Raw genomic sequence first — 144179 nt, forward strand, 5'->3', positions numbered from 1 at the left:
CATTAAGGTTATATAATACCCTTGTAACCTACTTCTAGTTTGAAGTACAAAATCCATTGAGTGGCTGCTTTCCCGTGGATGTATCCCACTTTGGGTGAGCCACGTATATCATGCTCTCTCTCTCTCTCTATAATATCTTGTGTGTGAAAAATATTTCTCTCCATTATGTAGACTACTCTTATATCTACTTAGCTACACCCTATTTCCTAGCACAATTGACCTCTTCATCTTGAGCCCCAGAATTTTGATATCCATTATTTTTCAAAAATCTTTGTAATTATATGAGAGTTCTTGATTTTATTCAAATCACATGGAGTCTATCTATGCTAAATTCGAGCTGTGTAATTTATAAATGAGTCTGAGCCTTGTAAAGTCAACCACTAGCCAAGCAAGCCCTAGGTATAAAACTCATTTTTGCAAAGTGCGAAAGGGACTTATCATTATCAAAACGTTTTGAGTTTTGGAGCATACTACTAAGAGCGGCTACTCTCATGCACCTTGTTATCAACATATCTTGACCTCTGGTAATCACACTTTGATTTTGAAACCTACAATGTGCTCCTTGTCTATTGCTCTTTCATTCAAGTATAATCATTGTCAATTATACTATTGTTTACAACTACACATTAGTAGGAGAAATCTGCTATTTTGAGTACATTAATGACTTTTTTCTGACATTCAACCACAGGAGAGTCCTCCTAGACCATAGGGTGACCTTGCTAGTATGTTCTGTTGCAGTTGCTAGGGCCTTGATTATGATGGATTGTGACTTTGGTACCTCATCGGATTGTAACCAAATTTGGTAGGTTAGTGTCCTAAGTGTCTTAGAACTCCTCCCAAAGTTCCGTAACATTTGGACTTTGTCAAAGTGCCAAAATGGTAAGATGGATGACTACGATGACATTGAACATAAGCAGGTCATTAGGGCCAATTTGGATGAAAAAAGGACTGTGTAAGGATCTAAAAAGGGGCAACCTAAAAAAGACCATGAAGATCTTACCAAAACTATTCAACATGGGTACTCATTGGATAGAGCTCATCAAGCGCCACAGATGGACTATTTGAGCACTAAATTTGGAGTTCATATGCAAAAGTTATGGCGAAAATAGTGCAAAATATTCCAAAAGCAAGTGAAGGAGATCTTGACACGTGTACAAAAGTGCCATAATTTTGGAAATGTGGCTCCTCCTTGACCCTTAGATCAAGAATAGAGAAACCCTAAACAACCCTTATTTCATCCAAATTGGCCCTAATGTGTCAGATCTAAGAGTGATAGATTTGTTGGTGCTAGAGATATTGGAATTCCATAGGTTCACTTCTTGAGGTTGACACCTTTAGAGAAACTTTGTGCCCCATCAAAGTCTCTTCTCTGAGTATTGACATTATGTTAGTGCCATACATATATGCTATAGATGTCCATCATGGTGACCCACTAACACTTTGGGTAGGAGGACCTAGGTAGAAGCATGTTAACGTGTCACTGAATATGTTGTCCCGGATAGTGCTAGTTACTTGTGCTTGTTAGCATATACTGAAAGTGGATGGGGAAGTCCTTGGAATTTCAAATGTTCCATAAAAAATTTATTTTCCCTCCTCTTGTGCTTCTGTTTTTAGTTATTAAAGACGACATGAGGACTCTCTCTCTCTCTCTCTCTCTCTCTCTCTCTCTCTCTCTCTCTCTCTCTCTCTCTCTCTCTCTCTCTCTCTCTCTCATTCGTTCGTTCCTTGTGTCGGGCATCCTGCCTTAGAGATGAGTTGTCAAAGCTAATCTCTTTCTCTTGTTTCGACACAGACCTACAGAAATAGAGAACTAGAAGCCAACATTATTGCCACTAGCTCTAATGATCGAAATGGAGCCGTAATGTAATGAGATGGTAAGCAAATCTTATGTGTAGCCCACCACTCCAAATTAATTCATTGGTTTTTTTGGTCACATCTATAGTTTTGTGAGGGAATTTTTTCATAGTATGTGTGTATTACAACATCAAGTGTTGGCAGCTATACATTTAAGTGATTTTAAGTAAGTAACATACTATAGTTCTCACAAAAAAAGCAAAAGAGATCCACTATAGGCAATGAATTACAACTCCCAAGATCCAACTCTTTCTGTAATCAGGTAATATGAGAGAGTAAGAAAGAGGTAACAACGGGTGCATAAACAAATGAAATTTGAGCGACAACATCATGCCCTCAACGATGAGGAGAAAAAGAAAATCGCCTATGAGATTGTGAGAGCTTTCAAGAGTAGGACTGAAGGTTTTAGTATAGAATCAAAGTGGGAACTCTCGAATCTTGTTGGTCAACATCCGCATGTTCGGGAAATCCATGATGAGTCTTTCGAGGAGGAGGCTGTTGTACAAACCGTAATTGTGTCCAATGTCCGGAGCACATTGGATACCGTCAAGCAGCCAGGTTCCAATGAGGAGTTGTTTTTGAAGAATGCAGCATTGCAGATGATGTTGAACTCAAAGGAAAACATGCCTATTGCAAAAACTGCGAGGGTCCTAAATGTCAATTGTTGCACCTTGCACAAGGTGAGATCACGACAGGTGAAGCCAGATGTTGATGGTCGGTTGTTTTCATTGGTTGCATGTGACAAACACCGTCATAGACCTATCACATATGAAACTAAGTTATTGGTCTACACAATTTGGAAAGTGGAGACTCGCGCTTCACCGAACAAAAAGGATGTTTGTCGAAAGAGGGTGGGGAGGAAAAGGTACATAGAACCCCTGTGCACCTCCTATACAAGTCTCAGGTGATCAATCAGATACTTGTACCATAACTTATGCATTTTATGCATTGCATCTCTAGTGCATAGTAACTTGTATATGCTGATCAATAGCATATTGATCTGTAGACTTTTGCTAGTTAGCATATGGAGTGTGCTAGTTAGTATATGGAGTATTCTAATTAGCATGTCTTGGGTTCTAAATAGCATACAAAACTAGTTGGTTAACAAAATATGTATGGTAACTAACATACCTGGTATGCTAGTTAACATACCTAGTATGCTAGTTACATACCTAGTATGCTCAATTGCATGATAAGTAAACTGTCTAACAGAAAGTGATTATGCTAGTTAGCATATGGAGTTTTCCAGTTAGTAGGCCTTGAGTTATAAATAGCATACAGAGTTAGTTGGTCAGCACAAAAGGTATGCAAGTTAGCATCACTTATGCTAGTTAGCACCTAGTATGCTCACTAGCATGATGGGTATGCTATTTAATACAAGGTTTATGCTAGTTAGAACTAGCAGCTGGGCTGGGTATGGTAGTTAGTTTATGGAGTATGTTGGTTAGCATATGGAGTATGCTAGTTAGCATGCCTTGTGCTCTACCTAGCATACAAAGTGAGCTACTCAGCACAAGATGTATGCTAATTAGCATAATTTATGCTAGTTACCACCTAGTATGCTCAATAGCATGATGGGTGTCCTAATGTGTATACTAGTTATCACAGTGAGTATGATAGTTAGCATACGGAGTATGCTAGTTAGCATATAGACTGTGCTAGTTGACATATGGAGTATGGTAGTTAGCATATGGACTGTGATAGTTAGCATCTGGAGTATGCTAGTTAGCATGCCTTGGGTCCTAAATAGCATACAAAGCTAGTTGGTTAACACAATATGGATGCTAATTAACATACATGGTATGCTAGTTAACATACCTAGTATGCTCAATTGCATGATAAGTACGTTGTCTAATAGAAAGTGATTATGCTAGTTAGCACATGGAGTTTGCTAGGTAGCATATGGAGTATGCTTGTTACCAGGCCTTGAGTTCTAAATAGCATACAAAATTAGTTGTTCAACACAAAAAGTATGCAAGTTAACCCCACTTATGCTAGTTAACAACTAGTATTCTCACTAGCATGATGGGTATGCTATTTAAGACAAGGGTTATGCTAGTTAGAACTAGCAGTTGGGCTAGGTATGCTAGCTAGCATATGAAGTATGCTGGTTAGCATATCGAGTATGCTAATTAACATGATTTCTGCAAGTTAACACCTAGTCTACTCAATAGCATGATGGATGTCTATGCTAGTTAGCGTATGGTCTGCACTAGTTAGCATGCCTTGTGCTCTACCTAGCATACAGAGTTACATTGTAAACACAAGATATATACTAACTAACACTCTTTATGCTAGTTAACATACATTGTTGCATGCACATTAGGATGTTGATTGTGCTATTTAACACTATGATTTGTTTTCATGAAAATTCTCGATGTCCTAGTTAGCAATCTGAATATTGATCATCATTTGGATGTTGCAGGTTGAGTTATTTGGTAGATTCAAGGAAAAACATCCAAATTGCAAGATTGACATGAGAATGTTTGAGATGTTGAAGCCATTCATTTGTAGGCGGCTAAAGGATGGATACACATGCTGTTGCAAATACCATGTGCGTATGTCCTTTTTGAAGGACACACTGAACCACATGCACTCTCGTGCTTTTGGGCTGCATAGAGCAGGTTGTGACTATATATGCAGTATATGTGCCCCAGGTTAGAACATTAGCAAGGGTTGCTTGGCTTCACAACACACGTTCAAAGGTGTCAACCATATGTGGGAGTCTGTTCTCTGTCCAAAGCCCGCAGATGCAGTTTTCCATAGAATGGAATGCCTCATGGGAGAGTGTTTGACATGTGGAGTGAATAGGTTGGAATTATGATTCTTGGAGAAAGAAAATCCAGGTAATAGTATTAACAAGCTCAAGACAAGCAGTGAAATAGTAACAAAATAACAGATCTTTTGCACAAAGAAATGCAGTACTGGGAGTTTCTTCAACTCTTGAAGACCAAGTTGGAGGTCTTCATCACTCATAACTATGTGGATCGATGGCAAGGATAATAATTTCAAGGATTGACTTCTTCTGTTTTCGATTAATGTTGTCATGTCAGTTGTTGATTTTGCACAGAATTATGCCTTCAAGGAACAAAATGAGATTCAATCAATGCATTGGCACTCTAGTCAAGTAACCATTTTTGTACACATAACGTACTACTGCACGGCAGGGGAGGTAGTCAAAACCATCCACTTCTTCATATCAGATGACAAGGTGCACGACACATTGTTCATGCAACATTGCTTCATGCTACATCGTGATTGATTACAACAAGAGGGTGTCACTCCTAAGCAACATTGGGTGTGGTCTGATGGTGCGGCCTCACAGGTCAAGGGAGCGATGCCTTTTTACTTTGTTGCAAGATATGGTGGACTCAGAGAGATGGGGATGAGCTGGCTGTTCTTTGGATCAGGGCACGGCAAGGGAGAGCATGATGGTGCAGGAGCAATTGTGAAAAGAACCTTGACCATGAACAACTAAAAACTAATGGAGATATTTTGGGGTGTGCAGCTGATGTGGTTGCTTATTTCCAAGCCAACCTATTGCAGGGAGCACCTTCACACTATTCTTCAAAAGAAAGGTAATGTGCCCGTGTGTTCTCGGAGGTTAAAGAGGGGGAAGTGAATAGGGAGGTGAAGTGGAATTGTGCCACTGTGGCAAAAAATCACTCTCTGCATGCTTTTTGTGGTCACAATCCTGGGGATCCAGCTGCCCTTGCAACAAGAGCCTTGGCATGCTTATGTGATGCATGCATGCATGGAAGATGAAATCGCAACATCAATAAAGGTCACATGCATCCTTGGTATTATCATACTCTACTACCTGATGATGCTGTGTCAGATTCTGAGCTGAGAGATGAAGTAGCTACCTACAATGACTTCACGTACGAAGGTCATCATGATGTGTTGAGTAGCACTCTATGTGCTGGGGACACATTTTTTGTAAATCCAGATGCTGCGACCAACGTCAAGGATATGGATTTCTACCTGGTCAAGTGTGGGGCAATGCAATTGATAGAGGCTCATATGTTGTGCAAGGATTGTATTACAAGCAATTGGATGCATACACCTCAAGCTAGTCCACAAGCAGCCCATCATCCACGTACTTTCACATCTGGTACAATGTTGTGGGACGAGTGTTTAATCTCACTCCTATATTATTATAGATTTAGCGAGAACCACGATTAAATTGTCAATCCATGGGACAAAGCTGACCTGACGAGTGCATAGAGGCTACAAAAGGTTGTCAATCTCTTGGAAAACAACAAAAAACTCGCATCTAACTCAAGCTACACTCAAATGACTAAAATCACCAAAATCCAATCACTCATTAGTAAACAAATCACATCCGTTACAGCATAAAATGACATCCAAACGTAACAAAACTTCTAGGATAAGTTTATAAGACCTAAGCACACATGCTTATGGTCTCAAATCCCACTTTAGGTCAAGTGAAAAAATCACGATTATTAATAGTAGTGGATTTTTTACTCTAGTCGTCTTCGACCCAAAATGCACCTAAATGCTTAGCAATGATTCCCCAATTCCCCGCTTATGCTTAATTTCTGATTTTGAAGTGTAAATTCCTACTTATGCTGAAATTAGGCCACGGGTCTCGGCGACACCAAAAGTAACAAAATATCATAAAGTGTCTACGTCAATGCGTAGAGCTCTTACTTGTAGTTGCAATGCAACAAACACGACTACAATGTGACAACTGGGGAAGGAGTAGGAATCACAAGAAGGAGACAAGTGAGGACCGTTAGCTCACGTTGTGTATTTCATTATCCAAAACTCCAAATTAACTTACAAAAATTTGCTTTTATACCTTAGCCAAGGTTTTTGGTGGTCAAAACTAATAATATGGAAGCGCTAACTAAAGATGGGTACTGATAGGTTGATACAATCTGGAAGCTGGTAGCCCCGGCTCATGTCTAACCAAACTTGCTCTATAGGAGCTGACTTTAGAGTTAGGCCCCCATCATTGATCTCTCTAAATTTTTTCCATAAGTGTCTAGGCGAGTCTTCCTCTACGAATGGGACCGTTTAAAACATCTTCAATGTCCGGCACTATAAGTTCTGGCTATTTTATCTCAAGGTGGGGTTCTACCACTACTTTGAATTTTTCTTGATTGTCTCTTACCACAAGCTCCTCAGGTTTTGCCATACTTTTGAGCTTGGATTTTTGTTTTTCCAGCATTTTTTGTGTGATTCTTATCAAATTTTGATAAGCTTCAAGCTTAGCTGCTTCCATGTCTAAAGATGGAAAGTTTTTCCATTTTCTTTTCATGTTTTGTCATGCTTTAAGTCCTACTTTGTCGGCTTCCAAGGCTGCATTAATAGGCACAAAACTTTTATCAACCAAAATTGATCCTCCAGATTTCACGGTGGTTTCTTTGACTTCGCTTCTAGTTTCTTTTATCTTTTCTTGGAATAGTTGTTTTGGTTTCTCCTCGGTTTCAGCCCGTTGTTTCTGATTTCTTATCTCATACCTCCTGCTTCTGCTTCTTTTGGTCTTTTGAGAGGCAAATTTTGTATTCTCCGAATCATTAGAGGACTTATGTTTCTTTTTCTTAGCATGGGCTCTGGTGATTACCTTGATTGGAACAATCGGTTCACTCTGAGATGAGCTACTAAGTATCACATGGACTACATTAATTATTGTTTTACCCTTGTTTAAAGGATTTTTAGGACAATATTCTAGGAAGTGTGTTAGAAGTTGGACACACCCACAGCATCTAACTACTCGGCGGACTATTATTTTTGTAATTATTCATTCATTGAGGAAAACCCGATTTTTCACCTTGTAAATATTGGGACTTACAGAAGTTTCCAGATTGTATTCCAGTTTTGATAGTTAGATTGAATAGATGGTTGATTTTGGAACTTTAGGGTTTGAGAAGTTGTAAGGTATATATACCACTTTTTGACCTTAATGAAAAACCTTTTTGTCATTTCAAAACAAGTTTGAAGTCTGTGAGAGCGTACTGTGTACACGAGAGAGAGTGAGAGCTTCATCGTGATGCTACGTGTGCTTCGGTGTTGGGAATCGAGTGCAGAGAAGTGCAGCGTGTTGCCCCCGACGAGAGCTACGCGCCGATACCTACATTGCGCGCGTACGGTTTGGTCTTGCGAGCTCCTTCTACGAGCTTCATGAGTTGTTTGGGTGATCATACATTGTCTGATTTTGCATTGTAGCATATTTACGCGTTCACAACAAGTAGAACTACACATTAGGCACTTTAGATTTCAGAAATGGAGACCTGCAGATTTCGGCCAGACATCCTACGCTTTTCTGCACCGGGTGTTTTGAGTCGGGATGTTGGTTCATAGACCTTAGGGAGAGTGACCTGTTGGTAGTAATAGGGTCTCCTTCAAGTTCTATGGTGTTTCGAGATCGTTTGATGGGTGTTCGGCTCCAAAAAGCGTTGTAGGAAGTTTCCTCTTTTGCACTCTTGAAGGCTGTGACTTAGACAACTGGTAGAGACCTCTGTAGCAATTAGTTAGGAGTCGATCGAGTGTAGGTTGACACCTTATGCTTTATTCCACGTACCTGCGGGTCGAGCTTCGCCCTTAGTTGACATTATATGTTAGGTGAGTTCTCGCTGTGCTGACGTCCGTCGCGGCGTATCCGTCCAGCATTCGCGCCGTTTCCGGGGACGAAAACCTTACGTAGGTGACCGAGACTAATCCTTGAGGATTGGGATTTTTGGCTTGCCAAGAGTCTCGCTTTACATTTAGATAGTATCAGAGGGTGGAGGACTCTCTAGGTCTTAGAGGGAGTCTAGGAAGCGTGTGTCTAGCCTAGATCCTTCGACTTAGGTAGAAGAGGTAGACTTAGGTAGTTTTAGGTAGTAGTCGAGTTCTAGAGTAGGACTTGGAGTAGTAGAAGCGGTGAGAGGAGAGCTTGAGAGTCCGTAGAGGCCAAAAGGAAACCAAAAACACCATTATCACCATTTCTTCATGATAGGGAGGAGTAGAGTACGTAGGACATCATGATTCAGGAGCTAGAGCATTTCATGCATGTACACTTGCTTGGTATAATCATTACAAGTTTGTAAAATAAGCAAAAAGATGCAAAAGTGTGGGTAAAAGCCTAATTGAAGTCCAAAAATTGATGTGAGTGTTTTTGATAGATCTACAGAGCTTCAGGAGCATTCTTGTCAAGAAAAACTTTAATTTTAAGCTAGGAGACATCTTACGCGTAGGATGTCTACGGGCCAATTTGGAAGGAATTTTGGAATTTTGAGTTGACCAGTGTGTTGAGGAGGTAGGGTTTACCCTAATTTCAACTGGAAAGTGGAAATTTTGTCATATCTTGACAGGATAAGGCCAGATAGACTGAAATTGCTAAACATCCTACCCAAATAGTGCCAAAACATTAATTTGAGACCAAAACCATAAGATGGCTGCATGAGCATGTCTTGCATGATATATCGAGTGACTGAAAGAGGTTTCACCTCATTTGGGTAAGAAAATTGGGTTCAAAGCGAACTTTAGCACTTTTGACTGAAAAAAAAACCAAAAACAGCAAAAATTTAGGAATTTTGACATCCAAACCAAAATCTAAGCATACCACTGGGTTACTGACATCCAAGGGAATCTGTGGGACAAATCTGGGGTCAAACAGGCCAAAAAGACATCCTACGCGTAGGATGTCTTCTGAGTGATTTGGGACTCCAAACTGAATTATGAGTATCCCAAAGTGATCAGCAACTCAAGGGGAGCTTGGGCTTTGAGTTTTAAGCCATTCTGATGAAAAAGACATCCTACGCGTAGGATGTCTAATGCATGAAAATGAAGCCAGAATTTGACTTTGAGCATAGTAAGGTGTTATATAGCCTAAGGCAAGCCTCCTAGTCAATTTTGGTCTAATTTGGATTTGATTAGAATGATCAAAACCATCAAGAGACCATCGGAACAGATTTTTGACTCATTGACAAGCTAATAGGTGTCCAAATCAAAAAGTGAAAGCAGCTGTGAGCTCAGCACAACAAATGGAAACAACAATGCAAAAATCCAGGCAAAACACAACAGGAGACATCCTACGTGTAGGATGTCTATTGGGGCATACTACAGAGAAAATCTGACCTGGCCTAGACAGTGAGGTTCCATTTGGCTTAAGGGTTCCAGAACTTCTTTCAGAAGTGAATTTGGACCTTGTTTTCCCATTTGACAAAGCAAAGACTGAATTCAAACTTTTTCGCGTAAATTGGCCAAAATCAGTGGGCAGTATTGTTCCAAATTAGCAAACCTAATCCAGAACATCAACTGTGTATAAAATACAGCAGTGGTTGAGACTAACTCTCCAGTTATACTAGTCATTACTAAGATAATCTCTAGCAGATAAATGCTTTGATTCAATTGCCGAAATTAAAACTCTTGTGTACAGGAATATTCAGCAACAGGGCAAGAAGTTGTGCAGAAACGGACCCATTGCCAGGTGAGTGGTTGAATTTGTGATAAATTGCATTGATAAGTTTGATGAATTTAAGATCAGGAAGATACATTGTTAGAGACTAGAAGGTGGCAGGTGACCAAGGTAGCTTAGTTTCCACCGAAGAGAGTGTAACTCAAGCAAGGCTAGATCCGCTAGCACCAATTATTGAGGAAGCTAGTGATACTGACACTTCGTCAGACAAATATTTCTTCATGATGGGTAGTCAACAGCCATGAGGTTTCACCTATGATGGACCTATGCGAGGAGGAAGCACCTCCCAAAATCCTTTGAATGATTCCAGGCTCACGGTGATCTTCTTAGATGGAACAAACTCAAGAGGAGCCCTAGTCTATTCTGACTATCAAGGCCGCAAGTGCATTTGTATCGAAGAGAGGCCAGCACAAAGATTGGAGATAATCCCAGTGTATGATGATGGAGATAGATTCCGAGACGAAAAGGGGAACTACTATTTAATAGTTAGCAACCCTGAAGATTACAACAGATATGGAGATAACGTGGAAAAAGGAAAAATGGTTTCAGAAACTCAAGAACTGCCACCAAACATTGATCGGCCCAGAGCTATTTTTATGTATGATAAGAAAAAAACCAGGATTCCAACTTATAACGAGAATGTGGGAATCTACAAACATGAGAGTGAGGGTATTGTCTCTTACTTTCGCAGCAAAGAACCATATGTAAACGAACTAAGCAAAGACAAGGTTCTCTACTTATTCTCTTATGAAACTGCTACGGGGAAGGGCATAGTTTTTGTTGATAGATACGGGCAAGAATACCAACGTATTCTCCCAGAGGAAGTAGAAAGAGCAATAGGTCCAGGAGCATCAGCATATGCCCCTGAGGAAATGCCGAGAGCCGTCCACACCCCAAGCAAGTCAACAAATACATTTTCAGATGAGTATGACACTACCTCACATTCCACCAGACCACAAGCATTCAACAACCAAGACCAACCAGCAAACCAGCCATCATTGCAGGCATGGCTTCGATAGAGTGGAACAATGGAACCAGACCAAAACCAAGACGATTATCAAGCCGCATGAGGGCTCAAGGATTTGCAAGAACCACCACACTATTCAAGGTATCAAGCAGAGAGTAAGATAGAAGGGTCGACCGAGCCTGGAGGACTACCCATGGAACAAGTTCGAAGAGATGAACCACCTGTAGCGAGAACCGTTAGAAATTATGGCTTAGGAGCACCGTTGGGAGAGGAAGCAGCCTATTAAAGAAGGCCTGAGGAGGTGTATCAACTTGGACGGGGTGATCCAATGATGAGGTTTGTAGACCATCGCAGAATTAGACCTTCTCAAGTGTAAAAATGGGTAAACAAGAAATACACAGGAAACAGAGACCCAAGAGATCATGTAGCAGCCTTTGTGCGTGTAATTAGAGCCGAAGAGGTGTTAGATTTTCCTACCCAATTTGTAGGGTTAATTGGACTAACCCTAGAGGATGATGCTGCAACTTGGTTTGACTCGGTAGAGCGTAGAGACTTTGAGTCGATGGAGGAAGTGTTTGATGAGTTTATTGAGGAATTCTCTCAAAGGGGAATAGCTCATAATACCGTCTCACAAATCCATAAATTCAAACAAAAAGATGGAGAATCTGTACGGAAGGCAGCCCTAAGACTAAAAAGATATGTTAAGTTCTATCCTGTTGAAGAACTGCCAACTCAGTCCAGACTTATGATGATATTCATCCAAGGACTAAGGAATGTAGATCTCCAGAAAGACTCACATATGAAGAGGAGCACGACGTTGAATGAGTTGACCAAGGAGGCTTTGTACCTTGTGGACAATTGTGCGGTCTATTCAAGGACCTTGATGAGGATTCATATTTGCAGCAAAGTGGGAGCAAGTCTTCCAAGACAACACTAAAAGGAGAAATAGCAGTAAACCAGGAGCAGCTTGTAGATGAAGTGCTAAAAAGATCAACTTGTACGCCAAACCCCAGGCTAAACAGCCCAAGTGGTGTGCTAATGAACAAAAATGGACAAACCATGGGACCAAGGAATGTTATTATAACAAGGGATATGTGAGAGAGAGACCTTACGCACCCCAAGCTCCAGTAGCTTCCCCTCAAGTACCACCGATGACTAGATATCAAGCAGGCAACTTACCAGGACCTGTAGGTGTAGAAAGACCACAACCGGTGTTGGGGCAACAACCACCCCTACCAGGATTACGACCAGTTGGTATAAGATACACACCAACGGTAAGTGAATCAGAAGAAAAGGCTTTGGTACCTATGCATGCATATTATGAAGATCCCAATGGATATGCGGAAAACCCTGTCTATTACCCACCAAAAGAGCCCTTGACACCATAACCATGGAGCGTGATAGGGAATCAAGTACCACCAACTGCTGCACAGGTCGCAGGAGAAGGAAGATATAGCCTAGATGAACGAACACTCATGTTCATAGCCAATGGAGGCATGGGCGGACAGAGATATGATTACCAACAAAGAGGGGCTCAAGGAGAACCTCAATAACCCAAGGGACCCTGCTACAAGTGTGGTGGAGACCATTGGCTGAGGGGCTGTCCTCATGATGAAATCATTAGAGTCAATGCGTATTGCCCTGATTGTGGAATTACTCATTTGATTCGTGATTGCCCTAAAAACCCGAGCAAAGGAGCAAAAACCACCTTGAACCTACTAGGAATAGTACCTTCCAGTGGAGGATCGGAAAATGAAACAATCATACCTATTCAGGCGGTAACACGAGCCCAAGCCCAAAGAAGGACGAACGAACCCATAGTAGAAGAACCAAAAACCGATGCCCAAAGTTCAGAAACGAAAAATCAGAGAAGCACTTGGAAAGCTAGAAAGGCACATAGGAAAGAGAGGAAAGAACGAGAGCAAGCAGCCCTATCCGATGAGTTGAAACATACAAAGAACAGATTCGAGCGGTTAGAGGATCTAGCTAGCTTAAGCTCACACACCACAGCAGTCATAGCACCCAAAAAAATAGAAGAGCCCAAAAGTGCAGAATCAGGAGGATCTGTACTGGCACACAAGGTAAACGAGCAATTGGATGCGCTTCTAAAAGCTTATAAAGCTCGACTTAAAAAGAACCAAACCCAGGAGCAAAGGTGGATGACTTATCCATATGCAAAAATAGAAAAACAGAGGTTGGATATGTGTAAAAAGATGATCGAGATGGCTCAATCATTGATGGAAGAACCATTGGGTAAACCGACAAATTGTCATGAAGCACCAGCTCCAACCCCTATCCAACCAACATTAGAGAAACATGGGGAAACAAAGGAACGACTCACGAATGCCTATGAGTTCAGAGGAGAGCCTATCATAGTGACAAACACCAACGATGGGGCAAGTGACGGATTCCAGCCTAAAATATTGGCAGAAATGGGTAAGGACGGTAACGGTATAGATGATCTGTGGAATCAAATCCATGAGGCCAACGAGGCTAATAGGATGAGTAACCACATGGATAGCACGAGAAAAGAAAAGAATGTGATCTTACCTCCTATTGAAGAATTTGAGACAAGGTCGCAGATGAACTTTGAGATACATTCACAAGGGGGAGACCAAGGATCTGTTAGTTCGGGGCCCAGCCAACCAGACTCTTTGATAACTTTACCCTCTTACCTGGGGGAGTACGAAGCTAAGTCGGAAGTGAGAGCAATCCCATCTCAAAGACTTTCTTCTAACAAGGTGATGGATTTGCAGGGATTGATTGAGTTGTTATCCACCCCGGTAACATGCACAATCACGTTAGCAGAACTCCTAAGGTTAAGGCCAAACATGTGGACCACAGTGGGAAAATGCCTAGAAAAATTTGGGGTGAAAGACCCCACCTTGAAGCTACAAGAAGGGATCAGGGAGTTAGACAGGCCTAACCTAAACACTAGGCCGGTACCATTGAATAAGGTTGGAGAATATTGCGAGGGAGAAGACGGAAACACCACGCTACCGGTAGAATTCCAAGGAGTAGTTTCCAAATCTATTCTTGACAGTGGAGCGGGAGTTTCCATCGCCACCAAGGAAATCTGGAAAAAATGGGGAAAACCAGCTTTAAGAGCTACGAGAATGAAACTGCAATTGGCAGATGGGTTCATGGAGAAGCCTCTAGGACTCTTAGAAAAAGTAATTGTCACTTCGTGCGGAATCGAGTATGAGCATACATTTGGAATAGTCGATTTTGATAAAAAGAATAATTACGAGATAATCTTGGGACGACCATTCATGCGACAACTCAAGATGGTCCAAGATTGGGGTTATGACCACATATACCTCAGACATGGCGAGACAACAACTAAAATACACCTGAAAGACCATAGTTACAAAGATGTAAACCAAACACCAATAGAAGAGTTTGATTCGGCTACAGTAGCAGGATCGAAACTACCAGCATGGTTAGGGCAACCAAAAGAGCTATGGATGTGCGGAGCTTCACATTGTGGAAGTTTAACAAAAGAGGAATGCGTCTTAGAAAGAGCAATTGAGGACAAACAGTATATTCAGAAACCTTTCCCTAAAGATGCCTTGGAACCTCTAGAATGGGAACACATACTGGCAACATTGGATGTCTGTACCATTACTGACAGTCCAACAACAAATTTTTGCGATAAGGATGGCTATGATGTGCTACCCTATTACATGGTAAGCATTGTACCGGAAAAAGAGACGGTAGAGCCTCCAGAACAAGAAGAGTTTTACAACTCCTCTGAAAATTTAGAAGTAAATAATGATGCAGATAATGAGTATTCAGACACCTCAAGTGAGCGTGGAAATGAAGCCAAGAATATCAAGTTTTATGATTTTGCTAATCAACACCCTAGACGCCAAGAACGCTATAGGAGGAAAAGAGCAGGAAACAAAGTGAGAGAGAAACTGATGCCCAGGATAAAAGGTAAAACTCACTATTTGATGCTTGTAAAAGCAAAGGATTGTGTAAAAGATCAAATATCAGGAAAATTCTCAAAAGATCGAAAAGAAAGAACAAGAGAGGAAATAAAACAGGTAAGAAAAGATAAAACCGAAACAAAATCACAAAAATCTGAAAAATAAAAAAAAGTAACAACAAAAGACCAAGAGTGTACTAAACTGGAGCGTAAACAAAAATACCAAGAACTGAAACGGTCTCTGAGAGAAATATGGACTACTGAAGAAGATAGTGATGGTAAAGGGGAGTCAGAAAAGGGCAACATGAACGTACCATCACACTATCGGAAATTTACTATCCAAGATAGAAAACTCATCATGACACCACCAATCAGGGAGAGAACCAACCAAGAATCTTACGATGGGCCGGAAAATGCAAAAAAAATAGACCTTACAGAACCAGGTGAAAAGCCTCATCCGGTCTATATAGCTAACGATTTAGAGCGTGAGGAGGAAGAACAGCTAACACAACTTCTCAAGATGTATAAATATGTGTTTGCTTGGTCCTATAAAGACCTCAAAGGAGTTGATCCATTGATATGCCAACATACAATTCCTTTGAAATCGGATGCAAAACCTAGCAAACCACGTCCTTTTACATATAATGACACATTTTCTAAACGAATCAAAGAAGAGATTGATAAATTGATGGAAGCGAAATTTATCTATGAGATTGAACATACAGATTGGGTGTCACCCATTGTGGTAGTTCCCAAAAAGAATGGAAAACTGCGAGTATGTGTCAACCTCAAGAAGGTGAACGCAGAAACCATAAGGGATAATTATCCCTTGCCAATTACAGAACATGTACTTGAGCGAGTGGCCGAGAAACGGGCTTATTCCTTTCTGGATGGGTTTTCAGGATACAACCAACTGGCAATAGCAAGGGAGGATCAACACAAAACAACGTTTGCCACAGAATGGGGGATTTATACGTATCAAGTTATGCCGTTTGGCTTAACAAATGCACTAGCCACTTTCCAGAGGTTAATGAGTCACGCTTTCAAGGAATACCTAAGAATATTCTTAGAAATTTACATGGATGACCTGTGTGTACACTCTCTTCTGCGAGAGGAACATATTGACCATTTGCAAAAGGTCTTTGAAAAGTGCAGAACATATCGAATCTGTCTAAACCCGGAAAAGTGTGTATTTATGGTTAAGCAAGGACGAATCTTAGGACACATTGTCTCAGGAAACGGCATAACCACAGACCTAGATAAAGTCAAAGTCATTGTAGACCTGCCCAGGCCTACTAATGCGAAACAAGTGCAATCCTTCATGGGGCACTGCGGATATTATCGAAGATTCATATACATGTATGCGGTTATCGCACAACCTCTGTATCGGTTGCTAGTCAATTACGAGTGGACTGAGGAGTGTGAGACCTCATTCCAAAAACTGAAGGAAAATCTTATATCAGCACCTGTACTAAAGGCACCAGATTGGGAAAAGATATTCCATGTGCACATTGATGCTTCAGCATATGCCATTGGAAGTATTCTAGCTCAACCTAGAGACGGAACAATGGATTTTCCGGTTTGATATGCGAGCCGACAGTTAAACAGTGCAAAAAAGAACTACACAACCACCGAGAGGGAAGGATTAGGAATGATTTATGCTGTAAAGAAATTTCAGCATTATCTACTTGCAAAAAAAATTGTGTTCTTTATAGATCATCAAGCTCTTTTGTACCTAGTAAATAAACCTTGCAATACAGGGAGAATCGTGCGCTGGTTTATTATATTGCTAGAATTTGACTTCACAGTGGTGGTCAAAAAGGATAAAACCCACCTGTGAGTAGATCATCTTTCAAGAGTACACAACGAGGAAGCTCCAGAAGGGGTAGATGATGACATACCAGATGCTTATCTTTTCAACATTGAAATGGTACCCAAATGGTCTCAGGAAATAGTTAGCATTCTCTCCTTCGGACATGAGTTTGATCATACGGAGTGCAGATCCAGACAACAAAAAATTCGACAAACAAAGAACTTCCAGTTCATAACAGGACGGCTGTATCATCTTGAATCTAACCTAATCCTACGATTATGTATAAATCCGGAAGATTTGAGTGCTACCTTGAAGAGGCACATGTCCAGGGATGTGCTTTTCACTGTTCAACACTGAAAACACACCAGAGACTGAAACAGTTAGGGGTTTATTGGCCAACTATGTATGCGGATACACATTCTTATGTTACCAATTGTATAGTATGTAGTGCCAAACGACCAGTGGATCACACAACTTTCTTTCAGGTGAACATCACACCTGAATGGAGTCAATATATCATTGACTTCTTAACCACCAGGACATTCCCTGAGAACATTACAAGAGCATGAGAAAAAGCTATAGAGCTGGAAGCAGGTGACTTTCAGTTAATTGGGAATCAACTCTATAAGCAGGGAAAGGACAATCAACTTAGAATCTTTGCAAGTGAAAGTGAATACCTGCTGATTCTAGAACATGCACATAGCGGAGTAAGTGGAGGCCATTTTTAAGGCGATAAGACGGCAAAAATTGTCTTAACCACAAGAATTTGGTGGCCTACATTACACATGGATGCTGAAGAGTTTGTAAAGCGTTGTGATGCATGTCAATGCACCAAGATACCAATAAAAAGAGATGAGATGCCATTACAGCCAATGATGGGGGCAAGAGCATTTGCAAAATGGGACATTGATTTTGTGGAACCTATATCACCCCCTGCATATCGCACCCATACCCAATATATCATTGTGGCTATGGACTATCTCACAAAATGGGTCGAAGCCAAAGCAACACAAAAAGATGATGCACGCACCATGGCACAATTTTTGTATGAGCATGTTTTTGTGCGTTACGGGTTACCAATAGAAATTGTTAGTGACCGTGGAACACACTTTCTCAATGAAGTCATTGAATATCTGCTAGAGGATTTCATGGTCATACATAGGAAATCAGCACCATATCATCCACAGGCCAATGGGCAAGCTGAGGCCACTAACAAAACACTATGCACGGTTCTCACTAAGATAGTGTCAGAATCAAGAACAGATTGGGATCAGCAGCTACACTCAACACTATGGGCATACAGGGTAGCTTACAAAACATCAATAGGAACAACACCATACAACATGGTGTTTGGACTAAATGCTATACTACCCATAGAGTTTTTAATCTCAACTCTACGAGTAGCAACAAGCTTGGAATGGACAGGGCATGAACTCTCTTCAAGGATTAATGATCTTGAAAAGCTCGATGAACTACGCTTACGAGCTATCGCTTCAATCTATGCTAAAAAGCGAAGACAAAAGGAAATTTTTGATAAACATGTGCGTACAAAAGAGTTCAAACAACAAATTCACCAAGGAAAACAAAGAATGAAGGAAAAAGAGAGAGTACGAGCGGAAGCTCAAGCCGAAGCACAAGAATGCATCGCAAAAAGACGGCTTCTGCGACGACAACAACAAAGTGGACCACCACTGAGAATCAACGTCATTCGACTGATGAAGTTGGAGGAAGAAACAGTGGAGCCAATAATTACAGTCAAAGTGGGCAATAATCAAGTTGAATCAACGGCTTTGCTTGATTCGGATGCTCAAGAAAATTTGATCTCTTACGGATTATACCAACAGCTCAGAGTCACAGATCAACTTCACCCAACTCCCCAAGTGCTGGAAAGTAGCACATCACACCCATTGAAAACATTGGGATGGACTATATTGTATGTACAAATACATCAATATGTTTACCCACACAAATTCTATGTGGTGACAGATGCAAGCACACAACACCAAATGATGTTAGGGCAACCTTGGCAAAAAGCATACAATGTGCAGATTGATTGGAAAGCAAAGGTAGTCAAAATTCAACATGAACATGAACAACAAGTGATACCTTTTGCTCCGCAATACCATCATGATCAACTACAAACCATGCAATCACTGGAAACAAAGCCTACAACACGAATGCCAGTCAAGAACAAAATGATACCAGAGACCAACAATAAGGTAAAAGTCAACCATGCTAATTACAGGAAGATGAAGTCACCGGCCACAATGCAAAAATTAGGGCTACCAAAACAAGGTAAACAAGTATGGATGCAGAAGGATAGAAATGCAATGGCGGAAAAACCACAATGTATCAAACGGATTCCAACAAAGCAGACGGTTCAACCCCAAACCCAGGGCATAAAACAGATGTGGATACCAAAGAAAATGCTTAGCAATAATCCAAATGTCACTCACATTTGGATACCAAAGAAAAAGCAAAAGGAACTACATTCCGTACAAACAACAAAGGAAAGTAGACATCTGCATTTCAAAAGGGAACACCATCATATGTGGATGCCGATGACAGACAAATTAATGGCAAAAAAGAACGTACCAAACCATCTACAAAAATCGATAGCAACAAAATACCAATGGAAAGCCAAGGTCATAAGGCCCATCGCCATTCAATCACAGCCCTCTCTATCCTTAGAAACATCTACGACTCCATCAACAGCGTCGGCAAAGCAATTGCCTCTTGCCAAAAGGACAATTAAACAGAGAGCAGTAGAGTTACAGCTGTTACTTGCAAAGAAAACAGGAAGCCTCGACGGCGAGTGCCAATAAGCATCTTGCTTATTCCCTTCTCTTGCACAACATTAATTTTTCCATGCATTGACCGAGTATGCATAAAGTAGGGCCCGTTAATCGGCCAGGCATTAGCACAATTGTTTAACCTATGCACGACACATACTCCGAGGCAATACCTTGTCGTCCGGGAGGACTCCAGCTAGAAGGGGGGGAGGCATTCTAGAGGCACTCTCAAATGCGGAAACAATAACAGAAACAACAAAAAAAGGGCATGATTTTTGACTATTCTAAGGGTTGTTGTTTGATTGCGAAATTTTCTGGAGTAACCCAAGTATATATGCCCTTATACAGCATGAAGCTACAGGTATATGGGGCCAAACACCAAATCAAGCCCCTAGGTGTGTGTATATAAGTAGAAATAGCCATTTTTCAGGCAAAATATTGGTAACACAAAGAAATCCGGCCATAAAAATTGTATGTGAGTGTATATAATGTGTTGCGGTGATGTTTGTGATTTATTATAATTTTTGGGGATTTTTTGGGTTTGATTTTCTATTTTCCTTTCTTATTTTGCTAATTTTCGTCAGAAAACTTCAAAAATACAAAAAGCAGGTGAAAAACAGTCATAATGAGAAACAGAAAATATAGTGATGATCAGTGACTATAGCACAACCTATGGTACAATGGGGGTGCAATTATGAGACTGGAGCAGAAAGCCTGTTTTGGCCGGATTTTGACCAAAATGCCAAAATTCTAGTAAACAGGGCAAATGGAGTCCAAATCAAGAAATTTTTGAGCCTAGACCGCATCTCGCGGGAAGATAGGAGCACATGTCAAATTTCATGAAAAGTGCTTCGGGGACCTCCATTATAAGAAATTTTCACCCCATTTTTAGCTCATTTTCACTATTGACTTTGTGGAGAGAGCTTCTGCCACCTAGAGTGGATCGACCTTCCAGCGGCTTCAACGATGCCCACGACTACCCGATGAGCTCCAGACATGAGAGGTAGGCTCAACAACTTGAGATTTTCACGCATGATTGTCATTATGTCGCGAAAACTAGCATAGAGGTCACACACAAAGCGAGCGGTAGAGACCTACAATTAGAGACCGCGGCCCAACGGCTAACCCGAAAGCAACAAGACTTCATCGGCAGCTTACCCTAGTCTAGTAGACCAGTCGTCGATAGCCAAAGGCAGTAGGAAACCATTGGGAAAAAACCCTAATTCCCAGAAACCCGCAAGAGGCCACCAAATGGGAAATCGGTGAAACGGCGACCAAATGCTACCAAAATTTATGGGTAGGAGCATCTCGACATGCTCAACAAGTCCATATGACCCGCATGACCAAAACGTGACCCGAAGTGGCACTAAACGTCAGAAATGGCATCAGACACACAAAGCGTCAAAATGGATTTATGACCCAACCGCAAGTCCGTTTGCCACCAAACTAGCATCAAATCTTATCCAAATTCAAATCCAAGAACATGGCCATGTTCCATAGGCCAAGGACAACCCACAGAACAAGTTTCATGCAATTCTGATGAAAAAGACATCCTACGCGTAGGATGTCTTCAGCATAAATTTAGCCTTCTATGCAAGGAATGACATCACAGGAGTCACTACCATGGTGCAATGAGCCCATATACCAATTTTCAACCCATTTGGACATCAATTGCTACCTATGATGGACATTCTACCTAAATTGTGACCTAAAGCCTGAATCAACCCAAAAATCCACTTTTTGATATCCAAATTCAAATCCAAGCCTATAACCATGCTCCATGAGCCTTACACTACCTGCCTGTCAAGTATGAACCAAATCTGAAGAAAAAGACATCCTACGTGTAGGATGTCTTGATGGAAAATTTTGGCCAAATTTGCACCGTGAGCACATGCACAGCTTCACAAGTTCCTTTTAAGCTTTATTTTCAATTTTCAAGTCATTTGGATAAGTAAAACTCACTTTCGCAGCTGATATGGAAAAAACGCTAACTTCGGACTACTGAGTGCAACAGGATCTATGGCAGCCTTGAAGTCACCGGCAAAGAGAAAAAGAATGACAATCAAAGACTATCTGGACGAGGTGGAACCTTTTGTCATTCTAGAGGGAATACTAAAGCCCACCATCACCTAGATACAGGAAGATCTGTTAGAGTCAAACCACCTAAAGATCTACCAGGGAGTGTTCAAGGACACTGAAGGCAATGTTATAGAGCTACCAATGCTGCCAAGAGAGCTCAATGAGTTTGCACGAAGAAAAATGGCCGGCTACTTGGAGAAAATTGACCTCCATAACTATTTCGAATCAATACCAGCAGGGGTGGACGTCAAAAGAGTATGGGAGTTTGTAACCAGCATCAAAGAGGATGGAGTGGCCAAGGTAACAAATTTACAAGGCAGACCAGATACAGAGATCATAATCATGGAGCGGGTTGTAGCCCATGCACTAGATCTCTCCAATCAGGGAGACAATGTGACAAAAAGAAGGGATGAAGTCAAGGTGTACATATAGAAAAAGGAAAATTACACCTTTGAAGACATTGCCAACCCAAAGGTGCTAATTATGAGCCAGTTGTACAACCAGTACTTCCACATGTGCACTAAGAGGCAACAGAAGTACAGGATGCCGCCAGGTGCAATTGCCACAACATTTACTTGGGCAATGACATAAGGCACCCCAAAGATTATCAACTACGCGGCATACATACATGACAGCTTGGTAAAGATGGGCAACAAAAAGCCAACCTACATAGTGCCAGGAGAAATGATAACCAAGGTGGTTTATGCAGCACTATACACTAAAGGAAGGTGGCCTGACCCCCCATCTCAGAACGATTGGTTAAGGGTGAAAGAAGACAAGGAAGATGAGCCGCAAAGGGCACCAAGGGTGGCTATGAGGTTGAAAAGACGGCTAGAGCCAGTTGAAGAGGAGCTACCCGAGAAGAAGAAAGGAAAGAAAGAGTTTGTTCAAGTGCCTTATAAGGAAACCAGGTCTCAAAAAGCAGCAAGACTCGAGAGGCTGATGGAGAGTTTCCGAGAAGAAAGAGCCCTCAAGGGTGATTTAAACGAACTCTGGAAGCCATCTCTCGAATCTATGTCCGGATCATTGAGAAGAGTGCAGAGGGACCGCTTTGAAGATTACATCAAGAATTTCGAGATTCTTGATGCTGCAACGGAAAACATTCCCCATGTCCCTTTCACCGAGGAGGAAATGGAGCAGATAACGCAGACATTGCTAGATGAGCAAGAAAGCCAAGAAAGGGAAAGGAAAACAAAATCAGAGAGGGACTTAAAAGGCAAATTGGCAGTTTACTAGAGAGCCCTAAACCCAACCCACAACCGTCACCACCACCCTCACCACCTCCCAGCAGCCCTCCACCAGAAGATAATGCAGCTGAGCAAAAACAAGATGAAAGTCAAGGAGAGACGCAAGAGCAAAGGCAGGAACCTGAGCCAAAGGAAGACGCCAAGCCTAAGTCTGAACAAAAGGAATCACATGAGGCCTATTATACATTTTTGGACCTACTAGCTGCAGGCTATACAAAGGAAGAAGCCACCACAGTCGCATTCGACTTGACAAGAGAAGTGCATACAGAACAGATGCAAGGCATCTGGCTAGTGGAACTTAAAGAAATTGCTACAGACACTGTGGACCTGCACCCGCCCTCGAATGACTGGGACGTGGTGATGACAAAGCTAGCCGGATTGCGAACCCAATCTATGGCTTCAGAGAAAGATATGATAACTCTCAAAGCCAGTGAAGAAAAGACCAAGATGGAAAGGGATTCTCTGCAAGCACAAAGCCAGAAGCAAAAAGAGATAGAAGCTGACCTCTAGGCTAGCTTGGCAACGGCTCTACAAAACTGCCAAACAATGAAAGAATCAAATGAGGCAACAACAAAAAGAATACAAGTAGTTGAAGAAGAGTGTCTACAGCTCAGCAAGTCATTGCGAGATGCTGAAAAAGAACGGGATAATCTGACACTACAGCTGGCAGAGGAAACAAAAGAAGTTGAGGCCATGAGGGATGCCATGGAAAGAGCAGAAATAGAACAAGAAGCAAGCTTGGATGAAATCCTTGAGCTTAAGGATCAATTAAAAGTCAAAGATCAAACCATCCAGAGGCTATGAGCATCGCCTGCTAGAGTCAGAGCTATGAGCTCGACTCAAATCATTTTCGAGAGTCAAATATATGAAGAGCAAATGCAGGAACTTCAGAAGGAGCTGACTCTCCAGAAAAAGCAGAGATTAATGATGGCTGAAGGGTTTATTGTAATGCAAACAAGAATGGAGGACAGCCAAAAAGCCCTACAAGAAGAAGTGGAGAGCATAAAAGTGAAGCTCAAGGAGGCGGAGAAGCAAACACTCCTCAGGAAAATTGAGGAGTTGAAAGGCCAGCAAGGAGGAGAGGCAAAAAGCTCAGGGCCAGCCGCCAATGAGGGAATAGACATAAAAAATGTGGGAGAGCTTGTGGACACAACCATGCAAGAGGAAAGCATAGCACGATCCTCTCAACAGCCACACTGTCTAACACAAGAAGAGGAGGAAAATCTGCGTAAGGCAATAGAGACAGATCTACGAGAAAGCACAAAGGAATCCTTGGAATGGGAGCAGAGGGTCTTCAAATCTATGACCATCCAGAGGATCGACGCCAGCAATGTCAGGTGCGAGTGGCTTCAGCCCTCTCTCCCATATCCATTGCTGAAATATGAAGCAGCAACAATAAATAAGCGAATCAGGGAAGAGCAAACGGTACCTCTCTACAATGCAGACACCTCGAGGCCAGAAGGAGTGAAGCTTATGGTGGATTCTCAGACAAAGTGGAGGAAGTCTTGGCTTACCAAGTATCCACAATACCTAATCCACTTGGTAGAGGCACCTAAACATATCAGAGACAACCTCAGCTTCTGTCCTCTACCAAGAATTAGGACGTGGAAGGCACAAGAAATTCTACAAAGAAGCCAACCCACTTGGTTGAATTACCCAAAGCTCCCGGGCGTGAAGGCGGGTGAGAGAATAAGTGTCCAATACATGGTGAAAACCCTAACGGGCGCCATAAAGTTGTTCACTGGCTCTCCTGACCTTACATGCATTATGATGAGAAAAATCTGTAGGACAATCCTAGCAGTGTTCGAGACATTCAAGCTAGGACAGGTGACTGACAGCATATTCTTCTTCCAGGACACATACAAATGTGATTATGATCTCTCAGGTCAGCCTTCCAAGGAGGTGATACATGCGTTGTATCAAAGAATCATGTTTCTACCATCTTATCACCTCTAGGATTTTGAAGAAGCATTTTATACAGGATTCTTCACCATGAACACAGAAATCTTTGGACCAACAATGCTTAACCTACATGCGAGGTACAAATCACTACTACAAATGGGGAAACGATAAGATGAGGCAGCTCATCAAGGCCATGTCGGGGACGACATGAACAAGGGGGGGTGTTAGAAGCTGGACACACCCCATGGCATCTAACTACTCGGCGGACTATTATTTTTGTAATTATTCATTCATTGAGGAAAACCCGATTTTTCACCTTGTAAATATTGGGACTTACAGAAGTTTCCAGATTGTATTCCAGTTTTGATAGTTAGATTGAATAGATGGTTGATTTTGGAACTTTAGGGTTTGAGAAGTTGTAACGTATATATACCACTTTTTGACCTTAATGAAAAACCTTTTTGTCATTTCAAAACAAGTTTGAAGTCTGTGAGAGCGTGCTGTGTACAAGAGAGAGAGTGAGAGATTCATCTTGACTCTATGTGTGCTTCGGTGGTTGGAATCGAGTGCGGAGAAGTGCAGCGTGGTGCCCTCGACGAGAGCTACGTGCCGATACCTACATTGAGCATGTACAGTTCGGTCTTGCGAGCTCCTTGTACGAGCTTCATCGGTTGTTTGGGTGAGCATATGTTGTCCGATTTTGCATTGCAGCGTATCCACGCGTTCACAACGAGTAGAACTACACATTAGGCACTTTAGATTTCAGAAACGGAGACCTACAGATTTCGGCCAGACATCCTACGCGTTTCTGCACCGGGTGCTTTGGGTCGGGATTTTGGTTCATAGACCTTAGGGAGAGTGCCCTATTCGTAGTAATAGGGTCTCCTTCAAGTTCTATGGTGTTTCGAGATCGTTTGATGCGTGTTCAGCTCCAAAAAGCATTGTAGGAAGTTTCCTCTTTTGCACTCTTGAAGGTTGTGACTTAGACAATTGGTAGAGACCTCTGTAGGAATTAGTTAGGAGTCGGTCGAGTGTAGGTTGACACCTTATGCTTGCTTCCACGCGCCTGCGGGTCGAGCTTCGTCCTTAGCTGACATTATATGTTAGGTGAGTTCTCGCTGTGCTGACATCCGTCGCGGCGTATCCGTCCAACAAAGTGTCTTCCCTTTTTACAACATTGTATGTAATAAGATTCAACTAGCTTAAGGTTCTTCTCAGGCACTCTGGGCATTCATTTTTCCAATGATCATCTACACCATAGTTATGAAAATTTCTCATTCTTGGTTTAATCATGGGTCTTACCATAGGAGGTCTAACACCTTGATTAGCCACATAATACATTGGTGCAAGCTCTGGTGGAGTATAAGTCATAGGTTCCTCCATTGGTGGTGGATGTGAATTATACCAATCTCCTTTTACCATTATTGTAGATGGACTAGGCTCAGCATAGGGTATAACAGGCACTAGTGCTTATTCATCTATGACTCCCTCAGGATGCATGTACTTTACAAGCACTGCATTATGTCCTGGATACGGAGGTTGTTGACCCAATACATCGGTGGTCTTTGAGCTGGTGCCATGTTAGGCTGGTATTTGTACATGGGTTTTCCTTGTGGTCTCATGGGCACATACTGAACATTCCCATCATACTTTGGTCGGTAATGGCTGAAAGCATGTTAACCTGTCGCGCTTTTTGTGCTAGTTAGCAGTTTCAAGTTAGCACATCGTCAAAAAGTTGGACGTCCGGAAATTTTTTTACAAATAATATCAAAATTTGACGGAGGTTGTACATTTGAATTCCTTGTTTCAAGTGCTTTCTATTGATATATCATATGTCATAGATCTTGGAGATGTAGCTCAAGTTATTGTACTAGTTAGCATATGTCAAAAATGTGCTAGTTAGCATTGTCCGGGACATGAAAAAGCATGACATGTTAACATGCTTTCACCCTAATAGGACTCATTGGTCTCATGGTTGGTCCATTTACCCTCGATTGCACACTATTTTTGCAGTCTAATTAGTTGTCCCTGTTGAGGTATCCCTTGTCCGAGTCCTCTCATAGGTGCTTTTTGCATGTTATTCATCATCTCATTCATCCTTTTGAGCATGTCTTCTATGACTGAAAGTGGTGCTACAGCAGCCATTCCCACTTGAGCTGGTTTGGTGGATGTTGTTTCCTCACTTTGTTTATCCTTAGGGACATCTTCTTCGTTGAAAATATCACAATTGTCTCCTAAGTCAATTGCATCTGAAACACACTCTTCTAGGTGTATGCTTCTTGCTATACAATATAGCATGAAGTTCTTTGTTTAAGAGTCCTTCTAGAAACAATGATGTCGTTCTTCTGTAGGTATCTCTAGCCCTAGGCATCTGGCAATGTATTTTTTTTATTTGAGTTGCACAATCCCTAACAGACTCACCTTGTTTTTGTTTAAAGTTGTAGATTTGAGCCTCCATATTGTGTTTGATCCCTGTTTTGAAACAAGCAGCTACAAATTCTTGAGCTAATGTGTTCAAGTTCATGATTGACCTTGGTGGAATGTTTGAAACCATGTTAATGCTTTTCTTTCTAATGTCATTCCAAACCCCTCGAATTGAGTATGGAAATCGAATATGCATTCTGCTCTTAGCACCTGCTTAAAGTTTGCTAAGTGGTCGTATGGATCCTTAGATCCACTAGATTTTTTGACCCATGTTTGAAAATGAGCTGGTCTGACATGTCTATTTGGTTCAACTCTCGGTCTCCTAATAGTTGGTCCTGTTCCAAGTCCTTCAAACCAGTCTGTTGGAAATAGTGACTCATGTAGCCTTGGACTCGCTTTAGTGTCACTCGGTTTTCTTCATGATGAGGTGGTTTCTGGTTTCTTAACATTACTCTCAGAAGATCTCTCACGGTGTTCATCTCTTGGAATAGTTTCTGGTCCTTGGCCCAATATCCAATCGCTTATGGAGTACCCTTTCTATTTGGTTTGTTCCACCCCCTTAGGAGTCATCATAACAACATTGTTGTTATAAAAATCCCTAAACAAATAAGTTGGTAGGTATGTTGAACCCTTATCTTTGATCTTGAAGATATAGATGATCTTCATGGGTGTTAGTTGTCCAGATTTAGCATGAAAAGTCCACAGAAGATCGTTTACATTTCTATCATCCCACCAATAAACTCCGATCCTAGGATTATCCATACTAATCAATTTCAAAGGTTTCAAATCAAGTTGATCATATCCCTCGAATTCTAAAGCTGGTGGTCCTTCTTTTGTAGCCATATCTCAAACTATAGTGTTTACTTCTAACCCCCATTTGTCTATCACGTCAAGGTTTTTGACTTGTAAATATTGAGTTCTGTTTCTATGCATGTACATTTTTCCTTGTTTATTTGCCCTAATCTCTTCTTCGAGCTCAATACCATGGTCATCAATGCGAATAGCATACTCTTCATTAGGATCCAGGTAAACCTAAGCTCCATGACGATTAGTCTTATACAATGAGAGTATATGTTTGTAGTGCATTGTTGTTCCGATTTTTGAGTGAGTCAAGTATGACAACATTTCAGATGTTGAATCAAAAAAGTATCTAAGACTTCTTCAAGGATAGTGTGCAAGGAACTTCATTGATTCACACTTTCTTCAGTGGATACTCTACTGGAGGTTTCTCCAAGTATGCCTTGATTTCCTAGTACATGACCAGATCTAAGGTTCATAATGACTTATGAAGCCCTGGATAGAGTACTTACCTTTGGATTGACTTGTTGTCAATTTCTTCCACTTGACTTGATTGCAACTTCTCTCAAGCTGTTGATTCCTTAGTAGCAACCTGATTCTTGTATCAATTTTGATGAAGTTAGCTATTCTTTCACAAAGACTATATAGTTTTTGCTAGCTATTGTGTTTGGTATATGTGTATCACTTCAATTCGAGCTAATTTAGTCAATAGTTGAGATTATCAGACTCGAATTTTGCAAAAATCAAAGGACTAATTTGCAACCTAAAAACTGAGTGAACATGTACCAATTTGGATCCGTTTGAACCCAAATTTTCCCGGTGAAGTCAACATTGGTGTCTCTGTGTAGCACTGGTAAATAATCGTGATTATTTACTTTTGTAAGCTTTTTACACTTTTTGGCTTGGTTAGTGTACAACCTGTTAAGGTCCTTGGACAAGTTTCAACAAGTTTGGACGAAATTTTTTCAAGTTGTGTTCGCAGACTTGGTTTTCAAGAATCTTGCTTAAATCTCACTTTTGTGATCCAAATTTCACAAAAAATGATTTGTGTGGTCTACTTGATATGCTTGACCTTGTGGTATACTCAAATGCGCAAAAATACCAAATTTTGAAGTAGATGTAAACAATCACGATTATTTACTCCAGCTAATTTTTTGCAAGTTTTTGTTCCAACCTTGACAGAGATCTGTTAAGCACTTCAACTTAAGGTCTCTAGCTTAGTTTCATCAAGTTTGGACTATTTTTTGTCAAATGGTCATCAGTTTTCTGTTTGCTGGGGACTGACTTTGCAAATTTGGTCACAATTTTCAATCCAATGATCCAAATCTTAGCAAATTGGGTTTGTGGGCTTATTACAACATGGTAAAACTAGTGGTATACCAACTTAGTCAAAAAAGTAGAAAAATGGGGCAGATGTAAATAATCGTGATTATTTACAACGGCAACTTTTTGCATCTTTTTGGTCAAGTGATCATGTACACATGTCTACCATATCAATATAAGCCTATGAATACAAATTTCATCAAGTTTGGATAAATTTTTCCTCAATTCACACTCAAATTCTCGAAAGTTAGTACAAACTTTAGTTTTTACCCAGCTTTTTGCCATTTTTGTGATCCAAATCCTATGTGCCTTTATAAAAGTTGTTTGTACACATGCAGTATCAACCTTGGTCAAATTTGAGCTGAAAGTAAATAACCATGATTATTTACTTTATGCCCAAAATGAACATTTTTTTGCACTTTTTCAATGGATAGACTTTTCATGAGTTATTTTAAGCCTATGAATCAAGTCAAAACTTAATTTGGCCTAAAATGTCAAGAAAAAATAAATAATGTGAGTTTTTACAAACTCTTGAAATTTTTATCTCAATGTGTCTTTGAGCTTACCTATTGGTTCATACAACTTTTAAGCATACTCTCCAGTCAGATTGAGTGATTTGGAGTCTTTTTGTGCTACTTCTAGAGGCAGACCTGAAATTCTATAACTTCAAATAACAACTCACAATGATTCTTTCGGAGAGATAAATGTTCTGAAATCCACCTCGGATCCTACTTACCCTTCTCCTAGGTTCTCATGCAATGGGGTTGTGGAAAGTGTCCACAAACACTCGTTTTCTTGTTTTTAATGGTTTTTTGAGCATTGATCTTAAGACTTGTCCCGTCTATCAATCATTCTCAAAATCCTAATCTAGTTCTACAATCCTACAATCCTAAAGGTACTCGACAAGTATGATTACTTCCAAGCTACCTCTACCCAGCAAAAGACGACAATCTTAAGCTATGCGGTTTCTAAAAAGAAAGTTTCTACTCTAGGAGATCCTAGAAGAACTTAAAGGATAACTTAAAGGATAACTTAAAGGATAACTTCTCTTCGATCACCGGTAGCGGTGCCAAATGTGGGACGGGTGTCTAACCTCACTCCTATCTTATTGCAGATTTAGCGAGAACCACGATTAAATTGTCAATCCATGGGATGAAGCTGACTTGACTAGTGCATGGAGGCTAGAAGAGGTTGTCAATCTCTCGAAAAAAAAAAAAAACAACTCGCATCTAACTCAAGCTACACTCAAATGATTGAAATCACCAAAAGCCAATTGCTCATCAGCAAACAAATCACATCGTTACAGCATCAAATGACATCCAAACATAACAAAACTTCTAAGACAAGTTTATAAGACCTAACCACACATGCTTATGGTCTCAAATCCCACTTTAGGTCAAGTGAAAAAATCGTAATTATTAACAGCAGTGGATTCTTGACCTAGTCGTTTTCGACTCAGAATGCACCTAAATGCTTAGCAATGATGCCCCAATATCCCGCTTATGCTTAATTTTTAAATTTTGAAGTGTAAATTCCTATTTAGGCCATGGGTCGACGATGACAAAAGCTACAAATACCGTGAAGTGTTTACATCAATGTGTATAGCTCTTACCTGTGGTTGCAATGCAACAAATGTGACTGCAATGTGACAACCGGGGAGGGAGTAGGAGGAGAGAGAAGGAGAGAAGTGAGTGCTGTTAGCTCACACTGTGTATTTCATTATCCAAAACTCTAAATTAACTTACAAAAATTGGCTTGTATACCTTAGTAAAGGTTTTTGGTGGTCAAAACTAATAATAGGTTTATCCAAAAAATAAGAGTTACAATATTCCCAATTTATCAAAATAATAAGTAGTTTTACAATGAGAGCTCCAAAAAACGGTATCCAAGTTAGCTTGCTGCTAACAAATGCATCAAAATACCCATGGAGCACATCCCCTAGGGAGACGAAAAGTGTACACAATCAACCCAAAATTCTATGAAGCAATCTATAATAGCATGCCCTTCAGGTTTTAAGTTGTAATCATGCATCTTCAATATACTTCTTGCTCGGAGATAATACAGTTTTATCAAAAACTTGGGTATCTTCTGTCTCTTGTGTGCTTTGTGTATACATGGCTTTGGTGTCTATCACAAAGGGGTTTCAGTTTAAGAGAGATTATTCGTACAACTTGTCTCATTAAACATAGAGGATATGAGCTCATAAAAAAATGTAGAGCTCTAGAGAGGTGATCAAACAAGCTCAAAGTCCGCCTCCCTTGGTGTCTTACAATTTACGCTTATTACAGCAGGACTCCATATGGTTTGGGCACGTATTCCACAAATATAAATGGAAACTATAAAAGCACACCCAGTTTATAAGAAAGGCATCAAGGTTTAGAAAGATGTGGACAAAGAAGGCCATTGGCTTGCACAATATGATAATAAGAAGGTATGCTAATTGTGTTATGTGGGTATGCTAGTTAGCATAAATGGTATGCTGATTAGCATAATGTTTATGCTAGTTAGCATAAACAATGTTCTAATTAGCATATCATCTAATTTTTGTTAAGCGTTTAAGATAGCTAGTTAGGCGCTTCTCAATCTCAGCTTTTTCTTTTCATAGTTGTCTAGCCTTGGCAATACGCCGCTTTCGTGTGGTTCTGCATGCAACGGCATAATTCAAATCATGCAAGGCAACTAACTGCAGTTTCTCTTGCCTCGTGACATAGAAATGGTAACAAATAAAGACATCATAAAGGATAAGCAAAAACTACTGAACTGGTTCATAGTAAAATAATATTGAAAAGACTTTCTCCATTATAAATATCCAGAGAGATACATGCCACAGGGTGTGGAGCTTGCTAACACTACATAACTTGGACACAATAGGAAACAAATTCAGCATAATTTCTCGCAAGCACATGAGCGAATGGATTTCTTTTCACCTCTGCTATGTTCATTTATGTCATCCACGGTGCTTGGAGGGGCAGCACATTTCTTGTCTCTAGTTTCTTCCAAAATCTATTCTAGGCCACCTTTTCTCTTTAATTTCACTTTTGTATACAAAACCCTGTAGGGGGCTGTCATCACCGACATCTTGCGCAGTCAGCTCATTGTCAGTCCTGAAACCTTCCTCTTGAGCACTTCTACCTTCCTCTTGCACACTCCTAACTGTTTCCTCTGAGACACTTGTTTGATCATCTATAGGGGGCTTGGGTTTGGGATGAGTAATCATGATAAAATCTTCATCATCATCATCTGTTTCTTTACCATCTGCCCAGCCTTGTGCGCTATCTCATGATGTGGCATTACATCTACCCTTTCATGTTGTCTATCTAGCTCATCAGATTCATCATTACAAAGATTCTCTTCTTTCCTTTGATTGACATGTGTCTTGTTAGGTTTGCATATCGTGCATTATTGATACCTGTGTATTCCATTCACTTGTGAATTTTCATCGATACCATTATGATTGCTTGTATGCATAGTGTGACAAGTAGCATTCCATGTATGGTAGGCATCTATATCCTGTAGGCATCCATATTGTCTTTGCTAACTATGCTAGCTAGTATACATACAAAGTGTGCTCACAACCATGATCAATATGCTAACTAGCATACACAATATTCTAACAAGGAAGTGTGAATATAGTGTGTATGCTAACTAGCAAAGAATGTATGCTAGTTAGAATACATAAAACGTTAATAGGAAAAATTGTGTGTATGCTAATGGTATGCTTATTACTGATGGTGTGATAATTGGCATACATGCTATGTTAATTAGCACACATGGTATGCTAATTAGCATACCATGTATGCTAAGTAGAGGATAAGTTTTGCTAATTACCATACAATTCTGCTGGTAAGCATAATGTGCATGCTAACTAAAATACACATTATGGTAACTAGCAAAGAGGTATGCTAACTAGCATACATATTATGCGAGCTAGTTCATAAATTATGCTTACTAGCATAGAGGTATGCTAACAAGTATACACATTATGCTAGCTAGCAAAGAAGGTATGTTAACTAAACTTTGAATGCTTGTTAGCATGCACCAAATGCTAGCTAGCATACAAGGTATGCTAGATAGCATACTGAGTATGCTAATTATCATATCTTGTTTTCTAGTCATCATACTTGCATGCTAGGCATCATACACAATGTTCTAATTAGCATATTAAATATGCTAGTGAACATACCTTGTTTGCTAGTTAGCACACAGAGCTAATATGCTTATTAGCTCTGTGTGCTAACTAGCAAACAAGGTATGTTCACTAGCATATTTAATATGCTAATTAGCATACTTTTATGCTAATTAGAACATTGTGTATGATGGCTATCATGCAAGTATGATAACTAGAAATCAAGATATGATAATTAGCATAAAAGTATGCTATCTAGCATACCTTGTATGCTAGCTAGCATTTGGTGCATGCTAACAAGCATTCAAAGTTTAGTTAACATACCTTCTTTGCTAGCTAGCATAACGTGTATTCTTGTTAGCATACCTCTATGCTAGTAAGCATACATTCTGAAGTAGCTAGCATAATGTGTATGCTAGTTAGCATACCTCTTTGCTAGTTATCATAGCAAGTATGCTAATTAGAAAAAATGTATGCTAATTAGCATGCATAAGAATACCTTTTTTTATACTTATCATACTTGCATGCTAGCCATCATACACAATGTTATAATTAGAAAAAAATATGCTAATTAGCATACTAAATATGCTAATTAGCATACCTTGTATGCTAGTTAGCATACTTGCATGCTAGCCATCATACACATTGTTCTAATTAGCATAAAAATTATGCTAGTTAGCATACTAAATATGATAATTAGAATACCTTGTATGTTAGTTAGCACATTGTGTGTGCTAACTAACATACAAGGTATGCTAATTAGCATATTTAATTTTTTAATTAGCATACCTTCTTTGCTAGTTAGCACAATGTGCACTAATTAGCATATTTGATATGCTGATTAGCATACTTTGTTTCTAATTGGGAAAATCTCTATGGTAGTTAGCATGCATAGTTTGCTAACTAGCATAGAAGGTATGCTTATTAGCATATAGAGTATGTTAACTACTAGCATAGAAAAAATGCCAACTAGTATTCATAATATGTTAGCTAGGATAACTAGCTATGCTAACTAGCATACACAGTATGCTTGCCACCATGACAATGTATGCTAGCTATATCTCATAGTATGCTAACTAGCATAACTAGGTTTGCGAACTACCATACACAATATCCTAGACACCATACCCAGTAAGCTGACTAGCATACCTTCTATTCTAACTATCATACACAGGGCTAGTGTAGGAATCAAGGTTGGATAACCGTTCCTTAACATTATCTTACTAGAAGTCTGTGTAATTGGAGGTCCTTGCTTTGTGACCTTGACACACCATATAAACTGGTATCCTCTGCTGGCAGGTGGAAGCTCTACATTTGGTGCCCAGGGAGCATGCAACAACAAAGAAGATTAGGTGATAGGTATGCTCACATGACATTTTGACCATTGCACTGATTTTGTGTACTTCTAGTGGTAGACCACAACCAATACACACGTGTATTGTTGTCCCATCCCATACCCCTCCTATACACTCTGTAAAAGTGTCCATAGCTATATTGGAGAGGGTAGTGGGGATGAAGGAGTCTTGTATCATCCTACTTATCTGCATCAGTAGCTGCAATTACCTATCATAGGCGTTCACTTTCCCTTCCTTCACCTCCACATTAATCTACAAACCAATCAGAACAGAGGCATGGTAAGTACATAGGATAGTTGTGAACATATTTAAAACATAAGGTTCAATCACAAAAACCATCGACACTTACACGAAGACAAGTTATGTCAATATCAGTAACAGTGGGGTTGTCTTCACTGCGAGGAAACCCCAAACCATCCAAAGTCTCTTTTAGTGGCTTGATCTTTACCTTGAGCTCTATTTCTCTCCTTGCATCCACACTGTCCGTAAGGCCTAAACACCGCAATTCATTCTCAGCATCATGAAGCTTATGTCTCATAGAATGTACTACATGGCTGACCATATCACAACTTGCTTTTAGAATTCTCGCAGCTTCAATCTCCTAACCCACATTCTTGAGCTATTGTTTAGCATCTTGCAGTTGATTTCTGAGATGGTCACTTGCACTCATGATGTGCTGCAAATCAGAGAGCCCAGAATATGATAGGCTTGCTATCACTTTGTGAGAGATGTTAATAGAGAGGGGTGTTGCCCTGGCAGTAGAAACAACATTTGGAGCTACTTGGCCAATGCAATCGTCCTTTGTTGTCGTAGAGCCCTCCACTATTTTTTTGACTTGAGGGGTGGGTATTACGCACCCTCCACTTTTCAACATGGGCATCGTAGTATCCTTTTTTCTCAAAGGTCCTGCAAATGTTGGACAACAAACTCAACCCAATTGAACTGCATGATTGAGCCACTTGCAATTTCCATTGGACTGACTTTTTTTACAAAACGGTTCGCAAAAGCTAAAATAATTTTCATGTTGGTGGGGGCCTTTTGGTACACCCTGTAGTGCAGCTAAAGTACTTGGTTGTACATGTCGCTGCGAATGCTACTTCATTTGAAGCAATATTTTTTGCATTCCTTTGCCTCTCTAAATACACTAAACCACTCCAAATCTATAATTTGGTCCCACTTCAACAATTTGGGCTCATCACTGTCCATGGAGAGGCCATGGACAACATTAAACTCTTCTGCTGTTACACAAAATTTTTCCTGCAGTGGGATGTTCATCTTGGGATCTTTCCATAGGCCTCCACACCACACAGAATTATAAGATTAAAACCTTTTAGAACCCCACTAGAATAGGGTTTTCAAGTAATCTCTACATAGGCAATTGCGCGGGCTCTCCTTAGATGCAATCATCTAAGAATGCACCTTGAATGCCTAAGGCAATGCACAAACACTTGATCAGTGTGAGAGAATCCACAACTAGATTGCAGCTAGGGGCTACTTCAAAAACAAGCATATAAGCTGAATGCATAGTCCTCTGTGTTGATTGCAACATTTTCTTAGCATCACAAATTTCTCATGGGTGAGAGGATTCACTTAAAAGATTAGTAGTCGGGGCATGCTAGAGAAATGTGTCATGGTTTTCTTGATTTACAACTTCCAAATGTGGCCCCCTCATTGAAGAGAGAGAGAGAGAGAGAGAGAGAGAGGGAGAGAGAGAGAGTATCTGATTTTTTCTTCCCCTTCCCTGCATGCATGCACTTCAACAATTTGGGCTCATCACCGTCCATGGAGAGGCCATGGACATCATTAAACTCTTATGTTGCTGTTACACAAAAAATTTCCTGCCGGCAGTGGGATGTTCATCTTGGGAGCTTTCCATAGGCCTCCACACCACATAGAATTATAAGATTAAAACCTTTTAGAACCCCACTAGAATAGGGTTTTCAAGTAATCTCTACACAGGCAATTGCGCGGGCTCTCCTTAGATGCAATCATCTAAGAATGCACCTTGAATGCCTAAGGCAATGCACAAACACTTGATCAGTGTGAGAGAATCCACAACTAGATTGCAGCTAGGGGCTACTTCAAAAACAAGCATATAAGCTGAATGCATAGTCCTCTGTGTTGATTGCAACATTTTCTTAGCATCACAAATTTCTCATGGGTGAGAGGATTCACTTAAAAGATTAGTAGTCGGGGCATGCTAGAGAAGTGTGTCATGGTTTTCTTGATTTACAACTTCCAAATGTGGCCCCCTCATTGACGAGAGAGAGAGAGAGAGAGAGAGAGAGAGAGAGAGAGAGAGAGAGAGAGAGAGAGAGAGAGAGAGAGAGAGAGAGAGAGAGAGAGAGAGAGAGAGAGAGAGAGAGAGAGTACCTGATTCTTTCTTCCCCTTCCCTGCATGCATGTACTTTGACATTGGGGATCCTTGGGAATTAGAAGCCTTCAATATTTTGTAGGGTGAAGAAGCAGCAACAGAACCTTTGCCCCTTGACTTCCTTCTCGATGGAGTACTGTCAAGATTGCTATTGGAGGTGGCTGCCTCCAGTGGTGAGCTATCCTTGCTAGCCTGTGACTGCAGACCTGCTTGTAGCTCGCAATCCCTTTTCTCCCTCTCTCTGACTTGGGGCCCCTGTGTCGTGCTGCCCTGCATTTTTGAAACTAAAAAGAAGAGGAGAATTAACACAAATTAGTAAAATGAGACAAAATTGGGTAAATTCATGTTATTTTGCATTTCTCAAATGAAACAATTTGAGAAATGCATGATGAAGAAGTTTGAATTATCTGCATGTAATGGTGACTTTGAATCACCAAATGAGTTATCTATGAAGAGCATCCATGAAGGCTCCACCTCTAAGGAGATTTCACAAGCCGTGTGGTGGCTTACAAGGGATTGATAGGTTGTGGTATTGACATGAGGATGGCGGGGTTCGATAGGGTAAGCATAGGACTCAGATATAGAGAAGTGTTAGAAATAAAACCAAGTTCTAATGTATTTTCTTTGGGTGAAATTATAAAATCCCGGCTAGATTTTGAGCTTGTCTTCAAGAAAATCAAGAAATTTACACATGTGAATGTAATTACTGGCAAAAGATTCAAATTTGACCCAAAAACCGAGAGAATTTCAAGTTTCCCCTTATTTTGATCGGTTAGGGCTATGCAAGACAGATCGGGTGCCATAGAGGGCGATGCAAAGAAACGTAGATAGTGAAGGGTTGTGGTTGATGAGGCAAAAGGATGGGGCAAATAGCAAAGTGCAAGGCCAAAGATAAAAATGGAGCCAACAACGCAACGAAGGGGACACAATCCAACCATTGTATCAGTATTTAAAGTTGATGTTGAGGCATCTTGCAGAATTGACACGGAGCTAACCGCAATGCACTCTAGCTCACCTAGAGGATATATATCTTTTTTTTTGGATCTCTTTTAACCATGTGTATTTCAAGCAGATAATCTATGTTTGTCTTTTGCAATAAGGAGAAGTTTTTGTTTTTTGGCAACAAGTGAAAGGCTGACCGACCCCGCTAAATCTACAACCTCACCAAGGCAACCATGGGAACTCTGTTATGCTACATACCCGAGGGGAGAAATTTCTAGAAGGACCACCAAGGGCCAGGTAGACAAGTAGTCAATGGTAGCTCAAGGGAATTTAAGGCGATCATCATGTGGCCAAGAGAAGGACCCATGGCATCTTTGACAGAGCAAGAAAAAGAGATGAAGAGAACCCCACATTCACATTATTTTTCCGAATGAAAGAGGGACCAAACCTTGCATTTTTGAAGCTCTTGCTACGTATGATACACAAGAGGCCTCTCTCTCTCTCTGGTTTTGACCCTTCCCTCACTACCACCCAAGTGGTGCAGCCCCTAAGTTACACAAGAATGGCAGTGCTTGCTGCCATGCTTTGCCCCACGCCATATATAGTTAGCAGTTGGACACACCCTACGGAGCTCGGCGGAATATTATTTTTTGTAACTATTCTTTGAGAAACACCGACATTTCACCTTTGTAAATATTGGGGCTTACAGAAGTTTCCAGATTGTATCTCAGTTTTGACATTTAGATTGAGTAGATGGTTAAATTGGAACATTAGGGTTTGAGATTGTAAGGTATTTACACCACTTTTGACCTTAATGAAAAAACCTTTGTCATTTCAAAAAAAAGTTTTGTATGTGAGTGAGCGTACTGTGTACAAGAGAGTGAGAGTTTCATCTTGATGCTACGCGTGCACTGATGATCGGAATCGAGTGCGGAGAAGTGCAACATGTTGCCCCCGACTAGAGCTACATGCCAATGCCTACATTGTGGGCGTACGGTTTGGTTTTGCGAGCTCAACCCATGAGCTTCATCTGGTGATTCGGTGAGCATACATTGTTCGTCTTTTGCATTTCAACATATCCACGCGTTCGCAATGAGTAGAGCTACACATTAGGCACTTTAGTTTTTGGAAACGATGACCTTCAAAATCTGACCAGACATCCTACTTGATTTTGCACGAGGTGTTTAGGGTTGGGATTTTGGTTCATGGACCTTTGGGAGAGCGACCTATTGGTGTTAGTAGGGTCTCCTGCAAGTTCTATGGCATCTCGAGAACGTTTGATCGGTGTTTGGCTCTTGGAAGCGTTGTAGGAAATCTCCTCTTAAGCACTCTTGAAGGCTGTAGCTTAGACATTGGGTAGAGACCTCTATAGGAATTAGTCGAGAGTCGGTCGAGTGTATATTGACACCCTATGCTTGCTTCCACGTGCCTGCGAGTTGAGCTTTGTCCTTAGCTGACAAATCTTGTGAGGTGAGTTCTTGTTGTGCTGACGTCCATCGCGGCGTATCCGCCAACTTTGGCGCCGCTGTTGCCGGGGACAAAAACCCTATGTAGGTGACCGAGATTAGTCCTTGAGGATAGGGATTCTCTAGCTTTCTAGAGTCTCATTTTACATTCAGATAGGATCAGAGGGTGGAGGATTCTCTACGTCTTACAGGGAGTCTAGGGAGCGTGTGTCTCGCCTAGATCCTTCGACTTAGGTAGACTTAGATAGTTTTTAGGCCTTAGTTGAGTTGATAAGTAGGAGTTGGAGTGGTAGAAGCAGTGAAAGGAGATCTTGAGAGTCCGGAGAGGCCAGGAAGCAACCAAAACACCATTATCACCATTTCACATGATGAGTAGCAGTAGGGTAAGTAGGACATGATGATCTATGATCTAGAGCACTTCATGCATGTTATACTTACTGTTAGGTTCATCACAAGGTTCTAAAAGACGCAAAAGGGTGTTTGAAAGCTGAAGTGAAGTTCAAAAGTTGCTGTGAGTGTTTCTGAGAGAGCTATAGAGCATCAGCAGCATTTCTGTCAGGAAAAAAATAAGTTTTAAGCTAGGAGACATCCTACGCGTAGGATGTCTATAGGGTGATCTGGTGGAAATTTTGGAAATTTTGAGTTGACCAATGTGTTAAGAAGGTAGGTTTTACCCTATTTTCCCCTGGAAAGTGAAAGTTTGACCATATCTTGACAGGATAAGGCAAGATAGACAGAAATTGCCAAACATCCTACCCAAATTCTGCCAAGGCATTATTCTAAGACCAAAACCATAGGGTGGCTGCATGAGCATGATTTGCATGATTTATTGAGTGCCTGAGAAGGGTTTCATCTCAATTGGGTGAGAAAATTGGGTTTTAAACAGATTTTAGCATTTTTGATTGAAAAGGGCTAAGATAGCTAAAATTGGGGTTTTTTGAAATCCAAACCAAAATCTAAGCATAGCAGTGGGTTGCTGACATCAAGGGGAAGCTGTGGGTCAAGTCTGGGGTCAAAAATGCCATATAGACATCCTACACGTAGGATGTGTTCTGTGTGATTTGGCACTCCAAATCTAATTTTGAGCATACCAAGTGATCAGCACCTTAAGGGGAGTCTGTGCTTTTCATTTGAAGCCATATTGATCAATTAGACATGCTACACGTAGAATGTCTAATACATGAGATTGAAGCCAGACTGATTGTAGACATAGGAGGGTGTTGTATAGCCTGGGCAAGCCTCCTAGTCAATTTTGCTCCAAATTGGAGTTGATTTAACTGGTCAGACCGACATGAGGTTGTTGGAACAGAATTCTAACCAATTGACCACCTTATAGGTGTCCAAATCAAAAAGTAAAAATAGTTGTGGACTCAGCACATTAAGGGAAATCCATAGTGCAAAAACCAGGCAAAACAGAGCAGGAGACATTCGACGCGTAGGATGTCTACAGGGGCTTAGTGAAGAGAAAATTTGACTGAGGACATACAGTGATGTTCCAATTGACTTAAGAGTTCAAAGAATTCTTTTAGAAGTGAGTTTGGACCTTGTTTGACCTTTTGACGGAGCAAAGGCAGAATTAAGACTTTCCATGTAAATTGACCAACATCCGAGGGAAGTACAGTTCCAAATTAGCAGACCTAATCCAGAACATTAAAAGTGTATAAAATACAGTAGTGGTCGAGGTTAACTCTCTAGTTATACCAATCATTACTAAGACCACTTCTAGCGGTTAAATGCTTTGATTTGATTGCCTAAATTGAACGCTTGTGTACAGGTATATTCAGCGGCAAAGCAAGAAGTTGAACGTAAATTGATCCTTTGCTAGGTGAGTGGTTCGATTTGTGTTAAATTACATTGCTAAGTTTGATGAATTTAAGATTAATAAGACACATCCTTAGAGACCAAAAGGTGGCAGGTGATCAGGGTAGCTTAGTGTCCACCGAAGAGAGTGTAACTCAGGCAAGGCTAGATCCACTAGCACCGATTATTGAGGAGGGTAGTGATACTAACACTTCATCAGACAAGTCCTTCTTCATGATGGGTAGTCAACAGCCAGGAGGTTTCTCCAATGAAGGACCAATGTTAGGAGGAAGCACCTCCCTAAATCCTTTGAACGACTCCAAGTTCACTATAATCTTCTTAGAAGGAACAAACTCGAGGGGAGCCCTAGTTTATTCTGACTATCGAGGACACAAGTGTATTTGTATTGAAGAAATACCTGCTCAGAGACTGGAGATAATTTGAGTCTATGATGATGGAGATAGATTCCACGACGAAAAGGGGAACCACTATTTGATAGTTAGTAACCCTGAGGATTACAATAGATATGGTGATAACGTGGCAAAAGGGAAAATGGTTTCAGAAACTCAAGAACGGCCTCCAAACATTGATGGACTTGGAGCGCTTCTAATGTATGATAAGAAAACAACCAGGGTCTCAACCTATAATGAGAATGTAGTGATTTACAAGCATGAGAGCGAGGGAATAGTCTTTTACTTTTGTTGCAAAGAAGCCTACCCAAACGAATTAAGCAAAGACAAGGTTCTTTACTTATTCTCTTATGAAATTGCTACGGGGAAGGATATTTTTTTTGTTGATAGGTACGGTCGATAATACAAACGTATTCTCCCAGAGGAGCTAGAAAAGGCAACAGTTCCAGAAACATCAACCTATGCCCCCAAAGAAGTGTCAAGAGTCACCTATACCCCTAGCAAATTGACAAATCCATTTTCAGAAGAGTACGACACGACCTCACATTCTACCCAACAACAGACGTTCAACTACCAAAACCAACCAGCAACAGAGCCATCATTGTAGGCATGGCTTCGACAGAGTGCGACATTAGAACAAGACCGAAATCGAGATGATTATCCAGCCGCACGAGGGCTACAGGATTTACAAGAACCACCACTCTATTCACGGTATCAAGGCGAGAGTAAGCCAAAAACTCAAGGGTCAACAAGGCCTGGAAGACCATGCATAGAACGAGCTGGAAGAGATGAACCATCTCTTGCAAGAACTGTCAAAAATTACGGCTTAGGAGCACCACTAGGAGAGGAACCCACCCACTACCGAAGGCCGAAGGAGGTATATACATTGGGATGAGGAGATCCAATGATGAGATTTGTAGACCATCGTAGAATTAGACCTTCTCAAGTCCAAAAATGGGTAAACAAGAAATACACGGGAAACAGAGATCCTAGGGATCATGTAGCAGCTTTTGTGCGTGTAATTAGAGTTGAAGAGATGTTAGACTTCCCTACCGAATTTGCAGGGTTTGGACTAACCCTAGAGGAGGATGCAGCTACTTGGTTTGACTCTGTGGAGCGTAGAGACTTTGAGTTTATGGAGGAGGTGTTTGACGAGTTTATCGAGGAATTCTCACAAAGGGGGATACCTCATAATACTGTCTCACAAATCCACAAATTCAAACAGAAAAAGGGGAATCTGTACGAAAGGCAGCCAGCCCTACGACTAAAAAGATATGTTAATTTCTGTCCTGTGGAAGAACTGCCAACTCAGTCCAAACTTTTGCTTATATTTATTCAAGGACTAAGAAATGCAGATCTCCAAAAGGACTTACATATGAAGAGGAGCACGACGTTAAATGAGTTAAATAAGGAGGCTCTTTACCTTGTAGACAATTGTGCGGTCTACAAGGAGGGTGAATTCAAGGATCTTGATGATGATTCATCCTCACAACAAAGTGGAAGCAAGTCCGCTAAGACAACACCAAAAGGAGAAGTAGTTGTAAGCCAAGAGCAGCTTGTAGAAGAAGTGCTAAATAAGATCAACATGTACGCCAAACCTCAGGCTAAACAGCCAAAGTGGTATGCTATTGAACAAAAATGGACAAACCATGGGACAGAGGAATGTTACTATAACAAGGGATATGTGAGAGAGTGACCTTATGCTCCCCAAGCTCAGGTAGAATCTCCTTAACTTCCATCGATGCCTAGGTATCAAGCAACCAACCTACCAGGACCTCTAGGTGTAGAAATACCTCAACCAGTGTTGGGGTAGCAACCACCCATACCAGGATTATGACCAGTCGGCATAAGATACACACCAATCGTAACCGAACCAGAGGAGAAGGATTTGGTACCTATGCATGCATATTACGAAGATCCCAATGGATATGCTACAATTCCTGTCTACTACCCACCGAAAGAACCCCCAACGCGAGAACCATGGAGCATGATAGGAGGTGCAGGACCACCAACAGCTGCACAGGCAGCAGGATAAGGAAGATATAGCTTGGATGAACGAACATTGTTGTTCATATCCAACGGAGGCATGGGCGGACAGAGACATACATACCAACAAAGAGAAGCTCAAGGAGCACCTCAACAGCCTAAGGGACCCTGCTACAAGTGTGGTGGAGACCATTGGCTAAGAGACTGTCCTCATGATGAAATCATTAGAGTCAACACATATTGCGGAGAGTATGGAATTACTTATTTGATTCCTGATTGCCCAAAAAACCCGAGCAAAGGAGCAAAAACTACCTTGAACATGCTGGAAGTAGTGCCTTCCAGTGGAGGATCAGAAAATAAGACAGTGATACCTATTCAGGCAGTAACACGAGCCCAAGCTGAAAGAATGACGAATAAACCCATAATTGAAGAGCCAGAAACCGATGCCCCAAGTTCAGAAATGAAAAATCAGAGAAGTACTTGGAAATCTAGAAAGGCGTGTATGAAAGCCAGGAGAGAACGAGAGCAAACGGCTCTATCCGAGGAGTTAAAACACACCAAGGATAGATTAGAGCAGTTAGAGGATCTAGCTAGTCTAAGCTCACACACTACAGCAACCATAGCACCCAAGGAAATAGCAGAACCCAAAAATGCAGGATCAAGAGGATCAGTGCTGGGAGAAAAGCTAAATGAGCAGTTAGACGCACTTTTAAAAGACTACGAAGCCAGACTCAAAAACAACCAAACCCAAGAGCAAAGATGGATGACTTATCCATATGCCGAAATAGAAAAACAGAGGTTGGAAATGTTTCAAAAGATGATTGAACAGCTCAATCCTTGATAGAAAACCCACTTGGTCAACGTGCAAGTTGGCATGAAGTACCAACTCCAACCCCCTATCAAACCAACTTTAGAGAAACAAATAGGCACGAAGCAGAGACTCACGACTACTTCTGAGTCTAGGAGAGAGCCTATCATAGTGCCAAACACAAGAGATGAGACAAGTGATGGGTTCCAGCCTAAAATAGTAGTAAAAATGGGTAAGAATTGTAACGGTCTAGATGACCTGTGGAAGCAAATCCGTGATGCCAACGAAGCTAACAGAGTGAGTTACCAAATGAATAGCACGAGAAAAGAGAAAAATGAGATCTTACCTCCTATTGAAGAATTTGAAGCAAGATCACAAATGAAATTTGATATGCATTCACAAGGGGGAGACCATGGATAAATTAGTTTGGGGCACAGCCAACCAGATTCGCTAAAAACTCTACCCTCTTACCTAGGAGAGTATGAAGCCAATTCTGAGGTGAGAGAAATCCCATCTTAAAGACTTTCTTTTAGCAGAGTGATGGATTCACAAGGGTTGATTGAGTTATTGTCCACCCCGGTGGCATGCACAATCACATTAGCCAAAGTCCTAAGGTTACGACCAAACATGTGGACCACCGCAGGCAAATGCTTAGAAACATTTGGAGTAAAAGACCGCACCTCGAAGCTTCAAGAAGGGATCAGAGAATTGGACAAGCCTCAACTAAACACTAGGCTAGTAACTTTAAACAAGGTTGGAGAATATTGCGAGGGAGAAGATGGAAACACCACACTACCAGTAGAATTCCAAGGAGTAGTTTCCAAAGCTATTCTTGACAGTGGAGCAGGAGTCGCTATTGCCACCAAGGAAATATGGAAAAAATGGGGAAAACCGGCTTTGAGAGCTACCAGAATGAACTTGCAATTGGCAGATGGGTTCATGGAAAAGCCTCTAGGACTCTTAGAAAAAGTAATTGTCACCTCGTGTGGAATCGAGTATGAGCATACGTTTGCAATAGTCGATTTCGACAAAAAGAACAATTAAGAGATCATCTTGGGAAGACCATTCATGAGACAATTAAAGATGGTCCAGGATTGGGGTTACAACCACATATACCTCAGACATGGTGAGACTACAACCAAAATACACCTAAAAGACCATAGTTACAAAGATGTGAACCAAACACCAGTGGAAGAGTTTGATTCAGCTACATTGGCAGGGTCCGAACTCCCAGCATGGTTAGGGCAACAAAAAAAGCTATGTATGTGCGGAGCCTCACATTGTGGGAGCTTAAAAAGAGATTAATGTGTATTAGAAAGAGAGATTGAGGACAAGGATTATACTCCGGAACCTTTTCTTGAAGATTCGTTAGAACCTCTAGAATGGGAACACATACTAGCAACATTGGATGTGTGTACCATTACAGATAGCCCAACAACAAAATTTTGCGATAAGGACGGCTATGATGTGCTACCTTATTACATGGTAAGCCTTATACCAGCAGGAGATGAGAGTGTAGAACCACCAGAACAAGAAGATTTTTATAACTCCTTTGAGCATCTGGAGGTAAATAACGATGTACACAACGAGTGTTCAGACAGCTCAAGCGAGCGTGGGGAGAAAACAGTGAATATCAAGTTTTATGATTTTGCCAATCAACACCCTAGATGCCAGGAACGCTATAGGAAAAAACGAGCAGAAAACAAAATGAGAGAGAACCTGATGCTCAGGATAAAAGATAAAACTCACTATCTAATGCTTGTCAAAGCAGAGGATTGTGTAAAAGACCAAATATCAGGCAGAGTCTCAAAAGTTCGAAGGGAAAGAACGCAAGAGGAAATAAGACAAGTACGGAAGGCTAAAACAGAAACAAAATTAAAAAATTATAAAAATCAAAACAGGAAAAAACAAAAGACTCAGAGTGGACCAAATTGGAGCGTAAAAATAAATACCAAGAACTAAAACGGTCATTACGAGAGGTATGGACGGTTGAGGGAGAAAGTGATGGTAAGGAGGAGTCAGAAAAAGGAAACATGAATGTATCATCCCACTATCAAAAATTCACCATCCAGGACAGAAAAATCATAATGACACCACCAGTCAGGGAAAGAATAAACCAAGAATCTTACGATGGGCCGGAAAATGCAAAACGGATAGACCTCGCTGAACAGGTGAAAAGCCTCAGCTGGTCTATATCGCAACTGATTTAGAGCATGGAGAAGAAGAACCTCTAACACAACTTCACAAGAAGTATAAAGATGTGTTTGCATGGTCTTACAAAGACCTCAAAGGAGTTGATCCATCGATATGCCAACATACGATTCCATTGAAATCAGATGCCAAACCTAGCAAACAACGTCCTTACACATATAATGACACATTTGCTAAACGAATCAAAGAGGAGATTGACAAGCTGATGGATGCTGAATTCATCTATGAAATCGAACATACAGATTGGGTGTCACCCATTGTGGTTGTCCCCAAAAAGAAAGAAAAGCTACGAGTGTGTGTAAACCTCAAGAAGGTAAATGCAGCCACCAAAAGGGATAATTATCCCTTGTCGATCACAGAACATGTACTTGAGAGGGTGGCTGGGAAAAGGGCTTATTCCTTTGTAGATGGGTTTTCGAGGTATAACCAACTGGAAATTGCAATAGAGGATCAACACATAATAGCGTTTGCCACAGAATGGGAAATATATGCATATAGAGTTATGCATTTTGGCTTAACCAATACACCAGCTACCTTTCAGAGGTTAATGAGTCATGCGTTCAAAGAATACCTGAGAATATTCTTAGAAATATATATGGATCATCTTTGTGTACACTCTCTTCTACAAGAGGAACATATTGACCATTTACAAAAGGTATTTGAGAAGTGCAGAACATATCGAATCTGTCTCACCCGAAAAAGTGTATTTTTATGGTTAGGCAAGGCCGCATCTTAGGACATATTGTCTCAAGAAATGGCATAACCATTGACTAGAAAAAATCAAAGTCATAGTAGACTTGCCCAGGCCTAATAATGCAAAACAGGTTCAATCCTTCATGGGACACTACGGATATTATCGAAGATTCATATATATGTATGCAGTCATTGCACAATCTCTGTACGTTTGTTAGTCAGTTTCGACTGGACTGAGGAGTGTGAAACTTCATTCCAAAAGTTGAACGGAAACCTTCTATCATCACTTGTACTTAAAGCACCAGATTGGGAAAAGATATTCCATGTTCACATTGATGCATCTGCATATGCAATTGGGAGTCCCAGTTTGTTATGCAAGCCGACAGCTAAATAGTGCAGAAAAGAACTATACAACCAGTGAAATAGAGGGGTTAGGAATGATTTATGCTCTAAAGAAATTTTGGCATTATTTGCTTGCAAACAAATTTGTGTTCTTCACAGATCATCAAGCTCTTTTGTATCTGGTAAATAAACCATGCAATACTGGGAGAATTGTACGTTGGTTTATTTTATTGCTAGAGTTTTACTTCACAGTGGTGGACAAAAAGGGTAAAACTCATCTACGGGCTGATCATCTTTCAAGGCTGCAAAATGGGGAAGCTTCTGAAGGAGTAGATGATGACATACCTGATGCTTATCTTTTCAATATTGAAATGATACCCAAATGGTCTCAGGAAATTGTTAGCATTCTTTCCTTTGGAGGTAGATTTGATAACAAGGAAGATAGATCCAAACAACAAACAATTCGACAAACAAAAAAGTTCCAGCTGATTGCAGGACGACTATATTATCTAAGATCAGACAAGATTCTACGATTGTGTATAAATCGAGAGGAATTTGAAGGTTATCTTGAAGAAGCACACATCCAGGATTGTGCATTTCATTGTTCAACAATGAAAACACACTAGAGACTGAAACAATTAGGGGTTTATTGGCCAACTATGTATGCTGACACACATGCTTATGTTAACAATTGTACTACATGTAGTGCCAAACGACTAGTGGATCACGCGACATTGTTTCAGGTAAACATTGCACCCGCATGGAGTCAATATATCATTGATTTCCTAACCACAAGGACAATTCTTGAAAACATAACAAAAGCACGGAAAAGGGCTATAGAGCTGGAGGCTCGTGACTTTAATTTCATTGATAATCAACTCTATAAGTAAGGAAAGGACAATCAACTTAGAATCTGTGCAAGTGAAAATGAATACCTGATGATTCTAGAACACGCACATGGAGGAATAAGTGGAGGGAATTTTTCAGGCGATAAGACGGTAAAAATTGTCTTAACCACACGAATATGGTGGCCTACATTGCATATGGATGCTGAGGAGTTTGTAAAGCGTTGTGACGCATGTCAGCGCACCAAAGTGTTGATAAAGAGAGATGAGATGCCACTACAACCAATGATGGAAGCAAGGGTATTTGCAAAATGGGGCATTGATTTTGTGGGGCCTATTTCACCCCCTGCATATCGCACCCATACCCAATATATCATTGTGGCTACGGAGTATCTCACAAAATGGACGGAAGCCAAGGCAACACAAAAAGCAGACGCACGAACCCCTCCACAATTTTTGTATGGGAATGTCTTTGTACAATACGGATTACCAATAGAAATTGCCAGTGATCAAGGAACACATTTTCTTAATGAAGTCATTGAATATCAACTAGAGGAATTCATGGTCATACATAGAAAATCTGCTTCATATCATCCACATGAAAATGGACAAGCTAAGGCCACAAATAAAACACTGTGCACTGTTCTGACTAAAACTGTATCAGAGTCAAGGACAGACTAGGATCAGCAGTTACACTCAACACTATGGGCATACAGGGTAGCTTACAAAACCTCAATAGGAACAACACCGTACAACATGGTGTTTGGTCTAAATGCTATATTACCCATAGAGTTTTTAATTCCAACTCTACGAGTAGCGAAACGCTTAGAATGAACAGGGCATGAGTTCTCTTCAAGAGTGGATGATCTTGAAAAGCTAGATGAACTACGATTGAGAACTGTAGCTTCGATCTATGCTAAAAAGGGATGACAAAAAGAGTTTTTTGACAAGCATGTGTGCACGAATGAGTTCAAAACAGGTGATTATGTACTTGTTTATACCTTGAAGCAACATGCCAAGAAACTTAAAAAGCGAGGGATGGGACCCTTTGTGATTAGTGACTTATCACAAAGTAGAGCTGTCAAGCTTGATACATTAGCAAGTGAAGAAATGCGAAATTGGATTAGTGGGTGTCGATTAAAAAAATATCATTTACCACTAACCCAGAATATGCTTCAACAAATCCATCAAGAAAAACAACAAATGAAGGAGAAACAAAGGGTACGAGAAGAGGCCCAGGCAGAAGCAAAAGAACGCATCGCAAAAAGAAGGCTTCTACGACAACAACAACAACAACAATGTGGATCACCATTGCGAATAAATGCTATTCGACTAAAGAATTTTGATGAAGACACAGTGGAGTCAATAATTGCAATCCAAGTGGGTAGCAATCAAGTTGAATCGACGGCATTGCTTGATTCTGGAGCTCAAGCAAATCTAATCTCTTAGAGACTATACAAACAGCTCAAGCCCAAAGATCAACTACATCCTACTCCACAAGTGCTGGAAAGTAGTACATCACATTCGTTGAAAACATTGGGCTAGACTATAGTGCATGTACAAATACATCAATATATTTATTCACACAAGTTTTATGTGGTCGAGGATGAAAGCACACAACACCCCATGTTGTTGGGATAACCGTGGCAAAAAGAGTATAATGTCCAGATTAATTGGAATGCGGAAGCAGTAAAAATACAGCATGCACAAGAACAACAGGTGATAGCCTTTGCTCAGCAACCCCAGAAGAACCAGATGGCAACAACACAATCACTGGAGAAAGAACCAAAAGGTTGGGTGCCACTAAAGAACAAGAAGATACCCATGGGGAACAAACAGGGAACTGCCAACCATGTTCACCCCAAACATACAACAACACTGACCGCAGTGAAAAGATCAAGGTTAGCAACATGTGGAAAACAAGTATGGGTGCGGAAGGATAGAGATGGCATGGCAGACAAACCACAATACAACAAAAGAAGTCAATAGAAGCACACAGTTCAACCAAAAACCAAGGGAATAAAACAGATATGGATCCCAAGGAAAATGCTCAGCAACAACTTAAATGCGAATCGCATTTGGATCCCGAAACCAAAGCAACAGGAACTCCCTTCAGTACAAGCAACATCGGAAGGCAGACACACACTACATATGAAACCAACAAACCGATCAATGTGGGTGCCAATCAACAACACAACAATGACACCCGCGGAAGTAGCAATAAACCTACAAAAACCTCCAAAGCAAAGCTACAAATGGAAAGCAAAAGAGACAAATTCTATGGCCAATTCCGCCACGACAATTCTCTCTAAGGAGACGACCATGGTCATTTCGACAATAGCGGCAAACCAAAAGACTTTTGCACGAAAGACGATCAAACAGTGAGCGGTAGAGTTACAACTTTTACTTGCAAAGAAAATCTTCTGACCAAATCAACAACAAACAGGAGACCTCGACGGGGCGAATGCCAATAAGCATCTTGCTTATACCCTCCTCTTGTACAACATTAATTTTTTCCATGCATTGACCGAGTATGCATTATATAGGGCCACATTACATGGCCAAGCATAAGCACAATTTTTTACTCCATGCACGGCACATACACCGAGGTGATACCTTTTCGTCAAGGAGGACTCCAGCTAGGAGGGGGGGAGGTATTCTCAAATGTGGACCCAATGGAAAAAAGAGCAAAAAAGGGCATTTTTTTCGACTATTTTAGAGGGTTGTCGTTTGATTGCAAAATTTTCTAGACTAACCCAAGTACATATGCCCTTATACAACATGAATCTACAAGTATATGGGGCCAAACGCTAAATCAAGCCCGTAGGTGTGTGTATATAGGTAAAAATAGCCATTTTTTGAACAAAATATTGGTAAAACGGAGAAATCCGGCTATAAATATTGCATGTGAGTGTATATAGTGTTTTGCGGTGATGTTTTTGATTTATTATGATTTTTGGGGATCTTTTGGGTTTAATTTGCTATTTTCTTTTTAATTTCACTAATTATCGGCAGAAAAACTTCAAAAATACAAAAAGAAGCAGAAAAACGGTCGTAATGAAAAACAAAAAATATAGGGATATTCAGTGACTATAGGAAAACCTATGTTACAATGGGGGTGCAATTATGTGAATGGAGCGGAAAGCGTGTTTTGGCTAGATTTTGACCGAAATGTCAAATTTCTTGGAAACTGGGCAAATGAAGTCCAAATCAAGAAATTTTTAGCCCTAAACCGCATCTCGCAAGAAGTTGGGAGCACATGTCAAATTTCATGGAAAGTGGTTCGGGGACCCCCATTATAAGATTTTTTCACTTCATTTTAAGCTCATTTGTACTATTGCCTTTTGAGAGAGAGCTCTTGCTACCTAGAGCGAACGGAACTTCCAGCAACTTCTACGATAAGCAGGACCACCTGATAGGCTCCAGACATGAGAGGTAGGCTCACCACCTTGAGCTTTTCGCGCATGTTTGTTGTTTTGTCGTGAAAACTAACGTAGGGTTCACACGGAAGAGGACAGTAGAGACCTACAGGTAGAAGTGGCCACCTAACGGCTAACCCAAAAGCAATGAGGCTTCATCGGCAGCTTACCCTAGCATAGGAGACCACTCTTGGATGCCCAAAGGTAGTAGCAAACCATCGGGAAAAACCCTAACTTCTAGAGCCCTGGAAGAGGCCACCAAATGGTAAATCCGCGAAAAGGCACCCAAATGCTACCAAAACTCATGGGTAGGAGCATCTCGACATGCTCGACTAGTCTATATAGCCCACATGGCCATAAGGTGACCCGAAGCGGCACTAAATTTCAGAAACGACATCAGACACACAAAGTGTCAAATAGCTCTCGCGGCCAAACCGCATGTCCATTTGCCACCAAACTTCACGAGTGGCTTTCCTAGATCATCAACAACCAAGTCCTATGGTGGTAGACCACCACAAGTCATCGACGACATGTAAATGCAACCACGGGCGCTTCCAAAGCGACAAATTGCCAAACGGAGCTCCAGTGAAGCCAAAGTCGACAAAAACCATATGGCAAGGATCCCTAAGGGACTGTGAAGCTATGGAGACCAACATCAAGAAATTTCATTGCCGAAAAGCACTCCAAGAGTAAGAAAACGGCTTGGAGGATCTGAAATCCACACAGGGAGTTTCTATCTATCTATTTGAATTTTTTTTTTTGAAATAGGGCTTAAAAGGGACTCAGGGGGGCTCAGGGCAGGCACCAGTAGCACTCACTGTAAAAATTTCATCAGGAGACATCCTACACGTAGGATGTCTCAAGGCCAAATCTCGGCACCAAACTCAACATCCCTTATCACACACAGCTTCTAAATAGCCTGTACAAGCTAGCCATCAAGTTTCATCACATTTGGACAAAAATTGATCTCATACACATCGAAAAACGCAAAGTCAGAGCATAGAGGCAATAATGGGCCATAGACCTACCAAAACTAGTCCAAATCACATGAAACTTGCACAATATACTCATGAGCACATTGCCAAGCTATCTGTGGGGTCATCTGTGAAAAATGATGAAATAGGCATCCTACACGTAGGATGTGTAACTGACCAATTTGGCCCCCATATGGTATTTTTCAGTTCCAGATCTCTTTATAACACCTTCATGAGCTCATATATCAAGTTTCAAGCCATTCCCATCACATTTGGCCTCCAACACCTCCAAGATGCACTTTTTTGAGCCCAAAAACACTACACATGCTCTTACCAATACCAATTTTTGTCCAAATCAAAATCCAAGGGCAGGGCCATGTTCCACATGCCAAGAGCTACCCACAAAACCAACTTCAAGTCATTTTGATGAAATAGACATTTTGATGAAATAGACATCCTACGTGTAGGATGTCTCGAGCATGATTTTGACCTACTGTGCAAGAACTGACTTCATAGGGGCCATTAACATGGTGCAAGGAGCCTGTATATCAACTTATCAACCCATTTGAATATCATTTGCCACCTGTTGAGGATATCCTACCCAATTTGTGAGACAAAAGCTTGAATGTGCCTAGAAATGCACTTTTTGATGCCGAACCCAATTCCAATCACATAGCCATGTTGCACAGGTCAAGGGCCACCAGCCTACCAAGTTTCGCAAAAAACAGGCATGGTAGACATCCTACGCGTAGCATGTCTAAATGATAATTTTTTAGCCAAAAAGCTACTGTGAGCACATGCAGAGTTTTCCTAGTTCCTTTAAAAATTTATTTTCAATTTTCAAGTCATTTGGATAGTTAAAACTCTGTTTCTCAGCTAATATAGAAAAAACGCTAACTTCGGACTACTGAGTGCAACAGGATCCATGGCAGCCGCAAAATCACCTACAAAGAAGAAGAGGATGACAATAAAAGACTACTTAGAAGAAGTAGAGCCATTTGTCATCCCAGAAGGAACCCTGAAGCCAACCAGCACATGGATTCAAGATGATTTGCTAGAGTCCAATGATTTGAAGATCTACCAAGGCGTGTTCAAAGATCCTAAAGGAAATGCGGTAGAGGTACCCATGATACCACGGGAGCTCAATGAATTTGTCAAAATCAAGATGGGAGATTACATGGAGAAGCTGGACCTCCATAACTACTTTGAAGCTTTGCCAACAGGGATTGACATAAAAAGCGTGTGGGAATTTGTAACCACTATCAAAGAAGATGGAGTGGCCCGAGTCACTGATCTAAAAGGCAAGACAGATACCATGATTGTCATCATAGAGAGGGTGGTCAGCTGCACTTGACATCTCCAGCAAGGGAGATAGTGTGACAAAGAGGAGAGATGAAGTGAAAGTCTATTCGTAAAAGAAGAACAACTACACAATTGAAGATATTGCAAACCCTAAAGTGGCTATCATGAGCCAGCTCTACAACCAATACTTCCACATGTGTACAAAGCGGCCACAAAAATACAGAATGCCACCTAGAGCAATTGCCACCACCTTCACTTGGGCAATTCAAAAGAGCAAGCCTAATGTGATCAATTATACTGCTTACATCCATGACAAGCTGGTGAAGATGGGCAACAAAAATCCCACCTACAGTGTACCGGTGAGCTAATAGCAAAAGTGGTCTATGGGGCATTGCACGCCAAAGGAAACTGGCCTGAACCTCATTCACAGAATGATTGGCTAAAGCTCAAAGAAGGTAAAGAAGAAGAAACTCCCAGGGCACCTAGAGTAGCCACAAGGTTGAAGTGCCGCGGTTAGAAACCATGCTAGAAGAGCCGCCAGAGTCAAAGAAAGGAAATAAGGAAAGTGTACAAGTGTCGATCAAAGAGACCAAGTCGCAGAAAGCAGCACGGGTAAAACGACTAATGGAAAGCTTCAGAGCCGAAAGAGCACTCAAAGGAGATTTGAGTGAGTTGTGAAAGCCATTCCTTAAACCCATGTCGGGATCATCACGAAGGGTGCCTAGAGATCGGTTTGAAGACTACATCAAAAATTTTGAGATTTTAGATGCTACGACAGAGAATATCCCTAACATCTCATTTACAAAAGAAGAAGTGGACGAAGTACGACGGCAGTTGCAAAGGTATTTATACCACTTTTGACCTTAATGAAAAAACTTTTGTCATTTCAAAAAAAGTTCTATCTGTGAGTGAGCGTACTGTGTACGAGAGAGAGTGAGAGTTTCATCTTGACGCTACAGGTGCATCGATGGTCAGAATCGAGTGCGGAGAAGTACAGCGTGTTGCCCCCAACGAGAGCTATGCGCCAATACCTACATTGCGGGCGTACGGTCTGGTTTTGCAAGCTCGCCCACGAGCTTCATCTGGTGATTCGGTGAGCATACGTTGTCTGTTTTTGCATTTCAGCATATCCACGCGTTTGCAGTGAGTAGAGATACACATTAGGCACTTTAGTTTTCAGAAACGACGACCTACTAATTTCGACCAGACATCCTATGTGATTTTGCACCAGGTGTTTAGGGTTGGGATTTTGGTTCATGGACCTCGGGAGAGCGACCTATTGGTGTTAGTAGGGTCTCCTTCAAGTTCTGTGGCGTTTTGAGAACGTTTGATGGGTATTTGGCTCTTGGAAGCGTTGTAGGAAATCTCCTCGTAAGCACTCTTGAAGGCTATAGCTTAGACATTGGGTAGAGACCTCTGTAGGAATTTGTCGAGAGTCGGTCGCGTGTAGATTGACACCCTATTCTTGCTTCCACGTGCCTGCAGGTCGAGCTTCGTCCTTTGTTGACAAATCTTGTTAGGTGAGTTCTCGCTATGTGTGACATCCGTCGGCGGCGTATCCGCCAAGATATAGCAAAGTTCTCTCTGTCATGTTCGTCATCAGCCCAAGGGGCCGCCACGCCCGCTCTCTCCCTGATCAATTATCGCAGCAACCCATGTGAGTGCAAGAAAATATTTCTCTCTCTCTCTCTCTCTCTCTCTCTCTCTCTCTCTCTCTCTCTCTCTCTCTCTCTCTCTCTCTCTCTCTCTCTCTCTCTCTCTCATTTTTTCAACCCAGGGAGGGCCCCCATGCAAGAAAAAATCTCTCTTTCTCTCTCATTCCCTACACGCTTCCCTGCTCCCTCAGTCTCTCCCTCACCCTCTCTCCCCACCTCTCTCTCTCTCTCTCTCTCTCTCTCTCTCTCTCTCTCTCTCTCTCCTTCCTTGTGTCAGCAGACATCAAGCCAGCAGCCCATAGGGCACGAAGCAGTAGCTCCATCTCACTAAACACCCACCACACACACACACACTCACACTTATTCTCCCTCTCTCCCCATCTCTCGCTCAAAGTCTCTCTTTTCCTCGTTCAACCTCTCTCTCTCTCATCGTGTCATGTGTGAGCAACCAGCCAAGGTGCATGGCAAAACACTCACTCTCTTCCTCTCATTATTTACACACACACACCACAAAGCCCACACCCTCTACACACACACACACACACACACACACACACTCTCTCTCACCCTCTCCTTCCCTCTCTTCTCCCTCTCGATCACTCACGCTCTCTCTCCCTCTCTCGTTCCATGTGTAGTCGTCTGAATAAGCATGTAAAAAATAAATAAATAATATCTCTCTCTCTCTCTCTCTCTCTCTCTCTCTCGTTCCCACACACACACTTGCAAACACACTCACCCACTTACACACACACACACAACCCCATATACATGCCCACACACTCCCTCGGTCTCTCTCTTTCCACAAACCTATACACGCACACACCCATTCACACAAGTACACACTTATATGCACACACACTTATATACACCACCACATATCATGCTAATTAAGTGTAAACACTTGCTAGCCTACGGCTCCACCTAGTATAAACCACCGTACCTCAAATTTTTGGCAAAAGGAATACAAGAAGCAAGAAGGAGGAGTGAGACAAGCGGGGTGTGGACGTATGGTCTAGATCTCTTCATCCTGTGGCATCTCGACATTGGCAAAACACCAACGATGGCAGACGCATAATCTATCCCTCTTCTAGGACTTTCCCTCATCGGCAACACCCTATTAAAAAGTCCTAAACTAAGTTACCCTAAGTCTAGCTATGGCTAGCACTTATAAATTCACCTACCCCTACCCCACTCCCTATGCTATTCCCTCTCACTACTCTCTTCACCTTCTCTCTCCTACTCAATAAAATAAGAAGAGGCTCCACTAGAGCATGTCCCACAATCACATGTCACACTCACACTCTCTCTCACCCCACTTGTAAGAGAGGTCACCGCTCCCAAAATCCTATATAAGAAGCTCTCCACTCAAAGGAGTAGGAGAACACCAATACAGAGAAGCACAACATCACCATATCCATGACATTATGCACACACTACACAAGCATGATAGACAAGTGGTAGTTTTGGGAAGGGTGGCACTCTAAGCACATGGAATTAGGAGCATTGTATGCTAGCACCATGGAATATGGGTTTAGGCACACATCTAGCTCATGAGCAATCTCTTGATTAACCCAAGCCGCATCTTGAAGCTCAAGTAGTTTGTAATCTTGCTACAAAACTACATCAATAGAAAGGACCTCTTTGCCATCAAGACCTGTGTATTTGTGTTGCATTGTGTGGTAGAAGTCGGGTGTAAGCATCCACCCCCTTGGTGACAGCTTCTTCTGTATGGAAGCTCTTGGGTCTGGTTTTCATATCTAACCTTCGAGGATGACGGTCCAAAAATCCAACGGTCAGGACTCAAGGAGACTCTTAGGTGTGGGTGGTATGGTTGTGTATCCATTTGGGACTTCTCATAGAGGGAATTATAAGAAAAGGGTACTCTCTCTCTCTCTCTCTCTCTCTCTCTCTCTCTCTCTCTCTCTCTCTCTCCCCCTTCCCCTCCCCACACACACACACACACTCTCTCTCTCTCTCATAGTCACGATTCAAAAGAATGTGGCTTGGGTGTGTTGTGCTAGAGTGACAAGTCCAAGGCTATGATATGTGTCCTAGTCACGCTTATGCTAGGTGGTGCCCCTTTAGAGTTAGAGGATAGCACCCCTTAGGTGCTACCCCCCCCAAGATGATGCTTGGGAATTTCAGGCTATGTGTGGTGTAGAGGCCACCCCACCTGGCACGTCATTTCCGACTATCATTTTCTTCGTGCCCCCACACTGAGGATCCTTTTAAGAAACCTTTCAGTTTACAAGATTGAAAACCCTAACCTTTTATGGATGGATGAGTGGTTAGCAGGGTTTGCTAAAACTGGACAATAGAAGAAAAAGAGCTCCAAGAGAAATTCGCATATCCATAGAGGTTCGAATGCCAGGCGTAATAGTGATAGATTTTCAGTGGAAAGACAACCAACACGTCAGACTCAGTGGATATATATAGCCCGTGTGCCAAGGAGAAGAAGGAGGAGGTCGAGACCATGTTCGCAACCTACGAACAACCCACAAAAACAAAATGGAGGAAGATCTGCATAGTAGAGAGTCAACAGTAGTCTACTTTGAGAATCAGGTAATTCAAGTCATCGAGGTAATTATCACAGTCATTTTCCAAGTCGCATCTGATGTTGCAACATAGATAACAAAATAACATGCTTATGCCCTTACTAGAGAGACTAGGGTTCTACTAAATCTGTTTCAGGAAAGGACACCACTCTCTCCCACTATTTTTGATAGCGACTAAGTACCTCTAAGCTTTACATGAGTCAGTACAAACTACTTCAAGGCAGATCATACATTCCAATACAAGTACATTCAAGCAAGGTAATGCTAGATTGGAAGGCTCACTACCAGCACATCATTAACACCATGCTAGGAGGGGAGTGCTTCTTTGAGGTTTTTGCATTGGATCAGCCGTTTTTCCTAGCATTGGTACAAGGCAATATACCATTTGAGATTTTAATCTATGTTTTAGTATAGAAAGGGTATACACACCTTTTTGTAAGAAGAAAAAGATAAATAATTTTTTTTAAATTGTAAGTTAAGCAGTGTATCTTTGTAGCTCTCTCTCTCTCTCTCTCTCTCTCTCAATAATCATGCAAGTGTAGCATTTCTAACATTTAAAGGAAAGAAGGGGGAGGATCTATAGCATATTTCTTAGATGAATTTGAAGTAACATGTGTAGTAAGCAACAAAGACATAGATGAGTCCCGGGTTAGAATATTTAAACATCTCATGAAGGTAGAAGCTACGTCGTGTTACAACGCACTCCCACAAACAACCAAGGATAATTGGAAGCTCCTAAAAAATACTTTGAAGGGGGAATTTGGGGGAGGTACCACTTCAGAGAACTTGTGGGACAAGTTGAGAGACTTGAAGCAGGATGGTCTTTTAGAGTATGCCACCTATGAGTCCAAGTTCGTGGATTTGTGGAAACAATGGGTTGAATCACTGGCAAGAGGAGAAGATGCACCCGATTTCCTCAAGAAGGACCGGTTCACGCATGGCTTGTGGTCGCCGCTCAAGGAGAAGGTGAAGGGTAGATTCCCAGCTATGTATAAGCTAGCCATGGAGATTTCTCGCCTTAAGGACAAGAAGCTGCGAATGAAATACAAAGAAACCAAGTCAATAGAAGCAGGAACATTGCGTCAACCTCCAACCACAACAACCACCACTCTACCTCCACCATCACCGGCTCCTGGGGTAAGAGATGACCAACAAGATATGTTGGCCCACATTATTAATCAAGTGTAAAATTTGTATGTCTACTTGATACAACAAGGAAGGAATCAGGAGAGAGATCAAGACCCGGGAAGAGCACGACAACAAAATAGGGAGTATCACTGCTACAACTGTGGAGAATATGGTAATGGTATGTATTACTGCACCCAACCGCGACAACCCTATAATAGAGGAGGTAGGAGAAACCAACTGTCAACCCCTAGAGAGAGAGCACCTCCTCCCCAAGCACTATCCCCACCAACAAAAATTCTATGTCCACCCCAGGCACCACCACAAGCACCCATTCCACCTCTTCCAACGGCATCACCACTTGATCGCACTGTAAGCATCATAATCTTAGAGGAGAAAGGAAAGGCTGTAGTAATGGATCCACCCAGAGTGAAGGGGAAAGACAAGGGTAAGGTCAAGGAAACTTTTTTAAAACCATTTGAAACCATGACTATAAAGAGAGCTAGGAGGGAGAAAACTGCACAAGCTGATGATGAGAGAAGCATGAAGGGAGAGACTAGAAAAAGGCCGTCAAGGCCATCACAAAAAATTGGCCCTATGATCTCACATTGGATGTGGGAGAGAAAGGACCAAAGACTACATGGCCACAGCTGTTACATCTCGCACCAAAGGTAAGGCGGCAATGGTTTAAAATGGTAAGTACAAGGCGGTCCAAAGAAAAGGTAGACGGAGCAATTTTGGGTTGCAACATGGTTGACATCCTTCCAGTCGTCAACGTCAACATAAAGGGTAGGAGGGCTAGAAACACCTACGTGGATGTTGGCGCACAAATCTGTGTGATGAGTGAAGCTATGATGCTTTTGTTAGGGCTCGAGGTTGACCGGACTTCTCCATGCAAGGCAAAGATGGCAAACAATGCAAAAGTAAAATGTGCAGGTGTAGTAAGTGCCGTGAAGGTAAAAGCTTTCAACACTAAGGTAGAAGTAGACATTTTTGTGATGCCAACTAAGGGGGAGGTCTATCCATTGATATTGGGAAGTCCATGGTTGATGGCCATGACAGCAAAGCAGGATTGGGGCACTAGTCTTCTACGCATGACTGGTAAGAAGGGGGAAACAATCTACTACGACATGAGGACTAGCAAGTAGAGACAGATGGACCTAGAGACATCAGCAGATGAAACCACTAGTGAATCCTCCACTTCTTAAGAGGATGCCACTTGCATTGATGAGAGTGACAGTTCCATCGACGTTGGTGCAGCCAAAGTGTGTCGACTCTAGAAGGTGGCATGTGCATATATATGCAGGCAAACAGAAGCATGGCAAAGGGATGATGCATCTAGAAAAATCATGGAATGGTAGGTAGCAGCGGAAGTGTATGCATGATGCAGCTTATAGGCCAAGGAAGGCTCCATAAGGGGCTAATCGGGGTAGCAGGTGAAGGATATGCAAAGTGTAGCTTTGTGGTCCACGAATGAACAACTTGAAGTGTTGAAGGATCAGGTCTAGACAGCTCATCAAACCGAGATACGGAGCCCAAGTTATTGAAGGTTGAAGCTTTGATGGTTTGCAGATTATTGCCGAAAAGGGCAATTGAGGATAGGTGATCCAAGTGGAACTTGAGTTATAGACGTGTAGAGCTCAATTCATGTAGCCTACCCGTCTTTTCGGATTGCGGATCGGAGCCCTGGTTTGCAAGATATGGTCAGTTTAAGTTTTTTCGGGGCCGGTTTTGAGCCCACTTGGCCGCATTGGAGAATGTTCCATCTGGCATCTTCTGAGCCTCGACAAAGTTCTAGAGCAGGGTGTGCATCATATGGAGCTACCAAGATGTGACTCCATGCCAAACGGGGTCCAGAGCAAGGAGTTATGGGAGTCGGAAGCTGGGGTGCCTTTGTCCAAATTGGATTGCAGATGATTTTTTCACTTTTTGAAAGCCTTGGTTGGAGGATGCCGAGGGGTGGAAGTGCAGATACTGAGAGTGTGGTTGGAGCCGGGAAGATGGAGTTTCAGTGGGTGGTTACAGCTTGGCATTAGGAGGTGGGAGCAGAGAATGTAAGCCAGATGAAGGAAGGCCAAAAAAGAGCTTGTGTTAAAAAGGTAATGGGGTTTTTTTGAAGTTCAAAAGGCTTGAGGCATCCTCAGCCGCCACGTGGCGCCGGCCTAACCCACATGCGTAATGAGGTAATCCGCAAGCGCGGTATATAGCCCAGGGCGTGGCCTGCTCATTGATATCCAAGAATGGATAGAGAGGGGAGCTCCCCTCCCCGTGGCTATGGCGGGTATGCGCAGGGCACTGTGCATGGTGCGGTGTGGCCATTGGCGGCAATTTCGGGCGGCTGTTTTGGTGAGGCAGGGCGGCAGTGGCGCTCGCAGTGGTGTGAGTTCAGTGATGATGTGGCAGGCAGTAGGGGCGGTGCGCGTGCCCGCAAAGGGCCAAATATTTTTGAGAGGAAGGGTTTGTACCCCCCCCACCCCCCCAAATAGCGACATCGCTATTGCCTCGACAAAGGGCAAGGGTCCCGCTGCAAAGGAGGTGCCAACAAGGAGCAAGGCTAAGGGCACTCAAAGGCCCAAGAGGCAAGCCGGCCGGCCAAAGGGAAAGGACCAAAGCCCAATGTGCACACCATGTAAATATTTCCAAAAGTGAACTATGCCAAGTGTTGGCAATGCAATCAAAATTCTAAAAGAAGCTCTAAGTGAAGGCCATCGGAGGTGAAGCTCACCCTTTTTTCTTTTTTTGGGCCTCCTAGAGGTACCCCTATAAAAGGTTGTAAATGCGAAAATTTGAGGGCTTTTTTGCCTGTGTGTGGGTGGAAGTTTGAATCTTGTGTGTTGTTAAGCTTACCATTGAAGCTGCATACTTGGTTGTACTACTCTTTATGCAATAACACCACTCATTTTCCCCAATCTCTTGTGTTTCTTCTCCCCACTCCCCTCCTCTTCTGTCGCAAGACTACCTTCATTTCTCCATGGGGTTGCATTGCTTACCGCAGGATGCCTTTTGGTCAGGTGAATGCGTATGCGACTTTTCAAGATTGGATGAACAAGGTGTTTGGGCCTTACTTGGGTAAGTTCATCAGAGTGTTTATGGATGATATTGGTTGCTATAGTTCGAGGGCAGAACATTTGTCCAAGTTAAGGCTGTGTTTTCAAAGGCTAGATGAAGAAGGAGGTCAATTGAATCCAAAGACGTACAAGCTAGCACAACCAAGGGTTCAGTTGCTAGGTCATGTGGTATCACAGAACGGAATCGAAGCAGACCCAGAGAAGGTGAAAGCATTGGTTCTTATGGAGCCTCCAATTAGTGCAACAAAATTGGCATCGTTTGTGCATAAGTTAAAGTATTTATCCCGCTTTTTTTGGATGTTATCTCAATATGTCTACCCTCTTCAGAAAAGGGCTCAACAGGTGCATGGATTTCAGTGGGATGAGGAAGCTCAAGAATCCTTTGACAAAGTGAAAGGTATTCTATGTCAGTTACCTACAGTGTGTCCTCCTAATCATCAGGATGATTTCTATATTGCTATGATGGTGGGAATGGTGGCTATTGGGGCAAGTATTACTATAGAAGGTAGGTAGGAGTTATAAGCCCATTCATTTCAAAAGCAGAGTCATTAGTCCAGGTGAAGCTACTTATACGGAGGCAGAACAGTGGGTCACTGGCTTTAGTCTTTGCCTGCAGAAAGTTCAAAGTATATTTTGGTCGTTCGAAAGTTTTATGTGTTGACTACTAACAATCTTTTTCATGAAGTGGTGCTACACTTGAAGCCAGGGAAGCGAATCATGAGGTGGGTGATCGAGCTTCAAGTGTTTGAGTTTGAGTTTAAAGTGGATCACACTCGGCGGTCTCAGTTGGTGGATATCCTAGTCAACAAGGAGGTTGAGTTACCAATTTATCCAAGGGTGGTACAAGAGGATGACAAGGATGAACCTGATTTGGAAGAGGCCTTCACAATGTGGTTTGATGGTGCTTATAGACGAGTAACACAAAAAGAAGGTGCAGGTGTGGTTATTCAGGATCCACATGGCAAAGTCATTTTTTCCAAAGCTTATGACTTGGAGGAGGTGCATACCAACAATGAAGCAGAATATCTTACCTTACACCTCGGACTCAAGCAATGCATTGACTTTGGCATATCGAGGTTGGTCGTAAAAGGTGATTCTCTACTGGTTATCAAACAACTTTTGGGCCAATGGTAGGTAAAAAGGGACTCTCTCAAGAATTGGTTTTTTTCCATAAAGAAATTGTTGAAGTTTTTTGAAGCAGTGCAGTTCAAACATGTGAGAAGAGAACAAAACCACGAGGCAGATCGTTTGGCTAGCAGTCATGTTCAGACATAGTTGTCAGTTTGTATGTGGGGCCGGCCGCTTATACAGGTAGAGAGACTTTGAAGGATATTGATGATTTCTTGAGTACAGGTCAATGTTTCGACGGGCTTTCCAAGTTACAAAAGAGGAGAGTTGTTCAAAAGGCTAAGAGGTTCACTCTTGTTGGTGAAGATCTTATGGTGCACGATCGAGATGGTGTGCTACGTCGTGTCCTTTACAAAGAAGAGATTGGCATGGTCTTGGAGCAATGCCACGAGCAATGCGGTCATCAGGGTAAGAGTCAAGTTTTGTTTCTTATCTTAAGAAGTGGGTTCTGGTGACCTTCTGTGGTGCGAGATGTGCACTATTGGTGCAAGACGTGCCATCAGTGCCAAGTGATGGGTGAAAGATGACTGGTAGCCGAGCAACAAGGGGCTATCATCGCACATGAAGCATTTGAAAAGTGGGGTTTGGATGCAATTGGTCCATTTCCCAAGTCATCAAGTGGTAAGCAATATGTGGTAGTGGCCATAGACTACCTTACATAGTGGGTCGAGGCTAATGCAGTCAAAGAGGTAAATGCGCATACTATTGCTCAATTTGTATTTGATTGCATATGTTGTCATTTTGGAGTGCCTTGGGTCCTTATATCAGATCAAGGACAGGGATTCAGAAGCAAGTTGGTGCGTGCTCTGGTGGACAAATTGGGGATTCAACACCGATTTTCATCTCCATACCATCCGCAGTGCAATGGTTTGGTGGAGAGTGCAAATGGGCAGATAGTCAAGATGCTTACAAAGTATATATACTAGCAGGTTGAAGAGTGTGAATCTAACCTTGATAAATGTTTGTGGGCTTACAGGACTTCATATAAGGTGGCAACCAACTTCACTCCATACGAGTTGGTATATGGCAAGGAAGCCGTCTTGTCTGTGCATGTGGTTCTCAAAAGTCTATGGAAAATTGATAAAACTCATCAAGATATTTTGCAGGATAGGATTACAAGTCTCAAAACTTTGAAGATGGATCATGAGGCATCAACGGATTTTTATGTGAAGCAACGAGAAAGGAGGGTAGCAAAGTTCAACCAACATTTGCCAGCCAAGCAGATTGAGAAGGGCAACCTAGTGATGAAGTACGAGAGTTATCTCGACTTCACCTTTCAGAAAAAGTTCAAGAAAAAGTGGAGGGGGCCTTACAAGGATCATCAAGTTTTTCCCAATGGTACATATGCACTAGTCAGGTTGGATGGTCGGTTTCTTAAACACAGGATAAATGGTCTTCGTCTCAAGCTCTACTTTGAAAGGGAGTTAGTTCGAGCAGTGCATCAGATTCTTATGCAGGGGGTGGGGCAACCCACTTGAAGATTTTGGAAGTAGGATGCAATAAAACAGTGTACATATGGTGTTTTCGTTTTCTCATAATGTGTGCCAGGTTTTGAAGTTTATAGTGAAATAAAGCTTTGATGTGGTTGAGCATGAATGCTCAACAGGGGGGTGGGCAATGATGGTGCAGCCAAAGTGTGTCGACTCTAGAAGGTGGCATGTGCATATATATGTAGGCAAACAAAAGCATGGCAAAGGGATGATGCAGCTAGGAAAATCATGGGATGGTAGGTAGCAGCGAAAGTGTATGCATGATGCGGTTTACAGGCCAAGGAAGGCTCCATAAGGGCCTAATTGGGGTAGCAAGTGAAGGAGATTCAAATTATAGCTTTGTGGTCCAGGAATGAAGAGCTTGAAGTGCTAGATAATTAGGTCCAGACGGCTCATCAAACCGAGCTACGAAGCCCAAGTTATTGAAGGTTGAAGTTTTGATGGTTTGTAGATTCTTGCTGGATAGGGCAATTGGGACAGATGATCCAAGTGAAACTTGAGTTACAGATGTGTATAGCTCAATTCATGGTGCCTACCCGTCTTTTCGGATTGCGGATTGGAGGTCTGGTTTGCAAGATATGGTCAGTTACAGTTTTTCCGGGGGCAGGGGCTGAGCCCACTTGGCTGCATTGGAGAATTGACCATCTGGCATCTTTTGAGCCTTGAAGAAGTTCTAGAGAAGGGTGTGCATTATATGCAGCTAGCAGGAAGCGATTGCATGCCAAAAGAAGTCCGGAGCAAGGGGTTATGGCAGTCGAAAGCTGGGGTGTCTTTGTCCAAATTGGATTACAGATGATTTTTTCACTTTTTGAAAGCCTTGGTTCGAGGATGCTGAGGGGTCAAAGTGCAGATACAGAGAGTGTGGTTGGAGCCGGGAAGATGGAGTCTCAGTGGGTGGTTACAACTTGGCATTAGGAGGTGGGAGCAGAGAATGTAAGCCAGATGAAGGCAGGGCCAAAAAAGAGCTTATGTTAAAAAGATAATGGGGTTTTTTTGATATTCAAAAGGCTTGAGGCATCCTCGACCGCCACATGGCGCCAACTTAACCCACATGCGGAAGGAGGTAATCCGCGAGCGTGGTATATAGCCCAGGGCATGGCCTCCTCATTCATATCCAAGAAGGGAGAGAGAGGGGAGCTCCCCTCCCCGTGGCTATGGCGGGTGTGGTGTGGCGATTTGCGGCAATTTTGTGCGGCTGTTTCGGTGAGGCAGGGCGGCAGTGGTGCCCACGGTGGTGTGAGTTCAATGATGACCTGGTAGGCAGTAGGGGCGGTGCCCGCGCACGCAAGGGCCAAATATTTTTGAGAGCAAGGGGTTGAAGCCACCCCCCCCCCCCCCCCCCCCCCCCAATAACGACATCGCTATTGCCTCGACAAAGGGAAGGGGTTCCGTTGCAAAGGAGGCACCGACAAGGAGCAAGGCTAAGGGCACTCAAAGGCCAAAGAGGCAAGCCAGCCGGCCAAAGGGAAATGACCAAAGCCCAATGTGCACACCATGTAAATATTTCCAAAAGTGAACTATGCCAAGTGTTGGCAATGCAATCAAAATTCTAAAAGAATCTCTAAGTGAAGGCCACGGGAGGTGAAGCTCACCCTTTTTTCTTTCTTTGGGCCTCCTAGAGGTACCCCTATAAAAGGTTGTAAATGCAAAAATTTGAGGGCTTTTTTGCCTGTGTGTGGGTGGAAGTTTGAAGCTTGTGTGTTGTTAAGCTTACCATTGAAGCTGCATACTTGGTTGAACTACTCTCTATGCAATAACACCACTCATTTGCCCCAATCTCTTGTGTTGCTTCTCCCCACTCCCCTCCTCTCATCTCGCTCTTTGTGTATTGTCCATTGCTTGCAGAGGGTTTGCCTGCAGCTCAAAAGGTGCTACTGAGAGGGCAGATTAGGAGTGTTTTGTGAGTCGCAAAGGGTGAGTTGAGCAGTGTGGGTGGATTTGTGTTGTGGGTTTTTTTTGCAAGGTATGAGGTAGTTGGTTTGTATGCTAAAGCGGAGTTGTTAGTGCAAACTAGCCAATTTGAAGGTGTTATTTGAGAGGTTAGGGGTGATGTGGAATCCTTGAGCTATAGAGAGGCAAGTATTTTTTGTGCTAGGTGTGTTCCCTATTCCCCCTCTCCAACGTGATGGCATTATCATGAGGGATCTATAAAGGGCAAGCACGACTAGTGACCCGTCACTAGAAGGTCAAAGCAACAGAGAGAATAAATCACCTGGCCTAGGAGAGGGTAGGTTGAAAAGTATGTTGTCTATGGAATTAACAAGTGATGAGAAAGATAAATTTTTGCAAATTTTGGTGGGATTCCCCGACCTTTTCATTGACTATGGAAGAATCACAGGTATTACAGCGATGATGGAGCATCACATTAAGTTGAATGAAGGGGTAAAGCCAGTTGTGCAGAAACTACGACTACTGGGGTTCATACAAGAAAAGGGACTCCTTGCCGAGGTAAGGAAACAACTAGAAGCAGGGTTAATTTACTTTGTGGAAAACTCAAAGTGAGTGTCACCTGTAGTGGTGACGCCTAAGAAGAATGATAAGTGGAGGTTCTGCGTCGACTACAAATGACTAAATTCAGCCACAAAGAGGGACCATTTCCCTCTCTCTTTCTCTTGGATGAAATTCTGAATGAAGTACTGGTTTTGAATGCTACACAATGTGTGATGGGTATTCTGGCTATTCTCAAATACGCATAGCCTTTGAAGATCAACTAAAAACCACTTTCATTACACCATGGGGTTGTTTTGCTTATAGAGTTATGCCATTTGGCCTCACAAATGCACCTGTCACATTTCAAAGATATGTCACATATGACTTTCAACCGTTCTTTGGAGCATCCATAGGAGTGTTCATGATAATTTTTGTATACATTAGGGGCAATTTGGATGAAAAAAGGGTTGTTTAGGGTTTCCCTATTCTTGATCTAAGGGTCAAGGAGGAGCCACATTTCCAAAAGTATGGCACTTTTGTACACGTGTCAAAATCTCCCTCACTTGCTTTTTGAATATTTTGCACTATTTTAGCCATAACTTTTGCATATCAACTCCAAATTTAGTGCTCAAATGGTCCATGGGTGGCACTTGATGAGCTCTATCCAATGAGTACCCATGTTGACTAGTTTTGGTAAGATATTCATGGTCTTTTTTAGGTTGCCCCTTTTTAGATCCTTACACAGCCCTTTTTGCATCCAAATTGGCCCTAATGATATAGCCCTCACATCTCACACTTAGAAAAAGTGAGTGAGGGTTTAGCAAGATTGCAAAGCCTAGGAGGGAAACTAAATGTAGACAAGCGTGACATTGGGGAAAGTAGAGTCGTTCTCTTAGGCCATGAAATTTCAGCTGAAGGTATCAATGTCGATCCAAGTAAGGTGTCTGTACTCATCGCACTACCTTCACCAAAAACCACACGTCAACTAGTCTCTTTTCTACAGAAGGTGAGGTACTTTAGTAGACTTGTACATCTACTATCAAAACTTTTTCTACCACTACAGCAACTCACACAACAATCGACTTTCATATGGGACGAGGAGAGCGAAAATCACTACAACAAGGTAAAGGAGGTCTTAGCCACCTCCTCAGAGTGGGACGAAAAGTATTTTCACCTCAAGTGTGGGTGATGACTCCTTGGGGGTAGTGCTACTCCAAAAGGACGCAACGACATCTTTCATGAGGCCAAACTACTTGTCAAGTCGCATGATGACAAACGATAGAGAAAGGTTTCACCCATGCGGAGCACCTAGTCCTAGCTCTTAGATTTGCAACTATAGAGTTTCAATCATATTTGTTCCCTAGGAAATTTTTAATCTTAACCATGGATGAAATGTTCCCTTATGTGGTACAACACATGGATGTTTCTACTAGAATTGCTAAATGGCTAGTTCGTCTGCAAGAGTTTGACTACACGGTACAAGTGGAAAGTATGTCAAGGGCAAGATTGGGGGGACTCATGACCTACTAACACTTTGAGAAAAAGGTAAAGAAATCTATAAGGGAGGGAATTCAAGAACTTCTAGAGCCACCGGTGATAGAAAGAGCACACTCTCTCTACTTTGATGGAGCCTACAAGCAAGCATCCGACAAAGCAGTTGGCATAGTGGTCTTTAATGACAAAGATATCAAGGTATTTTCGCTTGGCCATTTGTTAGAATCACATTCTAACAATGGCTGAGTACAGAGCACAGACAAAGGGGCTACAATGGTGCATCTCACAAGGGGTAAAACACCTTAATGTATTTGGGGATGCTCTACTTTTGGTAAGGCAAGTACATGGAGCATGGACATGTAAGAATCCTAACTTGAGAACTCACTTAAGATGTGTAAAAATTTTGTTGGGTAATTTTGAAGCAGTTCAATTACACCACATTCCAAGGGATCAAAACCATGAATCCGACGCCTTAGCAAGCCAAAGACTATAAGAAATGGTAGTTGGGGCTATAAAGTGAAAGTTCCCTCTATTTCAAGGTAGTGACACCTTACCCACCAACATCATACATTTCTTGAAAATAGGGGAATGTCCACTAGATCTGACAAAAGGGCAAAAGCAATGGCTCACCATAGGAAGGCCACAAGGTACTTATCGATGATGGTCTGTATTGTAAGGGTGAGGACCAAGTACTCAGGAAGGTCCCTCTCTCTAATAAAATTATTGGGATAATTACCAGTTGTCATGATGGTGTTTGTGGTGGTCACTTTGCCCTAGATATAACAAGCAAGAAAATCTTGGAGACTGGTTTTGTAGGCCTAGCCTCAATCATGATGTACACCACTGGTATAAGACATGTAAGTTGTGTCAAAGGGCCGGCACCAGAGCACTCGTGCCTGAACCACTCACACATATCATTTCATATGGGCAATTTGAAGAATGGGGTATAGATGCCATAGGACCATTGCTAGGGCCAACTCCGGGAAGTTCTATATCATCATGGGAGTCGACTATATGACTAGATGGGTAGAAGCTATAGCCACAACTAGGATCACAACTATTGACGTAGCCAAATTTGTCTATGAACACATCTATTGCACATTTGGCACACCATTAGAAATCATCTCTGATAGAGGGCCAATTTTTCGAGCAGACTTGGTAGGGGAGTTGATGCAAAAATTAGGCATTACAAGGAGGCACTCCACACCATATTACCCTCAATGTAATGGCCTAGTTGAAAAAGTGAAAGGAATGATTTGTAAAATCATCACAAAGCAAGTTAACAATCATCATGGTGACTGGGATAAGTATCTACTTCCAGCTGTATGGGCCTACCAAACCTCATCCCAAACATCTTTAAGTTTCACTCCATATCATTCGGTATTTGGTAAGGAGGCAATCTTACCTATTGAAATGAAACTTGCAAGTCTCAGAATAATGGAAAGCCAGTTTCAACAGCCCAACATGCATTTGAAAGATCACATCTTAACTTGGAACAACTACAACTGGGCAAAGAGGAGGCAATCAATCATTATGCGGCACAGACAGAACACAGACAACTTAGTTTCAATCAGCATCTTCGGCACAAAGATTTAAACAAGGGCACGTTGGTACTCCGCTATGACAATCGCTTCTACACACTGAAAGATAAGAAGTTCATACTCCAGCGGGAAATCCCTTTCATCATCAAGAATAAATGTGCCAATGGGAGTTACCAACTCATGGAAGCGGATGGTAACCTTCAAAAGACCAAAGTCAATGGATGGCGGCTTAAACCCTATTTTCTACGATTTGATCAAGCTCCACCTATTGACATTCTAGACAAGGATACACCATCAACCTGCAACTCCAATGACAACAACCAAGCAAATGAGTTAGAGGCATAAATTCCCCTAAGCTTTGGGGGAGGGCTAATGACACGGAGTTAACCGCACCTCACTCTAGCTCACCCAGAGGATATATATCTATTTGTTTTTCACTCTCTTTTAACCATGTGTATTTCAAGTAGATAAGCTATGTTTGTCTTTTGCAATAAGGAGAATTTTTTTTTTTGGCAAGTAAAAGGCTCAGCGACCCTGCTGAATCTACAAACTCACCAAGGAAACCATGGGAACTATGTTATGATACCTACCTGAGGGGAGAAATTTTCAGAAGAACCACCAAGGGTTGGGCGGCAGACAAGTAGTCAATGGTAGCCCAAGGGCATTTATGGCGATCATCATGTGGCTAAGAGAAGGACCCATGGCATCTCTAGCAAAGCAAGAAAAAGGGATGAAGAGAGCCCCACATTAACGTTTTTTTTCCAAGTGAAAGAGGGATAAAAACTTGCATTATTGAAGATCTTTCTACATATGATACACAAGAGGCCTCTCTCTCTGGCTTTGACCATTCCCTCACTACTACCCGAGTGGTGCGGCCGTGGCCATGCATGAAAAAATATCTCTTTCTCTCTCCTTCCCTACACACTTCCCCGCTCCCTCAGTCAATCCCTCACATGCTCTCCCTCCCTCTCTCTCCCCACCTCTCACTCAAACTCTTTCTCTCTCTCTCCTTCCCTGTGTCAGTAGCCAGTAGGCCAGCCCAAAGGGTGTGAAGCACTAGCTCCCTCTCTCTAAATACCCACACACACACTCTCACACTTATCCTCCCTCTCTCCCCATCTCTCCCTCATTAACTCTCTTTCCCTCGTTCAACCTCTCTCTCTCTCTCTCTCTTCATGTCTTATGTAGGCAACCAGCCACCTCTCCCTCCCTCTCTTCCCCCTCTCGCTCACTCACACTCTCTCTCCCTCTCTCGCTCTCTGTGGCATCGGCGGCGGCCAAATAATATCTCTATATCTCCGTTGTTCCCACACACACACTTGCCAACACACACACACTCTCTCTCTCATCATTTACACACACACCACAAACCCCACACTCTACACACACACACACACACACACACCCTCACCCTGTCCCCTCCTCTCACTCACTCACGCTCTCTCTCCCTCTCTGATTCCCATAGACACACACACACACACACACACACACACACACAAAACCCCATATACATGCCCACATAGTCCTTTGATCACTCTCTTTCCACAAACCTATACAGGCACACACCCATTCACACGAGTACACACGTATATGCACTGACACTTATATACACCACCACATATCATGCTAATTAAGCAAAAACACCTACTAGCCTACGAATACACCTAGTATAAACCATCGTACTGAAATTTATGGCAAGAGGAACACAAGAAGCAAGATGTAGGAGTGAGACAAGCACCGAGTGGCCATACGGACTAGATCTCTTCATCCCGTGGCATCTTGGCATCGGCAAAACACCGGCGATGGCAGAAGCATACTACATCCCTCTTATAGTACTTTCCCCGATCGGAAACACCCTTGCAAAAAAGTCCTAAACTAAGTTACCCTAAGTCTAGTTATGGTGGGTAGCACTTGTAAATTGACCTACCCCTACCCCACTCCCTATGTCATTCCCTCTCTCTTCTTTCTTCACCTTCTCTCTCCTAAATAGAATAAGAAGAGGCTCCACTGGAGCATGTCCCACAATCACATGGCACACTCACACTCTCTCTCGCGCAACTTGTAAGAGAGGTCACCGCTCCCAAAATCCTATATAAGGAGGGTGAGCTCTGCACTCAAAGGACCAGGAGAACACCAATAGAGAGAAGCACAACATCACCATAGCCATGACATTATGCAGACACTACACAAGCATGATAGACAAGTGGTAGTTTTGGGAAGGTTGGGACTCTAAGCACATGGAATTAGGAGCATTGTATGCTAGCACCATGGAATATGGGTCACACATCTAGCTCATGAGAAATCTCTTGATTAGCCCAAGAAGCCGCATCTTGAATTTCAAGTATTTTTTAATCTTTCTCTCGAACTACATCAATAGAAAGGACCTCTTCGCCATCAAGACCTATGTATTTGTGTTGCATCGTGTGGTAGAAGCTGGGTGTAAGCATCCACCCCCTCGGTGACATCTTCTTCTCTATGGAAGCTCTTGGGTTTGGTTTTCATATCTAACCTTCCATGATGATAATCCAAAAATCCAACATTCACGACTGAGAGGTGACTCCTAGATGTGGGTGGTATGGTTGTGTATCCATTTTGGGACTTCTCATAGTAGGGAGTGATAAGAAAAGGGTTCTCTCTCTCTCTCTCTCTCTCTCTCTCTCTCTCTCTCTCTCTCTCTCTCTCTCTCTCCACACACACTCTCTCTCATGGTCCGGATTCATAAGAATGTGGTTTGGGCATGTTGTGCTAGAGTGACAAGTCCGAGGCTATGATACTCATCCTAGCGACACTTATGCTAGGTGGTGTCCTTTTAGAGTTAGAGGATAGCACACTTTAGGTGCTACCCCCCCTGAGATGATGCTTAGGGATTTCAGGTTATGTGCCATGTAGAGGCCACCCCACATGGCACGCCATTTTTGACTATCAAAAGGAGGAAGAAGTAGAAGAGGAAAATGTAGACTTACTACCTCGACAAGAAATTCAAGGATCAGAGTTTGTGCAGATGGTGGATTAGAATTTGATTCCTAGTCAAAAGGAATCTTTACAGCAAGAGGAAAAGAAGGCAAGAGATTTTGTTGAGAAGGTCTAAAATAAAAGTTTTGGAGGGTCAAGTAGAGTCAAGGAAGATGAGCTAAAGGAACTCAATTTAGGTAGTCAAGGTCAGCATTCATGTGATGGACAATTCTTGCATGTTTTGTTTCAGTTGTTGACGGAGTACAAAGATGATTTTACATGGGACTATTTAGAGGTTAATAGTATAGATGCTAATTTGCATCAGCATCATATTAATGTGAAAGAGAATGCAGTTTTGATTGTGCAACAGAGGTATAGAATGAATCAAAATTTTGTAGAATGGGTTAAGCAGGAGATTGATAAGTTGTTACTTTTTGGGTTTATCAAACCAATCCATGAAGCTAAATGGTTGTCGCCAATCATTATAGTGCCTGAGAAAAATGGAAAATTGAGAGTTTGTGCTGATGATAGAAAGTTAAATGCAGCTTATACTGAGAGATCTAAAGAACATTGGGCTTAAGTTCACAAAAGAGACATTGAAGCAGGTGAAGATTGGAGAGGAGGATTTCCTTACTGAAGAGGAGATCAAATGATTTCAAGAGATGCTAAACATGGTAAATCCTTTGCTTTTGAGCTAGGTGAGATTGGATGTATAGATCCAAATGTTGTTTCTCCTATGACTATATTTATTGTTCCTCATATGCCATGGACTTTATACCCCGTTCCAGTACCCAAATCTCAATTACCAAAGCTTATTGACTTGCTAAATGAGAAGATAAGGATGGGCATTTTGGAACCATCACACACACCATACTCTATTTGGTGGTTTATTGTTTCAAAGAAGAATGGTACCCTAAGGTTCATTTAGGATATGCAACTAGTCAAAAAAGTAACAATTTTCAATGTGGGTATAGGTCGAATAATGGACGAGTTTGCCAAAGACTTTGCAGGAAGATCCATCTACTCTATGGGTGATCTTTACTGAGAATATAATCATCTTCAACTTGCTTTGGAGAGAAAGGATCTTACTACAATGTGTACACCTCTCGGTCTGGTGAGGATGTGCACTCTACCACAGGGTGCTACTAACTCTGTAGCTCCAATGATGAATGGTATGAAGAAGTGGTGAGGGACTTTACCTCAAGTTATTATGCCTTCCATTGATGATTTTCCAATCAAGGGATGTGAAGTAGGGTTTAAAGACAAGATAAAAGACAAGAGGGAGTTCCGGAAATTTTTGGCCCAGCATATTGTTGACTGTGATGCCATTTTATCTAGGCTTGAAGAAGCTAACTTGACACTTTCAGGGCCAAAATCAATTTTTGGTGCTAAAGAGGTTTTAATTGTGGGACACATGTGCGGCCTAAATGAAAGATGATCGGGTCTGGCTAAAGTTGAAGCTATTCAGAAGATGAAAGAAACATGCACATGGGTTACTAAGGTTCGAAGATTTTTGGGTGCATGTGTATTTTATCATATTTGGTTACCACACTTTTCTCATGTTGCAAAGGTTCTTTATCAATTTCTAAGGAAGGGTGTATAAGAAGAAGCTCATACGATGGCCATAAAAAGATTGAAAACAATGCTTCTTGAGGCTCCTACCTTGAGAAAGGCTGATTATAAGTGTGGACGGCAAGTGATCTTAACCATTGACACTAGCCCGATAGATATTGGGTGGGTCAAGATGATGAGGATGTCAGAGGTACGCAGTTAGATTTGGAGCAAAGTGCTTAATGCTTGTCAAAGAGGTTACCCACGGGTTAAGAGAGAACTTTGTGGTGTTGCTACTACCCTGAGGTCTGACAAAGAATATTTGATAGGTGCTTTAGTTGTGGTAGAGACAGATTGTTTACCTTTGATAGGGATGATTGCGAACTGCACTACTCCTAACATTGCAATGTTGTGATGGATAGCATTTATTAAATCTCTTAACCTTGAGTTTTGTCACATTGTAGGCAGAGATAACCCTATAGCAAATATGGTTTCAAGGTCCAAATATGAAGATGAAGAGGGGATGCTTACCACTTATGCTGATTTGGGATTAAAGTTCTCTACCTCTTCCCAATTACATGCAAGTTGTGGTACTGGTGCTTGTGTTTTTGAAGTTTTTCTGAAGATATTTATGATAGAGAATGGATTTTGATAGGCCATCACTTCAGTACTCTTACCAGGCAAGAGGGATGGAGTGATCAAGAGTACAAGAGGATCATGAAAAAGGCTTTAGCTACTTTTCAAAGGATTGTCACTTGTGAAAGCAACCAAAGAGTTCAAGAGGGGTACCACAACGGGTTGTTTGTGATAACTAAACTCAACAACAGGTGATTAACGATTTTTATGAAATCTTATGGGCTAGACAAAGAGGGTATGGGCAACTTTTTTCAAAATCAAGGACCACTACTGGTGGAAGGGAATGTACAAAGATGTTGAACAATTTGTGGAAACTTTCTTAGTATGCCTGCACTATTCTAATGTACAACATCAAGATGGATTACATCCTACTTATCCACTAGCTATGCATTACAAGTAGGTAGTAGATTTTATTACAAAGCGAGTGGGGGTTTGGAAAATGAGGCATATTGTTCTTGCTAGAGAAGATCTCACAAACCAAGTTGAAGGGAGAGTTTTGCATACAAAGGATACAAGTGATGTATGCAAAGTTTTTCTTGAAGATGTAATTTTCAGGTATGGTTGTGTTGTTGAATCACTACTGATAGAGGAGAGTTGGGTGCAGATGAAGCTACTGAGTTCTTTGTTGGTTTGGGCATCAAATTGGCTCTTACTATGGCATACAATCCAAAAGGTATTGATGCATGGGCAGAAACCCATTATGCCTACCAAGGAGGCAATTATGTCTTGGAATATAGTTGCATGAGAAGTAGATATGCCTACAAAAGATTTTTTTGCTTTACGTATTCATCAACTTGAGAGGCACCAAGAAGATATTGAGCAGGACAAAGAAAGCCTCAAGGAGGCGAGGTTGAAGAATAAAGTAGCATTGATGAAAAACATATACTACGGCCCTTTGCTATCAAAGATGGAGATTGGGTACTCGTTTACGATAGTAGCTTGGAGAATCAATACTCTGCTATGCGGAAGATGTTCAAGTGGTGGTTTCAACCATATGATGTACTTCATGTTTATGACAACGCAACATATAAATTATGTTAGCACAATGGCACTGAGCTTAGAGTGCCTATTGTTCCAGGGAAAAGGATCAAACTGTTCAAGAAACCAGAAGGTGAGTTTAATTTTGAGGATCAAATCTTAGATCGGCAACAAAGGAATGATGATATATGTATGCATTGGATGATGTGTCTAATGAATCTTTTGATGATGCGGATTAAAAGGAAAGAAGGTTGGCACATGCCGAAGGATGTGCAGGTTTACAGGGGGTGGATGTCATGCCGCTCCTCTTCCATGATGGGAAAAAGGGACAAGGCTTGCAAGTTTGTCTTCGTTGAAGCCTATGTGTATATTAAGCAGTTGCCACGGCTTGATGATAGGAAAGGTTTGTTGCTTAATGTATGCTAGATGCGGATGTAAAGGGACAAAACCTATTTTTTTGATGCTAAAAGTGGGTATGTATGCAGTGATATAAAAAGGAAGTTTATGGACTAGAATTTCATTACTCAAGGTTCTCTATGGGCCTGTGTTTACGGCTCATCAACTAGAGCTATGATGAAGAAGTTATGCAAGTTTGAAGCTGGGATTGATTGTAGATATGTACCGGATTGGGAAACTATAGATGAGGAATTAGGCATGAACTGCTCATCTTGTGGAGCACATCCATCTTTTCAAATCAACAGTTGGAGCTCTGGTTTCCAAGATATTGGCAGTTTAAATTCCCTTAGGGGCCAATTTTGTACTTGACTGGTCGCGTTGATGAGTGTTCCAACTGGGAGTTTATGGCTTTCAGCTAGGTTCTAAAATGTGGTGCATGTAATAGGGCAATAAGCGGTCAAGGATCATCTTGTCTGTATTGTCATCTCATGCAGTGCACAGATAGCAGGGTATGTTGATAGACTTGTGCTCGGCACTACCGTGGTCGAGATATATGCCTAATGTGGTGATTTGGTGATGCATGGTCGAGATATATGCCTAATGTGGTGATTTGGTGATGCATGGTCGGAAATAATTGAGCTTGGAAACTATGCTTTGATTAATATGCAAACCAAATGTTATACCAGGAGGTGCCCTAGTTGATATGTATTCCAAATAATGTGCATTTAGGAGTGTAACAAGTGTTTGAGGATCTATTGAGTGTGATATTATGCCAAAGAGTGCAAGGGCAAGTGGAGCTTTAAGGGAAAATTCCATGCTCAACATTGCTTTGTTCGAGATGCATGTCAAGTGGTGCCCTTATGAAAGCACATAAAATGTTTAATGAGCTTTCAATTCAAAAGCTCGTCTTTTGGAGCACATTGGTTGAAAAAAATGCCCGACATGGCTATGGCAAGGAAACTATAAGCACTTTTGAGCGGATGGGAATTGAGGGCCCCTTCTTCAATGCTATCACCAGTGCTTGCACTTTGAGGCCTTGCAATGGTTTCCCATATGAACCAAGGGAAGGCCGCCCAATGAGGCAATGTGTAAGTGGGGGGGGGGGGGGGGGGGGGGTTATAAACGTGAAAAGGGGGAAATGGTGCAGGCAACGAGAGGCAAAAAAGGGGAAGGCACATAGGGTGTGTAGAGGGGGGACATAACGAAGTTAGAGAAGAACAAGGAGAGGCAAAAGGAGAGGGAAGCAAGGGTGGCAAAGAGGAGAAAGCTCCAATATCTTGGGCTCTCCCTCTCTCGACCAAGGGAGGCAAGAAAACCATTGATAAGAGCTCAGGTTCAAGCTAGTAATCTCTCTCTCGCTCTTGCTCTCGACTTGGGTTCAAAGGAACACGACAAAGATGAAGGGAAGCTCAATCTCTCTTTCTCTCGACTCGAAAATATCTCTCTCACTCGGCTTTGAAGAAGGAGAGGAAGGAATCTCTTCCCCTCCCTATCAACTCAGCAAAGAAAAGTCCTTCAGGACTTGTAAGGAGTAAGATCAAGTACAAAGCAAGAAGGGAGTTGTCAATGATCTATCTCTCTCTCTCTCTATTTGATGAAGCAAGGAACAATGGTGATCTCAGATTCGAGTTTATGATCTTTCTCGCGACTTCGATAAGAAAGAGGATGCACGCTCTTTTGAATTTTCTCTCAGTCTCTCCACTTGGTAAAGCAAGTATCCATAGCTGGATACACTTATTCTGACTATGCAAGTTGTGTTCCTTGTTGGGTCCCAGCCATGGTGCGCATGTGTGTTCAATTATTACCCAAGGCTTGAACTAAATTATTCCACAAGAAAACCTGGAAAAGCTTTTGTTGTGGGCAAGATAAGGAATTTTGCCAAAATTTAGAGGTATTTAGATAAAATACACTAATGTTTTCAAGGGTTTGTAGGTATCTCTATCTGATAAATTTATTTTTAAAGGTAAAAATTTCAATTTGAAGTAAGTGTGTGTGTATGTGTTTGTGTCACAGACACACACACACAGAGATTGTCTTTCACATGCAGCTATAAATAGGTCATGAAGTAACTCTGACAACTTTTAACCCATAATTAATGAACAACTATCCATGCCATCCAAGCTCTTGGCTATGCCATAAGGCCACATATTGTGAGCCATGCCTTGGAGTCTCATCATTCTTTAAATAGCTTCATTGCATAACCCCAAGCTCCTTTGATTGTATTCTTGGAGCTCCTAGAGACTTGTCTAGATGAATCCAGCCAAAGCCTAAATTCATCCATTAAGAGAACTATAGTTTTAAACTCATAAAATTCAACCACACGTACATAGAGCATTCACATTCATCATGGCTAGTGGTGATTAAATGCTATGACATCTAAGTAAAATCATTAGTGCTAAATCATCAAGAGCATGAGTGAGTCCACTGGCTAGCCTATGGGTGATGTGATTGTGGTCCATATTGCTATACACATGCGATCATGTGTCATTCAAGAGCAAGTGTGAAGTGTGGTTGGTAATCTCTTACCATGTCGAACCATGTTTGTAGTTTTTGAGTATGTTAGACTGCATGCATTGATATTGTGGGGTGTGAGGTTTGAGAGAAGAGAACAAAAATCATTAACATTGCGGGAAACAATATTTTTTATGAGTGAGAGAGAGAGAGAGAGAGAGAGAGAGAGAGAGAGAGAGAGAGAGACCTCACCAATTGTATGGAAGCCTAGGCTCTCATACCACCTCCATTCTTAAATGCCTTTTTTACAAGCCAAGGGAGGAATGAATTATGGTTGCAGTAGCATGTAGAGGGATGTAAATAGGTTCACTACATTGCATGCAAGATAGTAGATACAACCCCAAACCAAGTGCAAAAATCTATGTGCAAATTTGTGATACCGAGAAATACCACTTTGGAACTCCTTCATCTTTGAAAGCAAACTCATCAGCCCAAGAAGATTTATAATAATCAGTTGTACATACTTTTGTAGCCAAAACATGGACAAGTGTCCAATCAAGGGGCATAAGATCACTCTTGCTCCTAAAGAAACATCAAGACATACAATTAGAAATGCATGGGGAGGGGTTGATTTCAACCCACAATGTGGGGCAAGGTAGCAATATTGTGGTTGTCTCCTCATGGCTAGAAAATACAGACATTTCTCCTTCACTTCTCCAAGCTAAAAAATACAAGCACAAAGGAGGGTTGCCATGATGAGAATGCGACAATATCTACTTGGCCTCTCTTTCTGAGAAAATGTAGCCCTAGCCATGGCTGTGTAAGTCTCTACATGAAGGTCAACACTCGTAACCACTCTTATCACTATCAAATTTTGTTATTCATGTGGGCATCGTCAATGTAGGACCAAAAACAAAAAAACATGCCTATTGCAGAGTTTTTGTGACTACACCACTAGACCTTGCATGTAACACATCCTAGTGCATAAGCATTAGACTCCATCAGCCTTCTCAAAAAAGAGATGAATAACTCAAAATACAATAAACCAACTAACATGGTTGAGGCCCTCTTTGATAAAAAGAGTCTAGATGACTCTTCATACAAAATTTTACCACGGGCATAGTCATACCAGGTAGTTGAGGATATTAAGATAGTGCACCTCGCATGACAATAGGCAGGATGATTACTAGCTCTAGGATTTTAGGTCTCTACATTAAAGCAAGTACTAGCAGCCATTCATGAATGTACAAAATATTTTTTCTTGTACAAACATCCCAAATGAAGGAACAAAAATGAGAATAATCTCCAATAGGATATTTTGAACTAATAAAGCAAGAAGAAATTGTGGAGTAGCTAGGATGTGCCCAAGATACCATATAAGCAGAGCAGCTTCAATGCAATCAACATGGGACCAAAAACAAATTGTTCCTATGATCATATGGCTTATAAGTCATTTGATCTGTGATAAGGTGGAGATGAGACAATGGCAATCTTGATGTTTTCTTGCTTTGATAAGCTAGCTACTCTTCTTGCTTTTTGTCATACTATTTTAGTGCAAGGTTGTCAAGCCTTTGTCACATATGTGCACCCTCCATTGACGCATCTATAAAGATCACAACAATGTAGGAGAAGGAGGTAGCATGAATCCATGCAATTGAAAGAGTAGCATGAATCCATGGACTTTAAAAAGATAGAATCTGACATGAGGTGATAGCGTGGCAGTATACTTCTCTCCAAAAGAATCTATTCAAAGGAAAATCATGAACAAATCCATAATAGGTACATAATTTAGTCTCTGTACAACATGTTACATGCATTGAAACACTTCACATCACAATATCTATGTTTTTGCTACGTGTTCTAGGCTTTTTCCACTTTAAAGTTAAACTTAAGCTTCTATAGCTATTTGATTTTCAAACTTCATCTTCCTTCTTTATGCTTACAATGGAGAACTTTTCTCAGGGTGTTTTATCTAGTTGTCAATGCAAACGTAAATACAATCTTCATATTGAAACAGATGAAGAACATGAGCCTTTACAAAAAATAAATAAAGCCCATAATCTTACATCTATCACATACACCATTTGAGATGTTTGGGTCATCAATATTTTGATTTATGGTGTGATGGGAGTATATATACGATAGATACTTGCACATTTTCAACTCCTACTTTTAGAAATCCTACATCTCTTTTACAATTTTCTAGAGATGGAGCAAAGAATCTTTATGGCTATTGTTTGCCCTTTGTTGGAGACATCAAAGCAAGTAATTGCTATGAATCAAAGGTTGATAAAAGAAAATGCTATTTTGTTCAATCAAAGTCATCTCTTGAACAATCAAAAAGTCAATTCCTTGACGGAGATTATGTCTAATCTAGAAAGAGATTTGAAAAAATCACGTATAATTAATTAAGAATACTCCTTTGGACTTCAAACAAAGACAAGTGGGATACACATGCATCACCTTCATACAGTGCCAATACTAACTGAGTGTTGTATTGTTTCTATGGATGCAGGTGAGGGTTACCTTCTCAACTCTAGCTATCAAAGTATGGTGGTTTGAAGATTTGCAGGACTTGTATCTCTTCAATCTTACTGGGAGGCTCTGAGACCTCTCCTCTATTCTATAAGACCATTCTAAACAATGAAATGGAATTATACACTCCCTTCCCTGACATAGTCTCTAATTGTCTTTTGAAACTGCTCAAATTTGTTGGTGTCTATGTATACTGTTATTGGAACACACACACACACACACACAAACACACACACACACGTTAACACGATGTCAGGTGTACAATTTTGACTATTTCAAGCCATTGGGAAACAATTTATTTGCATTGAATTTGGAGTACTTCATATAATTTTTTAAGGATCTTTAATGTGTCTATAGAAAGGAGGACAGCCAGCAGGGACTTAAACAACTCAATTTCGGTGTTGATCCAACATGCTGTGCAAATCAACCAGAAAGCGACATGTGGAGACCCTCACCTTCATCTAATTTTTCAAGCTCCATTATAAAGAGTAAAGATAATGGACTATTGAATAATAGCAAAAAATTATTGTGTATGCAAGGGCTTGAGAAAAACCTAGGTTTAGTGTAATCCCACCTACAAATTTGAAATAGTCAAAATCGTGCACCTGACATCGTGTTAACTTTTGTGTGTGTGTGTGTGTGTGTGTGTGTGTGTGAGAGAGAGAGAGAGAGAGAGAGAGAGAGAGAGAGAGAGAGAGAGAGATTGTGCAAATCCACTATTTTTCAATACTACCCAAAATTGTACGCCTCACAGCTTGCGTGTGTGTGTGTGTGTGTTCGCATACATGTGTGCACTATGTGTGTGTGTGTGTGACCATCACCGTGTGGGAAAAAATTGATTTTCATTGAATTCGGAGTACTTCATGTAATTTTTGAAGGCTCTTTAATGTGTCTATAGCAAGGAGGACAACCAATAGGGACTCAACAACTCAATTTTGGTGTTGATCCAACATGCCGTGCAAATCAACCAAAAGGTGACATGTGGAGACCCTCACCTTCCTCTAATTTTTCAAGCTCCATTATAAAGATTATAGATAATGGACTATTGAATAATAGCAAGAAACTATTGCGTACGCAAGTGCTCGAGAAAAACCTAGGTTTAGTGTCATCCCACCTACAAATTCCTTGACTATATCTAATACACCTTGGAGGCCCCTGCCACGTGACATAAGGAAAGGGCTTGAAGGGGATGAGAGTTGGAGACCAAGACAAATCAAGAAAGAGTGTGGATTGGGTGCAAAGAAAAGGGTGTGTGTGTGTGTGTGTGTGTGTGTCCATCCATAGGATGGGCCACACACTCGTAAGATATAATTTGAAGGTTAGGACACCCACAACAATTGGAGGAAAAAACATAGGTTTAGTATAATCCCACCTACAAATTTTGAGATTTACTTCTAATTTTTTTAAAAACTTTTTTTTTACCAGCACTCACTTATCACTTGTCAGAGTGAGTTGTAATGAATTAGAAACATAAAATATACAACATCCCCATGCTCCAAATAAGCTATGGATGCAAAAAGTCTAAAAAAGTAACATCACAACTTTAAATTTTAAATTCAAGGTGAGAATATCTTCAAAGTTCAAAGAACCTAAATTAAAGTTTTGAGAAGCTACAAAGAAGGTTACTTCAATAGCCATAAAATATAGTAAATTTTCTTGTAAAGTTTTTGGAAAAAACATAGTATAGCTGAATGATTGAAAAGTCCTCGCTTTAGTGTAATCCCACCTACAGATTTTAAAATTTATCTCTAAATTTTAGATTTCAAGGTGAGAAAACCTACAAAGTAAAGAAATTGAGTGTAATAGCCTTCAAATATAATAAAGTTGCCCCTAAAATTTCTCATATGTAAGCTTTTTGAGTTTGTGGGAGAAAGTATTGTGCCTCACCTTGATTTAGTGCAACCCCCCTTACAAATTTTTGAAATTTGCCTCAAAAAATCTAATTTGTCTTTAAGAGCTTGCAAAAACCTAGGCTTAGTGCAATCCCACCTATGACTTTTGAAATACACCTTTGGATTTTGAGTCAACCCAAGGGAAGAGCAAGAAATCTAAAATAAAGGCCTCAAGAATAGCCAAGATTTTCTAGAGTTGCCTCTTGTCGTCTGCCTTTGCTATCTATTGAGGTCCGATCTTGCCTTGGGCTTACACGCCTTCTGCCTTGGATTTGTCGCATCAAAATTTTCCAATTACGTTACTTCTTGATTTTGTAGATGTCAATGTTGATTCATGATTCTTGATTGTGGATTCTGTTGATCGTCGCTTTGTTGATTGCTGATTGTAAGACCAATGCTTATTCTCCCCCCCCCCTCTCTCTCTCATGTTGGTGTGATAGCCCTATCTCTCATGCTGGTGTGATAGCCCCTCTCTCTCTCTCTCTCTCTCTCTCTCTCTCACACACACACACACACACACACACACACAGACACACACACACATGATAAATCACATGGACCATTCTCTATTTCTCAACACACACAAAATCTTGCAATCAATAACGTCACACTCTCTCTCTCTCTCTCTCTCTCTCTCTCTCATATACACACACACACACACACATAATGCATGCAGGACATCCACAAAAAATCATTGGACTCCTATTGTTGAATCATTGAGCTCGCTGCACTTCAGTATTGCAATGCAAATGTGGAAGAACTCTCCAACACCTCAACGAAATGGCATGCCAAATCTGTCTCTCTCTCTCTCTCTCTCTCTCTCTCTCACACACACACACACACACACACACACACACATATACTCTCTCTCTCTCTCTCTCTCCCTCTCTCTCTCTCTCTCTCTCTCACACACACACACACACACACACACACACACACACACACACATACACACAAAACACGGATAAATGCGTGTAACTATTGAGCTTTTAGCAGTAAGGCTAGAGAGAGATCATTTACGACATGGAAGTTTTGTGCAATCCTACAAAGGGAGGTTCATTAGGACATGGCCACACAAAGCTTAGTTGTCTACAAGCCTCAAAAATTTTAACTAAGACAGGCTCGACAGTCCAAAACGTCACGGGTAGCAGCAAGTAGTGAGGGAGAGTGAGACATAAACAATACAGAGGGAAAAAGAGGACTAATCGGCAAGAAACCGACGTAGTTTGAAAATTATGCTCTTTTAGGCATAGTAAGCCGATGAAAATCTACACGCTAACGAAAATTTTTGGCTGATGTAACGAGCCACTAAGCTTCTCATGACCATAGCCTTACATGACACATGGAGAGAAGTTCCTTCAAAATGCAAAGCAAACCCACCCTTCAAATGGCTTTAAAAAGAAAAAGTAGTCACTCCCTTAAGTGAAATTCCATGGCCTTCCGAAGAACTAAAACTATTATAAATATACACAAAGTTTTTTTTTTTTTCCGAGAAAAAGATCCTTCTATTAGTTAATGAAAATTGCCCATAGAGCTACATCCACCTCTGCAGGAGAGGGCTACAACAAGCATGATGGGGAGACTCTCCCAATGAAAAAACAGCATATATACAATGGGGCTAAATCAAGAGATGGGAGGAGGGAAAAGCCACACAGGTGGACAGTAGTGCCATCTGAGCACCCCCTGGACCATGGTGTAAAAAGGCCCAGGGCGCCAGAGTCGAAGGAAAGCCTCTCGGCGCTCCCGCATGCGGTCGAAGCTGCCCTGTAGTCCCTCAAGCTGTCCTATGAGAGTATGGATCAGCTCTAGCCAAAAGTCACGAACAGTCTCTGCTGGTGGCACAGGGCGAGCCTCAAAGATGCGGAAACAGCGGGCCCGCCAGATGAACCAGAGAGCTAAGCCGTTGATAAGCTCCCAACACTCCTCCCTCTCACTGCTCCACTCCTGTGGAGTAAGATCTGTAACAGGCTGGAGTGTAGGTCGCCCCCTCTGTATCACTATCATCCTGCTGGTGGAAGATAGCTCAAACTGAAGTGCCGGGCCCGTGAGGGTGGACCAAGCTGCTGCCCCCCAAGTGTACTGTCAAGCCGTGGAGAGGTCAAGCATCAGCCAAAGAACTCGTAGCCACACCTGCTAGGCCGAGGGACAGTCCCAAAGACAGTGACGCTGACTCTCCACCAACTAGTCACAGGCTGTACATGCGGCCGAGAGACCACTATGCACAAGCCAGCTCCCAGCTGCTGTGGCTCTGTGTGCAACCAACCACTGGAACAAAGTGACGTGCCTCGGCTATCTGGAGTCCCACAGTCTCTGCCAAAAAGCTTCCAAGAACTCAACTGTGAGGCCCTCCTCCTGCCAATGACGTGCTGTAGCGGGGCGAGCCTCTCTCTGCGCTGCAAGTATATGACGTCCTAGCCGAACAGTGTACTGAAAGAAAGGGACTCCTGGGCGGTCTGTAGAAGACAAGGGGTCCCTCCATAGCCACTCACCAGGATCCCACTGCACTCGTGCCAATGGACAACACTCCCAAGCCCATAGCCTCCAGTGACCTGTCTCAAAAGCTGCTGGGTCAAGGTCTATGACGCAAGTCCTCCCACAGATGCCCACAACACGGATACTCTGGAAGCATCACTCTGCTACCTGTGGGGCCTCTACTGCAACTCGCTGTAATCGTCCCCCACCCTGAAGCTCGAAGAACAGCGCTGGGATAGTCTCTGAACAAGCCCTGACTGAGATGAGAACCTCCAGTCGTGTGAAGGCTCCCATCCATCGAGGTGCTACTTTCTTGAGAGGTGTGAGCCACTCAGCGGGAACTGACTCTGAGATGTCCTGACACATGCTCTGAATCCCTCTCATGCCCTGTAGCTGGACAGCCTGTACCTCCTCTGACAGACCTGTGAACTCTAGCCAGTCACCTAGAGATCACGCTGGACCTGCTGCCATGGGATCCCGAGAAACATGAGGCCTACTCCCAAACAAGTGGCCTCTCTGGGTGCCAACCATGGGGTTCCAGACGAGGGGCTACCGTAGGCGCTCCTCCGTGCATGTCGGTTGTCTCTGCTCTAGGCCACGCCGTAAGATCTCCCAAGAACGAAGCAAACTCACAGCGAATCGGTCCTCCAGTCTCCTGCTCAAACCAACTCGGCGCAACTCTGTGAAGATCCATCTGGTCGAAAGTTTCCAAGGTCCTCTTGACTGAGGCACCTTGGCACGAAGCTTCTGCAGCAAGAACTCCTTCCAGGGCTCCTCGCCTGGAAGAAGTCCTCTGACGACGAACTTCCCAAGAAGGGCTCTACTGTGCTGTGCTGGATCAATGATCCCAAGCCCTCCCTGAGAGCAAGGAAGTGTGATGACCGACCAAGCCACCTTGGCTCGGGCAATCTGAGTGTCGCGTCCTGACCAAAGGAAGTTCCTGATCAGCCTCTCTACCTGGCTGATACAAGAACTCGAGAAGATCCAGCAAGACGTGATGTACCGCATAGTTGCCAACAACACCTGGTTGGCAACTACTACTCTACCAGCCAGCGAAAGTCGTGCTGAGCTCCAATGTAACAGCTTTCTCCTGATGGACAGGAGAAGCGGAGCAATCTACTGCTCCGGGGACAAATCCAAACCAACCTGACAACCCAAGTATCGAACTGCATTCCCTGGAGGAATCCACCTGAAACCCTCTCCTGGCATCCACTCTGGCACAGGAGCACTGCCAACCGAGAAAGCCACTGTCTTTCTCCAGTTGATTAGTGCGCCCGATGCACAACAGAAGGTCTCCAGAGCTTGCCCACACCTGTGTAGATTGGCCTCCTGGCCCTCTAAGTACAAGGCTGAATAGTCGGCAAACTTAGCATCCAGAAGCTCATCTCCCCGTATAGGGAGTGCTAAGCCCCTCAAACCAACCTGCTGTGACACGAAAAATCCGCTCATCGCCTCCGCATAGAACAGAAAGAGAAAGGGGGCAAGAGGACAACCCTGTCTGACCGATCATGTGAGCATGAAGCGCTCACCTCTACCTCCTTCCAGAAGCACCTGACTGTGAGCCTGTCTGTACAAAGCTGACACCCCTCTGATCCAAGCATCTGAAAAGCCCATCCTGCGAAGCGTGCCCTCTAGAAAGTCCCATTCAACTCTGTCGTATGCCTTCTCAAAATCGAGAAGAAGAATCACAAGGTCCTCCCCACGGAGACGTGACAGGGCAGAAGCCTCCAAGAAAGTGAAGATGTTGTCAAGGATACTACGTTCCTTGACAAAACTTGTCTGAGTCCCATGAATAAGGCTCTCCAAAAGTGGCTGAATCCTCAAACTCAGAGCCTTGGCAAGAATTTTATAGGCTGAGTTGAGGATGGTGATAGGGTGCCACTGTCGAATCTCATCCAAGGATCCACCCTCCTTTGGAATGAGGTAAATCAGGCCCTCACTCATGCTATCCGGCATCACTCCTGTGTGCAGAATGTACTAAAAGGCACTACAAAGATCTAGGCCAAGCAAGTCCCAGTACTCCAAGAAGAAGCTGGGAGTCAACCCATCCTCACCGGGACAGCTACCATGAGAAAGGGCCCTAAGAGCCGTGTGCAGCTCCTCAAGCTGAAGAGGTATCTCTAGCCTCTAGCGCATCTCCTCAGTCACAAGACAAGGCATCTGTGCCCAAACCTTCTCCCTGCATGCATCCTATCTCTCTGACTGAGGCTCAGCCGATAGTAGCTCATGGTAAAAGTCAGTAGCAACTGCACGCATATCCTCAGGCTCACAAAGAACTGACCCATCGGGTCTCCTCAACTGTTTGACCTTGGCATGCGAGTGCCGAGATCCCACTGTCTCAAAAAAAGCACCTGTCACTCTGTCACCTACCTGAGTCCACTGAGATGCCTGTCGGTGAAAGGAAAACTCATGGCGCCTCTCCTCTGTGCAAGCAAGCTCCTGTCAAGCCTGCTGTAGCTGCTCCTCCAACCATGGACTATCTGGATGTTGCTCCTGCATCCTCTGTAGTGAAGTAATGACTCGTCTGAGACGCTGCTCCTCCTCTCTCGCTGCAGCCCGTTAAGCCAAAGACTCCTAGAGAAATAAGTGGCTAAGCTGAGCTAGGCCTGAGGCCACTCTGTCTGCCGGTAGAGCCTGGCTGTCCATGCCCTCTGTCCAAAGTGCCTCGACCCTCTCTCTGAGTGCTGAGTCCAACAAGACCCGCTCTGGGATGCGAAGCATCGTGCTCCCACTCCTCTGCCTGTCTGCCACTGTGAGGATCACTGGTGCATGGTCCGAGAAGGATGTCCGTGCGAGGATGCCCACTGATCCCCCCATGTCACTGAAGTGTTCACTAGTGTAGAAGCGATCTATCCGCGATAGATTCACTCCTTCCACTCTGCGGTCCGATCTAGAGAAGGAAAGACTCTCTGAAGGCCTCACAAAGCCTGAATGCTGCCATGTATCCGAGACCCTCAAAGTCATACACAACCTCTCCCAAGCTGCTAACTCGACTCCATGCACAGTAGCATGGCTGCCTCCGATCCTATTAGAGGGGTCCTCCAACATGTTGAAGTCCCCTCCTACACACCAATGGTCAACCTGTGGTAGAGACTCAACAATCTGTGACCAAAACTCTTCACGAGCACTCGCCACATTGGGCGCATAAATGTTCAGGAAGCCCACAAGGTCACCCTGAACCTGCAGAGTGATCCACTGAGCCCTGCCTGGCACAATAATCCCTCTGCCCACAATGGCCTGCTGTAGTGAGTCCGCAATAGTCATACATACCCCACCCTGGATGCCTCCAGGTCCAAAAGTAGCTGACCAAAAGGTATCATAACGTCCACGAAAAATCTGACCACATCGCCAAATGCGGCTCTCAGACAAATGGTGCTCCTGAAGCATAAGGAGATCAATCTCTCCTCCCACAAGGCAATGCTGCATCTCCTGACGCAATCGGCCCCGCTGCCGCTGAAATTGGGGCCCACCTAATCCTTGCACATTCCACGAGACGATCCTCATGGGGGGAGAGAGAGAACAGATGCTGCCGCAGCAGCAAGACAGGCTATCTTCGAGGTAGGCTTGGATGGGGAGTAATCCGCATCCGAGCGTCCTCTAGATAGGCGAGCCTGTAGTGAGTGTCTGGCCCAAGCCCAAGCAAAGCGAGCCATGCGTAAAGCAACCTCCTCTGTCCAGGAGTCCTCATGTATGTATACATAGCAAGGCAAACAATGCGTATCAGCAAAAAAGTATACCACAATGTGCCTACATCCTGCTGAGTCTGGGGGTGTCACCACAAACTTGGCCAGTGTCCACAAAGTCTGCAGCAAATCTGTAACTCCAAGTTCTCCCATGTGGTGAGAGAACTCGAGAAACTGTGTATGCAACCATCCCTCCACTGAGTCGAGGGACCACTCTGTCTCAGTCCTACCACAGAGGGGAAAGGAGAAACCAACTGCCGAGTCCAAGGCCTCTGTCCCCCTAGCGGCGAGGAACAGAGCGTGGACCCTGAAGCAAGCTGCCTCGTGGTCTGCTGCGGAATCACTGAGAAAGCAAGTGAATCCGTAATCGAAGAAATCCCAGCGGCGTCGGAGGTCAATGCTCGTCAGACCACGAGGAATAGCTACAAGGGAAGATGTCTGAATCTGCAGAGGGGGCCGCAAGAAGGGCTAACCCTCTCTCGCTAGGCGACTCGTGGCAAAAGCACTGCCAAGAGATCTCCTAGCCGCCGGCGAGGGACCAGTCTCCTGGGTCGACTGAGGTACTGGAGCAGGAGGAGGGGGAGTAGGAGCAGGGGGGGGCGAAGGAGAAGAGAAGCGGGGTGGGGCGACAGAGACAAAGGCGTGAGGTGGGGAGTGGGCGGGAGCAGAGGGCGGAGGAGGGGATGAGGAGGAAGAGGGGAGATCTGGAGGTGGGAAGTCTGGCGAGGGTGAAGCGGAGGTGGAGGCTGGCGTAGGGGACTCGTGGGAACCCATTGCTGTTGAGTAGGCACCTGAGGGCCACTCTGCGTGCCAGACTGTCGCTGTGGCCCCTGGCGTCGACGACCACGGGCTTGCTGCCACCCCTCTTCCGCTGGAGCCCTAGGCTCGGAGGGTGGCTTAGAATCTGTGCGCTGTGTCACTGGCTGAGGCTACGGCGCACTCTCGGCAGGCTGAGGCTGAGGCTAAGGTGCAGGTCGTGGCCTCCTCCGTGGACAGGCCTTCGCCAGGTGGCCCATCTATCTGCAAATGAAGCACTGGTTCGGGAGACCCGAGTACTCCACACTCTGTCGAAACCAACCCCCACTCACCCGAGGCAAGAGGATGACCTTCGAAAGCGTGTGGGTATCTCTGACCAAAACTCGAACTGAAGGGATGCCAGCTGCCTTGGCAGCTACTGATGCTGCTGTAGGAGGTGTCTCCAGAACAGTCCCGATGGCGGAGCCAATCCTGGAGAGAAGTGGAAGGTACTCCCTCCGTAAACCCGGAAAGCAGACTGAGATGGGGATGTCTGCCTCCTCTACTAGCACATCCGAAGTTGGGTCAAAACCATGTCGCCACTGTCGAAAGTGGGCACGTGATGCTCGGATAGCCAGTGGACTCATAGCTATGACCTTGGAGGCCATCTCAAAAGTCTCGAACTCGATCTGGTAGTACCCCCGTCCGAGGATCTGAACATCCAAAATCTTGCCCACCTCTGCGAGAAGGCGGGCCTGGAGAAGGTCTCGCAGCTCTCCTATGCTAGGACGGGTGCCGAGAACCTTGCAGATGACAGAAGTCGCCTGCAAGCGCTCTACCTCTGCGGCAAGGCTCGCTTGCTCTATTGACGAAAGAGCAAGTCGAATGGTGGGCTCAGCGGGGTCGGGCGAGGGGGCTTCATGCGAGTCCCTCTGTGGTGGAGCTGGAGCCTCCATCTGTGTCTACTACTGAGTCGAAGAGGCGGCCGGAGAAGAACAATCTGCAACCGAGGACGCCGAACACTTGTCCGAAGAACAAATGTTGCAGAGCCAGGCGCAAAGAAACCTTCGGGGATAATGCGGACAAAGGGGGGGGGGGGGGGGGGGGGGGGCTAGGGAGAAGCTAGGGGGGGAGGGCAGCGGGCAGCAGGGGGCAGTAGGTGGCGGGCAAGGCTGGGAGGGGGAGATAGCGCAAGGTGGGAGAGGGTGGGGGATGCAGCGCGAGGGGGAAGGGGGGGGCAGCGCAAGGGGGGCTGATGGCAGCGTGAGGGCGAGAGAGAGAAGGGGGGTGAGGGGAGGCGATGGCGCAAGAGGGGAGGGAGCGTGCAGCAACAGCGAGCCCTTTTTCTATTGTTGAATATACACAAAGTATTAAGTTTTCTACTTTACATTTCTAGGACTAGGAAGTCTTGTCATTTTCTACCTTTCATCTTTGCATTTCTTAAGGTTTCCTTTGAAATGCAGCAAAGTGTGACATGTGGATGCCTTCTCCTTGCTCATAAATTTTAAGCTCCATTATAAAGAGTATAGATATCAAATAGTTTCAAATATTGAAATATTGAAAGCAGGGAGTGATGGACCTAAAAGAAGAATTTGAGCCATAAAGTAAGTTTTAATTCTCTTGCATTATTATGGTGTGTGGGTCTTGTAGGTGTGTCCGACCACCTAGTGTGGGAGGACACTAGTAGGTTCTTGGCATATGTAACCAACCTCTCTTGCTATAAGAGAGATGACGGATTAATGAATAAGGGGACTCAGTTTTGATCCTATTTTGTGTTCACACTACATTGTTACATTCCAAGATGGATAGCATCAAGAACTACCAAGTGTCCTCCCACACTAGGTGGTCGGACACACCTACAAGACCCACACACCACAACACGACGGATGATGCTACACAAAATAGCTCTGAGAGTCCGTGTGCATCAACCAGCGGGCTATGCTGGCCATTCTTCACCCAGTATCCAAGGCAAAGGCATCCATCCTCCCCAAAAAGCAAGATCAAGAAAAACAAGAAAGGTCCCTAACTACCCGTGCCCGCCGCCTCCACCAATGTAATGTACTATTACAGGAGAGAGACTAGACCAAAACTAGACCCCTTATTCATTAATCCGTCATCTCTCTTATAGCAAGAGAGGTTGGTTACATATGCCAAGAACCTACTAGTGTCCTCCCACACTAGGTGGTCGGACACACCTACAAGACCCACACACCACATTATTTCTTTGGAAATCTTGAAAAAAAATGCTCAAAAATTTTCTTTGTTTTTTTTACATAGCATGCTTCATGTATTTTTTTCACTTTCTCCAGATATATGCATCCAGTAAAAAGAATATATTGATCCACTCATGGTAAATGACTCTTATTCTTCTTTGATTTCACCATCTATTTCTCAAGATATTATTGAATCTTCCAAATTCAAGAAGGTGAAACAAAATTTTATCCATGAGTTCATTAATGAAACAAAGGTGAGTACTTCAAACGTTCAAAAGGTCATTGATGATAGTGGTATAAGAAGAATGGGTTACACAAAGATTCACTACAAGAGGTTCTTCAAAGTAGAGACAATAGCAGTGTGATGCTCAAATGTGGAAAATTCACGGCGTCGTTATAGGCCTTGCTATAGTATTTGTTGCGTAGCTCATAGGGATGGCTATAGCGACGTTGACGCTGTAAAAAGAAAATATGCGAGCGCAAAAAACTTAGATCTGTAGATCCAAATTTTGGCACTCTTGAAAAACACCCATGTCCCTCTCTCTCTCTCTCTCTCTCTCTCTCTCTCTCTCTCTCTCTCTCTCTCCCCCCCCCCCCCCCCCTCACACACGTACACACACACACACACACACACTTACACACGAGGAGAGGAAGGAGAGCCAGGTATGCTCCTTCCCTCACCTCTCTCTCACGTTCCCTTCCCCTCTTTCTTTCTCTCTCCCACACACACACACACACACACACAAACACATTGTGTGTGTACACACACACACACACACACTTACACACAAGGAGAGGAAGGAGAGCCAGGTATGATCCTTCCCTCTCCTCTCTCTCACATTCCCTTCCCCTCTTTCTTTCTCTCTCCCACACACACACACACACACACACACACAAACACATTGTGTGTGTGTGTGTGTGTGCGAGAGAGAGAGAGAGACATAGAGAAAGCGAGAGAGAGAGAATATGAAATGAAATGTTATGTTAAACATCTTCAAAATGTCAAAATGATTTATGAGACAAATCTGATAAACACTTTGTGGATCTAATCTAATGTTTGTGTTGTCTGATAAAGTAGTGTATCAGTCGGTGAAGAGCTTCGTGAATGCATCTTTGTAAATAGACATACTATGATATATATAAAGAGAGAGAGAGAGTCGTAGGTTTAGGATTTAGTTTTTAGATTTAAGTTAGAGTTTAGGTTTAGGTTTAATATTAGAGCTTTGGGGTTATGTTTAGGATCTAACTCTATATTTAAGGTTTAGAGCATAGTTAGGGATATTGAATGATAGTGATGAGAGATTAGGTTTAGATTTAAGATTAGATTTTGGATTTAGTTTTCATATTTAAGTTTAGCTTCAGGATATATCATGGTTTAAATTTAGAGTTAGGTTTATGGTCATGTTCGCAGTAGTTTGCATGTAGCTCACATGAGCCTAGGTATGTAGTTTTTTGCAAGCTCCCATGTTTGTGCATGTGAGCTTGCAAGTAAGTAAAGAGTTTAGGTATGTAGTTTTTTGCAAGATCTTCTTTACGTCCCCAAGATGGAGTTCAAACATGACTTTCTACTCTGTCCTCTCTACCTTCTCTATCTTTCACTCTCTCTCTTTCTCTCCACGGATATGGCATTAGGTTGGAAAGATTTCAACGACATTGTACCTCAAAATGGAGTGAGACTTGCAAGGTGCAGAGTAATCCCTCGAACAAGGAGAAAATGTGAAGATATGAAGAGAAAGAAGAATAATGAAGAAGCTCTTCTTCAAAGTACTCCAGAGAAGCGGGAGCGCTCTCACACTGTGCATACCACAAAACGGTGCCTTCACTTACAACCATAGCTCTTTGAGGTAGTTTAAAGTAGGGAATGGCTACATGAGAACAAGTGGACAAAGGGGTTTTTTCCACTAGATGCATTTCCATGTAGACGTGGGTGTGTAGATTTCTCATACCGACAAATATAGGCATTGACCAATAATGACAAGATTCTAAATAGGTGGTTTCGATCTCCGTGCACTTCTAGACCGAGGTATGCGGGGATCAGACATGGCTAGAGAACTGAGATATCTTAGAGTGTGATCTATGGTTTCTTGATTGCGAACGAGATTAAGAGAGAGAGAGAGAGAGAGAGAGAGAGAGAGAGAGAGAGAGAGAGAGAGATAAGAGACGAATGACAGTAAGAGAATATTAAATTTATGTTCAGGGCTCAAGGTTTTTACATTAATTATGAGTACTGTGACGATGATGTGGGGCCATCGAACCAAAAAGCATATCTCTCAACAAGGATATTATGTCCTTGTAATCAATGCAAACATGTTGTATAATCGACAAGACGCGTTTCTTTGTAGCACGTTTGTGAATCTGGCAAGTTTGACCCGTCTATTATAGATCGATTTGTTGCCAATTACAACTTGTCGGACTCTGGCACTGGCCAACATGCAGCAATCTTGCAACCCAATAGACGTGTTTGGAGGCACTTTACTCAAGCAGCATACGTTGTGAGCGGGATGGAAACACACAAAATACCTCTATTAGGACCCGACACACACGTTTGGAAAGATACACACACACACTCTATGGGGCACCACTCGGCTTACACAACACACCTCGCCGAGACAGGGAACACACCTATGGAGTGAGAGGAGAGAGACTATCCGTTTGCCCACTCCACACAGAGAGACACATACACACACACCCGAAAAATTCAGATCAAAAGAGGAGAACTTCTGATATTTAGATAAAAATGAGCTTGGGCCAACAACAAGGGGGCAAATAGCTCAAACAGTATGGGTAAAATAAGCCAGATACAATCACAAACTGGAGCAGAAGCTTAGCTCATAGAAGAAACATACACAACCAAAACAGCATAAAAACAGTGAGGAATTTGGAAAAATGGACAGCAGCATCGCGTCCAGAACAGCCCAAAACCCTAATCTACAATGTCAAAGTGCTCAAATCCAACCTCGGATGAGCAGTTTACGGCCAAAACAGGCTCCAAAAACCCCGAAAACACAGTTGCGGCTGTTCCTCCTCTCTTCTCCACATTTTTTCTGGTCTTCTCTCTAAATTTTTCAGTTCCCACACTTATCTTTATTAGTGGGGCACCCTTGGCCTTTTAGATGACCTCAAACGGACCCCGAACAGGCCAAAAACTGACCTCGCAGTGCATAGTTGTCACCCAACTGCATCCATACGCACACCTGGCACTCGACTTTTTTCAATAATTCATCCCATAACCACGTGAAGTGGCCCCAAAATATGGTCCTCATGATGACATTTCTGCATAATTACCACAAGAAAACATCCACGTTGTGTCCATACTTCTCCACGTGCAAGTATTGACCCCATTCGCCCTCCTGACGCCACTAGATGCCATGTGATGCACCTGCTTACCTCATGTTGTCGACCCGCGGATAGCTTCCTTGAGAAGTTTCACACGCTACAAACTCCTCATTATTGTAGAAAAAACACACTGGTACTAGTAATAGTGAAAATCGATGCACTATGTACGTCCTGTTCTGCCTGTACACATGTGGGCCCCACGTAACCACCTGGCTATGGAAAATGGGCAATCCTTTATTCGATGCACCATGCATGTGTATGTACATACTAGCAATCCCTTGCTCCAAAAAAATCCTGAAATAATTTGCCCATCCCCTAGACTGCTAGATCATTCATGATCAGTCGTAGAAAAAAGCGATATGAGACTCGCAGCGTCACAGGTCTCCTCATGCTTCACCAACACTGCTTGATCCACAGAAAACTTATCTTGCTCGACCATCATTAACCTAGCATGATACAATTTAAGACACAATCCATTTACCCTTGACTTATGTAGAACCCCATCCTGGTTAGCCAACTGATATGTACCATTCGCGAAACACTCCACTACCTTGAAAGGGCCTTCCCACTTAATTCAAAACTTCTTTTGGAAGGTGTTGTCCAGCTTACTGTTGTAGCGCAAAACCAAGTCATGCTTCTTGATACGCTTACTTTTGACCTTTTCATTTATCTTTGCCAAAGCCCTATCCTGCATCTTCCCATAATGTTACAATGCACTCATCCTATCCAAATGAACCTCTTGTAACTGTAAGAGCCTCTCTTTGAATGCATCACTAGGCGGCCCAAGCAACTTCTCTAACATCTTGACCGCAGGCAACTCTACTTCCACAGGTGTTGACCGCTGGCTCAACAACACAACATAAATCAAGTTTCGTACCAATGAATAGTTATTCTAGTTTCATAAGCCGGGGTGCAATGGAACTTCCAGATTGTAAATACAAAGCCATTTGACCCTTTCAACCCCATTTTTTGTTAAACCTAAGGTAGCCTTAGTATATAAGGTACCTAGGTCATTTTGTAAAGGAGACTTTAATCATAATCAAAAATTTAGCGCTGCCGTCTACTGTGTGTGAGAGAGAAAGAGAGTGAGCATGAGCTTCATCCTCTCGCTACGCCCGGCTCGCTCAACACATTGGAGATCCGACTGCACCATTGTTGTAGGCTCGAGGAGAGCTATGCAACAACGCCAAAGCATTCTACGCAAGACGAAGCGCACACGCCGACGCATCTACGAGCTATTTGTGGCCGTAAGTGTATCAAACGATGTCTGTTTTCTGCATGCTAGTAGTCTATAGAATCATGGCAACATAAGCTATGCATAGGTACTCATAAATTTCAGTTTCAGGCACTTTCAAAATTCTGCTCTGTCATCGTACGCGTTTTCCGCAGACGGGTTTAGAGTGAGGGTTTTGAGTGTAGAAGCTTAGGGACGGGTGTATCCTAGTGAGGGGATGGTTTTCCTTAAGTTTCGTATGAATCTGGCATGATTAGGTGAGTTACCTTCCGTATGTGTGTATGTGGCTAGGTGGTGTAGTTGAGAGCAATGAGGTTCTTGATTGTGGTTTAGTTGGCCTTCTAGAGTGTTGTATGTGTAGGATGATCTCAGCTTGAAAAGCTAAAGAGATTTCCTCCGTGTGCCTATCATGTCATCTGTGTCCTCGATTGACATTGTGTTGATCTAGGTAGTGTTTGCATGCACTTCATGGGTGTGTGAGTCGCTCGCCCGTCCAACATTGGCGCCGTTGTCGGGGACACAAGGACCTAAGTAGGTTTCCTACTAACACTCGTGTGATAGTTGCTTGATTTAGTTTTGGCTAAAGAAAGCGTTTTTCTTAAGTGGATCCGGAAGAGGATATTTCGTGATCAAGTGGATAGCAGGAAGCGTGTATCTTGCCGACGGTTTGTGACTAGATAAGTTTAGTTAGGATCTGTGGATTAGAGAGTTATTGGTGGTCGAGTGATTTGTGAGGTGATAAAAGCGTTTACTAGTTCGTGTGTGGCAGTGAAGCGTTTTTCTACTCATAGATGCAAAACCCCATATGATTTGTAGGAGTAGCTTTAGGTAAGTGATCCGATTCTGATCAACAGCTATTCAGCATTGAATTATTTACTAAAGTGCTTGATTGCATTTGAAATCACGGAAAAGTGTGCTTTTGAGGGTAAAGATGCATTAAACAAGCTTTTGTGGATATTTTTGTATGACTGACTGATGTTGTGCATATAAAAGAGCATTTGCAAGGGTTCTGTGAAGAAAACCTACAATTCTGTAAACATAAACATCCTACGCGTAGGATGTCTCAAGGGGGTTCTCGAGACCGAATTTGAAAATTCTGACTGCACCAGTGGGTTCAGAGGGTAGGTTTTACCCTAGTAACATATTGACTTGGGTGTTTTTTCCTATTTTTGTTGACCAAAAGCCAAAAGGAGGAGTCAGAAAACGTAAAATTTCAGAAAAGGCTTAAATTGAGTGATTTTTGCATGTTTTCACAATTGTGAAGCATACTTGCACTTGCTGAGAGCATAAGGAATCATCAGGGACACTTCAGTCTCAAAAAATCAGCAGTAGACATCCTACACGTAGGATGTCTACAGGGTGATCTGGTGGAAATTTTGAAATTCTGAGTTGACTAGTGTGTTCAGAATGTAGGTTTTACCCTATTTTCACCTGGAAAGTGGAAATTTGACCAAATTTTGACAGATCAAAGCCAAAAGACGAGAATTGCCAGACATCCTACCCAAATTGTTCCCAAGGCATAATTTTTGAGACCAAACCATAGGGTGACTTCAAAGACATGTTCTAAATGTTGTATTGAGTGCATGTGATAAATTTCATCTCATTTGGGTCACTGAAAGGGAAGCTTGAGCAGACTTTAGCACTTTGGATTGAAAAAGGCAAGAACAGCTAGAAATTGGGACTTTTGAAATCCAAACTCAAATCTAAGCATACCACTGGGTTGCTGACATCAAGGGGAAGCTGTGGCTCAAGTTTGGGGCAATTCGAAGCACTTAGAAATCCTTCGCGTAGGATGTCTTCACCATGATTTAGCACTCCAAATCAACCTTTGAGCATACCACAATGATCAGCACCTTAAGGAGAGTCTGTGGCTCAAGTTTGGGTTCATTCTAGGCAAAAAAACATCCTACGCGTAGGATGTCTACTGCATAATTCTGAGACCAAAATTCTCATGTGACCATACCATGCTGTCATATAGCCTTAGATAAGCCTCCTAGGAAAATTTGGTCCAATTTGGAGTTGATTTGAGTTGGGAATTCATTAGAACAGACATCAGGCTTTTGGATTAGATTCTTGATCATTTGACCAACCTATAGGTGTCAGAATCAAAAAGTAAAAATAGCTATGAGTTTAGCACATCAAGGGGAAGCTACAGTGCAAGTTTGAGCTGAAACAAAGAAAAAAGACATCCTACGCTTAGGATGTCTCCAGGGTCATAAAGTGGTCAAAATTCTACTTTGGCCATATAGGGAGGTTCTAAGTGTCTCAAGGATTCCATAACTTTTTTCAAAAGTGAATTTGGACCTTGCTTGGCCAATTTACCAAGCAAAGACAAGAATTGTCAGACATCCTACTCTTGGAGTGCACTAAAAGCTCTTGCAGCCTAAATCTTGACCTATTGGCATCCAAATTCAATTTTGAGCATACCATTGGGTTGCTGAGCACTAGGAGAATCTTGGGATCAAGTTTGGACAAAATCTGAGCAAAAAGACATCCTACGCATAGGATGTATCCAGCTTGATTTAGGACTCCAAATCAACCTATGAGCACACCACTGTGATCAGCACATCAAGGAGAAGCTGGGGTGAAAATTCAAGTCATTCTGAGAAAAAAGACATCCTACGCGTAGGATGTCTCAAGGCCATTTTTAGGTCCAAATGAAATTCTGAGCATACCATTGTGTTGCTGGACTTAAGGGGAGTCTCTGGACCAAATTTTGTTAAATTCTGAGCATATAGACATCCTATGTGTAGGATGTCTCTAGGCTAGTTTTAGGGTCCAATTGTAATTTTGACCATACAAAAGTGTTCACAGTGTCATAGAGATCCCAAATCTTCTTAAAAAATTGAATTTGGACTCATTTTGACCATTCTAAACTGCATTTCACTGTTTTGGCCATAACTTTCACAAACGGTATCGGATCGGAAAAGTTTTTATATCAAAACGTAGCCTGAGAGGGGCTCTACAGATCTTAGAGCAAAACCTGAACTAAACGTATGCCTATGGCAACCATTTAGTTCAACTTTGAATAAAACGTCGTTTGAGGCCTCAAAATACATCCGCAAGTTAGGGGTGTCTGAAAGCGACAATTTGCGAGAATTGTGACGAAACGGTTGCAGTTTTGGACATAGTTTCGACTTTTCCCTAACCAAAGAACTTGAACACAGTGGACTAAGTCTACGTGAACCAAGCAAAAGCTCTTAAGCCCAGAAATCATGTCTACGCTAGATTCAAACACAGCTTACACAAGCTTGGAGATCCCGACGATAGAGGAATATCCTCCCACAATGGATCTTCCAAACTTGCAATTGATAAAGATCCATCTTGTTGAGAGAGTTTGGATGATTGGTCATGAGAGTGAAGGACTATATAGATACATTGACGACAATGAGGTCAATCTTTATAAGTGCTCAGATAGATAGATACATACATTGAAGGACTATATAGATACATTGACGACAATGAGGTCAATCTTTATAAGTGCTCAGATCCATACCTAGAAGAGATAACGGATTACAAGCTCTTATATGTCTACACATACGAAGTCGATTGTCAATGGAGATCTATAGTTTTCGACAAGTATGGGCGAGAATACAGAGTTGTAGAAAGCACAAATCCACAGACTGTACTAGAAAGAGGTGGATATTTGGTCAATAAAGGACCACAAATGCCTCCACCAAACACGAGAATTCCTATAGGAATTCCAAGAAGAGAGCCACCAGGATTCCCTTCAAGAGCGATAACGAGAGAAGGATTGGGAGAGTCTCTGGTTAGACTTATAGACAATCGACGAGTTAGACCATCCCAAGTCCAGAAATGGGTAAACAGAAAATACTCCGGAGATAAAGATCCGAGAGATCACGTAACGGCTTTTAGAAGAGTGATTAGAGCAGAGGAAGTTTCAGATTTTGAGACACAGTTTGCGGGATTTGGATTGACTCTAGAAGATGATGCAGCTACATGGTTCGACTCGGTGGAAAAATGGGATTTTGAGACCCTAAATGAGCTGTTTGAGGAGTTTATTGAAGAATTATCTCCAAAAGGCATTGCTCACAACACGGTCTCGCAAATCCATAGATTCAAACAAAAAGAGAATGAATCAGTACGCAAAGCATCATTACGGCTCAAGAGATATGTTAAGCTCTGTCCGAGAGCGGAATTACCTACGCAAGCACGACTGATACTGATCTTTATCCAGGGAATGAGAGATGTGAGCCTTCAGAAGGATCTGCATATGATAAGGAGGATGACGCTAAACGAGTTGATCAAAGAAGCTCTTTATCTAGTGGATAATTGTGAGGCATACAAAGAAAAGGACTTAAAGAGTGAATGAGATGACACATCCTCTCAGCACAGTGTTTCACAGATAAGTGAATCCATTGCCAAGCCAATGACACCTATTGATCAAGAAAAGCTTATCGACGACTTGGTCAAGAGGTTGATTCCTCTTGTAAGGTCTGATTCAGGAGAGCCGAAGTGGTGTGAAATTGAGAGAAAATGGACGAACCATACGGGGAAAGAGTGCTATTATAGCATGGAAAACGCTAGGGAGAGGTATGTACAACCTATTCCAGAAGCACCTACTCCACCTAGATACATTACAGGGAATGCGCCGAGACCAGTAGGAGTTTTAAGGCCACAGCTTGTCTTAGGACAACAACCTCCACTGCCAGGTGCTAGAATGCAGGTAGACATGAGATACATGCCAATGATGGAAGCATCAAATAAACCAATGCCAGTACCAGCTACAATGTGGTATACCAACCAAAGTGGGTACTACCCTTCTGAGCAACAAAATGTGAGAGAAACACATGGAGTGGTGAGGCCGGTACAACCTCCACCTCCTGGGTTTCAGTCAAAATAAAGAAGGTATGAAATGGACGAAAGTACATTGCGATTCATTGCAAATAGCAAAGGTCAAAGCTTGCTTATAGCCAAGAGGAAATGCTAAAAGAATCTCCTTAACCAGAGACAGATTGTCACAAAAGTCATGACAACCACTTGGTCAAACAATGTCCTCATACGGAGATCATGGAAGTAAATTCCTATTTTCTTGAGTGTGGCATCACTCACTTGATCCCGGATTGCCCAAAAAAACCAAACCAAATTAGGAAAATCACGACAAATGTATCAGGGATTGTTCAGCTACCTAGTAGCTATGAAAATGAAAATGTCGTACCAGTTCAAGTGGTTACAAGAGCACAAGCTCAAAAGAAACCTGATGAGAATCCAAAGACAAAGAACACGGAAAGTGACATGAGTCCAAAGACAGATGCACCTAGTCAGAAAACCAAGAGCAAACGAAATAGTTGGAAAGCTAGAAAGACTAGGATCAAAACATGCAGGGAACGAGAGCAAAAATCCCTAGCTGAGAAGCTTACCGAAGCTGAGGAGAAGATAAAACAACATGAGGAAAAGGAGGCACCTTCTCTTACACAGATGGTTAAACCTCTAGAAGAACCATCCACGGATGAGAAACCAAGAAATTCTAGTTCAGGAGGATCTTTGTTGGCAGAGAATATTAATGAGACATTAGATGCCCTCTTGAAAGCCTATGATGAAAGGCTCAAAAACAACCAAACCCAAGAACACAGGTGGATGACATATCCCTATGCGGAACTAGAAAAGCAAAAATTTGAAATGTGCCAGAAAATGATTCAAACAGCCCAAGCTTTACTAGAACCACCAGTTGCAAAACCTAAGGATGTGATCCGTGTCATGCCTACACACATAATCCCACCAAACCAGGAACTAAAAGAGCCAGATTCTAGTCATAAGCACAGACCAAACCTCAAAGACCTAGCATTAGAACCAAGGATAGTACTGAATACCACGGATAACTCTTCCGAGGGATTTCACCAAGCTATACCTGAGGATTGTAAAGAGATAGATGGTCTTGACGAATTGTGGAAACAAGTCAGAGAGGCCAATGAAGCCGATGACCTAAGAAGACGAGTAGAAAAGACTGGCGATGAACGAGGAGTGTTTCTACCACCAATAGAGGAATTTGAGACTAGATCTTAAATGAATCCAGACGTGCAATCGTGTTGGGGCGACAAAGGATATGTACAATCTATGGATAGTCAACCCCATTCGCTAAGAACACTACCTTCCTACATGGGAGAGTACGAGACCAAGTCAGATGTGGTTGCAGTCCCATCACAGAGACTGTCTCCCAACAAGGCCATTGATTTAAAGGGGCTAGTAGATATTCTATCTACCCCAGTCACCTGTACAATAATGTTAGCCGAGCTGCTCAGAATAAGACCAAACATGTGGGCTAATGTGGGTAAATGTCTAGAGAAATTTGGTGTAAAAACCCCAATGACTCAAATCGAGGAAGGCATCAAAGAGCTTGATATGCATCAACTAAATACTAGGCCAGTGCCATTAAACAAGTTAGGCGAGTATTACGAGGGAGAAGATGGAAACACCACCCTTCCTATGGAATTCAATGGTGTAAAAACCATGGCAATCCTTGACAGTGGAGCTGAGGTGGCCATTGCAACCAAAGAGGTTTGGAATAAATGGGGAAAACCTACCTTGATATCCACACGAATGACCCTGCAGCTTGCAGACGGACACAAGGAAAAGCCCCTAGGACTGCTAGAAAAAGTACTTGTTACTTCTTGTGGCATTGAATATGGACACACTTTTGTTGTTGTTGACTTTGGCAAGAAGAACAACTATGACATCATTCTGGGAAGACCATTCATGCGACAATTGAAAATGGTCCAAGATTGGGGTTATGACCATATATACCCGAGACATATGGAAACCATAACAAAGATAAACTTGAGGGACCATAGCTATAGGGATGTGACGAGAACACCGGTTGAGGAGTTTGATTCCGCCACCGTGGTAGGATCAGAACTTCCAGCTTGGTTAGGTAAGCCTAAAGAACTGTGGATGTGTGGAGCTTCACAATGTGGCAGCTTGAAACGTGAGGAATGTATCCTAGATCCGGTTATAGAGGATATGAACTATATCCCAGAACCATTTCCTGAAGAAGAGTTAGAGCCTTTTGGATGGGAACACATCTTGGCTACTCTGGACGTGTGCGCTGTGGAGGATGCTCCCACAACAAAGTTTTGTGATGAAAATGGCTATGTTGTCGTTCCTTATTTTGCAGTGAGTGTAATCCAGGAAAACGAAGAGGTCCAGACATCAACAAGCTCTCAACATAAGGAGCAAACAAAGAAATGTGGAGAATCAAAAGATGAAGAAGACGACGAGTTCTATGACTCTGTAGAACACTTCGAGCTTCAAGAAGCTCAACGACCCGGGAATCAATGTCATCGCTACATGAATAAAGTGCATCAAAAATGGATTCCAAAGTCCTCGGTAAAGACACACCCACCACAAGCATCCTCATACATGGCTCCTAATAAGGATGCAAAGACTCAGCTAGGAGGAATACAATGCTAACAAGCTAACAATGCTCTAATCAATGGGCTAGAAAAGTCCTCCAAGAAACTACCACCCACGAGCAAACAGACAGTAACTTTCCACTACCAGCCAAAAAATCAAGGGAAAGTACAAGAAGTTAACCTTGCTGAGGATAGTAGCGATAGTGATGAATCTTACGACATCCCCTATCATCAACTCAGGCCATCACTATCACCAACCCCCTCAGCAACAACCATGAAAGGTGAAAAGAACAGGACAACAAGTCAAAGCCAAAAAGCTCGACAAATCTGGATACCAAAAATCCAGATTAGCCAAAAACAGATATGGATCAAGAAGACAAAGATCTCTAATGACAAATCACAAAATCCAACACCAAAAAAAAAACAAGGAAAGCGTGCATGAACGGGTAAGAATATCACAAAATTGCAAGCTTTCACAACTCAGTTTGGGCTCCAAAGAAGATGATTCAAGCACGAAAAAGTCAGGAATTCATTTGGATTCCAAAACAACCACAGTATCAACTTTCAAAGCCTAAATCCCGTCCCCAACCAAGCATACAAGGGCTGAAGCAAAGACCACTGTCGACTCACACAACAAAAAGGTGGATCCCAAAGAAGTCTCTTCAAACACAAACGAAGCACGGGAAAGTATGGGTTCCCAAACGAGAGTCAGCAACAAAACAACCAATAATCGCAAAGAAATGGGTCCCAAAGAAGACCAACAAAAGTGCTGTTAGTGCATCTCCGCTTGAATTCTTACAATTCTTCCTACGATTATAGTACAGTTAGAAGAGAGCAAGTCACTTCAATCAAGCAACGATACAAGAGCTGCAAAGACCATTACATTGCTTAGAATAGGAAGCCTCGCCAACAAATGCCAATAAGCAAATTGCTTATACCCACATCTTGCACAACATAGATCTTTTCCATGCATTGACTGTGTATGCATAATAGGGCTACATTACAAGGCCTGCATAGGCACAACTTTTAATTGCCCAAGCACAACACATACTCTTTGCGATACCCTGTCGTAAAGGGTGACTCCAAATAGGAAGGGGGGAGGCATTCTGAATGCGGACCTAACATTATGACTATTAGAGGGCAATGTTTTATGAGAGGGATTGAATTTTTGCGTTTTATTGTGATAATATTTTGACGAAATTTAGAGTATATGCCCTCATAGTAGTGTTACAGAGGAGTATGGAGACAAAATCCATATATGAGCCCCTAGGGACATGTGTATAGTGTACATAGCATTTAGATTTCTATTTGAATGATTTTTCTTTTGTTAAGTTTTTTTAAAGATTTTCTTTGTTTACGATGAAACTTTACGAAGTATGTCTCAGCAGCCACTACAACAGCCGAAGAACTTGTCACAAAGCAGTGTCAACATGCAGCCGACAAGTCATAAAAGTCAGAGTCGAGTAGCTAAGTCACAAAATGAGTGAGTTGTTAGTACCAAAGCTTCAAGTAATATTCTTTGTGGTCTAAGCGTCTTAGCTATTCTAGGTACTGCTCAAGCTGGAAGAGTTGAGCATATTTACGTTGTGTCGCTCATGCTGGTATAGGTGAGCAAAAGAGTCAAAGTCTAAGTACTTAAGTCTGGTGAAGTGAAGGAGAAGGTCCAAAAGACACTCACGTACTGAGCACAGTCAGATACGAGTGGAGAAACTTCTACATCGAAAACCCTTCTTGGAAAGGGGGAAGCTATTGAGACATCTTTTGATGTCACATGTGCTACATTTATTCCTCGAAACACCCATCATCTCCTTCTTTCACATTGCATGCTTTTGTTGACAAATTTATCATATGCATATAGAGTGTTCCATAATTGGCACTTGCATCAGGCACTCTTTCCGTGTTTCACCCAAACACTCACCTTTCATGAACATGTCCTTCATGTTCAACTGCTCAACTCCAATAAGAGCATATACCAAAGGCATTTTTTTCCCACCGGGTTTTTTCCCTTTGGTCATCCAGGTTTTAGACCCTAATCTAAAGACACCTATCACCATCCTCTTGTACATATTCCTTCTACATCAACAATAAGGAAATGCTACTCAAATCAATTGACAAACGAATTGGAGCACCAATTTCAAATCATAGCATACTTCTCCTCAATGGCGAGTCGAAGAATGGCCTACAATGACAAAGCTGCAGAGAACACTAACAACATGATTGCACAGGAACAAAGAAGTCCCCAATGAAGAAGAGAAGACATAAAAAGTAATCAGAGGATCTCAAATGATGAATGGTTACGATGATAGACTTCCGCTCTAATGGATCATAGTTCTTGTTGTGGTTCGACAAAGTTACAAGCAGTGCAACAGATGAAGCCAAAACAATAGCAAAGTGTTGACCGCCGCTGGGTCAACAACACAACATAACTCAAGAACAAAGAAGTCCTCAATGACAAAGATCAGACATAAGGGTAATCAGAGGATCTCAAAAGCTTGTCCTTGATAATGCGCATCGAATGCTCGGCAAGGTTTTCAACCTCAAATTAGAATAATTAAGTCCTGGATTCGGCCTGACAGACAGACTTTGCATTGGAGTGCAACTTGGCCTTAATAAGTTAATGGTTTAGCCATACAATTTCTACAAAATCCTTACAAAGTTGTCATTGTCTCACAAGATCCGAAAGCCAATCACTCAATTCTACGGATTGTAGAAGTTGTTTCTGAGAATCACATATACTCCGAATTCACAGATTTGCTGGAGCAAGTGATGGATGGAGCTTTCTCTATCCATGATGATAAGAGTCAAGTTAAACGACATTGGGTTCTTTTTTAATTTAGATCTGGCAGTAGACCTATTATGACAGAAACAGATGCTGCAGCTCGGAGCGTGGTTGTGAAAGACATAAAATTCGTCTCATCAATTATGATTTTCGTGAATCATGTGAAGACTATGTACATCGGATTAAACGAACAAGACAAGCTACTACAAAGGCTATAGTCTATACTTTCTTTCCAACATCAAAACGACAACAAAGACCACATCGCCATCGACAATCAGGTCATGTCGGGGACGACATGAACGTGGAAGGGGGGAATGTTGACCGCTGGGTCAACAACACAACATAACTCAAGTTTCGTACCAAAGTCTTATCTTTTGCGAGTTATGAAATGCTGCGGATTATGGCTATAAATGTCATTTGTAATGAGTAGTTATTCTAGTTTCAGAAGCCGAGGTACAATGGCACTTCCAGATTGTAAATACAAAGCCATTTGACCCTTTCAACCCCATTTTTGGTTAAACCTAAGGTAGCCTTAGTATATAACGTACCTAGGTCATTTTGTAAAGGAGACTTTAATCATAATCAAAACTTTAGCGCTACCGTCTACTGTGTGTGAGAGAGAAAGAGAGTGAGCGTGAGCTTCATCCTCTCGCTACACCCGGCTCGCTCAACACATTGGAGATCCAACTGCACCATTGTTGTAGGCTCGAGGAGAGCTACGCGACAACGCCAAGCATTCCACGTGAGACGAAGCGCACATGTCGATGCATCTACGAGCTATTTGTGGCTGTAAGTGTATCAAACGATGTCTATTTTCTGCGTGCTAGTAGTCTATAGAATCGTGGAAACATAAGCTACGCATAGGTACTCATAAATTTCAGTTTCAGGCACTTTCAAAATTTTGCTCTGTCATCCTACGCGTTCTCCGCAGACGGGTTTAGAGTGAGGGTTTTGAGTGTATAAGCTTAGGGACAGGTGTATCCTAGTGAGGGGATGGTTTTCCTTAAGTTTCGTATGAATCTGGCATGATTAGGTGAGTTACCTTCCGTATGTGTGTATGTGGATAGGTGGTGTAGTTGAGAGCAGTGAGGTTCTTGATTGTGGTTTAGTTGGCCTTCCAGAGTGTTGTATGTGTAGGATGATCTCAGCTTGACAAGCTAAAGAGATTTCCTCCGTGTGCCTATCGTGTCATCTGTGTCCTCGATTAACATTATGTTGATATAGGTAGTGTTTGCATGCACTTAATGGGTGTGTGAGTTGCTCGCCCGTTAAACAACAGGCAATAGTGCTTCCTTTCCATATACCAAATGAGATGGAGTAAACACTGTACCTGTCTTCATCGAAGTACGATAAGCCCATAATGCACTAGGCAATTCCAAATCCCAATTCTTTCATTGGTGCTCTGTCACTTTCGAAAGAATCTGTACCAACTCAGCATTGAATCTTTCATTTAAGCCATTACACTGTGGGTAATAAGGAGTGGTATGCTGGTGCCTAATCTTTATCTTCGCGCATAAAAAATCTTGCAGTTTAGCTCTAAATCTTGGCCCCTTATCTGAAAGTAGCTCCAATGGCACCCCAAACTTGCAACATATTTCATCGTACACAAATTTTGCCACATCCTTTGTAGTGATCTGTTTTACTGCGATAGCCTCTGCCCATCTAGAGAGATAGTCCACTGCAGACAGAATATAACTTTTGCCCTTGCTTGGATAGGTAATGGGCCTATTGCATGAATCCCCCACTTTTCAAATACATCAAATGCCATAATGGTTTTTTGTACCTTTGGCTTCAACACTCTCTTCCCAAATGCTTGACACCTATTGCAAGACCTACACCAATGGTGAACATCCTTGTGCAAACTAGGCCAGACATACCCCTCTTGCAAGATCTTATGCAAAGTGATCTTTAGAGAAAAATGACCGCCACATGCGCCTTCATGATTCTCTTCCAAGACTCTGTAAAGCTCCTCCCTCCAAGGTACACGTCTCAACACGAGATCAGCCCCTTTCATGTATAAGACATCACCAATCAATTTGTACATGTATGCTCTACGCACAAAGCCATACTTCTTAGACTTCTGAATCTCCTTTGGAATGATTCCTGTTAGCAAAAACTCCTCTTCTCTATCCAAAGTTTCCCGGCCATGATAAAGAGGTAAAGTGGTCCTCAACACAAATAGCTCCCCAATCATGCTTTGAGCTGCTTCATGTGCTTCTCCATTTAGAGAACGTTCAATGTGTCTGATGCTCCATGCTTCACACTTTTTGAACAGGCCTTTAATTCTGAAACACATTTCCTTAAATGAGTTGTTCTTGCTCTTCCACACACCCAGCACTTGCTTCACAACTAACAAGGCATCACCTTTTATGCTCAGCCTTCGAATCCCATGCTTCAAACAAATGTGTAATCCGGCTTCCAACGTTGCATATTCAGCCTCATTATTACTATGCGCATCCAACTTGAACCCTCTCTTACATACTAGCTTCCCCTATGGATCATAAAGTGCTATACCCCCTGAAGCTGCATCATAGCTCTTTCTGTATGAGCCATCAAAGAACAACACATGTGCATTGCTGATCTGTGGCACTTCTTCAACTACCTTTCTCACCACCTCTTCCTTAACAAGAAGGGGATTCTCCTTATAGGTCAGCAAATCGGCTAGGGTAGCCCTTGTACTGTCTTCCACTAGAAAAGAGAACTCAAACTCTTGCAGCTCAATTATCCATTTCTTCACCACATTTGACATGTTAGTACCATTAATTAGCTATGGCAAAAATCAATAACTCCTCAAGAAAAAAAAAAGGTCGTGGTAGCAAGTAATGACGAAATCGTCGACCGACAAGCAAATATTACACTGGCCATCACTAGCTCTACTTCCGAGAACTTTCTCTCTGCTACCAACTTCACCCGCCTTGCACAATACACTGGCCTCATAAAATGGCTGCATTTCCCCTTTTGCAATAGCATGGCTCCAATGGCATCATCCCCTACTGATGGATTTACATAAAACACTTTCTCCAAATCAGGAGCCTGCATGGCTGACAACCCCCCTAACACCTCTTGAAACACTTCTTCACACTTGTCATCCCATTGCAATGGATCATGCTTTGCCACTTGCTGTAATGGATAAAGAAGCTGCGAAGACAATGGAATAAACCGTGCCATGTACTTCACTTTGTGTATAAAGGTTGCCAATTGCTTCGTACTCGTAGGTGATGGAAGAAGAATAATAGACTTAACCTTATCTGGATTAGCCTCAATGCCATTTTCTGACACCATGTGGCCCAATAACTTCACCCTTGGCTGTGCTAGATGACATTTCTTTAGATTTAGTTGTCCTCCACATTCATCATATCGAGCTAATACCATCTTCAACTTCTCATGGTGTTCATCCCTACTGCTATAGACACAAAAGTCGTCCATAAAAGCTTTAACACAACTACCAATGAATGGTTTCAATACCCATTTTGCTCTCTCTTGATAGAAAGATGGTCCATTTGTCAACCCAAATGGCAATACCGTGTAGCAATAGCAGCCCCATGGCGTAATAAACGTTGTCTTTGTTCGGTCTTTAAGAGCAATCTTCAATTGAAAATAGCCTAAAAAACCATCACATACATTGTACCTCTCATAACCTGCCACCACAGAATCCAAGATCTGATCAATGAATGGAAGAGGATATGGGTTTTTCTTAGTGGCTGCATTTAAGGGTTTAAAATCTACACAAATCCTCCACTTCCCATCCTTCTTTGGACTGACTACTACTGGACTCACCCATTCTGTGGTCTCCACAGGGACTATGAACCCTGCCTTCAATAACTTGTCCACCTCTTCCCGCAATGCTGCCATCTGCTCTTGACCCATCCTTCTTAGCCTTTTCCGCACTGGCTTAGCACCCTCTTTCAGCTCTATATGCATCTCTTCACCCTTGAACCCTTTGATCTCTTCATATGAAGTAATGAAAAAATCAGGAAAACTAGCCAGCATGTGCAAATATATCTCCTTCTCCATGGCTGACAGGTCTCCACTGATCATTTGTGTCATCAATTCCTGCTTCTTTGACAACTCAACCTTCGTCTGCATCAGCCCTTACATCACTTCATAAGGCCCTTCGTTTTCATCTTCAACCTCATTTTCAAATGCAACTAAGCCAGACTCCTGGACTCCTTTGTCCATCAAAAGAAATGCAACATCAGCATCCTCATCACTGCTGGTAGTGCTTTCACTGTCCTCATCAGACACTGTGGAATAGTCTTCATCACTATACCCATCCTCATCTTCATAAAGCTCCTCCAACCGTTTCCTTGTGTCCATATTGTAAAGCTTCTTGGCACCTGTCTTTCCATAGAGGCTAATAGTACCACGTCGCCAATCTTGAACAGCTCCCACTGCACGTAACCATGGTTTTCCTAGTATAATAGGATATGCTCCCAACCCCGCTGGCATCACATGAAAATCAACCACTGCCTTTGCATCATACGCCTCCACTTCTAAGCTCTTTACAACACCCAAACATTTTACTTTTTGATGGTTTGCCAATCTGATCCAAAAACCTGACACCCCAGTCACTGTAAGACCCATCTTCTCAACGCATGAGTGTGTTATGACACATATTTGGGCTCCACCATCCACATAACCTTGTCCCAGATTTTTCCTTTTATGCCACACATCTACTATTGGGCAAATGTCTGGTAGCTCATCCATTGCCAACACCTTCACTAAACCTCTCTCTGGGTCTTTCTCCATTGGGTTAACCATCCTCTTCCACTGTCGCTTTAGCTTAGGCACCATCTCTAAAAGCTGCCCAAAAGTAATGTCTGCCTTCCTTCTTGTCAAATACTCCTTCAAGTCATAGCTTAATTGCCCATCCCCTAGTGGAAAATCTGAAACATGAAACTTGCGAACGATCCCTCCTTTTTCTCTTGGCCTTGACATCTTCACCTTCATGACTCTTTCCCTTCTTCTTACTAGGACCTGGGGCACTTCTTCTTTCCTTTTCCTCTGTGGTCCTCTTCCCAATAGGCATCACTAATGTATCCTCTAGCTTTGATGCCTTCTCCAAGGTGACTACACTTAGCACTTTTGTCTTTCCCTTTTCCTCCTGGGTTAATCCACTGGTTTCTTCTTCTCCCTTAATTTCAATGCCATAATCATTGGACCTCGTTAGCACCTGTTTTGGCAATGGATACATGTCTCCCCCCATCCTTGGTGGCTTATCACATTGTGGGCTGATGTGGCCCAACTCTCCGCAATTATAACATGTGGGCGTCTGCCTCCAGAACCTACCATTGCTTTGTCCAACACCATTCCTAGGTCTTTCTTCGCCTCCTGGTTGATTTGCAAACCTCCCTCGACCTCGATTATTTCCCACTTGACCTAGCAGGTTGAGGCTAAGATTCTTCATTAAATCTACCACTTGCCTCATGTCTTGCCTTAGCCCATCATCTTGCACTGTTGTAGTGACCACTGTTGGAATAACCTGAGGAGTAATAGAAACCATTGGTTCGTTGATGAACTCTACCTTGCGAAGAATCCATAGGCTGAAATTCAGACCTCATGGGCAAAGACTCCACCCCTAACTGGCTCATTTTCCTCAACTTCCACTCTTTATTCCTTGCTACCTCTAAGTGCATCTTCATATGTCCTAGGATTCTTTAGCTCCACTCTCCAACGTATATTCTCCCAAAGACCAGCCAAGAACCTGTCCTTCTTCATCATGTCAGGCGGGGGTACCTATGGTGCTAAGGCCTTGCACATTCGCTCCCATGCCAATGAGAACTTATGGATGTACGCATCTACTAGCTCACCTTCCTTTTGCACTAAAGCTTGTACTTCTTGCCAAACTTTGTCAGGATCTTCTGTCTTCACAAACTCCACTTCCAATCCATGCCTTAGATTGTCCCAACTCAATCTTACAGGTGGATCCGTTGCACGCAAATCCTCTTCAAATGCTTTGGACCAAACTTGTGCATCACTCTTCAAACAAATTTGGAGAAGACGTAACATCTGTGCAGGGTCATGAATCTGGTTGCTAATGCAAGCAACCTCCATCTTTTCCAAGTCTTCGACATCTTCATCACTTCTTCCATGAAACTCTGGATAAGAGAAAGCCATGGCTACCCAAATTACGATGCTTTGAGAACCCCTTCCAACACACGTGCAATAACCCGAAACTTTTGACTGACTCAATTCCCAGAAACTTCAATGGAGCTCAACTTTAGATAAGGACAAACACATGCACATCAAATGAGTTTTCATAGTTAATCATTGGGATTACAACAGGCAAAGGACATTCTAGGATCTCTCATAATCTTCTTGGCCCGAACATAAAGACCATGCGCTGCAGGAAAAAAATCTTCCTGGACACATGAACATTTATCTGGATTCTCTGAGTTAAATGAAAAGGAGTGAATTGAGGGCCATTTTGATCATCCATTAAAGCCAACCATGCAACTCCCAAGAAATCACACCTGTCTTATCCTATGATTTTGCCAGAATTTCAGCAGCATAACAACATAAATGGCTCAAAAGACCAGCCATCATAACTTGGAAAAAATTTGACAGAGTTTCCCCAGAAGTAGAGCAGTGAGAACCCAAAATATAGATTGTATATGTATGCATAACTGCCAACAATAGAACCCGAGCATCAAGTAGGAATCACTAGTACATAGCCTATGGCGAGGTCACAAAAAGGGTGCTCCAGCTACCTGTATCACCGAAAGGATCTCCACAATTGGGAATCCCTCAGCTCAATAAAACCTCACGCTATCGACCCTTACACGAAGGCTAATGCAAATCGCATATAGTCAAGTCTCAGAAATGACTATCTTCCAGACCAAGTCTCAAAAATGGCTGGGACTGCCAAATAGAACCAAATATGGCTCCACAAAGGTGTACAATGGCAGTATCCACAGGTAACGTACAATACCAGTAGACAATGCGCTCAAACAGGCGCCAAATGATGCATACCCACAACAACTGCAAGTGACACCATTGGTAGTATATCACTGTACTCCAACTACCTGTATCTATGTGAATCACCTGTACCTGTACCTGTCCCTGTACCCTGTAATCCGTAATCTGTAATTTGTAATTTGTAATCCCGAATCTCAAAGCTGGAAGCTCTAAGAAAAAGGTACTCGAAGAAGATCCTCCATGGGGGCGCCAAAAGAATGTGAGCGGGATGGAAACACACAGAATGCCTCTATAACGACCCGACACACACTCTTGGGAAGATACACACACACACACACACTATGGGGCACCACTCGGCTTACACAACACACCTGGCCAAGACAGGGAACACACCTATGGAGTGAGAGGAGAGAGACTATCTGTTTGCCCACTCCACACAGAGACACAAACACACACACACACACAACCAAAATATTCAGCTCAAAAGAGGAGAACTTTTGATACTTAGATAAAAATGATCTTGGGCCAACACCAAGGGGGCAAATAGCTCACACAGTATGGGTAAAATAATCCAGATACAATCACAAACTGGAGTAGAAGCTTAGCTCATAGAAGAAACTTACACAGACAAAACAACAAAAGAACAGTGAGGAATTTGGGAAAATGGACAGCGCCATCGCGTCCGGAACGGCCCAAAACCCCACTCTACAATGTCAAAATCCGACCTCGGATGAGCAGTTTACGGCCAAAACATACTCCAAAAACCCCAAAAACACAGTTGCGGATGTTCCTCCTCTCTTCTCCATGTTTTTCCTGGTCTTCTCTCTGGTTTTTCAGTTCCCACACTTAGCTTTATTAGTTGGGCACCCTTGGCCTTTTAGATGACCTCAAACGGACCCCGAACATGCCAAAACCTGACCTTGCAGTGCATAGTTGTCACCCTGCTGCATCCATACGCACACCTGACACTCGACCTTTTTCAATAATTCATCCCACAACCAAATGAAGTGGCCCCAAAATATGGTCCTCATGATGACCTTTCTGCATAATTACCACAAGAAAACATCCACGTTGTGTCCATACTTCTCCACGTGCAAACCCCATTCGCCCTCCTGACGCCACTAGATGCCATCTGACGCACCTGCTGACCTCATGTAGTCGGCCCGCGGATAGATTCCTCTGGAAGTTTTACGCGCTATCAACTCCTCATTATTGTAGAAAAAACACACTAGTACTGGTAATAGTAAAAATCGATGCACTATGTACATCGTGTCCTACCTGTACACATGTGGGCCCCCCAAACCACCTTGCTATGGAAAATGGGCAATCCTTTATTCGATGCACCATGCATGTGTATGTACATATGAGAAATCCCTTGCTCCAAAAAACTCCTGACAACGTGAGGCCACAAGATGCAGCCTCTGACAGTTTGGAGGGTGATCATGCAGAGCACATTCCCAACAAGGCTATGTTTGAGCCTGAGATTAACGAAATGATCAAGAAGATCATGGATTCAAAAAGTCTTATCTATGATGACATAAAAAGTGAAGCCAATATGCCATTGTATGGCAGAGCTCATGTGTCTAGATTGAAGCTGCTCCTGGTTCCTTTCAACATGCGGGTAAAGTTTGGATAGGTGATCTATTACAATGTGTCTACTTCAGTAAAAAACTCTAAATGTATAATATACCAGATTACTTACAAAAGTGTTTTGTATTTTTTCTTTATGTAGATTTCTCAATGAGCAAATATTGCGAGCTGATAATGTGATGCCAAATTTGAGAGAGGAAGCAAGAAAGATGTTGCAAAACTTGGGAGTGGATTACAATTCCATTCATCCTTGTCCTAAGGAATCCATTCTTTTCAGAGGGGAATACATAGACATGGAGAAGTGCTTGAAATGTGATTCGGAGAGATATTGAGTAGATCTCCACGGACAAAAAGTTCCACATAAGAAGTTGTTGCAACACTTTCCTCTGCTGTCTCGCATCAAACATTTCTTTGAATGCAAGTCCATGGTTGCCTAGCATCATGGCACGAGGAGAATGAACGGTGTGCTACGGATCCTTGCAGATTGCACGGCATAGAAGCAGATAGATGACACATGGCCGAATTTTTCCAGGGAAGCTCAAAATTTGCACCTCGACGTGGCTATGGATGGCGTAAATCCATTTGGTCAGGTCGACATCTTACACTGTGTATGGCCAGTTTCCATTGTCAACTACAACATTCCCTTGTGGTTGACTACCACGAAGAAGCACCTGTTTCTAAGCTTGATTGTGCCAAGTGGTATAAAGTGAAGAATATGGATTTATATCTTTGTCCACTAAGAGCTACAACAATTGTGGATTGGCACAGAAGTGTTGGAAATGAGTCGACACACAAGTTGAAGCAATGCTTTGATCAGAGGTATTCTGATGTGGACCATGCATGACTATCCTAGACTAACAAAATGCTTAGGTGATGTATACTCAAACTCACATTAGGAAAAGTTTGGACTCAAAAATGGGCCTTGTAAGAATTGTTGATGTGGCATAGCTTTCAAAAAGTGGGGATCGATAAATTTTTTGCAAATAAGATCCAAACTTGTCGGAGGTTGGATATTTAGAATCTACTCTTCAAATGCTATCTATTGATATATAGCATGCATGTATCGGACATTGCCTTCATGTAGATCTAGAAAAAGGTGATATTAGATTACCGTAATGGTAACAAAACCTGGCTGATTGAAACAAAATGGCATAACTTTCATAGAAGTCATCCAAAATTTTCGAACCTTGGCTCTTTAGAATCCATTTTTCAAGAACTTTCCAATGATAGGTCATATCATGGGGTTCTAAGCGGATATTCAGAGGGGTCTATTGGGTTGCTTTCTTTTGTACAACTTTGATGATGTGGCACTCTTAAAAGGCCCAAAAATGAGTTCAAATTTTTCCTAATGAACACTATAAACCTTTGTTTTTCTCATGTGGATTTTTTTCATGTGTATACATGTAGGGCTCCAGACAAGTGGATACAGAGCATGTGTCACATGTAGCCCTAGACTTAATGCATCTCAGGCACCCTCACTCAAGAAGAAAATCAAAGGTCATCAAGTGCATCTTCTAGAGGATCATGAGTTATGCAATGATTTTTTGGTAAGAGAACCGCCAAGGATTTTTGCTTGAGAATGGTTAGAGTAGAAGCATATGTGTGATGACGGTTTGCCCCCAGGGATGAAGAGATTATCTCTATGGTATGAGTCACCATATTAGCCCAGACTCATGATAAATTACTTGCTCAATTCAATGCACATATTCAAGAATGTGGATAATCTACTGTGGGACCATCTCCTCGACAAGAAAGATACTTTGGGAGCCAGAATTGACATTAGAAATGTGAATCGTATGGAACAATAATGGCCGCAAACAGCACCCGTTGGATCAATAAAACTCCCTAAAGCACCATGGATTTTGACAAGAGGCCAGGAATGCAAAGTAAAAGAGATCTCTCGATCCATGCATACGTCCACTGGTGTAATGCATTTTCTCCAAACATGTTTCACTAAAGAAGGAAAGATTACTAGTTTGAAGTCACACGATTGACGTAAAATGTGCTAGATATATTTGAAGTGAAATAGACCATAGTGGGAATTGTGTAGCATATTCGTGTGTGGATTTAATACTATTGCTAGACTTATTCTGCAGTTTATTTTACCAGTGGCCATTGAGGGTTGTTTGTCCCCTAGCATCCGTACCACAATCTACAAATTCGCGAAGTTGGTGCAATGGATCTCCAAAAAGGAGATCCATGTAGGCTCCATACCATCCGCCAAACCAAATGCTGTGAAGATTGTTTGCATGTTTGAGAAACACTTTTCTAGTACCATGCTAACCATTCAAGTGCATCTTCTTGTTCACATAGTTGATGAGGTGGAATTAGCAGACACAATGCATTCCATATGGATGTTATTTTTAGAACGTTTCATGAAAACGCTCAAGGGATATGTGCCTCAAAAGGCACATCCAAAGGGTAGCATGGCAGTGGGTTGGCTGGTATCAGAGTCCCTAGTTTACATTAGAGAGTGGCTATACGTATTTGATTGTGATTGAGATACACGTTGGTGCACCATAGATGATGAACACATATTTGGGATTGTGATGTGAAATCTTAGTGTTGAAAAGAAAATGATGGAAGATCTAGAGGCTAAGATCAATCAATTTTGCATGCTTCACAATCTAGTGAGGCAAAAGTGGATTTCACAGTACGAGTATACAAATCAAGAGCGACAAAAGGCACGAATTGGGTGGAGACAGGGAAGACGACCACTGATGCATTATCTGGTGGGTCTTGAGAGCCTACCAACATTCATGAGCTTAAGATGGTCGCACAACTAGTTGAAAAGTGCACAACAGTGCGGCGAATAAGTGACTAAGGAGATGAGGAGTGGGAGTACTCGTGGAGTTCCAGCCCCAATGTATGTTTGCAATGTACGACTCGTGTCTTTCGAGATGTTTGAAGGACCACTCATAATTTTTGTTTGTTGCAGTATAAGTCATACACAGCAGCATGGTCTCCATCTGCTTCAAAGCGATCAACACGCTCCGAGAGTTTGGTGTTGACTAAACAATCTACACACTCCTCTAGGCACCAACGCTCTAGTGGTGGCGGCAATTGCTGTAGAGGACCCGCCGTTGATGCTTCCACACCACCTTGTAGTCGTCAAAGTTCCTTACCTTTTGCTTCTTTGCCTATCCCCACACTAGCCATGGCATTTCCCTTTACTCAAGGTTTTGCACGGCTATCGATCGTTCCTGGCTACACAACACTCGATTCTCCTCCAAGAGTCACCCCACTTGACACTCATTGCTTTGAGGCGCAAACTCCAGTGGAGACACCTATCATCTGTACCCCCATAGAGACGCCACTCGAGACCCATGCGGAGATGCCTGTAGGGCAACGACACCAAGGTTCACGCGTCACAGGCAAGAGGGCTTGCCGTACTCAATTGACAGCAGCGGCAGCATCTTCTTGGATGACAACAACAAGAAGGGGATCTCACACATGCGCGGCTTTTGCTCTTAGGTGTTTTGACACTACATACTAAACATCTGGAGTGAAATGTAAAATGAATTAAAAGATAAAGCCATAAGCATGCTGCATGACGAGTTTCCTATGTCAAATCGAGATGAGTGCGTCAATGAAGACCTGATGAAGGTGCGGATACGCAAGTGCTATAAGCAGAAGCTCTCTAAAGTGCAAAAAGAAATAAAGCATGGGTAGAATAGGCCAGATTGGCTAGCCAATCTGGCTAAATAAGATTGGTAGCCAAATAAGATTGGTAGAATACAAAGCAAGGAGCACATGAGAATTTTGACAAGTGGAAGCAACAAAAGGAGACATCCATAGTGGAAGTAGAGATAGGGAGCTCGCACCGCTTGGGGAATGACCCTCTTGATGGGTGTCTATATGCGTCGCTAAATTGGGAATTGCAGCATTGCTATTGTTTAGTGTGGAGCATGATTTACCCCTTGTAGTAATCTTGTATTAAAAACACACATTTGTAAGGCCCCCATTATGAGGAGAAGACACCATGCATGAAAAAAAATCACTCGCGGAATACCAAAATTTTCATAGCCAGTCTCGATCTTTGCTCAAGAGTTGCTTCGCCGGAATATTATGGCCATACCGCGGCCGGAAAATGGTCGAAAAATGGCCAATTTTTTGGCACGTGGCCGGTAGTCAATGTGTGGTGGCCAATGCCCGAAAGTCAATGGTCCGTGGCCTGTGGCCGAATTTAATGGCCGGTGGCCGAATTCAAAGGCGGACTTGTATTTTCAAGGGCGGCCACACATGGGTGGATTGGAGACTCCAATTTGTACTTTTCTAGACAAGGGCTGCTACACACAGCTGCCCTGTCATGAGAGAGGGCATCCCTTTTGGCCTATAAAAGGAGTCCATTTCTATGCACATTTAGGAGTGTTAAGTTGATTCAACAAGGTGGGTATGAGGTGGTGAGAGTGAAGCAAGGCAGGAGATCTATTAAGGGTATAATACCTTTGTAACGTACTTCTTGTTTGAAGTACTAAAGCTATTGAGCGGCTGCTTTCCCGTGGATGTATCCCACATTGGGTGAACCACGTATATCGTTCTCTCTCTCTCTCTCTCTCTCTCTCTCTCTCTCTCTCTCTCTCTCTCTCTCTCTGTAATCTCTCATGTGTGACAATTTGTCTCTCTCCATCAAGTAAGCTACTCAAATATCTATTTAGCCTACGTCATATTTTCTAACAACTGGTATCGGAGCAAGGTTTGCTCGTATCTAAAGTGTCTCAAGGAAAGGATTCATTGAATTGAGTGGGAGTAATGGTGGACGAAGGGAAGCTCAAGATCGATAAGTTCAACGACAAGAACTACCAACACTAGAAGATGCAGATTGAAGACTATCTCTACCAAAAGGACCTTTTTTTTCCACTAGGCGGTCTTGCAAAGAAGCTCGCAATAATGGAAAATGAAGCATGGATTGTCCTTGACCGTAAGACATTAGGAACAATCCGGCTAAGCTTGGCTTCAATGGTGGCCTTCAATGTTTCGGAGATGAAGACCATGGAGGACTTGATGAAGTCACTTGACGGCATCTACGAGAAACCATCGACATCCAGTAAGATATTTCTCATGAAGCGCTTGTTCAATCTAAAGATGGCAGAGAATGGTTCAGTTGCAAAACAGTTAAATGACTTTAACACCAACATAAGTCAACTTTGATTAGTGAAAATCAATTTCGATGACAAAGTGCGAGCTCTCCTTATACTATCGTCTTTATAGGATAATTGGGATAGCTGTGAGTAATTCTATCTCTAGCACAAATACTCTTGAGTTTGATGATGTTTTGGGTGTTCTCCTAAGTGATGAAATGCAAAGAAGAAGTGCACGAGAATCATCAAGTGATGCACTTCCAATGAAAGAAAAGGAAGGCCTAAGGAGAGGTTCAAAAACCAAAAGGGTCGTGATCGCTCAAGGCAGAGCAAAGCACGCACAAAATCAGTTCTTGAATGTTGGAACTAGTGCAAGAAGGATTGCTGGTCCAAGAAGAAGAAGGAGTCGGAGTCTCAAGACAACAAGAAACCATTAGAGGCCAATGTGGCAGGTAAAGTAGAGAAAGATGCTCTAATTCTCTCATTAGACAATGTGTCTAGTTCCTGGATAGTAGATTCCACGGCTTCATTGCATGAGACACCACACAAGCAACATTTCCAAGATTACACCAAAGGAAATTATGAAGCTTGTGAAATTGTCGACAAAGTTAAAGTTTGTGTCAAAATTGCTAAGAGAAATGAATGGAAGCTTAAAGATGTTAGACATGTTCCTTCTCTCACAAAAATTCGATATGTACATGACAATTGGACGATGAAGGTCACAACATTGCATTCGGAAACAAGTGTTGGAATATCTCAAAGGGATCTTTGGTAGTTTCCAAAGGAGAAAATGTCGGTACACTTTACTTGTGTACTATTAGCATGCAGCCTTCAACTTGTGCAACATTTATAGAAGTTGATAGTGCGGTGTGGCATTATCGGCTTGGGCATATGAGTTCCAAAGGAATATAAATCCTTCAATCAAAGAAGCTTCTACCAGGTTTAAAAGAAGTGGACTTAGAGTTCTTTGAACATTGTGTTTATGGTAAAGAAAAGAGGGTAAAATTCATAAAAGCAAGAAATGAAAGAAAAAACAAAAAACTTGAACTAGTTTATTTTGATTTTTGGGGTCCTACAAGTACATCATCCCTTGGTGGCTCATTGTTCTATGTAATATTTATAGACGATGCAACTAGAAAAACATGGGTTTATGTCATGAAGAATAAATCCGATGTGTTTTTCATATTTCAAAGGTGAAAATACTTTGTGGAGAATGAAGTAGGTACCAAGGTTAAATGCCTCAGGTCCGACAATAGAGGCGAATATTGCATCCAAACTTTTGAAAGCTTTTATGCTAGCAATGGCATTCGTAGACAAAGGACAACCCCAAGGACACCTCCACAAAATGGAATTTCCAAAAGGATGAACAAAAAAATCATGGAGCAAGCACAAAATGTGGCTACATGCAGGCTTATCGCTTGAGCTTTGGACAAAAGCAGTAAGTATGTTTGTGTATTTGATCAACCGGTCACCCTCAACGGCATTGGATGGGGGAGTTCCAAAGGAGGCATGGACATGTAAACCGGTGAATTATTCATTTCTTAATTTGTTTAGGTGTGAGGCTTTTATGCACATAGATAGAAGCCTAAGATCAAAGCTAGATGCAAAGTCCAAAAAGTGTTTCTTCATTGGCTATGGAGGAGGTGACTTTGGGTATCGCCTATGGAATTCTGAAGATGGTAAAATATTTCAAATAAGGGATGTAATTTTCAATGTACAAAAAAAGAAAAAGGTGCTGAGTACATGGAGCTTGAGGACGGTGAAGACTCAAGGAATCCAAACGGTGACAACGTACAACAACTTAAACAAATTTAAGAGCCTCAACCTATTCCCCAAAGATCTACAAGAGCAAGTGGATCTCCAAAAAGGTTTATTCCTTCCTTCAACCATCTCTTGATCTCATATTCTAGAGATCCAAAATCATACAAGGAATCTATGCAACACAAATCCAAAGAAGAATGGATAAAGAGCATGCAAGTGGAGATGGACTCATTACATCGCAACCAAACATGGGAGTTGATTGATTTGACTAAAGGTAAGCGGAGAAGGCGACAAGAAAAGGTACAAGGTGAGGCTTGTTATAAAAGGGTTTTCTCAAAAGAAAGGTATTGACTTCAATGAGCAAATGAGCTTAATTAGGCTTGTCTTAAGCCTTGTCGCTGCTCAATATTACTCCTCACATTCGTTGAGTGAAATTTGCAAAACAGGCTTGGAATATTTTGGGGATGGTCTTTATGCAAGTCACAATGAGGCAAAAATTGCAGTCACGCTTAAAAAAATAGATGGAGTTAAAGATTATGCATGAGGACGATGATTTGGACACTTCCCTTGTTCGTGTCAAGGATATCAATGAGCAACTTATTTGTGCAGGTGAAGTCATTTCAGACAATTCCCTTGTGCAAACTGTTCTTGATGCCTTGTCAGATTCTTACCAGACCAAAGTCATTTTAGACAGTTCCCTTGTGCAGAGTATTCTTGATGCCTTGTCAGATTCTTACCAGACTTTTGCTAGTACTTGGAGACTTATGACCCAAGGAAATCTTGAAGTTTTCAAGTTTGATGCATTGTGCTTATTGTTGTTGCAAGAGTCAGATTAAAAAAAAAAGGACTAGATAGCATGCAATTGAACATGCTTTTATTGTTGCTCAAAAAAAGGTGGTAACAACAATGGAGCCACTTCTTATGGTTCTTCTACGGGAGAATCACATATTCCTAATGCTTGTGCTGCCAAAAATCTATTTGGAAATTTTGGTGATAAGGGCAAAAAGAAGATGCATTGCCATTTTTGTAAAGCTAATGATCACTTGATCAAGCAGTGTCCTAAGTTGAAGGCCAAAGAATTCAAGAAGAAACAGGTTGGTGTTGGTTCCACTACAAATGCAGCTATTGTTGAATCTTCTGTGAAAGGAGACTGTGATGCCGATGTTGATGCAGAATGGGCTTTTAGTGCAGAGTGCGCTTATAACCCTAATGTCCATGATGCATGTATATCAGTTGTTGCTATAGATTCACATGTGTGGTATTTGACAGTGGTGCTACAAAGCACATTACCTCACATTGTGATTTGTTCACCTCTCTTGAGTCGGTCCCTCATTGGAATTCAATTACTTGTGACAACAATGCCTCTTATCCGTTTCAGGGAGTTGGAAAGATTGTGCTTACTACTGCAAATGGAAGTTCTTTCACACTTGTTGATACACTTATGCACCTGGGATCAAGAAGAAACTTTTGTTTGTATCTGCACTTGCTAGACTTGGTCTTGTAGTCAAATTTGTCGCTGACAGATATACAGTACATGATCGCAATTTTGGTGTTGAAATTATTGTATCTGGCAATTTAGTTGTGGGCTGTATAAGCTCACTTTGTATGATAAGTGTGGGCAAAATTTTTCAAATGCAGTTGTGGCTTCAATGGCTATTTCAAATGTAAAACTTTGTCATGCATGTTTTGGACATCTAAATTTTACTAGTTTGCTGTGTTTAGAGAAATCTGATAAGGTTTCTTTTTTTCCGCCTGTTGAAGAACCTATCAAACATGTGAAGGCTGTATTTTGGGTAAGATGCAGCGTTCAAACTTTCCAAAGGATGGTTCAATTAGGGCAACATGCAGGTTGAGCTTGTGCATAGTGATAATTGTGGACCCATGCAAAGTCTATCCTTGGGCAGTTACCTTTACTTTGTGACTTTCATTGATGATTACTCTAGGCTTGCATGGATATTTCCGCTTAAAGAAAAGTCCAAAGTATTTATGTACTTCAAATAATTTTTGGCGATGGTTGAAAATGTCTCAAAATGTACTATGGGCACCCTCCGTCCCGATTGAGGGGAGGAGTATCTCATGAATTTAATAAATTTTTGGCTAGTTGTGAGATAAAACACCAATGTACAGTGCCTTATACACCTCAACAAAATGGTGTTGCTGAGACGAAAAACAAGTCACTTACGGAAATGGCTCGATGTATGGTCAAAAGTGAAGCTTTTCCACATTTGTTTTGGCTTGAGGCCATCATGTGTGCCACTTATGTACTAGGTGTCCTACAAAAGCTTTGCAATCTATTACTCCATATGAAGCATGGCATGATATAAAGCCTTTTATTGAGAACATGCGTGTTTTTGGTTGTTTGGCATATGCTTTGGTGCCACAAACATGGGACAAAAAATTGGATGATAAGGTTGTCAAATGGATTTTTGTTGGTTATAATGCTGAAAGAAAAGGCTACAGGTTGTATCATCTGCAAAAAAAGCATACCTTGGTCTCACGGGATGTTGTGTTTGTGGAAGATTATGTTCAACCCTTGTTGTCATGTACTAGAGATAGTAATATAAGCTTATAGGAAATTTATGACACTTTGTTGCCTCCTTTCAATGGTGAAAGGTTAAATGTAAACTCCAATGAGGCAAATGTACAACCTATGGGGGTCTTTTGATAAAGCACATAATTGAGAAAATTGGATGGCGGCCATGCAATCAGAATATGATGCACTTATAGAAAATGACACATGGAGTTTATGTGATTTGCCTCCTGGCAAAAAAACCATTTCTATGAAGTGGGTTTACAAGTTGAAATGCAATCCGGATGGTGAGATTGATCGCCACCATCAGGATCGAGTTATTTCAAAAGGGTATGCATAGCAAAAAGGCATAGATTATGAAGAGACTTTTTCTCCCACTTGTCATATGACTACTGTGCGTTTTCTATGTGCATTGGCAGCTCATTTTGGTTGGGATGTACATCAATCCCACATTGTTACTGCTTTCTTGAATCTTGATATATTTGAGGAAGTTTATGTAACGTAGTCTCACGGTTTTGTCAAGAAAGGACAAGAGGATAAAGTGTGCAGATGTAAGAAATCTTTGTCATTAGGAAGAGGATGGGGTGAAGGAGGACCTCTTTATTTTCCATGAGCTTATGGAGGTGATTAACATATTGAGAAATAGGTATACGCCATGTGTGCAAGAATGGTGGGTGTGTGGGAGATGTGTAAGAGTGGTCAAAGGATGTGCTTTTCCTCCCAAAAATAAGGTGGAGGGGTTTATGATTTTTGGCCTTTTATAACTCCTACATATGATCTCTGATTTGAGAGGAGATCATAATTCTACAATCTACACGTCGCGCTCTTTCCGTAGATATACTACATGATATGGTTTTATCTGCTAGATTTTAAATTCCATTTTGGGGGGAAACTTTGAATTCAAATAAACTAGCCGTTTTGCCTGTTTGAATTCAAAAGTTGTCCTTTGATTACTTTCTTAATATAAAAGGTTTGACTTCCTTAAACTGCCAAATAAAAAGGACCTCCTAAACCCCATTCTCTTCCTAATGTATGGGTTGAAGCAATCTCCTCGTGCTTGGTATGAGAAGGCTGACACTCATTTTGTCAAACAAGGCTTTGGTAACAGTCCAATCAAAAGCATATTGTATGTAAAGCATGAGGGTGATGTACTTCTCATTGTGGTTCTTTATGTGGATGATTTGATGATCACTAGACCAAATGAGAGACATATTGTTGAATTTAAGGTGAATGCTACTTTCAAGATGAAAGATTTGGAGCTGTTGCATCATTTCTTGGGTATACAATTTAAGCAGTGTGATTGTGGTATTTCCTTGTGTCAGAAAAGCTACATAGAGACATTGCTATGTAAGTTTGGACTCAAGGATTGCAAACCTATTGCCACTCCCATGGAAACAAGTTCTTGTTGTTGTTGTTTTCTTGATTTCTTGTTGTTTTCTTTTTCGTCTCTAATCCAGCATATATATATATCTAATCTCATCTCCTTAACCAAACCTATCTCTCTCACTCTTAGTAATTCATCCTCTCTACAAATTTTAGGTTCTCTGTGCTACAGGTACATCTCTCCCCGCAGTATCCTTATTGCCTACGGGCAAGAATAGGGCTTGGGAGGGAAACTCTCTTCTCTTCTCTTCCCTTCTCTTCTCTCATATCTACATTTTACATATACTAGAGTTATCCTAGATGAATAATCCACATGATGATAATTTCTATCGCTTTCACTTGTACAATCTATTAGAATTAACTTATGGACTAGCCGTAAAATACACTTTCAACGACATATAGTGTTTCTCTTTGGCTTAGAAAGGCTCAATGAATTACTTCTATCACCGGATCTCATTATACTACCTCTCATAGACTATCTTGCTATGAACCAAGAGGATTTGTACACACAATTAATCACAATCACTAGACAAAAAATATATATTATAATAAGTACAAAACTACAATTCCAAAGAACAATCCGTAGCCTATTTGGTCAGCCAAGATTGAATGTCATTAACTCATCTATTAACCCTTTCATATTACCCATGATACAATATGACCATAGCCTTGATGTTTTCATCTTTGTGTTGTTTTGTCACTCTCTTTTGTGTTCTTTCTTTGTGTGTGTGAGTGCAAGAGAGAAAAAGTGGGACTTCTTTGATTGCAATTCCTTCCAAACCCTAGTCTTCATGGCATCTATGGTTTAACTCCGTCATATAGTTTTTTGGAGTTATCTCACAAACTCTCACAGCTATAAGCCCGGTGCTTTCCTGGCAAGATCGCAAATTTGCCGACATATTTTTGGTGAACTCGATGTGAAACTGCCAGGGTGAGAATTTGTGGGTAACCATGGGTGATCATGTTGAGCAACAGGGTATGCATTTTGACCCATCAACAATGCAAATGTTTCAAGCATTTGCAATGTTCATGCAATAACAACCTGCCACTGAAAGAAGGGAGATTTCAGCATTGAAGGCCATACAAGCGGTCGTCAACAGAATGGATCAATTCAATGGAAAAGATGTAACCAAGTACTTATGCGAGTATGTGAAGGAGATGGAGCTGCATCGCGTGTCATAAGGTGAGATGATTCAAATCTTTGAGCTAGTTGTTGCTCTAGAAATTAGGGAGCATGTTAGGGCAATTAAAGATGGGCATGGGAGAAATTGGGAAAAACTCAAAGTAGCTTTAAAGGAGGAATATTTCATGGAGGACTCGGAGAGAGTGACCAAAAGGACATTCTTAGAATGGGTAGCCAAAGAAAGGACTATCAATAACAGAGCTACTTAGGGAATTTGAGCAGCGCTATGCACAACTCCCAAGGACAGAAAGGGCCACACTAGATGCAGAGAAGACAGATCTTTTCTTACAAGCCAAAGGTAAAGAGTTTCAAGAAAATTTGGAGCTTCTTCTTGAAGATAAAGATGCTGAGCAAGGACTAAAGACCGACTGGAATGAGGTTGAAGGTGCTGTCTCACTGCTTGCCAAACGATAAAGAAGAAGGGACAAGATGGTAGTAAACACTACAATTTCTTCAACTTCAACTTCTGACAAAATGGTAAAGCCTATTTATATAGCTCCTAAGTTTTATGAGTCCATGCTAGATGAGCTTGTGAAGGAAATGCGTGACTTGAGGGTGAAGCTTGCAAAGCTTGAAGAAAAAGTCCAACCATCAGGGCCACTTCCTAGGCAAAGACAACAGCCCAAAGAAGGGTTTGTTAATAGATGTATTTGGTGTGATAGTACAGACCATGTAAGAAGGGATTGTGATGATTTTAGTGATGCTTTGTCAAAAGATATTGTCTTTTTTAAGGATGGTAAAATCCACTTAAGAGAGACAGGTCTACCCTTGAGAACTAACGTTGGGAAGGGGGGAATGCAAATCTTAGTTGAAGATATGGCAACTAACCGTGCCAGTTCTTTAGTTGAGGCAGCTACTTATGGAGTAAAAATTGAGCACCTTAATGATGAAGAGGCGAGTGACCATCATGGTCGAATTCGGCCAAATGTCATGCAATTAGCTAAAAAGGGAAAGCTTACAAAAGAGATTCTACATGAAGCAGGTGATTGCATACGTCTAGAAACAGGATGGAATGATCCAGTGGACTCATTGTCAGTGCATGCCTAGATTACAAAATGCCAACAAAATGAGGCGATTGTAGAAGAGAAGCGCAGACGTGAGAATGTTGATGAAGTACCATCAAAAATAGCTTCTAGAAGTGGGGGAAGAAGCGACTCAATGCCTTCTCAAACACCCTCAACACAAGGAGCATCTCCACCTGAAGTACTCATGGAGGAGTCTACAACAGGAAAGAAGAAAGAGCCAACAAAAGGTAAGACAAAAGGCCCAACTTATAAACTACAATCTGATATTGAGGTTGCTACAGATTTAAAGAAAGTCTTGGAGGAAAGGATCTTGAATATCAAGATTGAGTTTACTCTGGGAGAAGTTCTTGGCATTGCAAAGCGTGAATTCCATGAGGAGATCATTGACATCATCAAGAGGAAGAGGCAAACCCTTGCTGAAGTTTCTTGTCCACAGGTTCAAGGGGAAACCTCGAAGACACAAGGGATGCAACTGCAAAATAAGGAGAATGATGGAGTTGTGGTAGGATGCTACCAATCTAGTGGGAGAGTGAAGCAAGTGCGTTTCTCAAATGATGAGATGAAGAAGTTGAAGATATTCCTAGGAGCTACTATTCACGAAGTCACTGGGCAAGGGCTACTACAGAAACTTTGGTCAAGGTAGGTGATCTTGAAGAGCCATTTGTTGCCTTGATTGACCATGGTTCAGAAAGAAACATAATGTCAAAGAGTCTCTACAACAAGTGCAAATGGCCGATGGACACAGATCATGGATGGATGGTAAAAGTGGCAAACAATTCATCCGGTGAATTGTATGCAGCATGTCTAGGTGTGATGGTGACAATAGGTGATGTAAAGATTGACCAAAACTTCTTTGTACAGGATACATCTTCATATCATCTCATCCTTGGACAGCCCTACATTGTGAGAGTTCGAATGGAAACAAAGGTAATGGATGATGGTTCAACATATGCTAGGATACGTAGCAAAGATGGTAAACGAGCGGTCCAATTTCTCACAGTTTTTGTAAACCATGAAAGAAATCGTGACAACCTCAGAGAACATCCTCTACCAAAGGTGAGCAAAGAGTTTCATGATCATAGAGAAATGATGGGTTTTGGCCAAGTACCATTGTAAAGCGGGATTGCAGTGGTACAGAAAGAAAAAGGGTCTGGCCTTATCCAAAAATAGGTGAAACTTTCTCAGCGAGCTCCTTGGTAACAAGGAATGGATCAATATGTTCGAAAAAACTTGAAGATTTGAAGAGATGTGAGAGGCAATATGTGCATAATGTACAAATAGGAATGAAAAAGAGTGGGTTGCTAAAGCCTACTGAAAATGTTTTGGGTTTGTGTGAGCAAGTTTATTTTGTAGATACTATGGGTGAGCTTGATGCTATAATGGAGTCTAGTTTGCATCTTGAAAATGAAGTTGTGGAAGTATGCTCTATGGAAATGTATGAAGTAATAGAAGCCTTTAAAGAAAGCCAAACAATTGGCCCGGAAGTCCATGTTGAAACTAAGTACAAGAGTGTAGCAAAGAAGGTGAAACCAGTAGCTTCACCCTTACCATCTAACAACAGGAAAAAGATCAATCAGGCTTCTTTACATCCAAGTTTGAGGGATCCTAAAAAGATTGGGCATACCTTCACGAAGGAGTCTTTCCAAGAGTTACAGATTGATCGGGAGGAGTTTCTAACACAGGAGGAGACAAAGTGCTTCAAAGAAATGATTTCAAAGCATGGTAAGGCTTTTGAATTTGAGCCACATGAGATAGGATGTGTTGATCCTTCTATTGTAGCTCCTATGGTAACTTTCACGATACCTCATGTGCCTTGGAATCTGTGGCCTATTCCGGTTACAAAGGCTCATTTGCCAAAGTTAGTAGAGCTACTGAATGAGAAAATCAAAATGGGAATCTTGGAGCCTTCTTGTGCTCCATACTGAAACAGGTGGTTCACAGTTCCAAAGAAAAATGGTTCTCTATGCTTAATCCAAGATATGCAACCAGTGAACAAGGTGACAATTAGAAATGTAGGTACATGTCCAATTGTGGATGAGTTTGCAGAGGCGTTTGCAGAGAGGGAAATCTACTCAATGGGGGATCTCTACTCAAGGTATGATCAATTTCAGCTTGCAATCGAAAACAGAGACTTGACAACCATGAGGACACCTTTGGGTTTGGTAAGGATGTGTACCTTGCCACAGGGAGCAACCAACTCGGTTGCACATATGATGAATGAGATGAATAAGGTCTTACGTGACTTCATTCCTCAAATCATAATTCCTTTCATTGATGATTTGCCTATCAAAGGATGTGAAGAAAGTGACAAAGATGACGCTTTGGATCTCAAGGGATGTTGCAGGTTTGTGGTAAATCACATAAATGATTGTGATAAAATTTTGTCTAGGTTGGAAGAAGTGTATATTAAATTGTCAGGGAAAAAGTCTATGTTTGGTGTCAATGAAGTGCTCATTGTCAGTCACATGTGCGGGCCGTATGGTAGGAAACCTTGTCCAACAAAGGTAGATGCCATCCAAAGAATGAAAGAAACATGCACTAGCATCACTGAGGTTAGAAGGTTTCTGGGAGCATGTGTCTTCTATGTTATTTGGATTCCACATTATGCACATGTAGCTAATCCTCTTTATCAACTGCTAATCAAAAGTTTAAATGGACAGAAGCACATGTAAAATCCATGAAAAAGCTAAAGGAGTTGCTCCAGTCATCACGACATTGAGAAAGGTATACTATGAGTGTCAAAGGCCAGTAATTGTGACAGTAGACACCAGTCCTACAGGGATTGGATGGGCAATAGGGCAAGATGACAAAGAAGGACACATGTATGTGGTAAGATTTGGAGCAAAGGTACTAAGTGCTCGCCACAGAAACTATCCACAGATAAAGGGAGAGTTATGGGGTATGGTTACAACCTTGAAAAGTGAGAAAGAGTATCTAATTGGTGCATGTGTGGTTGTAGAAACACATTGTCTACCACTTCTTGGGATGATTACAAGTTTCTCAACACCAGACATTGCTATGTTGTAGTGGATTGCCTACATTAAGTCCTTAAATCCCGAGTTTAAGCACATTGCAGGTAAAGACAATATAGTGGCAGATATGCTATCAAGGGCAAGGTATGAAGATGAGTCACAAATGATTGACGAGGGAGATGATGTAGGCACAAAGTTCTATTCTATCTCTCATGTCAAAGGTAACAATATCTGCATTACTAATTCACTTGAATTGTTCATGAAAGATCTTTATGAAGGTGATTGGATTTCTATTGGAAGCTACTTGAGTACTCTAACAAAACAGGATGATTGTTCTGAACAAGAATTCAAGAGGATACGCAGGAAAGCATATGGGTACTTTTTAAAGGATGGTTACTTGTGGAAGCATCCTAAACAAAAGGGTTCTACACCACAATGGGTTATATGTAAAAAAGAGACTCAAGTAAAGCTCATGCAAGAATTTCATGAGAGTCTATGGGCTGGACACAGGGGTGTGTGGGCAACCTTCTCTAAGTTGAAAGAAAAATACTAGTGGAAGGGTATGTATAAAGATGTATCTCAACTTGTAGAGTTATGCGTAACTTGTCAAATGTATTCAAATGTCCGACATCGTGATGGATTGCACCCTACATATCCACTAGCCATGCACTATAAATGGGTTGTGGATCTAGTCACAATGCCTCTAGGACTCTAGAAGATGAGATACTTGGTTCTTGCACGAGAGGACCTAACTAATCAGTTTGAAGGAAGAGCATTAAGAGCTAAAACCACAGAAGCTGTGTGCAAATTCCTTCTTCATGAGGTGATTTGCCGTTATGGTTGTGTGGGAAAGATCACTGCAGATAGAGGTGAACTGGATGCTGGAGAAGCAAGGGAGTTCTTTTCTAGATTAGAAATCAAGATTTCTCTTACCACAGCTTACAACCCTGAAGGAAATGGAAAAAGTGAAAGAGGGCATCCTCCTATCATCAAAGCTTTGGCCAAGGCTTGCGAAGGAAGAGTTGGTGAGTGGCCAAAACTGTTATCATATGCTTTATGGTCTGATCGTACAACACATAGCTCAGTAAATGGCTACATGCCTACGGAGCTAATGTATGGTCAAAAGCTAGTGATGCCGATTGAAGATACAATTCCCACATGGAATGTACTACCTTGGCAAGAGGTTCTTAGCAGGGAAGATCTCCTTGCATTGAGCATAAGGCAACTAGAGAGAAGACCTGGAGACATTGAGGCTGCAAAAGAACGACTAAAAAATGCAAGGCTGAAAAACAAGGACTACTTTGATAAGCGACATCGGCTCAGGAGCAAAGCAATTTACAAAGGTGACTGGGTTTTAGTATATGATAGTAGCCTTGATAACCAGCACACAGTCATGCGTAAGTTCTCAAAAAGATGGTTTGGACCATATGTTGTAAAGCATGTGCATGAAAATGCTACTTACAGCTTGTCTGAACTAGATGGTACAAAAGTAAAGATTCCCATTGCAGGAAAAAGGATCAAAATGTTTAAGAGAAGAGCTGACAATGATCCAGAAAATGTTGATGAGGAGGAAGAGCAAAACACATGTGAAGATGAATATTTGGAATCATCCAGTGAAGAATAAAGCAAGGAATATGTACAAGAGGTCTGATCTTACAAAGAAATAATGTGGCACATACCGGAGGATGTGCAGGTTCAGAGGGGGTGGATGTCGTGTTGTGACACGTACATAGTGGGAACGCATGCTACAAGATCTATCTTGTAACTTTTTAGATACATAATTATCTTTCCTATAATGTACATATACATATTTAAGTATAATAATAATCCTTCTATCTCATCTTATGATTTTTCTCAAGGGTAACCTATTCTTACTTTACCATCAGAAAATACTATGGGAAAAGTGTCAATAGCTCCGCCTCTTTAACATGGGGCAAAAGGCATTGATTCTTTAGTTCTACTATCTCATTATCATCTCACACCCTAGCTAGATCCTATATCTAGGGTAAACTCCAACATATATATTCTATGTATTTTTCATATTTTTTTAATATTTCTTTTAAAATAGCTACTAGGATGGAATCAAATCCTAGTGGGACACTAGGTGGCATGATTTCAAAGATACACTTATTTTAATGCATTATTGTAAGCATGATTACAAAAATTTTGTCAAGAAGCAATGTCATGCTTTCATATGGCATGAGGTGTCCTTTGGAATCAAATGAAAGTTTAGGCTAAGGGGACCACAGGAAGACTTTTGCTGCCAGGAATGGATCTTATTTTGATGATTTTTTACACAAGGTTCCAATCCGAATTGGAAAACGATTTTTAAATAAACATCGTATCTAATGAGCCATGGTTGAGGAGATAGGATCAAAATACTGGACCCCAGTCTGCCCACGTCATGCAGGGACAGCTCATTTCCAACTTTTCCAATTTCTGTTCACACTGGCTCCTCTCTTCTTGTGTAAACCATTGGGGATTCCCTTCACCTATAAAAGGGGACCTCTTCTTCCTTGAAAATAACTCAATCATTCAAGCCATTGATGAGAGGAATCCATGAGGGAGTGAGTAGTAATGCCAAATTGTACTTAGCCATTAACATAAGCCTAAGCGTACACTTTCTCCTGGAGGAAGACTAGCCATTCTTGCATGCTATCCATGGAAGATCAAATCTAATCAAATAAGGTCTTGGACTTGGTGTATCAATCAAAGTGGAGTTCTCCCCTCTTCTTCTCTCTCCATCAATAATGGTGTCGAAGCGTTTGTCAAGTAAGATGTGTTCTACATTGATGTTTTCTTGATTTCTTGTTGTTTTCTTTTTCGTCTCTAATCCAACATATATATATATATATATAATCTCATATCCTTAACCAAACCTATCTCTCTCACTCTTAGTAATTCATCCTCTCTACAAATTTTAGGTTCTCCTTGCTACAGGTACATCTCTCCCCGCAGTATCCTTATTGCCTACGGGCAAGAATAGGGCTTGGGAGGGAAACTCTCTTCTCTTCTCTTTCCTTCTCTTCTCTCATATCTACATTTTACACATACTAGAGTTATCCTAGATGAATAATCCACATGATTATAATTTCTGTCGCTTTCACTATGTACGATCTATTAGAATTAACGTATGGATTAGCCGTAAAATACACTTTCAACAACGTATAGTGTTTCTCTTTGGCCCAGAAAGGCTCAACGAAATACTTCTATCACTGGATCCCATTATACTACCTCTCATAGACTATAACTTTTCTTTTGACGTAAGCGTAGTTATCTTGCTATGAACCAAGAGGATTTGTACACACAATTAATCCCAATCACTAGACAAAATATATATATTATGGTAAGCACAAAACTACAATTCCAAAGAACAATTCGTAGCCTATTTGGTTAGCCAAGATTGAATGCCATTAATTCATCTATTAACCCTTTCATATTACCCATGATACGATATGACCATAGCCTTGATGTTTTCATCTTTGTGTTGTTTTGACACTCTCTTTTGTGTTCTTTCTTTGTGTGTGTGAGTGCAAGAGAGAAAAAGTGGGACTTCTTTGATTGCACTTCCTTTCGAACCCTAGTCTTCATGGCATCTATGGTTTAACTCCTTCATATAGTTTTTTTGGAGTTCTCTCACAAACTCTCACAGCCATAAGCCCGGTGCTTTCCTGGCAAGACCACAAATTTCTTGACAATGGCTCTTGCATAAGTTCAGAAATTAGTTTCAAGAGAGTTTTAAATTTAGGGTATAACTTGAGCTGTACATGCTTTTTCTCACTTGTAGGCATTTATGATAGGTGTGCACTTCCACACACTATACATGCATATGGCTTGATACAATGGTGGATAATAGCTTTTGTCCTAAACCATCATAGATGTTTCAAGTTGGATCGTCACTTGCAAATGCTAGCCTAGTAAACATGCATGGATATGGCTTGTTACTATAGCCTAACCTAATCTAGCATTTGAAATAGAAAGGGAGGATCGAAATTAAGCTTGAGCCTCTTACATAAGTTGAGAAGTAGTGTCAAGAGTGATTTAAACTTAGGGTAGAACTTGAATTTTACATGCTAGCTCTAAACTTGTAGGAATTCATAGGTGTACACACTTCCATACACTATGCATGTGTGTGGCTTGATACAACGGTGGATAATATCTTGCTAAACAAGCATAGATGTTTTCAAGTGAGTAAAGGAGACTCAAAATTAAGTTGGAGCCTCACTTGCAGATGCTACCTTAGTAAGAATGCATGGATATGGCTTGTTACTTTAGCCTCTCCCTATCTACGATAGAATCTGCAAGATAGCAAGGGAGGATCAAACTTAAGCTTCAACCTCTTGCATAAGTTGGGAAATTAGTTTCAAGAGTGCTTTAAATTTAGGGTAGAACTTGACTTGTACATGCTACGTCTCAACTTGTAGGCATTCTATGCTGTGGCCCGTGTAGTGCGTGTACGGAGTGTGTGCAAGAGAAGGGAAGAAGAGAATGGGGAAGGGGATGATCCAGAGACAGCCCTGTGTTGGGTTAGTGGAGAAGAAAGAGAAGAGTCAACTCTTTCTCTTTATCTCCCTATATTGAATAGGGAAAATCAAGTGTACAAGGCTGGTTTCCCACGGCCACCTGGCCTACACCCCAACAACCTCCCACTTGAAGGTCATGGTGGCCAATAGTGGCATTAGTATAGTTAGTCTATACAAAATTGATGAAGCATTTCCGAGGCTTCATCCTACACCCATAAGTTCTATACAATGTGTAAATCGCTCCGAGGATAGGCTCTTTGTGAGAGCATCTGTGGGGTTGTCATCAGTGTGAACCTTGACAAGCTCGATACGCTTGCCAGTCATTGCATCTCGTATGACATGGTATCTGACCTCTATATGTTTTGACTTTGAGTGAAACAGTGGATTCTTTGCCAAAGCAATGGCACTCTGACTATCACAATGTAGTACTGGAACCTCGTGAATGCCCAAATCTCCCACTAGACGAGCCAACCATATGGCTTCCTTGCTGGCGTCAGATGCAGCAACATATTCTGCCTCATTGGTAGATGAAGACGTGCAATCTTGGAGACACGATCTCCAAGAGATAGCTGCTCCATCAAACATGAACACATAGCCACATGTGGATCTTCTACGATCCCCGCAACCCGCATAATCCGCATCCGTGTAACCTATAATAGATGCATCACTGTTTCCGAAGCGTAAACACTTGCTAGCTGTACCTTTCAAATATCTGAGGATTTTCTTCACTGCTTCCCAATGCTTCTTGCCACGGTTTGCCATTTACCTACTAACCACTCCCACTGCATGTGCAATGTCTGGTCTTGTGGCTACCATAGCGTACATCAAACTGCCAACTGCTGAAGAATATGGTACTTTTGCCATTTCCTCTTTCTCAGCCACTGTCTTGGGAGAGTCTTCCTTGCTAAGTTTGGAGTATGCTTGGATTGGGGTACTCAATGACTCCCCCCCCTGCATACTAAAACGTTGCAAGACTTTGTGAATGTACTTTTCTTGAGATAATTCAAGAATTCCATGTTGCCTGTCTCTCTTGATGTGCATACCAAGAAAGTGATTGGCATCTCCCAAATCCTTCATGGAAAACTGAGTGCTTAGCATCTTTTTCAGCTGATTGATTTCATCAATTGATTTGCCTGCGATAAGCATATCATCTACATACAAGATTAAGATGATTAAAGAACCATCGTTCAATCTTTTTGTGTATAAGCAATGATCCTCTTGACTTCTGATGTAACCCTGAGACTGCATGAATTTGTCGAATTTTTGATACCATTGCCTTGAACCTTGCTTGAGGCCATAGAGTGCCTTTTTAAGTCTACAAACCAATTCTAACCTCATTGGTTTTTGGGTTTCACATACGAATCCCTCTGGTTGTTTCATGTAGACATCTTCATCTAGATCCCCGTGAAGAAATGCTGTGTTCACATCCATTTGGACAAGTTCCATGTCCTGGATAGCAACCAAGCCAAGCACGGTGCGAAGTGTAGTCATCTTGACTACTGGAGAGAAAATCTCTTCAAAATCCACACCTTTTTGCTGCTTGAAACCCTTGGCAACTAGACGAGCCTTGTATCTAGGCTCGGGATCTTCCGTTGTATACCCACTTGCAAGGTAAAGCATTTTTGCCTTTTGGTAATTCAACCAAATCCCATGTCTCATTAGCCTCAATCGAACTATATTCTGATTGCATAGCCTGCTCCCACTTAACGCTATCCTCCATTTGTATAGCTTCTTTGTAGCAGGTTGGCTCTCCACTGTCAGTGACCAAAATGTGGTGTATACCCGGCTCAAACCGCTCCGGCGCACGTGATACTCTCTCAGAGCGTCTCAGTGCCTGATTGCTGGACTCCGCTCTCTCCGAAGCAATATTAGTATCTTGCACTTGAGGAGTGGGTGCAACACTACTGAACTGAGTTGGTTCGGAGGCTACATCCTCAAAACGAACACGTCTGTATTCAACATCTTTGATGGGCTTGTGCATTTTTGATTCATTGAAAATCACATGTGAGCTACGAATGACTTTGTTTGATTCTGGGTGCCAGAGACGATATCCCATCTCTCCGTTTGCACCATAGCCAATAAAGATGCATTTGTGTGATCTGGGATCTAACTTCCGACGAAGTTCTTTGGGCACATGTGCATATGCCTCACATCCAAATACACGTAAATGCTCATAGCTTGGCCTTTTGCCAGTCCATAATTCCTTTGGAATTTTGAAATTCAAAGGAGAACTAGGTGACCTGTTGATGATGTGCACTGCTGTGAGAACAGCTTCCCCCCAAAACTCCGGAGTAAGCTTCGCCATAGACATCATAGAGACAACTCGCTCTTGAATCGTACAATTCATTCTTTCAGCTATCCCATTTTGTGCAGGTGTGTATGGAGTAGTAAACTGCCGCCAAATGCCTCTTCTATTGAAAAAATCCTTGAACTTTGTGGAGACGTATTCTCCACCATTGTCCGTGCAAAAAGCTTTGAGCTTTGTTCCTGATTGGTTCTCAACCATGGCGAGGAATTTTTGGAATGTCGAAAAGACTTCTGCCTTACGCTTAAGGAGATACACCCACACCTTTCTAGTAGAATCATCTATGAATGTGAGAAAGTAGTTCGCCCCCCCTAGAGTTTTATGTGGCATTAGCCCACACAAATCACTGTGCACTAAGTCTAGAGGTTCGCCTAGTTTCTTATTCAATGGCGAAGATGTCAATCTAGTCTGTTTGCCATAGAGACAATGCTCACACAATGGAACGTCCGTGTAATCTAACACAGGTAAGTAGCCAAAATGCTGAAGTGTTTTCATTCCCTTTTGGCTAATATGCCCTAGCCGGCTATGCCACAACTCAGGAGACGGCAGCTCGGCAACATAGATAGAGTGATCGTCGACACTCGAAACAAACAAAGAGTACAGGGATCCATTTTTATTGCCTTTAATCATGATAAGGTTGTTCTTGCGGATCATCCAAGAACGATTACCAAAAACTGTAGTGTAGCCAAGATCATCCAATTGCCCTATAGAAAGCAAGCTTTTCGTAAGCTTGGGCACATGTCTGACATTCTGCAGCACAAAAGTAGTGCCATTATGCATCTGAAGTTTCACATCACCAATGCCAATAATGTCAAGCTCATAGAAATCACCAAGCTTGACTATTCCATGCATGGATGCATAAGAGGAAAACCACTCTCTATGCGGTGTGACATGAAAACTTGCACCAGAATCAAGGATCCAATTCTGTGCATAACCCTCATCCTGTGCAACCAAAGCATCTGGAGCGATATCTGAAGTGAAAATGAGAACATCTGAGGCATCTGTTGTCACCTCGGCATGAATCTCTGTGGGCATAATGTGCATCACTGGAGGAGGAGCATCCTCTACTGCAGTGGTAGGTATGGGAGACTCAACAATATTGAGCTCCTCAATCTTTACTGTACTTTTGCCTTTTCCAAAATTATCCTTTTGCATGTTTTTCTGATCTCTATGGAAACTGAGACAATCCTTTTTGTAATGACCCTTCTTGTGGAAATAGTAACACTCGACATTTTTGGCATTGCGGTCTCTACTTTGGTTCCTGTGTCTGCTAGGACTACGAGGATTCTGCTCTCTACTTTTGCTTTTGTATTTGTTCCTGTCACGGCCTCTTGGCTTTGTTGAACTGCCAGCCATATATGCATCTCCATGACTAGCGTTATCGAGAGATTGACGACTAATCTCTTCAGTGAGCAACGCATCTGTCACAGCATTGAATTCTAACTTGCCATTCGGAGCTGAATTGCTGATGGCTGTGCAAAAGATATCCCATGAACTGGGTAGAGAGCATAATAAGAAGATAGACTTGAGTTCATCGTCAAACTCCTTAAAGCCCTGAGATGTCAGCTGATTGAACAAGGAGTTGAACTCATTTAAATGACTGGAAACTGTGCTACCTTCTTTCATGTGGAGCTTCATAACATTTTTCATGAGAAAAACTTTGTTGGATGCACTTTTGCTCTCCCATGCTGAACATAAGCTATCCCAAAGTTCCTTGGTTGTTTTCTTCCCTATGATAGTGAAGAAGACTGATTTGGCTAGATGTAGACGTATCGTAGCCATGGCTTTCGCATCCAAAAGCTCCCATTGAGCTTCTGTATAATCATCATCCTCTGCGCGCTCTTTCAACGGTTCTGAGAGGCCTTTGTTTATCAAAACATCTTTCATGCGCTCTTTCCACATGGTGAAGTTGCTACCGTCGAACTTCCAAATGAAATACTCCTCCTTTTCTGAAGAGGAAGCCATCGCTGATAAGAGGGTTTGAGAGGTGCCAAACTATGGCGAGAAGCTGTAGAAATTTGGACAGAGTAACCTTTGTATCGGGAGTAAAATCTCAACCGAAATAGACTCGAAAGTGCCAACAATGGAAGTCACAACTCACGGGAAGTAAATCCGGCAGAGTTTCCTTTGTATGAGGAGTCAAAGCTCAACTCAAAATGCATATAAATGTGCCAACTGCATTAACTGGGCATCTGCTGCACAAAACAACTGCTATGTGAGTGCCAACTCAGCGTCAAAAGCATAAATAACCGTCTAGATACATATCCTATGGCGAGGGTACCGTAAAGGGGAACTCTAGCTACCTGTATCACCGAAAGTGTCTCAACATTCGAGCACACCCCAGCTCAAAGAAAACCTCACGCTATTGACCCTCCAAAGGTTAATGCAGACACAAATGGACTAGCCACAGTCTCAGAAAGGGCTCTTCCGGTCCGAGTCTCAGAAACGGCCGGGAAAAACTACCAAAATAGCCAAAAATGGCTCCACATGTAGTACAGTGGGCAGTGTCCGCAAATCAACGTACATGAGTAAAACCGCGCTGAAACAGGCGCCAAGAACTATTGCATGCAGTGAAAGTGATCCCTGCAGGGATATTTGCTCTCAAAAGAGCTCAGTAGCACTAGGTGTGCTCACAACAAAATGCATTTGTCAACGCATGTGTCCGCAGAGAATCTGCTGTCGAAATGACTGCCAAATCACCTGTGAAAGCGTTGTGTCTGGTAACCTGGAGAATCTGTGAGTGAATGGGCTGAAAAACCCCCTGTAGCCTGTAACCTGTGTGTCCGTGTTGCTATGTGCCGATTTCCGCCGGGCAGAAATATGCTAGTCGAATAGCCGCCAAAGGTGTCGTATCCGAAAACTGTGTCGTACAGGGCGATCGGTGCGCTCGGTGTTGATGCTGGGTTTCACTCCTCTATGACAGAGGTACCTCACCCGAGCATGTTGCAAGCACGGTCGTCGATCGTGGGAATGCGCTCGTCTGGGGAAAACACCCGGTGTCTGGGTCGGATGTCGGAGATCCGCAGCAATGAGCAGTGTCGATGTCGATGTCGCTTTTCGCCGTTGGGTGGAAGTGGCTAGCCGAGTAGTTATAAAATGCCAATGCTCGAGCGGTCAATACCGAGTGGGATCGGTATCGATCGCAGATTTTTCTCGATCTGTGAAGATTGCTCTCAAAATTTGTCAAACTCGGTTGCTTTAGCTCGCTCGCAAGCACAATGTCAAGCTCTCTCTTTCACTCTCTCTATCTCATAAGCTGCAAATTTATGAGAAGTTTCCTTTTCACGAGCTCGAGGAGAGGAGTCGGGGGTCGGAGCATCAAAAAATGGGTTTTGTCGAGGGCTCTTTGTGGGAATGAACCCTTGGACACAAAAACTTTTATGGCTTAAAGAAAAAAAATCGATTTTTATTGCTTATTGCTGCTTTCTGTCGAAAGCTGCTACAGTCGACGACTGTGTGTGTGTGTGTGAGAGAGAGAGAGAGAGAGAGAGAGAGAGACAACAAGTTCAAGGAGTTGCCCAACTCTACTGCGCTCCCCCGATTTGGCTCGATTCCCTGCTCGCTGTTTTGCTTGATTCTCTGCTCCTCTCGTGACCCGCTACCAACTCTCTGATTCTCAGAGTGTGTGTGTTGATTTTGCCTCAATGGAGTAGCACTTCTTGATCTACTCCCATTGCAATTGGTTGTGCTGGGTGCTCGATTTGCCTCCTCTGCCCGATTTGCTGCACAAAGCTTCAAAACCGTGCTCCCTGGCAAATGTGTGTGTGTGTGTGTAAAGGAGTACGAGCGGAAGTGCGACGCGAGAGAGAGTGCGAGAAGAAGAGCACAACGATATGGTGAACTCGCTCTACTGTAATGTATAGAGCATAGTGAGTTCTTATTAGGTTTTTACAAAAGAATATGTGTACATCCCTGGCGGCCCGCCCACTTACCTGGGTGACCACATTGGGCTTTATACCCCAACAACCTCCCACTTAAAGTCCAATGTGGTACTTCAAGTGTGAGAGAAGCTACTATACAAGCTAATATACAAAAGATGTAGAGAAGTGATGTACTACCCTACACCTAACTGCTTGCGAAAATGCGCAAAGCTCTCTGTGGGAAGTCCTTTTGTAAGTAGATCAGCAGGATTTTCTGTGGTGTGAACTTTGACAAGCTGAAGTTGCTTATCCTCGAGCATTTCCCTGATGAAATGATACTTCACATCCACATGCTTTGTCTTTGAGTGATAAACTGGATTGCGAGCCAATTGTATAGCACTTTGACTATCACAATATAACACATGCATCTCTTCTTTGATTCCCATATCTGTTACTAGTCGATTAAGCCAAATTGATTCTTTGCATGCCTCTGATGTTGCAACATATTCAGCCTCTGTAGTAGACCGAGTAACACAATCTTGTAATCTAGAACGCCATGATACTGCTCCACCAGCCAATGTAAAGACATAACCTGACGTAGACCTCCGGCTGTCTAAGTCACCTGCATAATCTGAGTGTGTAAAACCCTTTACACTTAGCTCCTGACTCCCATAGCATATACGCATACTCTTTGTAGCTTTCAGGTATCTCAATATTCCTTTCACTGCCTCCCAATGT

Source organism: Adiantum capillus-veneris, chromosome 2 (assembly GCF_014529385.1).
Source record: "Adiantum capillus-veneris isolate H3 chromosome 2, ASM1452938v2, whole genome shotgun sequence".
NCBI lineage: Eukaryota > Viridiplantae > Streptophyta > Polypodiopsida > Polypodiales > Pteridaceae > Adiantum > Adiantum capillus-veneris.